Source organism: Nicotiana sylvestris, chromosome 3 (assembly GCF_000393655.2).
Source record: "Nicotiana sylvestris chromosome 3, ASM39365v2, whole genome shotgun sequence".
NCBI classification, from domain to species: Eukaryota; Viridiplantae; Streptophyta; class Magnoliopsida; order Solanales; family Solanaceae; genus Nicotiana; species Nicotiana sylvestris.
The window spans coordinates 152782652-152910698 of record NC_091059.1 but is presented as its reverse complement, the minus strand read 5'-3'; the positions used below and the strand labels follow the sequence as shown (position 1 = coordinate 152910698).

At 38.9% G+C, this 128047-nt stretch overlaps 7 protein-coding genes across 8 annotated transcripts; 3 read left to right on the top strand and 4 right to left on the bottom strand.

Annotated features, from left to right (window-relative positions):
- Positions 1–17094: 17094 nt before the first annotated feature.
- Positions 17095–19286, top strand: LOC138888196 (uncharacterized). Its single transcript, XM_070170013.1, has 4 exons — positions 17095–17436; positions 17706–18258; positions 18541–19007; positions 19155–19286. Exons 1-4 carry the CDS (start codon positions 17095–17097, stop codon positions 19284–19286), a joined length of 1494 nt encoding a protein of 497 aa, XP_070026114.1.
- A 579-nt stretch (positions 19287–19865) lies between these two features.
- On the top strand, positions 19866–29760 carry LOC138888195 (uncharacterized). The gene is made up of 4 exons (XM_070170012.1): positions 19866–20098; positions 20195–20594; positions 20895–21425; positions 29695–29760. Exons 1-4 carry the CDS (start codon positions 19866–19868, stop codon positions 29758–29760), a joined length of 1230 nt encoding a protein of 409 aa, XP_070026113.1.
- LOC104245681 (uncharacterized) lies at positions 29057–45751 on the bottom strand. 2 transcript variants are annotated; one of them, XR_715800.2, is made up of 21 exons: positions 45381–45751; positions 45022–45147; positions 44710–44877; positions 44544–44627; positions 44334–44384; positions 42181–42237; positions 41910–41992; positions 40231–40354; positions 40093–40152; positions 39228–39470; positions 38041–38124; positions 37804–37951; positions 36036–36163; positions 34176–34223; positions 33913–34043; positions 33747–33829; positions 32712–32815; positions 32179–32249; positions 30089–30387; positions 29456–29923; positions 29057–29369 (listed from the first exon to the last, which is right to left on the bottom strand). XR_715800.2 is itself a non-coding variant. In XM_009801331.2 (20 exons), the coding sequence occupies exons 1-20, from the start codon at positions 45648–45650 to the stop codon at positions 29766–29768; spliced, it is 2520 nt and encodes an 839-aa protein (XP_009799633.1). In that variant the 5' UTR covers positions 45651–45751; the 3' UTR covers positions 29057–29765. The 2 variants fall into 2 exon arrangements, 1 of the variants encoding a protein (XP_009799633.1); XM_009801331.2 differs by having other exon boundaries at positions 29057–29923.
- A 19398-nt stretch (positions 45752–65149) lies between these two features.
- LOC138888194 (uncharacterized) lies at positions 65150–70621 on the bottom strand. The gene is made up of 6 exons (XM_070170011.1): positions 69686–70621; positions 68707–68938; positions 68238–68532; positions 68074–68146; positions 67778–67892; positions 65150–65412 (listed from the first exon to the last, which is right to left on the bottom strand). The coding sequence occupies exons 1-6, from the start codon at positions 70619–70621 to the stop codon at positions 65150–65152; spliced, it is 1914 nt and encodes a 637-aa protein (XP_070026112.1).
- A 26860-nt stretch (positions 70622–97481) lies between these two features.
- On the top strand, positions 97482–99442 carry LOC104233715 (UNC93-like protein 1). Its single transcript, XM_009787153.2, has 2 exons — positions 97482–98816; positions 98921–99442. The coding sequence occupies exons 1-2, from the start codon at positions 97642–97644 to the stop codon at positions 99174–99176; spliced, it is 1431 nt and encodes a 476-aa protein (XP_009785455.1). The 5' UTR covers positions 97482–97641; the 3' UTR covers positions 99177–99442.
- Positions 99443–106937: 7495 nt separating this feature from the next.
- LOC138888193 (chitinase-like protein PB1E7.04c) lies at positions 106938–109861 on the bottom strand. The gene is made up of 4 exons (XM_070170010.1): positions 109660–109861; positions 108003–108745; positions 107437–107732; positions 106938–107319 (listed from the first exon to the last, which is right to left on the bottom strand). The coding sequence occupies exons 1-4, from the start codon at positions 109859–109861 to the stop codon at positions 106938–106940; spliced, it is 1623 nt and encodes a 540-aa protein (XP_070026111.1).
- A 2516-nt stretch (positions 109862–112377) lies between these two features.
- LOC104233713 (uncharacterized) lies at positions 112378–113768 on the bottom strand. The gene is made up of 2 exons (XM_009787151.2): positions 113485–113768; positions 112378–112781 (listed from the first exon to the last, which is right to left on the bottom strand). Exons 1-2 carry the CDS (start codon positions 113596–113598, stop codon positions 112539–112541), a joined length of 357 nt encoding a protein of 118 aa, XP_009785453.1. The 5' UTR covers positions 113599–113768; the 3' UTR covers positions 112378–112538.
- Between the last annotated feature and the right edge of the window lie 14279 nt (positions 113769–128047).

Genomic DNA, 128047 nt, shown 5'->3' with positions numbered 1-128047 from the left:
TGTACCATTCCAGTGCAGACCCGCTTAGACTTTGACCAAAATGAGCTATCAACAGCTCGTCTTTTCCCCCGTCCCCTCTCATCTTACTGCAAAAACCTCGCAGATGTGCCATTGGATCACCGTGCCCCTCGTATAGATCAAACTTTGACATCTTGAACCCTGTCGGCAATTGAATGTCGGGGAATATGCACAGATCTTTGTAGGCCACACTGACTTGGTTGCCTAACCCATGGATATTCCTGAAGGACTGCTCCAGGCTTTTAAACTTTCGAAGCACTTCGTCTTGCTCTGGGCTCTTAGCCGGCTTTTCAGTCTCTACCGGGATCTCGAAGTGAGTATTATAAGTATGAGGCTCGGGTACTTTGAAGGTTGGTTCAGGGGGGTAATATTGGTTATCGTGAGCCTGAAACACCAGTTCGCTGGATGATCTTTGCAGCGTGGCTGGTGGGGGTGCCACGAAAATAGGAACATTTGGTGGATGAGGGTTCTGATTGGGTTGTGAAGCTTGGGGATCATAGGCATTCCTTCCCTGATAGTATTGGTGACCGGGGAAGCTTGTCGAAGGGCCGGGGGGAGGGTATTCCGGCGTGTGTCCTGGTGGGAGAGTGGGAGTAACGGGAGGGCCAGGCACTTTTTGTACCCTAGCTAAGGCCAACTGCATTTCTTTCATCTCCTGTCTCATCTTATCTATTTCCTCCTTCAGCATTTGATTATCCGTCCTTTCATCCTCGACACTTTGGTCTAAATTAGTCATGCTTTTCAGTATGGGCCCTTTGGATCTTGTTTGGTAATGGTAATATGCCAGAACGTTCTAACAAACTAACTGGTTCGAAACCTCTGGATTAATCAACAAACTTGTTAGCGTTAGAGTTTAACACATATTGCAATTTCACGTTGGGGAATGCAATGTTCCTAGGCAGTTTAACCATTTCTAACATGTCTTTGCTTCGACTGCATGCGTCATTCCGGCTTACTTTGTTTGTGCCTCGTTTAAGTGTTTCTGAAACTTTCTTTATTTCTCTTTTTATTTCTTTATTTTCCTTTCTTTTATTCACTTTGCTTTTTCTTTTTTCTTTTTAGTGGTGGTCGAATCTTATGTGGATTGCCTATATATCATGTCCCCACATGAATCAGACCGCGCGTAGTTCTGCCACAAGTGCGGAAAATAAAGACACCATTTTTTTGGATTTTTCAACCTTTACTAGCAAGGCAAAACATTTTTGAAAGGAAATTGACAGACTTGATACAGACTACAGACTTTATGCCAAAAAAGGGAAATACAAACTCCGATGGACAACAGACTCTGAAGACAAGGAAAATACAGACTCAAACTATGAATGTTTCAGAGTTTTGAATTTTGGCGCCCGCGGGGCGTCGTTCGGCCTTGCCGCGGGCTTTGGTGCAAGGCCCCTTTGCAGATCTTTCAAATCTTCCATGATCTGGTGGACATAAATCATTATTGAAGCAAAGAAGGTGGTACGGGACATATCCTCACAAGCTAGGCACTTTATGGTGATGTAGTGCCCGATATCGTCGATTCTTCCCTTGATTCTATCCCTTTCCATAAGAAATCACTCTATTTGTTGATTCCGCGTCCCCAGTATTTTAGTGTTGTAAAGGAGTTGATCCTGAAACTCATTCATCTGTTTCTCCATTCGGGCCATTAGATCATAGTAGCGTTTCCTATCTGCTCTGGCATCTCGGGCTTGTCTGAAGATCCGCTCCTTGAGAGTGGATATTGTTTCTCTCAATAAAGCGATGTTCCTTTCATGGCCCCTCTTCATTTATTGCACAGACTATGCTCGCTCTTCTGCCTTCTTTACCCGTTTCACCTGGATTCTAGCTAGACCAGCTTTAGATTTTTCCAGGTCTTCTTGATACTCGAGGACTTTCTTCTTTAGACAGTTTATGATCCTTTCATCAGCCCGACTTCTCTTTGGGTTTCTGGTAGCTATTTTCATTTCCTGGACTTGAGCTTTGAGGACCTCGTTTTCCTGAGCTAGTTTTCTCTTTTCTCCCTCATCTGCAGCGATATGGAAATCTTTCTCAAATTTCAAATCTATAACTTGCTTCTCCAACTTGCCTATTGTAACCCTGTACTCGTGCTCTTTAGCTAACCAATCCCGCTGTTCTTGCGACGCCTTGACGAATTCCTGGAGATGGGGTCTTTTAGCCGGCCTTTCATGCTCAAGTTCTCTCATGTACCAAGCAAGGTATCCTGGCGCCACTTTGCCTTTGGCCTGATCCTGCACGCAAGTATCTGCTTTTAAATATTGGCATTCACTCCAGATGTGACGGACTCTTGCTTCAGGGAACTGTCCGTCAGGGCTAATCTCAATTACTTGAGCACTAAGATCTTCCTCCTGTGGCACTGTTTAGCATCTCCCGAGTTGTCTCAAAACCCGATATGGTGCGTAAGGCTGAATGCTCTTGAGCCCCATCAATAGAAAGTGGGTCCTAGCTGCCGGCATATATATGACCTCATCAACGGGCAACCATCCTAGAGTCCACTGTATTTGGCTTGCGGTGAGGGTCCGAAAGAATGATGTCCACGCCGTAACTCCCTCGGGTAGACTGACCCCCTTGATGCTTGTGTAGAACTCTTCTATGCAAGTTTTCTTTGAGGAACCATAACTCAAGAGCTGGGAACGGTGGCAGAGATACTCAGTCATCCATATTTGTAGCAACAAGTTACACCCCTCAAAAAAGTTCCCTCTAGCTTTGCAGGCTGTGAGAGCTCGGAAGATATCAGATACTATCATAGGCGCAGAGTGCTTTCATCTTGAGTGAGCAAGGTACTGACAACCCCGGCTATTTTCAGATCAATGTTTCCATCTTTCCTTGGAAATACCAAAAGGCCTAAAAAGGTTATCATAAAAGCCACTCGTCTATGCTCGTCCCATTTCTGATGGTTACTTTTACTGCATAACTTGTTACCCGGGTTGTTGAATCCTCCGACATGACCGTAGCTGTCGTATATGAAGTGCAAATTACAAAAACTTGCGGCCAGATCTGGGTTATGGACCGTCCTGGGTATCTTTAACGAATCTAAAAACCGATGCACAGTGATAGCTCTTGGAGCAACCAGGTATTTTTGCCTCAACGGAACTTCAGCATTTCCGATGTACTCGGCTATTTCCTCCAAAGTCGGAGTGAGTTCAAAATCGGAGAAGTGGAAGACATTGTGTGCCGGATCCCAGCAGGTGACAAAAGCTCTTATGATATCCCCCCGAGGCTGGATTTTCAATAAACCCGTAAGACCTTTTAGATATTTCTTGACCTCATCTTGCCCTTCACCACCTAAATTATCCCACCATAGCCGCAACTTGAAAGGGATTTTAGTCATTATTGAAAAAGGTTCATTTGCATCGTGCTCATCCTGCACATTTATTAAGGTGATTAAGCAAAAAATAAAATTTCTTTGATTCAACCAATTGGCTATTTTTTTAAATTTTTCACAGATTAAAAGAAAGATCCGGTTCCGAGCACGGCCTTTCGACACTTCGGGAACGAAGATTTTGAGGCTGGGTGAGTCAACCGGTCAAAAAATACAAAAATGACTACAAGTGGCCGTTTATGCAAAGTCAGCCTTCCGGCGTCCCTTTTGGGAACATTCGGCTATTTTGACAAAAACGGCGTCACCCGACTTATTTACGACAAAAATTAAAATTTTGACATTTTTGTAAAGGGGAGGTTGGACCCGATGAGGTTTGCCTACGTATCCCGCACCCTGTGAGAATCAAACCGGCGTAGTTCGGGTAGATAAAACAAATTTCTTTTGAAAACAAGACTCTTTTCAATGGCAAATAAAAATCATTTCTCATAAACAAAACCCTTTTTTTTCTTTTTTTTTGGTTCATTTTTCCCAAAAATTCGACAGAGTTTCGACGCTATTTGGACATTGATTGTTTTCAAAACAGGCGATTAACTACATCTATCTCTCTTTCCTCAAAGTATTCAAAAGCCGGTCAGCATGCAAGTCCGAAGCAAACAAATGCACAAGTAACAAGTTGGATGCATCAGGATTGTCTTTTGTCGTTTTGGTACACCTGTCCTAGACAGACCCAACCCCTGTGTTGAGCCTCCAAAGTCAAATGCACATGATGCAAACAAACGTTCCTACTAGGGATCCGGCATGAAGCTGAGTTATTCTAGGTTTGTAACCTGGGTATTTGTTCTAGACTGTGTACCCGAGCGGACAACTCGAGTCGAGGAGGGGGCTACGTACCGGGGACCCGCGAGATCGTCTGGCTTTGTAACTTGTCCGGCCTCTTTCTTATTCCAAGGAATGACACTAACAGAATAGGGAGTCTCAACCATAAAGCACATCCCCGGAGGTGAGAAAAGAAGGGTTTTAACACAGTTTATATACAGTTCAGGTAATATTAAAGTGGTAAAAGCAGCATTTAGCACATTAGGCCTAAACATGTAAAAATCAGATAATAAACAAATCCAATTATAACAATTATTCTAAGCTCGAATTTTGAACCCTGAACCAGAGATTCTGGGTTCGATCCCCAGCAGAGTCGCCAGAGCTGTCACACCTCCTTTTTCACCCGCGCCCGCAAAGGCGCAGAGGGAGTTTTCCAATTAAAGGACAATCGAAACGGGATTCATTATTTAATTCAGAGTCACCACTTGGGAGATTTATGGTGTCCCAAGTCACCGGTTGAATCCCGAATTAAGGAAAAGATTGACTCTGCATTACAGTCCGCGAGCCAGAAATCTAAGTAAGGAATTCTGTTAACCCAGGAGAAGGTGTTAGGCATTCCCGAGTTCCGTGGTTTTAACACGGTCGCTCAACGGTCATATTCGGCTTATTTAACTGCTTTTAATACATGTTGAACCTATGTGCAAATTTTAACTGTTTACCGCTTTTATAATTATTATTTTTAACGAGAATTGCAACGTCGTGAAAATACATCTCGAACCACGTCGCATCAATGCACCCATGGTTATTGACACATTTCAACTCTGTTGAGATCTGGATTTGGATCAAATAAATGTGCACCCGAGTTTAAGAAAGTAAATTATTAAAGGCGCGCCTAAAGCGACTAGCGTATCATTATTTTGGGTAAAGCCGTGAAATTTTGCTAAACGGCCCATCCCGAAATCTAAGTAATTTTAGCAACACTTATAGAGGGCCCCGCAACTTGTGTACTTTTGTTTATCGAGGCTCGTCTCATTCATTATTTTTAAAAGGAACTTGCAACATCGTGGAAATGCATCTCGAACCACGTCACAATCAATGTACCCGTAATTAGCGACACATTTCGACTTCGTTGAGATTTGGATTTGGGTCACATAAATGTGCACCCGGGTTTAAGGAGGTAATGTTATTTAAAGTACGCGCCTAAAGAGACTAATGCGGGGTTATTTTGGGAAGTGGCCATGAAATTCGCTAAACGGCCCATCCCGAAGTCTAAGTATTTAAAATAACCATTTATTAAGGGCCCCGCCGTTCGTATGTTTTATTTGGCGAGGCTCGTCTCATATTTTATTTAAAGGATATCCTAAAGCGACTAAGATTTTCTATTTTTTTTTTCTAAAGATAAAGAAAAGGTCTTAATTAGTTAATATTATAAAAGCGGGCTTCGAGTTCAAGTTCGAGTCCAAACAAAGGACGGACCTTTTAATTTGAACCTGCTACCTAACTCAAAGCCCCAAACTTATATTGTGTTAACTATATACTGAAACCTTTAAATCATGCCCAAATTAAATGGGCCAACTAATTCTACTTGTGAACGAACAACGACAGGTGGGCCTTGAGGCAAGCCCAAAATCGAATGGGGCGTGCCAAGCTGCGTAGGAGAGATCGAGGGATCGAGCCCCTGAAGTCAAGCATTTACTTATTCATTTGCATGTCATTAGGTAAGCATCCTGATTTTATAGTGAAAGCAGTACGTCGTTCTTCTTGGAACAACTTGAACAAAATAACCACAACACTCTTTATGGGCCAATTTTAACATGCCATGATGTAGCAAATAAACAGTCCTGTTTTAGTACAAAACACATGACGACCATTATTAAAGGTTTATTGCAATGTGAATCGCTTTCAAATGACTACACGAAACAAATTACCAAAACTGAAATTAATCTAACTATCCTATTATCTAACATAAAACTAAATACAACCACTGCTCGAGATCACAGACTTATATACATTCAAGACATATCGAGTGACAATCTAGCTAATAAAGAAACAATTTCAGTTTATTTATACAGTCATGTCAAATAGAACTAACAGTTGCATTTCCATTTCATCTCAACTTCAACTTCAAATTCGAGCTTACATTAACACAGGTTTTTTAGAATGTGTACCTGGAAATGGAATACAATGGAGAAGAAGAAGGAGTGATCAGCACATCAGATAGCACAACACAACAGCAACAGCAACAGATATCCAGCAGCAACTTAGGAAAACCAGTTAAAAATTCCCCAGCTATACCAAACAGCAACACAAATAGTGGTTTGGTATAAAGTTGGTTTCTGCTACTCAAACCAAACAGTAAAAGAGTAGCAACACAAACAAACCAACATAGCAATAACAGCACCCAAAATAAACCTAACTTGAAACCAACTTCAAACCAAAAGAGTAGCAGAAAGCAGTCCAAGAGTCAACTTTAACTAGACAGCACACTAGTTTCAACTTCAGGAAGGATACCAAATAGCTACAACAAAGCCAGCTTACTCAAAATCAAATCAGGAACAACTCTGGACCCCAATGACACAGTAACAAACTCCATGAATGCCTAACCTTTTTTTCCTTTTAAATTGATTCTCCCAAGCTAAAGAAGAAACAAGAACTGACTTAACATCTATCCTAGATTGATTTTAGGGCCCTTTTCCATTGATTTTCAAATGTGTGACTTCTTGAAAAAGTGGTGTTTTCAAAAGCCAACCCTTTTTAAACTCTCAAACAATGATCTTTTTTCAGATTCAAAAACCCCCCTCCTTTCAGATTGCTCTCTTTTCCTTCCTTCAGGTCTGCCCTCTTTCTGTCCTAAGTCCTTCCACTTATACCCCAAAAAACTGACCTTGCCAGCTCTCAAGAGCACTTAGGCAGAATTTTTTAACTAATTATGCCCATGATCTTCTTTTAGTACCCCACTAGAGTATGTTTTCCCCATTACCCCTTGTCTTTTCCTTATTTAATGTTCAAACAGGCATGGGCAACATATTTTAATCAATCCCTTTTAAGCCTTCATCTACCATTATGTTTTGTTCCCCATTAGCACTTAAACAATTCATTAGTTTATGGTACTTTAGTACTTAGTGGACAGAACACTCAAACTACCCATTTCTTCAAATTTTCAATTCCCAAATTACCCCTCAAACTACTGTGATTTACTGTCCTAGTCCAATACCTTGTACCTTATCATCTATAACCAATTTAATTCAATTCATCTAGCAGTTTGAACTTAGAACTCAGATTAGATGAAATAGCAGACTGATGCTAAGTTGCTAAGATGCACATGTACATGGGAATAACTGACTGCTTTCACAATTCTAAATCAAACTTAGGCAAAATGAATGATCGTTGTAAACGTATTGAATCGACAGACAAACTGAACTCATATGCCAAATGATGAACAATCAAAGAAAAGGAAACAAACATCACATAAAATGAAACAATTCGAACCAACAATAACAGCACATTCATATCTCTAAATTAGCCTTAAACACAAAACGTAGGGACCCTGAGGATATACTGAATGGAAACCTAAGGCTGAAAACAAAACAGACGACACCAAACAACTTGACGAGAACTAATTAACTACAGACATGAACGGATTAATCGACGAAACTGTTTATAATACATGTTAATCAACAGAAGGAAACTGGGCCAGAAAGGTCCGAAAGAGGAGGAAGAACTACTTGACGAAAATGACGAACTACTCAGTCAAAATAAACAAACAACAGAAGGAAAGGGAAAACAAAAGGAAATACCTCGAAACTTCAGACCAAACCACATCCGTTTCAGTTTGAAACTTCGTCTTAAGATTTTGAAGCCAAAACGGACCTTAATCGAGTGTTCTCGACTGAGAACACTTGACTAAAGTCGGTTAAGACCTCAAATCTTTTGGATTGATTCCTAGGTTTTGTTCTCCTAGGGCTCGTTCGGTCGATTTAGGATTCGTCTAGTTTCGGCTTGATTTGAGCAGGACTAACATGGGATTTGGGTCGAGGGTGGGCTAGTGGCCAATGGGTGTAGGTTTGGGTCGGATTAACTTTGGCGCCGCCACCAGGGGATCTTGTGGCGGCACTAGGGTTCTTGTCTCAAAATTAATATTCGAGTGACTGGGACTAGATTCGAAGGAAGGGGAGGGTGGATTTGGAGAGAAGAGGTCTTGGCGGAGCTGTGGTGTGAAGCTTGAGGCGTTTGGGTGAACTAGGGTTAGGGGTTAGTTCTTCGATCTAAGATTCGAAGAACTCGGGAATGATTCCAAGGCGATGGAGTGGGGATTCGTAAAGAGGAGGGTGAGGGGGTTCTATGGTGTAATTTTAGGGCTGTTTAGACCACCGGAACCGCCGTGAGGCGATTTCCGGTGGGTGGAGGACGGTGGCTGAAGGCGGCGGGTGTTTTGGGGCTTGTCTCTAGGTCAGAGACGAAGGCGAAGGGGGGTATGGCTTAGGGGGCGGGGTTCGTTTGGATCCCTTATATACATACGTGGGGATTAGATCCAAGTCGTTCGATCAAGAAAGATCAATGGCTTGGATCAATTCCCTTATAGGGAACGTTGTCGTTTGGTTTCGTTGGGGGACTGGGTCGATCCGGGGACAAATGGGTCGGGTTGTGGGGATTGTGCTAAGGCGTTGGATCAAAACGATTCAACGGTTGGGATTTGTTGATCCTGAAACGCTGTCGTTTCTATTGAGCTGATGGCAGACTGGGTTAGGACGGGTATTGGGGTGTTTGAATTGGGCTGTAAGGATTTGGGCTTGGCCAAATTGGCCCAACTGAATTTTCCTCTTCTTATTCTCTTTTTTCAATTTTTCTTTTCAACAATAAAACTAAAAATCCTAATTAAATTATAAAATCGACAATTCACTAAAAATATTGACTCTTTATAATAACTATCACACAAAATTAAACATCAATAAAGATAAAATCACACAATTCGGACATCAAATGCAAAAAATGCAAAGTACATATTTTTGTGATTTTTCCATTTTGTAAAACAAACTTGATTGTTTAATTAATTCCTAAATTGTAAAATTAAATCCTAAATGCACATGCAACACATATTTTGTATTTTCCTTAAAACATGCACAAATAAATCACAAACAACACAAAACCGTTTTTTTTTATTTGAATTTTTTGGGAGTAGTTCTCATAGGGCCAAAATCACGTGCTCACACGTATCACTTTCTCATCTATCCATTTTCTCCCCCTAATGTTGGGATCACCAACACATTTTTCAACCTTCTTTGGGAACCCATCTTTGTGCATTGTGGTGGCATAATTAAATCATGTAGCACATTCATATTTCTATATAAAAATTATTTGGTTCCTGACCCTGAACCGATTGTGATAGGGAGAAATTTTCATAATTTGGCTAGATGCGTACAAGTGCTGGTGTATATTAAATAATACATCTCATACCAAATTTCATTTTTGGGAGTTTTGTTCTCATAACCAATGATTTAGCTATAATTGGAGACATACAATTTCCGCTAAACTAACTTGGATTTAAACCAGTATTATCAAGATAAATTATCATAATTTATATTCTGGAATTGTGCTCTAATAATTTGAGCAAGCAATCTTGCAAAAACCAAACTGCAAGTTGATAACAAATGCACATGTGACCATAAAATAGATGCATCTATTAAAATCATATAATAGTAAACGGTCCACATGGCAGGTGACTGGGCCCATATATATATCACCTTTTATTCCTTCCAGAAATCAAGGGATTCACCTTTTATTCCTTCCAGAAATCAAGGGATTCAATCCCAACCTTTAACTAGTATATCATGAGAATAAGCACCACAAGATAATTCTTGAAGAATCTTCTATTCTTCAATATATGTCAATGTAATTCTTAATTAATTTTTCGCATCATAATTGAACCGAGATGGTCAACCGGTCATGCCAATTAATATTTGTTTTAGTAAACCTCTAGTTTACTTGTAGCATATGATTCCAGCATCATGTTTATATTTGTGTAGTATAAATAGAAAGAAGATCGGGTAACATTTCATATTTACCCGGTATGATTATAGAAATATGAAGATATTCAATCTTCCTTTCATTTATAGTCTCAATATGCCAATAACTTTGCCTTATATATTTGAAACTCAAAAAGTTTCTTTTGAGACTTTACAATATCAATGTCATGAATAAGTTTATTCATTCGGGTAGTAACAAATTAGTTTTTCCGGAGTTCTTAACAACTTTTGTACTACAAGATCTTTTATCATACCATTCATATGGTAAATGTCTCCTTCACGAATAAAATTATATCATAATAAATTGTCATGGTCAAAATCATCATAAGCAAAATTATTTCTTGCTTTAATTTTGCCTTTAATAACTTTTATAAGGCATGACAAATAATATTTGGCGTATCACATGTACGCGACCAATGACATATTCATGTAACCACACAATAATATTTATTCTCTTTATTTTACTCAAACCTCCCTTAGAGGTGAGTTGTGTGGTATTCATATAATCATGAATTGCATGTCTTTATTCATTGCTTTTATCACATATTGCCACATTCAACTTTAGGAATGGGTTTGCATTCTCAATGCTTATCACAAGTCACATTCTCTTCAAGGAATGGATCATAATCAGCGATGTGCTTTATTATTTTCATACCAATTTGATGGTAAGCATTGTCTTCACATTTTGAAAGACTATTTTGAGAACTCTTATTGTTCTCCTTTTATAATCATAGTGATGATTATTATTATTTTGATATTTGGAACGCCCACGTTCATTGTTCAACCACTTGTCTTCATTGAAACTTATTATGCACTGCTATCACATTCACTTCAAGAATGGAGCAAATCAAGTGGGATAATTTTCACGCCTTTTCATGAAAAATATATCATTTTTCTTTAGTCATCATTATATCATCAATATGGTACATTGGGACTCAAACTCAATGTCTTACCAATATAAAGGCATGTTAGGTCATAATAAATTGGGACTCAAACCCAACTCTTATCATTATGGAGCATCAGGACTTGATCCCGATGTCTTACCCTCAATCAATGGCATAATAGGCTAAACAATATTGAGATTCATTCTCAAGCCTCAATTTCAATCACATGCCAAGAAAGTTATACACAACTATTGCAACTTAGCAAATCAAATTTGCTTTCATAAATAAGTGTACAAATCTCAAATCAGCGTAAAGCTTTATTAATTATTTGTAGCATTTATATGAAATACAATCGTTTGTAGTCAGAATATTTCTTCTAAATTCTATTAGAGTTTAAAAGGATCATAAAATTATTGTCATAATATTTATTGAGTCTCTCTCAAAAATATTATTGTTTTCGGGGTATACCCTACCTATTGGATTTGATTTAACACCATGACTTTCCTTCACTCAATTCAACCAAGCAATTAGTGAATAAATTTATCAAAAGTACACCATATAGGTAACAACACATATATAGTACTAATACATAAATTCAGCATTTATATTACCTGAAAAGTGACATTATAGGTAACAACTTACCAGTTGTAGCTTGTGCATCATTCATATAAAATACTTAAAAATGGTAAGTCAGTAGCAAGCATCAAGTAGGTCATGGATACTCAAAAATACCTCTTCTAGTAGTCATACTAATCATTGTTTGCTTTCAAATGATACGACCATAAATTATGAAGTATACTTTCTCAATAGCTGGTTTGTTTTCCAAATTTCAAAGAAGTAATTAATCAACCTAGATAAAGATGTGAAGTATTTCTTGTTTTCTTCAAGATGATTTATGCTTTTAATCAGTATGACCAATTTTATTTTATATTTTATTCCTTTTTTTGGGTGCTATATGCAAGTGTAAAAATCCAAAAGGAAAAAAATATTCATCCAAGTAAAAGAAAATGTTTAAAGCGGCAAGACAGATTGAAGATAGTTAATACATAAATATGCATAAGACAATTTATATAAAATATCCTTGGTTACCATGACATGCATCATATCAACAATTAACTGCTACTATGATTTTCACGTATAGAACTTCGAAAATTTTATTCCATTCATGTGATATAAAAGATGTAATATTAATATGTGCTTATGCAATACAGGTGTAGTACGAAGTTGTGTGCATATGAGATTTTAAAGGAATGACAAGTATAAGAAAATCATACTTTCTTACATTTCATTACTTACCATATGTAGTTTCTCTTTACATTTAACCATGTGATGAGATATGTATGGCTTCTAATTGTAATCTTTCCGGATGTAGGAAAATTTTTGTAGATATATATATACAATTGGTTAGAGACTCGTGTTGTTAACGTGTTATGAAATATAACTCAAAGTAGCAATATGAAACAAGGAAATAAAAGCAATTTAGTAAAACATGAACAAGAAATGGAGATAGAGAGAAGGAAGAGATTTTTTTCTTTAATTGTGTGTATTTTCCTATCTATTACAAGGCCTTTATATAGGCATGAAAAGTGAAGAAATATGTCATGGAATATGTCATTGAACATAGAAAATATGTCATTGAATATGTCATTAAGCAGTTGACATGAAGATCATGGAGGAAGAGTAGACATCCACCATAACATGATATTTATCATAACAAAAACCTTATTGTTGCATAGTAATTTACATATAAAAAATCAGGCAAAGACATATTTAAGATAAAAGAATTATTTTACATAATTAGTTCCGAAAGAAGGATGAACAATAATTTCATGAGAATTTTAAGAATAATAGATAAGCTTTGTTTTCCTGGGAGCAATGCCATTTGGCAACCATGAAACAAAGTTTTCATAGTTTTGTTTAAATTTGACGAAAAATTCTTGAGAAATTATAATAGCCACAAGGCCTTTGTGGGATAAAAAGACCTAGAAATTAAAGTTAAAAAAAGAAGAAAGCATATGAAAACCAATAGAAAAAATAGAGTCCAGAAACTCAACCAAAGAGATAAAAAGGAAGGAAATAGTTATTGATCCCCTATACTACAACTCTTTGTTATCCTCATCTACCACACATTTTTATTGTACTCACGACTTTACATTCCCTTCTCTATTACAGTTTCAATATACATAGAAACTGTTTTGAGATAAAAAAAGAAAAACCAAAATTAAAAAAATAACTATTTAGTTTTACAGAAGTGTCAAACTTATGAACTTGACTCTCGTGATAGCATAATGACAAGTTCTGCAGTCTGGTTCTTTTTGCAATTTCACTCATTTGAAGAGAGGTAGGTTAAGAATTTGATGGGAGAATGTTGTGCTACAAAAATGGAGTGATCACTTTATCACTTATAGCCAACTATATATTCGTTAGAGCAGTGTCTTCGTATTCCAAACAACTATTTTTTCCTGGTACAACAAACTTACTCTTCAACCAACAAAATATTGTATTTGAAAAACAAAAAAAGAGAGTAAGAAAATATTGCATAACTATAATTAGCATCCTTTATATTAATTTGGCTGATAACAAATGTAGGCATATAAATTTTATTAAAATTAAATTCATAAAATAATTTGGACTATATTTTAAATTCAAGATATATTGTTCCAAATAAATATATGGGCTAATATAATTGAATTACTTATATAAGTCCAATATATATGGATTAAATAAATAAGTCTTAATTCATTGGGCTAGCCCATTTAATTGGGCTAAAGTGATGAGCTCACTTTATTAAGCCCAAGATGTCATCTTCCTAGAGGCCCAGTTTGGTGCAACATGTCAAATGATGTGGCACGCCAAGTCAAGCGAAAGAGCCAATAGGACCATGTCACGTGTCAAAATGACAAGGCATGTTCAGTCACGCTAAAAGGCCATTGAAATCGCGCCACGTGTGCAAGTGACATGTTCTGGCCAATCAAATGCAGTCATGTCATACTTCAATTTGATTGGTCGGAAAGAGTTTGTTCTTATCACAACTCTTCCCTTCCACAACTATAAATAGGGGTCTTCATAACTCAGAAAGAACACCAGAAGTAATAACAAGAAGCAAGAAAGAGCTCGTAGATCAAACGCTGCAAATTCCTCCACAAGTTTCAAGCTTCAAGTTCAATTTCAAGAAATCAAGTTCAAGCGCAAGAACGAAGAACAAATCAAGTTCAAGCTCAAGAATGAAGACCAAATCAAGTTCAAGTCCAAGCAATCAAGCTCAAGAACAAGATCATCGTTCGTGGCAACAAATATAGATTCAAGATCAAGCTCAAAGGCCCTTGAATTTATTTACTATTTAAAAGAAGAATCAGAGGATTCATAGAGATTGTAACACTCAAATATTTGAAATAAAATACTATAATTGTTGCAATATTTTTCGGTCTTGATTTTATTTTCTCGACGCAAATTTATTGTCTACAAATTCTGGCATGCCCAGTGGGACAATCTCTACCTCTCATCTCAACTTTTCAATCACCAAAGTTCTAGAACATTGAAATGGCTTCGAAGAAAATCAACTCTAAATCAACATCCACCAAGGCTGCTAACTCCAGGTTCTATGCTGATGTGGAAAGCATCATCGATGTCACCTTTGGAAGCTTCGGACCAGTTACGATGAGCAAAGCAAGCTCTTTAGGACAACAAGCACCCCAAGTGTCGTCCGCATCAACCCCTGTTTTCGGATCTTCATCCTCAAAAGGAGCAAGATCTTCCAAAAATGCATCTGAAGGAGGAAGCGATGTTTCTGAAAAGATCAAGAAAACTATTGCTCTGCTTGACCTCTCCGACTCCAAGCACTCTGCTGTGAAGGAAGATGATGATGCTTCAAGCGATGGATCCTCCCCACTTACACCACATAGCGTGACCCAGTCAAGGATCAATCTGTGTGAAAATCCATGCTATTCTCCATCATCGACGACAATCATGCAAGCCATGGTGACAAACACTTCATCTATGGAGGAGTAGTTGGCAAACTTGATGGAAGCAATCACTGGCTTGACCAAATGCATGCAAAATCAAGAGGCTAGAATTGACAAGCTAACAGACAGGGTGGGAATCTTGATGGAAGAACAATCTACCCATGCACCCAGCAAGCTCCCTGAAGTTCTAGAGAGTGACTCTCCCCCAAGACAAGCAGCATCCACTAAGGCTATCCCTGTCTCATATGAAGGGATGATTCCAATCGATCAACTGAAGGAGTTCATCGAAGGAACCATTAAGAACAAATATGAAGTTGCTGCCAAATCCTCCCTTACATATGCAAAGTCGTACACTGCAAGGGTCAATATGTTGAAGATGCATGCTGGCTATCAACCTCCGAAGTTTCAATAATCTGATGGTAAATGTAACCCAAAGCAACATATTGCGCACTTCGTTAAGACGTGCAACAATGCTGGGACTTATGGAGATTACCTCATCAAGCAGTTTGTTCGCTCGCTAAAAGGAAATCCTTTTGACTGGTACACTGACCTCGAGGCTGGATTTATCGACAGTTGGGATCAACTAGAGCAAGAGTTCCTCAATCGCTTTTATAGAATAAGACGCACGGTGAGTATGATAGAGCTCACAAATACTCGTCAACGAAAGGGGGAACCGGTTATCGACTTTATCAATCGTTGGAGGAATGCAAGCCTCAACTGCAAAGACAGGCTTAGCGAAGCTTCAGGCATAGAGATGTGCATCCAAGTCATGCATTGGGGATTGCGCTACATTTTGCAAGGTACCAAGCCTAGCACATTTGAAGAACTTGCAACTCGTGCCCATTGCATAGAATTGAGCATGGCTTCCGCTGGAAATGAGAGGCTACCCATCTATGAACCTCGCAAAGTGAATGACAACCAAGAAGTCAGGAAGTGGGACAAGTTCGTACCCAAGTCTGAAAGCAAAGAAGCTATGAATGTCAATACGTCACTTGTGAAGTTCACAACGAAGGAGAGCAAGAAGCAGAGTATGAAATCCACTTCGTTTCAAGATAAGCCAAGTGGGAAGTTGACTCTAAAAGAAATGCAGGAAAAAGAGTACCCATTCCTGGATTCTGATGTGCCAGCCCTTTTCGAAGAACTCCTCGAGTTAAATCTCATTGAGCTTCCGGAGATGAAGCGACCAAATGAAGCTGGGAAAACAAATGACCCGAACTACTGCAAATATCACCGACTTGTAACCACCCTCTGGAGAAGTGCTTTGTTTTCAAGGATAAAGTCATGGACTTGGCTCGCGAAAAGAAGATCGTGCTTGAAGATGAGAAAGCAAGCGCAAACCAAGTCTCTATCACCTTTGGCTCACTCAGTCCGGATGACTTATGTGGTTTTAAAGAAAGTAAAGATGAAGAATTACTGGAGAGCGACAAAGCTGAAGTCAATCAACCTGATGACAATGAAGGTTGGACATTGGTGACTCGTCGTAGGCACCACAAAAGGAGCCCTAAAAAAGAATCAATAGAACAACCAACAAGGAAGATAATGGTAAAAAGACCAATGAAAAAGAATCCAGTTAGGCATTTGAAGAAAGAAAAAGTGGAGATGCACCATCCTCAAAAGCCACGAAACCCAGTGACCTTGGAGGAGTTTTTACCAAGTTGGTTCCGCACGAAGATTTCCCATGAGAGCATTGATGCCTCTTGTTGCCATGCTGACAAAGGAGAAGAAAAGATTGATGACCTACCGTTGGCACCACCTTCAGAAAAGCCCATTGAGTCCACTCCTCAAGAAGTTAATGCTTGTGAGGAAAAAGTCACGTTCACAAATGACGATCTTTTGCTAGGTGACACTCCTCATAACCGCCCATTGTAACTGGTTGGCTATATATGCGATGAAAGGGTAAATCGAATTTTGGTTGATGGAGGATCCTCAGTGAACATTTTGCCAATCCATATTGTGAAAGAACTTGGTATTCCCATGAACGAACTCTCAGAAAGTCGTGTGATGATCCAAGGATTCAACCAAGGGGGCAAAGAGCCATAGGCGCGATCAGGCTGGGAATCACTATTGAAGATATGCGATCAAGTGCATGGCTGCATGTGATCGACACGAAAACTTCATACAATGTTTTGCTTGGGAGGCCTTGGATACATGAGAATAAAGTTGTTCCATATACCTACCATCAATGTTTGAAATACTACGAGGGCGAAGTCGAGAAGACGGTAGTTGCTGATGATGAGCCATTCACCGAGGCTGAGTCACACTTCGCCGATGCAAAGTTCTACTTGAAGAACCGTATTGTGAAGGAGCTGAAAGTTGATGATGGTATGAAAAGCAAGAATGACGAACCCATAACTAAAAGAGCTGAGGTGACTATTGGTAAAGCCAAAGTTGTTACTGAGGAGATACCCGCTAACGTGAATAAATCTCATAAAGGGGGTATTGCGTCTTATGGAAAAAAGTAAGTCTCGCGCTCCAATATGTCCCTAAAAGGAAGAAAGACGAGGGCGAATCATATAATATCCAAACCAAGACGCTAAGGGAGTTAACTCTTCCGGTAAAACGAATTGAGGCAGTAAAGTTGCCCTCAAAGTCGCTTGCAGGGTTTGTAGCCCATAATCGTTTGCAGAATGTGGCACTCCCTACAAAGCGAACAGATGAAGGTTTTGATCTTAACGCTTACAAGCTATTTGCAAAAGCTGGATACAATCCCAATGAGTTGTCAAAGTTAGGGAAGCTCCCATCAAAAGCTGCAACGAGGCAACCCCATGAAGGTCTGGGATACAAGCAACTGTCACCAGTGCGCATCTCAATAAGAAGGGCATGTAGCAATTATATCACTATAGAAGATGAATCTGCCGCTTCTAATAGGCCTTATGTCTTTGATCGACTTGGAAAATCAACTATGAGAACTTCTGTATTTGAGAGATTGGGTCCATTAAAGAAGGGGAATAAATTACAGAGAAATCATCGAAATACAAGAACACCCGCTTCACCCAAAATTCAGGAGATTTCTAAGGATTTCCAAAGTTTGGTTCCTTCCAGAATGAGGCGACAAACAAAACTGATGGTTTCATGTGAAGAAGTACTGAAGGTAAAGCCATATACCGTGGTCTATACTAAGGAACGTAACAAAGATGAAGAAAGTGTAGGTTCTTCGTATCATATCACTGTACAAGGCGAGAATAGTGTTTCGTCTTCGATGGAAGATAATGTGGAATTGGAGGATGTTTCGCCGTGTTATCACATATCCTTCAATGATGGGGACCCTCAAGAAGATAAAGATGCGAAAGATGCTCCACCTGAACTTGAAAAAGGAGTGAAGACGACAGTTGATGCCTTAAAAGAAGTTAACCTTGGCACCGATGAGGAACCAAGACCAACCTACCTAAGTGCTTTACTAGAAGCTGATGAAGAGAGCACTTATATTGAGTTACTCAAAGAATTTAGGGATGTCTTTGCTTGGAGTTACAAAGAGATGCCTAGCTTGGACCCGAAAGTAGCAGTCCATCACCTTGCAGTCAGAAATGGTGCTCGCCCTGTTAAACAAGCTCAAAGGCGTTTTAGGCCAGACTTGGTTCCCCTAATTGAAACTAAAGTTAACAAACTCATTGAAGCTGGATTTATTCGGGAAGTTAAATACCCAACATGGGTTTCAAGTATTGTCCCTGTAAGGAAGAAGAATGGCCAAATTCGAGTATGTGTTGACTTCAGGGACCTCAATAATGCATGTCCCAAAGATGAATTCTCGCTTCCTATTCCAGAGTTGATGATCGATACTACTACTGATTATGAGGCAATGTCTTTCATGGATGGTTCGTCGGGCTCCAACCAAATTCGCATGGAACCAAAAGATGAAGAGCTTACTGCATTTCGCACCCCCAAGGGTATTTATTGCTACAATGTAATGCCTTTTGTCTTGAAGAATGCTGGTGCTACTTACCAAAGGGCTATGCAGAATATTTTTGACGATCTTCTCCACAAAAATGTCGAATGCTATGTTGACGACTTCGTGGTGAAATCAAGAGAGAAGGGTGACCACTTGAAAGACTTGAGGATGGTATTTGAATTGCTCCGGAGGTACCAACTTAGGATGAATCCGTTGAAATGTGCCTTTGGAGTTACTTCTGGAAAGTTCCTTGGTTTAATTGTCCGGCATCGAGGGATCGAAATTGATCAAGCCAAAGTGAATGCCATTTTGAAAATGCCTAAGCCTCGAGATATCCATGAATTGAAGAGTCTACAAGAAAAGCTAGCATACCTTTGAATATTCATATCAAACATGGCTGGGAGGTGCCAACCATTTAGTCACCTCATGAAGAAAGGTGTTCCTTTCAAGTGGGATCAAGCTTGTAGCAATGCCTCCGAAAGTATCAAAACCTACTTGATGAAGCCTCCAGTTTTAGCAGCTCCTATACCAGGAAAGCCATTGATACTATACATTGCGGCGCATGAAATGTCTGTTGGAGCACTATTGGCCCAAGAAAATAGTGAGGGGAAAGAAAACTCTCTTTACTACTTGAGCAGGATGATGACACCTAACGAGTTGAACTATTCGCCAATTGAAAAGTTGTGTTTGGCGCTAGTCTTCTCAATTCAAAAGTTGAAGCACTACTTTCAAGCTCATGTTGTCCGTCTTGTTTCTAAAGCAAATCCCATCAAGTTTGTGATGTCAAAACCTGTTCTTAGTGATCGACTAGCGAGATGGTACCTCCAATTTCAACAATTCGAGATTTTGTACATCCCTCAAAAGGCTGTAAAAGGACAAGCATTGGCAGACTTCTTGGCAGATCATCCGATACCTGATGACTGGGAGCTAACTAATTAACTACCTGATGAGGACGCAATGGTCGTTGAAGTTCAACCCCCATGGAAGATGTACTTTGATGGTGCTGCGCATCGTAGGGGAGCCGGGGCTGGCGTAGTATTTGTCACTCCTCAAGGTGAAGTCTTGCCCTACTCCTTCACCTTAACACAACTATGTTCTAACAATGTTGCTGAATATCAAACATTAATACTTGGGCTTGAAATGGCCGTTGATATGAAGCAATTGCAATTGCAAGTCTTTGGTGACTCCCAGTTAGTGGTGAATCAGCTTTTGGGTAGTTACGAGGTCAAGAAGCCTGAACTACGCCCATATCATGATTACGCAAAAAAGTTGATGGGGTGGCTCAGCGATGTGACTATTCAGTATGTACCAAGGAAAGAAAATAAGAAGGCTGATGCTTTAGCTGCTCTAGCTTCATCATTAACCCTGCCTGACCAAGTGCAAGTTACCGTCTGCCAGAAATGGGTAGTACCGCCGCCAAATGAGGTCGAATGTGAAGAAAACGAACTCAAGTATCTTGTTGCTGTTTCTGAAGTTGAGAAAGAAGAATGGCGACAACCCATCATCGACTACTTATGCTATGGGATACTTCCAGAAAATCTGAGGAGGAGGACTGAAATCCGTTGTCGTGCACTTTGCTTCCTTTACTATAAGGATACTTTATCTAGAAGGTCGTTTGAGGGAGTACTTTTGCGATGCCTAGGAGAAGAAGAAGCTCTCCAAGCTTTGCAAGAGGCACATTCTGGGGTATGTGGGTCACACCAGTCCGGACCAAAGCTCCACTTCCATATAAAAAGGATGGGATATTATTGGCCAACGATGGTAAAAGATTGCTTGGACTACGCTCGAAGATGCAAGGCTTGTCAATTCTATGCGAATTTTATTCATTAACCTCCTAAAGTGTTGCACCCAATTGTTGCATCCTAGCTATTTGACGTTTGGGGATTGGATGTTGTTGGACCACTACCAAAGTCCTCTGGTGGGCATCTATACATCTTGGCTGCAACTGACTACTTCTCAAAATGGGCTGAAGCTGTTGCTCTTAAGGAAGTAAAAAAGGAAAATGTTGCAAGTTTCATCCGAGTAAACATTATTTATCGCTTTGGCATACCTCGTTACATAATAATGGATAATGGAAATTCATTCAATAATAGGTTGATGAACAGGATTTGTGATCTTTTTGGCTTCAAGCAACGTAACTCTTCGATGTACAATGTTGTCGCCAATGGTCCAGCTGAGGCATTCAACAAGACTCTATGCAACTTGTTAAAGAAAGTTGTCTCTAAATCCAAACGAGATTGGAATGACCGTATGGAAGAAGCTCTATGGGCATATAGAACGACTCATCGCACGCCAACACAGGCGACTCCTTATTCACTCGTTTATGGAGTCGAAGCTGTCTTGCCACTGGAGCGTCAAATACCTTCGTTACGACTGGCTATTCAAGAAGGGATCACTGATGAAGAAAATGCTCGACTTCGATTAGTAGAGTTGGAAGCTATTGATGAAAAGAGATTGGAAGCTCAACAGAGTCTTGAATGTTATCAAGCTCGATTGTCTCGCGCCTTCAACAAAAAAGTTCGTCCGAGATCCTTTCAAGTAGGAGATCAAGTCCTTGCCATACGAAGACCCATAATTACTTCCCATAAACCTGTAGGGATGTTCACTTCAAAATGGGATGGGCCATATGTCGTACAAGAAGCTTATTCAAGTGGGGATTACAAGCTGGTTGATGCAGATGGTATGAGAATCGGCCCTATCAACGGCAAGTTTTTGAATAAGTATTATCCATGAAGTTGCAAGTCATGACGCTCCTCGACGTATGAGCCTAAACTGCAAGTCCCAACGCTCCTCGACGTATGAGCCTAAACTGCAAGTCATGATGCTCCTCAACGTACGAGCCTAAACTGCAAGTCATGATGCTCATCGATGTACGAGCCTAAATTGCAAGTCATGATGCTCCTCGACGTACGAGCCTAAACTGCAAGTCATAATGCTCCTCGACGTATGAGCCTAAACTGCAAGTCATAATGCTCTTCGACGTATGAGCCTAAACTGCATGTTGCTATACTCCTGGCTCGCAAGAGTATAAACTGTGTACGGCCAAAAAAAAATCCGCTAGGTTGAAAATCTCGAAAGAGGCGGCCTAGGCAAAAGTTAGGACGTAAAAAAAAGGAGTCTGCTAGGTTGAAAACTTCGAAAGAGATGACCTAGGCAAAAGTTAGGACATAAAAAATCACCTAGTCTGAACTACGGAATGACTTGATCCTCTTCACCGAGGTACGTAGCAGCTTAGAGTTTCATTCTAAGTTCAGTCGCACAAGTTCAAAAGATACATATTGCCCCAATTGTTGTCCGAGTGAAGTATGGAGGAATGCAAAATTAAGCTGAAATGTCATCCTCTTGTGGAAATTTGATCTCATTTGATTTAAAAGGGGCAACGCTCCATGATAAATTGATTTTTTCAAGTCTGTCGGTACTCAAGTTGAAGTCCCCAATTTGAAATCTTCAACTCCGTCGGTCTTCAAGTTGAAGTCTTCAAATTCGCTGATCTTCAAGTTGAAATATTTAGGCCCTCCAAGTCTCAAATTTGAAGTCTCCAAGTCCGTCGGTCTTCAAGTTGAAGTCTTCAAATTCGCCGGTCTTAAAGTTAAAATATTTAACCCCCCAAGTTGAAGTCTTCAAGTTTCATTCTTCAAATTCGCCGATCTTAAAGTTGAATTGTTTAAGCCCTCTGAATCTTCGAGTTAAAGTTTGCAAAGTCCGCCAAATCTTCAAAGTTTTCCAAGTGTTCAAGTCGATGTCGTCTTCAAGTTGAAGCTTTATAACTTTCCAATCTTAAGGTGGACATATAAGTCCCTTTGCACCTTAAGTTGGCCTCTTCGTAGGTTTGTCCTTAAAAGGAACTATAACTTTTCAATCTTAAGGTGGACACATAAATCCCTTTGCACCTTAAGTTGGCCTCTTCGTGGGTTTGTCCTTAAAAGGGACTATAACTTTCCAATCTTAAGGTGGACATATGAGTCCCTTTGCACCTTAAGTTGGCATCGTCGATAGTTTGGGCCACATTGAGAGTAATCTCTCCGGTTGTCGGGCCATTTTGAGAGTAATATCTCCAAGAATTGGGCCACATTGAGAGTAATCTCTCCGGTAGTCGGGCCATTTTGAGAGTAGTCTCTCCAAGAACTGGGCCATTATGAGAGTAATCTCTCCAAGAATTGGGCCACATTGAGAGTATTCTCTCCAGTAGTCGGGCCATTTTGAGAGTAATCTCTCCAAGAATCGGGCCATTTTGAGAGTAATCTCTCCAAGAATCGGGCCACATTGAGAGTAATCTCTCCAAGAATCAGACCATTTTGAGAGTAATCTCTCCAAGAATCAGGCCACATCGAGAGTAATCTCTCCAAGAATCGGGCCATTTTGAGAGTAATCTCTCCAAGAATCGGGCCATTTTGAGAGTAATCTCTCCAAGAATCGGGCCATTTTGAGAGTAATCTCTCCAAGAATCGGGCCATTTTGAGAGTAATCTCTCCAAGAATCGGGCCACATTGAGAGTAATCTCTCCAAGAATCGGGCAAGGATGAATACTCATCCCCTCACACCCCAAGATTATCTTCTTCATGCGTGAATCATCTTGTTAAACAAGAACATATCTTTCTCGCTTGACCTACAAAAAAAGGGGAACAGAAAAAAACAAAAAAAGCACAAGAAAAGAAGAAGAAATTACCTTCGCGCCAATGCTTCCGAGTAGTCAAACGTTGACACAAGGTAGCTTGCAAGCGGAGGATATTGATATTCACGGTTGGAGAGCATGCGTCTATATATACAAGTGCCGAGGATGGCTTGCAAAGGCATAATAACGATGTGGGAATCAGTAATATGATATGTCTCCTCGAAGGATTTGGTTACTGACGGCTGGTTAATCTTTGGTCAGTATCAATTCGGCCACTTTGAGTTGAAGTAGGATTTGGAAATTTGCAAAACACTTCGTGTACAATTAGTAATATGTGGATGACAATTGCTTATACAAATAGAATTGTTCCCATCAAGATGGCCACGTAAAGAATTTCTATGTTGAATAAAAAAAATAGAAAGTCTCTTTGTTGCAAAGAGCAAAAAGAGTTTCATTAATATCCAATGTAACTGATGGTTGGTCATTACATATATTCATACAATCCAAGTAACATGTTAATACTTTTCCTAATTCAAGGAAAGTGAGGATTCTATTTCGGGATAGATTTCAAGTAATATATATATATTATATATATATATTACGTGTACTTCAAGTCTAATCCTTGAATCTCGATCAGTCTACGCTATGATAAGCCTTGAAGTAGGGGGCATTTGTAGGCATATAAATTTTATTAAAATTAAATTCATAAAATAATCTGGACTATATTTTAAATTCAAGATATATTGGTCCAAATAAATATATGGGCTAATATAATTGAATTAATTATATAAGTCCAATATATATGGATTAAATAAATAAGTCTTAATTCATTGGGCTAGTCCATTTAATTGGGCTAGCCCATTGAGCCCACTTTATTAAGCCCAAGATGTCATCTTCCTAGAGGCCCAGTTTGGTGCAACATGTCAAATGATGTGGCGCGCCAAGTCAAGCGGAAGAGCCAATAGGACCATGTCACGTGTCAAAATGACAAGGCATGTCCAGTCACGCTAAAAGGCCAATGAAATCGCGCCACGTGTGCAAGTGACATGTTCTGGCCAATCAAATGCAGTCATGTCATACTTCAATTTGATTGGTCGGAAAGAGTTTGTTCTTATCACAACTCTTCCCTTCCACAACTATAAATAGGGGTCTTCATAACTCAGAAAGGACACCAGAAGTTATAACAAGAAGCAAGAAAGAGCTCGTAGATCAAACGCTGCAAATTCCTCCACAAGTTTCAAGCTTTAAGTTCAATTTCAAGAAATCAAGTTCAAGCTCAAGAACGAAGAACAAATCAAGTTCAAACTCAAGAACGAAGACCAAATCAAGTTCAAGTCCAAGCAATCAAGCTCAAGAACAAGATCATCGTTCGTGGCAACAAATATAGATTCAAAATCAAGCTCAAAGGCCCTTGAATTTATTTACTATTGAAAAGAAGAATAAGAGGATTCATAGAGATTGTAACACTCAAATATTCGAAATAAAATACTATAATTGTTGCAATATTTTTCGGTCTTGATTTTATTTTCTCGACGCAAATTTATTGTCTACAACATACAGAAAAAAATAGTACTACTTAACAGGAAAAAAAAGAAAGTAAAAAGGCAAAAATAAAAAGAGGAAAAAATAAACCTCACTCGCATGTTAGTTGAGAGTGAGAGTCTTGTTCACATTTTATGGAGTATGGCCAGATTCGAAATTTGTGAGGGATACACAAAACAATGGAGGTATGAGATTATTATATAGAGAAGGTGAAGATACGAAATTTAGTCATAAGGGAGTTGAAGAGCTTGTTTTTAAAAAAGAAAAAAGCAAATGGATATGAAGGTTTTTTTGTAACTCTTGAGACATATTGAGATGTAATAAATAAGATAATAATTTTGAATTATAAAAGAAATTGAATGAAAATGATTTAGGGACTCTTTGTGCCATATCCGTCAGCTTGTTTTTGAAAAAGAAAAAGGCAAATAGCTATGAAGTGTTTTTTGTAACTCTTGAGACATAATGAGATGTAATTAATAGGATAACTAATGTTGAATTATAAAAGAAATTGAATGAAAATGATTTAAAGACTCTTTGTGCCATATCCGTTCTAGTAAAATGATGATAATGTTCTTAAAGGTTTATAATATTAATTAAATATTAAAGAGAGTGATAAATGTTGAGTAATTGCAAAGATTAACATACCAAATTAAGTGTATCAATTTTAAAGAGTTAATTGAAAGGAATGAGGATTTTTTTTACCCAAAAAAATGAGAAAAAAGATAAATGACAATCCTAATCTTAGAGAGGTGCCACATCATATTTTCTATTCCCAACTTTATATATAAATATATATATAGATTCTGGATAGTAGTGAGTAAACAGGGGCGTACACAGAATTTTTTGTAAGCGGTGTCGCATTAAAAAAATAAACAAATAAACAAATTACTATAATGCTACACATTAAAATAATACAAATTCGAATCTGATTAAAAAATGAATTCAAGTATATTGGAGTACTACAACCCCACTCGACAAGTTTTCATTTTTTGAAATGTATTTAGAATATCCTTATTAGAAATAATACTAAAAACTACTTTTTCTATATATAACACTAAACAATCACTTAAAAACTTTCATTATTTGACTTTGCAAATTGATTTGGACCAGCTTCATCGTCCCCTAAGAAAATGATAGAAAGAAAATGTACCATGGAACATACTTAGAGGAAAAATATTGTTAATGGAACACAAATTTTTAAGCAGATAATGCATACAAAAGTTTACTCGGTTTAAAATAGAGGCTGCTGAAGTTCGAACCCATGATCTCTCCTATAAAAGAGGAACGCATGACCAAGAGAGCTAGCAAGATATATCTGTTAATCAACGTCATTTCATCTTATTTAACAGGATATTAATAATTTATATATTTTTACTGAATTTTTCCGGCGAAGCGATGTCATCGACACCGCTTACACCAAGGTGCATCTGCCCCTGTGAGTAAAAATGAGAGCATTAGGAAAAGAAAAAGTTAAGACCTCAATTAGTCAATACTAATTTGCTTTATTAACTCGTATTTGAGTTCAAAGAAGAGATTACTCGACAGAAAATCCAAAAATGATCAGTTTACCAATTGATCCATGTAAGTGGATGCGCAAAAACTAGAAGAATACTAAGATGAGACTGGTGTCTACCAAATTTTCCACAGTTAAGGAAAGGAGGAAAAAAGATATCCAACGATTAGGTTCGAGTTTTATGCCGATGCTATAGCTGCCAATAACAAAATTAAGGCTGTTCGAGTACTCTGTATGTAGATACCATAATAAATCACAAAACAAGTGAATAGCTGCCAGAATATACTGATTTGTTCTTTTGCCTGAACTTTCTCTTAGGCTTTCTAGACCTAACTTTGTTTGTCCAAAAAGTACTACTATTAAAAATACTTTTTTAATTTATGTGAACCTATTTTATTTGGTCAGTTCCAAAAAAGAATGACCAATTTCTAAATTTGAAAATAATTTGGCTTAAACTTTTAATTTTACCTTTAATGAGAAGCTTTTATAACCACACAAGTACTATGTGCCCCCTTTTGACTTGTTTAGGACCACAAATTCTAAAAGTCTTTCTTTTTTCTTAAACTCCATGTCCAATCAAACGTGTTCCCGTAAATTAGAGAGGAGGGAGTAGGAGGCCTTAAAAGCGGGGGAGAAGTAGAATTTACGTATGGAGGACAGTGAATAAAGGCAGCTATTTCTGGTCACTCGAACTGCGTAGGGGTGTACAACGAAAATCGACAAACCGCACCAATGGGATAACCCGAGTCAAACCGAGAAAAAAAACCCGACTATGGTTTGGTTTGATTTGGTTTGGTATTGGGAAAAAAAACCCGACCATAATTGGTTTGGTTTTAACTAAAGAAAGTCAAACCGAAACCAAACCAACCCGACATTACATATATAGATATTTTAGATATATTTATTGTGATATAATTTATAAATATATCTTAAAAGATTTCATAATTTTATCTTTTAAGGTATTATTTCAAGGTTGGACTTAGAACTTTTGAATGTTCCAATAAGTTTTATAGCCATTAACATTAGTAAATTAAATAGTGCTACAAAAACTCAAACCAAAATCAAATCAATGCTAATACTAACAAAAGACATTCAATTCAATACTACAAATGAGAATGTATTGAATATCTTTTTTTTGTTTTGCAATAATTTAGATAAAAATGCATAATTTATTTTTATTTTTCTTTAGCGTTTAGTCATGTAATTAATACTTCCTTATTAGTCTACTTATTTTAGCATGATTTAGTACTTTTAGATTATGTTAATTTTTATTATGGCTTTTTAATTAGCAATATTTATATTACATAATTTTATTGTCTTTATTGTTGAATATTTTAGGATAATGTCATGACATATCTCATATTTTGTATTATTTTCTTGGAAAATACTTTATATAGTTGTATCTTACTAGGACTAAAGAAATATTTTGAGCATAATTTATATATTTTGTTGTACGAAGATTTTACCGGAAAACCCCCCGAAAAAACCCGAATAACCCGAAAATCCGAGAAAACCCGAGAAAAATCGAGAGTGAAAAACCTGAGTTTTATTGGTTTGGTTTGGTCTTTAGATTTAATAACCCGACACAATTAGTTTGGTTTGATAATTGTAAAATCCGAACCAACCCGACCTATGTACACCCCTAAAACTGCGTGTAACTTACTTTTCATTTCCCTTGTTTTTGTGTCTCTTTGTTCCAATTCCTATGTTCTCACTTCTCTGCTGCAATTTCCTTGTTTTCGTGTTTTATTTTCTGGACGTCAGTTCTGAACTTGGATGGGTTGCAGCAACTGGTGAGAACAACCAGCAGATTGTTTGATGCAATGCATTTCTATCTTGCTGCCAGCAGGTTTATATACTGTTGGCTTAGGCATCTTCATGTCAAATTGAATTAATCTGTATAATCCTATTATGGGCGGCCGTATTAGCTTGTAGTAGTCGTAGTATATTATATGGAGCAGTTTAGATTCAATCCAATTTGCATTGAACTGCTCGGGTACCTTGTAATGGCATCCTTCAGTAATGTGCTTCAGTTATGTTCTGAACTTTTAAGAATTACACTTAGGGAGAAGAATAAGACAGAATTCTTCAATACTTCTCAATGCCTAATAGGGAATCAAACTTGGTCCATCTCTTCTGTACTCCAGTTAAGAACATCGTCTGCAATCCAAGTTGCAGTTCTTTTATTTATGTGATGTGATGGGAGAACCTTGAATACAAAATGTATGCTCCAAGTCTCATATCATGGAAACGCGATACATGCATGCACCTTCTGCCCTCATTTTTAAATTTGTTTTAGCTGGCACAACGGCACCCAAATAGTGATGCTCGTCATCGGGCATTTAGATTAATGAGTAATTACCTAGTTGAAGTAACGACGGCACTGCATGTGAGGACTTCACACTCTTAGTCTGCAGTCAAAATCGATTATTAAAGTTGGAAATAGGAAATAGCGACTAATTAATTAGGTAGACATTAATATCAATTAAGGAAGTAGAAAGTATAAAATATGTATCTTTTTGTGGACAACGGAGTTAATAAGTACACACATCTGCCAAGGCAACTAAGCAACTCTAGTACAAAAAATTGATAATATAATGTCACACAAAATCTAGCAGTTGACTTTACAAGCTCAAAACCAACAAGTACTGAACGAGGACCAATCAGAAGTTCCCACAACATTCGCATCACCCACAGAGCAACTTCAACAAAGTTCCTCGCATGCGACAATATGCATGTGCTAAAAGTTACTGCTTGCTTACTGGGCATATTCTTTGATGGAACCTTCTCCTCCCTTTAAAACACCAAAACATTGTGAGGATGGCGCAGCTGCAAACTTTTAGTACATTTCCACACGTGCAAAGATCTTAATGGTATTACCTAGTCAAATAGCATGAGATACATCTCGGGTAACTGGATATAAGCTCCGTCAAGGGATGAATGGATGTTGCTTTAGGACACAGGCGACACCTTATGATGAAAAAATATATATACTCGGCTATGCAAATATGTCCCGAGTCTACTATTCATTATTAAAACGTAACAGTAAGAACATATACCCATCAACCATTCTTTGTCCACGTTAAGCAAGTTTAACTGTTCCGTCATAGCAATTGCAGGTGGGGAGAGACTGGGTTTTAAGTGCCAGTCCCAAGGATAGTTCTCACTGCAGGAGGGAGTTCTGAAAAACCTACCTGGTGAATACATCTGTTACTTTAAGCTTAAGCTTCATGTTACCAGCTTGTACTAATAGTTCTTCTCTAGAAGGATCCACTTTTAGGACTAAAGCTTGCTTGTTAAGTGAAGGAACAAAGACTGAATCACCAACACTTGGAAGTTTCCTTCTTTCTGCAGCATAGGCAAAATAGATAATCACCAACAGTAGTGGATATTTGACCCATGTAAATAAAGGAAATATAATATAAGTGTGCAAACCATTGACATGAATACCAAAAAAAGATATAAAGGAGAAAAAAAGATGCAAAAAGCTTTAAAAAAGGAATATTATGTTACCTGATAAAGGTAACCTGGATGTACTGGCAGAGAACACCGCAGGAGTTGCCTCTGAAATTTTACTTTTTTCCACTTTAGCTTCACTCTTTGTAGCTGATGTTTGTCCATTACTTTCCAGTATTTTCTGGGATTGTTGACTTGAAACTGCACGATATTCTCGTGCTCTCTTCTGAATGGAAGATCGTGCAGCTGCTGCTGCCTCAGATATCTCTTGTACCTTTCTGTATCTTTGATTAATGCTGTGTTCTTTCACTGTCTTTCGGGCTATAAGCAACTTGTTATGGAGACCTTTAGTGAGTCTAAACCAAATCGGCAGAGAACAAATACATGTGAGAAAGTTAATATTCAATAATCAGTTTACTACAAGAAAAAAGACCAAAAGGCTGCCTAGGTAAATACAGAATCCCTGAAGAAATGAAATGTCAAATATTCTAAATCATCAAAAACTTCTAAAATTGTAAATGACCAGCAGAGATCCCAATCAAATAAAGCTACTCCCTTTGTTTCAATTTATATGACATTTTCCGTTTTAGTTTCAATTTCTAGCATAAAGAGAGTTTTAAAATCTGAACTTTGATATGCCTCTCCCATCAAACTAAACTTTCAACCATCGTTTAATATTTTTCTTCCACTATCACTGATGCAATGAGTCAAATTAACATCTTAAACACTGGTCTAATCAAATACAGTCGCATATAATAAGACGGTGAGAAAGTGCAATGAAGCAGCAGCTCCCTGTTAAAGAAATTTCTTATTAGAAAATGAGGTTCTCAAATTTCCTCTACATACATGTGAGTTAACTAGAAAGGGAACAAAGAGATTCACTTAGTGCAAGTAAAGGGTCAAGGTATGATCATCATCACACCCTTCCTTTCCCCTTTTTTTGCCTCAGCCAAAAGGAAATCTTAAAAAAGGAAAGGGGAAGGATGAAAAATGGAGGGGTTGATGGAATTTCCTCCCTTCTGGAAGTATTTACCCTCTTTTCGTTGTTTGACATCTCAGATAAAAAGTAGAGGAGATTGTTTTTCAAGTGGACAGAATTAGAGGGGATTCAATAATATTGATAGATGACAAACACCGTCATATTTACTTGCTAATTATATCATGCAAGTACACAACCTCTTTGTTTCTTTCTAATCCTAATGGTATGAAATAAGGATGCAATGGTATTAACTATTACCCATTCATTGAAGCATTGAAGGATATAAATCTATGATTAATGAAACAAAGGCAACCTAACCTTTGTGCTTATTACAAGAGCCACTGGCACACAAACTGGACAAACATTCCATGCTTTCCAACATAGGAAACAACTCATTTACTTTCCTTGGCTTTCTATGTTTCTCTTTCCTTTATTCTTTCTTCCTGATTACATTTCAAGATGATGAAACTAATTGAATGTAAAATGCAACAGAGCATTTCTGGTGATAGCATTGATTAGAACTGCTTTCACAAAATTTTCCAGCCACCATCAGCATATCTAACATAGACCATAAATCAAGCTCAACCTGAAACCTTTTCCATCAAACTTCCACCAAATCTACCACCGGTAAACATTTCACCAACTACTTCCCCCAGTACCGTAACTTGCATGATTTGCACTCTGCTTCTGCAGACCAAGCAAGACTTTTGTCGCTATTTCCCAGCTTTTGCAGGTGGGAGTTACCCTAATTACCATATTTCAATTACCTTCTACTACCCCATATCGTCCCTTTTTCTCTATATTCACACACACGTCTCTCACTCTAGCATCTTAGGTTCAGGTAGATGCCAACTAGTATTAGACTATCCAGTACCAAGGGACAAGGTAACTGATTGCCATAGAGTGCCATGATTTACTTTAATTTGTTTCTCCTTGACTAGGTTGGAACAGATCCTCCGCTAAACACCTACCAATGCAGAGAAGATTGAGATCCATAATGGAACCAAATCAATCTTGAAACAGTTTCAACGACCAAAACTACTGCACAAGGGAGGATAAATCTATTTTGGTGAATTCTGAGGCTATATGGGATTCAGCATTAAAGTGGAGATTGCTTTTTGGATGAAATTTCATGCCAATTCAGCTAAGGTAAGCAAAGGATCCTCACTTCAGAAGATGCTGTGATTCACGAACTTGCTCGTGAAAGTTCTGCTTAAACCTCTCCATGTCAAGTATAACCTGCAGTGCAATGTTAATAAACGTCTAAGAAAAGCACTTGCTAGTCAGTACAAATCGAAGTGCTAAAGAAAAACAGAATTCATGTATGTTCAGATGCACAAATATGATGTCATAAGGACTTACTTTCATTGTGTCTGAACTAAATACTTTTCTTGTGCATAATTCTAAAACTAGACAATATGATGAGAAGGTTCTTTTGATTTCCAGTACCAATTGAAATTAATAATGAAACTAAAATCAGCAGAAGCTAAACAAAGGTCAGCAAATTTCTTGGACAGATGTTTCTACAGAGTGGCAATAAATCTAGGATCTTTGAAAGCCATCTATATATGGAACAAAAATTAAAAGGATGTATGCACATTAGCAATATAAGGCAGACAACTAACATTCCATGCAAATCTTTAATCAATTACAAGTATCAAAATCCAGAATACAAAAGTTAATGGTATTATATGCAAGTACCTCATTGATTTCTGCACTAGCAGCTCCGTAAAGTTCACGAGCCTTGTGCACAATGATATCAGGTATCCTGAGCCTTTCGGCTATATTGATTGCATTTGACCGTCCTGCAGTTGGAGAAGTCTGAAAATAAGAAATTCTACCAAATAACTCAACGACAAGATCACTAAATGATAAGAAGACATCAAAAACTATCTACTGTAGATTGTTAAAAAATTCACGAATGGAGAGAATATCCTCCGAAATTTGTCAATTGATAATATAATATGCAATTACTTGATTTCTCTTGTAATTGTACCCCTGCCCCTTTCACCAGTCACATAAAAGGTAACTGGATATGTAGTGCATCAGCTAACCCAGTCCCGGTTCAAATGTCTATTAATTTGAATTCTGTACATGTGGAAAATGCATAAGAAGAAATTTTAAACACATATGTAAGAGTTCAAAATACTAGAAATAATTAAAAAATAATGGTGAAACAAGAAAGCTCTTGACTCTACAACTTCTAAGTAGGTCCAGTTTTTGGAGACGGGGTGAGTATTTACATATGTGATAGTGCAAAATATATTTGAACCCGAAAAAACGATTTATCAGTGAATATCTGCATATTTATTTGTACAGAATGGTGCAATCCCAAAATTCCATGGTGATTCAATAACATAAGAGTACAAATTGATTGATACAAAGTATACCATGGTTTTACTTGGTAATATTTCTATGATGAGATGAAAACGATTTATCTGAGGAATATCTATTGATGATTGAAAGTTTATAGGTTTTCAATAACTGGCTTAAGTATAAGAGTAGAGAGTATAATAAAAGGAACTGCATTTCAAGAATATTTTGTGACATTGAGATTGTGACACTGCAAAATTTGATCGGAGACCAAAGAGGTATCATCTTTTTCTTTTTAAGCCCAAGTAAGAAGTATTTCTTCTCTTCTTTTCGCCAGAAGAAGTAACATGACATCCTATTATCAGTCATCAGGTAAGAAACTCCAAGCTAATCAAGAAACTACCACATGGATACAAGGACAACCTGGTATTCCCCAAAGAATCCTATAAGTTGGTTTCAACTTCATTTCGTCAAACTCCATACATGCATTTTCAAAGGCATGATTGCTGTCAAGTACATTGTAGCACCAAGATGTTAGAGGAAGTGAGTCTTTTGTCACAAATAAAAGTTCCATCTTAGCATTGAGCACCTGTATTTAAGGGTTTTAAGTTCTCCATGATGTGTTGTAGCTATAGTCAACAAACTCCCAGCTTCTGCAAAAGATTCCAGTAGTGACATCCCAAGTGCAGCTCCTTCTAGAGGATTTGTCCCAGCCCCTACCTGCAAGATACAGTATGGTCTTTATGAAGGAAAATGTCCATTCTTTCCATGCATAATTTCACTTGTTCATAGCAACAATATGGTTGTGCCTCTGGAAGAACAATGAATAACTGCTGAAGTCCCAGTACATACTTCATCTAATAGCACAAGTGACATGTCTGTTGAGTGAGACCGGATTTTCTGCATTTGACAAGAAATTGTATAAAATTTCTGCATTTGGATCTAAAAGGAACACTTTAAATTCATAAACATTAACTGTAGCTGGACAATAATTGCCAATATCATTAGAGACACATTCAAGAGTTCAACTAGTTGATGAGTGCACTAAATTGGATTTGTCTTTGATCAAGAATGGTAACAGTAAATTTAAGCTTATGTTACATTTTGCCTTAAAGGTTCGACCTTAAAATTAGTTTGAATATTGACCTCGTGAAAAAGAAGACCTTAGGAAAAGGAAGTCAACAGAGCATTTGAAAAGGAAGAAAAAGCATTCCTGAACCTTTTTGCAAAATCATCCAGAATCATGGACAATAAATAATCTAATATTGGACAAAGATCTAGCACCTCATAAAACCATTAAAGTGCTAATGAGCCAAATTCTGCTAAATCAATCCATCAAGGTAGCTGATAGCCTGGTAAACAGGCCTCCTGTGCAAGATGCTAAAGAATTCCTAGGAAGCAGAAACAGCCTATTATAACATTAAGCATCTTATAACCATATCTACTGATTCAGTAAGCATACAGAGTAGCAATACAGAATGCTAGGCCATCTGCATGGTTACAACTTGGATAGCACATGCCAGTCAAGCTAAGCATTATCATCTCATCAACAGATAATCTGTTTTTTCTGTCAGCTCCATGCAGGGATGTTCACTATTTCGCCAAAGTTATAATCTAATGTTTTCACCTTCTGTCCCAGTTCATTCAACCTAGTTAGCTTTTGACAGACTAACATGCCCCTAAGTTATCAAACACCTTCCAATATTTTGATCTGATACTGACCAAAAAAAAAAAGGGCAGCCCGGTGCACAAGGCATCCCGCGTTCACGCAGGGTCCAGAGAAAGGTCGCATCCCAAGGGGTATGATGTAGACAGTCTACCCTAATGTAAACATTATTGGCTGCTTCCACAGCTCGAACCCGTGACCTATAGGTTACACGGAGACAACTTTATCATTGCTCCAAGGCTCCCTTTCTGATACTGACAGTTTTATCATTTATAACTTTTCAAAGTGTTCTTTTTCTTAAAAAAAAGAAGAAAAAAAAAGTCCTTGAATCACTATACTGGAAATGATGACAAGTGTAATCAACTTGAACCTCAAAATATAGAATTATGTAAGTGAAATTCAGAAAAGAGGGAGTACAACTATATCAGTTTTAACTTTGGACCCTCCTCTTTGGCTCTTCCTATTCATTTCTTGTAATATCCCTTCTTTCCAATAGGTGGTCTAATACACCTTCCTTGATTAAGCTCATACCATTTCAAATATGAATCTACCTTCCACGGTACTATCTTGACTACACACTGGATAAGCCTCCTTATTTATCCACAATCGGTCGACTGTCTGTAATTAACAATCACCTGAGAGTTCGTACAAACAAAAGGAATCCTTCCTCTCTCCCCCTTTATGACAAGAACTTCCATGCAAAAAAGTTAGCAGGTTTAGGTAATGTAACATGTGTACGTAAGATGATGCTGCTCACTTTCGTCGCATTATTACTATGCGTGTGCTTTACTCCGGAAGAGCTGCAATATAAACCAGATCTATAGTTCCTACACTACAAAAGCAGAGCATCTACCAGGATGGTGGTCGATATTTAAGTTAAACAAGGGCCTTTATACATGTACAATCTAGATAATTTCTTGATTATATATAGCTTCAAATGTTCATCCTCAAGGTAAAGGGTAAGAAGCGACGAATCTACTTGGCCACATCATGTCAGGCTAGTAAAGGAAATGCCAAAAATTCCAGAAGGAACTTCATTAACTTACACTAATTTGTTTCAGATGCCCCGAGAAGGTAGACAGTGATTGGGTTAAGGACTGTTCATCACCAATATCAGCAAATACAAAATCAAACCAAGGGATCTTCACAGGTTCTGATGCTAACACATAAAGACCTGCAAATCTAGTGCGACTTTAAAAGTTATGCACATCAATATAAAAATACATAAATACACATACTTTAGTGCAACACCTAGACTTCGTGTTCTCAGACAGCGCCTCTTGCATAAATGACAAACAGAAATCCTAAGGATGACAACAGAAATCCTAAGGATGACAAAGAAGAAATAATGGTAATAACAAAGTTGAAACAACATAGGAAAAGGTATATAGATAATATTATGAGAAAATAGCCTATTCTCTTCTCACATTCTCTTTGTTCTAAATACAATGATGCTCTAGGTGATTCAACCTGAGAGCAAACTTTCTTACAAAAGAAAAAAAAAAGGAAAAAGTTTCTGAGTATCTTTTCACGAGTCAACAATCAACTAATCCCAACCCAATAGTATTCAAGTTCAGATGCTTTCAAGCTAAAAGACCAATAAATCACCTCCTTCAAGAGTTACTTTTGAGATGAGGCTTAAGCATTAGTGCTTGAGGTTCCCGAAAGTAATCTCCCATAAGTTCTATGACCAGCTATAACAAGCTATTCAAATAGAAATATCTTCTTTCAGATGATTATTATGCATATCAGAAGTTATAATATCAACAACAATTTGTGCACCAGCTCTTCTTCTATCACCGTAATCTAAGTTTGATTACATAATTCTGCTAAGCAATCGCCTTCTTTATTTCCCTTTCTCATTATACCTCTAAAATGTACTGAGAAAGCTTGATGCAGTTAGTGATTTTATTGTTGTCAAAGATGATTTTCATATGGAAATTAGGCAGTGCCAATAAAGTGTGATATGAAGAGTCGCTGCGAAGACAGCAGCAATGAAGTTAGGCGCAATGCATTTTAGGTGCACAATGGTGTGGCCTAACGGTCAATGAAGCTGGAACGAAGATCATGGGAACCAGGGTTTGAATCCCAAAAAGGGCAGAAAAAGTTAGGTGATTTCTTCCCATCTGTCTAAGCCTTTTTATGAGCAGAGTTATCCAGACCGAAAACCTGTATTGGTGAGAGGATGCATATAACTCGTGGAATAGTCGAGGTGCGCTAGTATAAGTAGCATGTGATTTCAGGAGGAACAAGAAACATGGCCAAGAGAAGCTGCCAATAATCATTTGGCAGAACTGCAAACTCAATATTAGGATAATATCAAGGCAGAGAAATGAAGTTGGACAGGATGTCAGGCATGTATACAATTTTTGTACCCCAATTTACGTTGGCTATACTGATGGTCCTGCTAAAGAGTGAGCAAAATGAAATTAATGAATGAAGGATTACTGCAAAACTTAAGATGTTTCAGAGTCGGACAAGGTTGGTCTTGAATGACTGTTTCCCCCACTAAAAGAGATCATATGGGCTGTTAACTAGTCTGAGGGGGTAAAAATTACCGGCATTGAGTAATAAAAAATGAAAGTTATAACTTGGAATACTAGCTGTAACTTACCTTGGGAAAGTAACTAAAACTACCTCTCTTTTCTGTTTTTGACAGGTGATCATTACCTCTTTGTATAGGATACTGGTAATTATGACTTCTGATGTTTCATTATATATTGTCTAGTAAATATATTGAGGTATAAGGAATGTTTGCGTTTTGTGAGTTGTTGACTTGATGAACAAAGTAAAATATATAGTATTTGTGCTGACCAGATTTTGCCATCAAAGCAGCCAAACCCACAGTCTTCAAGCAAATGGTTTTACCCCCAGTATTCGGACCAGTTATAACCAGAACTCGAGTGTTCTGAGCAACATATATGTCAACAGGAACAGGGGGTTCCTCTTTCATCTTAGCAACCTGAAGTTAACAGGTAAAGTACCTCATTCATCTACAATGGAAATTTTGCATTCACCGTCAAATTCAGTGATCATGTTAAAAAACATTACTTTTGCTTCCAAGGACTGCAAATTCATATTGGTTTCTTCTCTCAAAATAATGTTTTCTCCCTGCTGCTTCCTCCTCCTAATTTCCTATACACAAAACACCAAACTGAACTCTTAGTGAACTCAAAGTAATTCAACTAAGCACAAATCAACCCTAAGTTATCACAACGATTAAAATTACTTAAAACTGTTACGAGAATACAGCAAACGGAGCTGACATATGATAGAATATGAGAAGAAAGGCTATTCAAAACATTGAAAAGCATCTAACTGTTATGATGCATTGCCATGGCTCTCTAGATTGACAATTCTAGTAAGGCCTGTATAAATTTATTCGCAGATGTTAACAGCAGCAGTAACTGTTTCATCCAAAATAGAGCTGTATAGAGTCTCTAACAACTTATGTCCCAACAAAACTTTCTCAAAGTTCTCTCTCAAACCTAATAACGATTTGAAAATTGAAAGGAATAAAAAGAAAAAGAGGAATACAAAAAAAATCCCACTGAAATCCACTTTCCACTTCTAAGACCTCCACCAGACTCTCAACCTCAGACTTTATCAACTTCACAAGTTGCGTTATTTAGTCAAGGAAGGTCTACTCCAAGGTGGCCATATAAGATAATAATTAATAGAGATGGAAGTGGAACAGGCTTACCAAAAGCCATATCCCACCCTTAAAGAATCCACAATCACACCCGAATCATACATAGTAGTAATTCAACTGCCATGCATATGAGCTGGCCAGGTAAATGAAACCCACAACATCTTTTGCAAAGGTTTCAAAAGGAAAAAGAGAAAAGACAAAGAGCACCATCTTACTAAAGCTTAACCACTCACACAAGTTGCTAATGCTTAAATCCAAAAGGAGGTCCAGCGGCACAAAAGCAATGATGATAAATTCATGAATTTTGTAATAGCAAATCTTTATATACTTCATGAAACTCGGCTATAATCTCGACACTCTTTTAGCTTCCAACTCAAATAGAAGGAGTTCATGTAGGAAACCTATGGCTATTCTTGTTCTCTAATAAAATAAAGACCACCATAAAGAGAGATTGCCTGATGCACCTGATTATGTTGCAATCTGTCCATATTCCAAAGACAGGCTATAAGAGGGAGCCTTTTGAAATGCTTGGAGAATCAAACACTTTTCCATGTTCCATATGCATGTGATATGGAGAGTGACTTACAGCATTAGCGTTCTTGACATCTTTCATGGCCTTCTGTAGAGCCTGCTGATGTTTTTGAACTAATAAAGGATGATAAGCTTTCGGCAGATACATTGTCCATTTCCTCCGTGTAGGATGCAGTGCCACTGAGGTTCTTGCCACCAATGAAGCATCAGTACCTGAAAAGCTATCCTTATCTTGTTGCAAAAATAAGTCTGGACAAGCGCCTCCAAATGCAAGACTATATCGTGCTCTTGCGTTGATCTGTGGATATGAGAATGACAATGGAACATAAACAGCATCAGTAACAACATAAAATAAACACTCAATATATACGACATCAAATAAATCCGACTAAGTGGGCGAACAATGTTCTACTCGACATAATAGATCAAAGAGCATTAAATTGACAGGCATCAGACGGCAATGTCAAACATCTTCGAATTTGTTAAGGATGCGAGGACCAATAAATATTTCTAGGAACTTTAGATTATTCAAGTGTTACCAGTCATATTATGACATTTTATAAAAAAATGGAGACAGTAACAATTGGCATAGTATATCTGCTTAAAAAATTAGTACTCAATCAGAAAGGTATAACAGGATCATTGTTGGACGCCCCAACTCCAGCCAACCAGATCTCATTCTCACTTAACACAAAAGCTTATGCTGAAGTTGTTAATAGTATAGGATCCAGAGCCTTATAAAACCATTTCAAAATCTATCTCCAACCAATCTGAAGTTCGTTTTGGGTAGCATATATAGTATCAAATAAACATATAGATCCAGTCTTATAAATAAAATACAGATATCAGAAGAAAACATAATTAAAAACGAAATAAGTAGAGGTACAAGAAAGTTTATAATTTAAAGTAATAGAACCTACCACATCAAGCCTAACCATAACGCTGAAAATGCTTTCTATGTTATCAATTTCTTCTTGCATCTGCGTAGAAATAAGAAACCACTGGTTAATATCCATATAAGACAACACAAGGGGGGAGAAGCATAAGTTAAGCAAAACCTTTTGTGTTATCTTCAGGAGCACATCAGCTTCAGCCTTTGCCACAGATGCCTTGGCTTGCTGGAGTGCATCATTCATTGGAACTGCTGAGAGAGGTTCTACAACACTTCCAGTACCTGAAGCACTGAAATTGACTATCACCGCTCAGAGAATATGGATTATACTATACAGGTGAGGCATTTATGACATGAATAATGTCAAACTTATCCATGGATCTAGCAGCAGTTCTTTTTTTTCCCACAAAACATGTAAAATATTAGATGGCCCAAGAAATCACTATCTGAATATGATAAGTACGACTTTTGGGCTTAACTGAGGGTAATAATAGCTTGTTTATTTTAAATGAGTGAATAAATGAATTTACATAGGTGCAATAATGTATAACCAACTTGCTAAGAGAATCAGGGGGAGACGAAAGGGCTGCTGGAAATGGAAAACTCTATTGAACTGCCTCATGAATCTTTTTGTAAAAGGAAATGCTGCACTTTCCAGAGGAGGCTCTTTTGGAGTCTACAGCACCCAAGTATCAACCTTCTTGGAGCAAACAAGAGCATTGCAAGCTATTCTTGCATATTCTTACAGCATACAATTTGAGAAAAAAGAAGTCTCAACACACTAGTTGGTGCTTGACGAGTACCAAGCAGGGGAAGATGCAGTAGTTTGAAATTGCATCAAGACAGTGGAAAATGATGCTTAATTCAAGGGGAATTCACTTGGATATGCCAGGCAATGTGAATAACCCTTTCTGAAGCAGGGCAAGAAACATTAGCAAAAAGAGAGATGAGGCTTGGAAAGTAATCCTGCAACAATTTTGGATGCAATCACAGCATTTTCTTAGTGCTTTTCGTTTTTTTGTTAACATCAAAGAAAACGTGTTACAGTTCATAGAAACTCTTGTATAGAAAGTCAGGACAAACTTTTTTTTTTTTTTTGCAACTTTTGGATGTAGTGACTGCATTTTATAGTAATCCCACAACAATTTGGAGTGGAAGAAATAGACCTTGAAAGATTAGAGCATCTCATCCCCTATTGAAAACATCATGCTATTTTTTATGCACTTTCTGGAGTACCTAAACCAATCGAATTTGAAACTCTTTTTAACAGGATCAAATTTTATATAGCTGATTGAATGCAATTCCAAGAGTTTCCTGATAGCTCGTCTACAGCTTGTAAAAGGGATTTATCCAGCTTTTGTGCAACGAATCTTACAAGCTATCAAACAGTAGTTCGGAGAATTAGAACTGTTTTTGAATTGGTCATTAGATAATGCCATATCAGAGGGTTTTGAGAAGCTTGTGTTTCTCGTCCTTTCTATAAGCACCTGTTTTATTTTTCAATATATCGAGCACAGTATAATGCAACAGTAGAATTACAATGCCATAAAACCGTGGAATTCCTGCAGGAAGGAAATGAAACAAATGGATAATTCAAACTCAATTTCAGCAACAGGAGCTTCTGACAAGTTCCTCATGAAATGTGGAATTTAGTCAAAGCAGTAATTCTTTGCTTATGTCATTTCCTAATATATGATGTCACCAACTTCTGCTTAGCATGTTCTACCAATATCGAGCTTTCGACATAGGGACAGAAAAGACAAGAAAATGTACAAACATTATACATAGTTATTTACATAAGCCCCAATAAGGGAGGATTGAGGAAACTTTAAGATATTAACACACCTGGACAACAATAGCCCTTCAAAGGTCATTCGCTGATTAAATCCTGATCTAATGCACCATCTGCCATCAATTTCACTCACTTCCTGAGTAAACATATCAGGTTCACAAGGTGCTATGACAAATCCAGAAAGGTACACCCTCATCCAACTGTTAAGGTCACACTCTCAGGTAGAGAAACTCTTTTATTTCATCACCACATTCAAAGCTTAAGTTTCTAAATAATATGTGGAAAGCCAGTGGAACTGAATGAATAGGACAAAGGCCGGATTACCATAGAAGACACTTCTTCCACTCCGTTCCTGATTATGCTCTCCATCAACTGGTATAACTGAAGATGCAAGAGAATGCAATAGGTTAGTGTCCAAGCAGAGAATTTAGGGGCAGGAAACATCAAGAACAGACAAATCTCACACCCAGTCAGCAATGTGGGTATTCCCCTAACAGAAGTACAACAAAGAGGCAAATGGTTCCTGACAACAATAACCCAATGGAATCCCACAAGTGGGGTCTGGGGAGGGTAGTGTGTACGCAGACCTTACCCCTACTCTGGAGGAATAGAGAGGTTGTTTCCGATAGATCCTCGACTCAAGAAGATAAGAAGAGACAGTGGCGCAGTAATATCAGAGGAAGCAAGAAAGAAAGAAAGATAACATCAACAGCGTAATAACCAGAAAATAGAGAGAAAAGCAATAACAATAAGCAGTAATAATGGCACAGTACTACAGGCACAATGGAGTAATATGGATACAACAAGAGCCACTAGCATCCTAAGACACTACACTCTTGGACTAGCCTCCTACGACTTACCCTGCAGCCCTAAAGAAGTAATGTGGACACAACTGAAGCCACTAGCAGCCTAAGACAGAACCCATGCTAGCCTCCTACTTCCTAACCTACAACCTTAGTGCTCGCCCTTCACAACTTCCTATCAAGTGTCATGTCCTCGGAAATCTGAAGCCGGACCAGGTCCTGCCAGATCACCTCTCCCAATATTTCTTTGGCCGCCCTCTACCTTTTCTCACACCCGTCAAGCCAGCCGTTCACATCTCCTAACCGTGGCATTCATGCTTCTCCTCCGCACGTGCCCAAACCATCTAAGCCTAGCTTCCTGCATCTTGTCTTCTCTGGGAGGCTACGCTCACCTTCACCCGGATATCTTCATTCCTAATATTATCCAGCCTAGTGTGCCCGCATATCCATCTCAACATCCTCATTTCTGCAACTTTCATCTTCTGGATATGAGAATTCTTGACCGGCTAACACTCAACACCATACATCATGGTCGGTCTAACCACCGCTCTATAAAACTTACCTTTAAGTTTCGGGGGCACCTTCCTGTCGCACAAGACACCAGACACTAGCCTCCATTTCATTCACCCCACCCCTATACGGTGCGTAACATCCTCATCAATCTCCTCATCCTCCTGGATAACCGACCCCAGGTACTTGAAGCTCCCTTTCTTGGGAATGACTTGAGAGTCAAGCCTTACGCACATGTCCACTTCTCCCGAAACGCCGCTAAACTTGCACTCCACGTATTCTGTCTTAGTGCTGCTCAACTTGAAACCTTTAGACTCAAGGGTCTATCTCCAGACCTCCAACCTCTCGTTAACACCGCCTCGCGTCTCATTGATCAGAACAATATCATCGGCGAATAACGTACACCATGGCACCTCCCCTTGGATATGGTGTGTCAGTGCGTCCATTGCCAGGGCAAATAAGCAAATGGTTCCTGACATGTGTAAGAATTGATGCTTTTATTGAAGATAATAATTCCTGCAATCCCTCTATCGCTTTCTAGATGTTCTCGTCCCAAAGGACATCCAAACTTTATTACTATGCCTACTCCATACCCAGAGACAAGAGATCAAACTTGCATCAGCCGCACTGCATGGTAGGGAGTATTAATTTTCTCCATATAGAGATGAATTTGGTAACAATTACAAACCGGGATGGGATTTTAGATATGAAAAGGTATATGCCTTGGTAACAACCTAGAGGCTGTCGTAGAATGGATTTATCACCTCCACTATCCCTATCTTCTGTCTAATGTTAAGGCTGTCAGTTCAGATATGCAACCACAAGATTTACTGACTTTCCTTTGTAACAGTTAAAGAATTAACGACATAACAACGTACAATGTTAGCCCACCATCTTAAGAGTATGCATGCCACATGATAATATAGTAATATACTAGTCTTTGATTTTAACAATTTACTCCAACTAAAGAGATTATGCTTATGGCTGGACACATAAACTGATGACAGATAAACTAAAGTAATATGCACTGGCTCACAAAAACCAAATTTTGAATCAAAAATATTCCTAAAGCAAATATTTTCAAGCAGGAAGAAGTTTCAGAAAAGTAATAACCACCAATTTTGCTGAAGTAGAGTCTATAGAAGAGGGAAGAATGATCTCTACCTTTCTTTCGAGAAGGCGAACTTGATCACGAGATTGTTTCAAGGAAGAGCTCTAAAACCACAAAGTAATTCAAATAAGACTAGTAATAGTCAAATATAACCACAGTAAATAACAGAGTCACTGCACTGCATGATAGAAGATGCAGAACACGCTAAAAAAGATAGTTAAACAGCAGAAATATCAATGCAGTTCATTAAAATGAGGACAGACCGCAGAATCCTTGACGGAACCATCTTCATCAACTAATTGTTGTATGAACCTCACTAGTGATCTGCTTATGGTTAGTTCCATAATCTGCAGTAAATATAGAAAATAATTGGAGACAAACGTGCCATATGTGATTGCAGACAAGTTCATTGTTACCATATTGTATTACCATTTCTGTGAGAGGCATAAAGCGCTGATACCATTCTGCGTCTTGCTTGATTGCAGCTTTGACATTTGACTGCAACATTTCCACAAACTGCAGTAGCGCTACAACGTTCATTGCTTCAGTCCCACTGACAGGAAAACCTCTGCGTGCAACTTGTACGGCAGTTTTGACCTTCAACAACAGTAGAGAAACAGACAACATGATTCTGCAGCATTCGCAATTTAAGCAGGAACTTCAACTACAAGGAGTTTCCCCAGATTAAGTTTTAAATAAAACCAGTACACCACAGGTCAATAAGCTAAATTGAGAACCAACCAGCTCGATATCAATGCCGTTAAAGTCCATCATGGCACCGTACTTATTCATCTCTACAGCAGCATTGGTTTCCTCTAAGAGTCTGAGGCTATCTTCAAATGTTTGATTCAAGTACCCTAGTTGTTCCTGCACCACTATTCCTTTGAGAATAATATTATTACTATGTATTTACATATAAATATATACACAAACACATACATATTCGTACACATATACGATGCACATATGTATATATAGACACACACTCACATACATACATACAATCAAACTACATATACATGTGTGTGTGTGTGCAGGAATGAGCTACAACGAGAAGCAATTAGTCAATTCATCATGCAAGCACTACACGGGAAGTTAACCTTGAGAGCTATTTTGCCTAAGGAAGTGCCGGCGAAGGAAGCGACGGAATCGCATAATTTGTCCCATTCGAGGACTCTGAGACTGTCGACAAGTATGGATGGTCGATTAGAGGCCGGTGCAGAGCTCGAGTCCAGTGGTTTATTCAAGAAGGCATGGACTTTAAATCGAATGGACTGCCTGAAAACACTGTGAATTTTTGGGACGGCAAATGCTACGGTGGCGAATGAGGCTGATGAATTGGGAAGCAGTGAAATTGAAAGGAGCATCATGCATTTGAAAATGGATTGTTCGGAAAGAGATGATTTGCATAGGAAGTGACAGAAGCACCAGTGGCGGGGAGAGATTGCCTGAAACGAGATAGACTTCAGTATGACTGATGGTTACACTCGAAGACCACAACAATTGGGCCTGGAAGATTCAAATTTAAGCCCACAACCCATGTCATTTTACTAAAATTACTCTGGGGACCTTTCCAAAACTGTTTAAATTTTGATCACATTAGAAAAAGGTTTTGAGAAAATAGCCTCCAAACAGAATTTTAAGCATGCTTGTTAGAATTTTAGAAATCGATTCTGGCAATCACCAAAATTTTAAAGCACCAAGAATTCATCCACAACGCTGAAAAATTTGTGGTCGCTCATGATTTTTTCAGCATTATGGCTTAAAATTCTGGTAATCATTAAGATTTTGACACAAATTCTGACGATCATATAACTGGCTGAAATTTTTGGCGAGCATACTTTAAAATCTAACGCAGGATATTTTCCCAACGCTTCTGTTATCGAGGTTAAAAAATCAATAATTGCACAAAAAAGTATTCTATTTTTGTCATTCTCTAGTCATTTAAACTCATCCAATTAAAAAGTTGAATATGTACCTTAGAATTTGTTAGAGGCACTATCTGGCCTGTATTTGAAACATCCGACTGTAAATTATCTCAAGTCGAACGAAATTACAACACATACCAAATTTTTATTTCCAAAAGACTCAATCTTAAGCATTAAGGCATGTACAAGTAGAACAAAGATTACATTAACGCGTTGGAATTTGGACTTACGTTAATTGGTTATAGCCTGAAAAGATAGTGACATGGTCCAAGTGATAGATAAATAAATGGCCTAATATTAAATATTGTGTGTGTGGATAAGTGAGGCCCAATAACTATTGGTCTGTGATGGGTAGACACTCTTTATAAATAGAGGTCAACCCCCATTTCCCTAGCTATTAGAAAATCCTAGCGTATTCTGCCTCTTGAATACGTGGTAATGGAAGACGGTCCATCAGTCAAGTTCTTCGGGCTGTGAGAGCGCGTAGCTAGCGGATCGTGGAAGTTGATCTCAGGCTTAATCGCCGTTTGTTGTCGCTGCTGAGTCCATGGAGTTTAACGGTACGCTTCCTTAAACGCTAACTCTGGATTGATTTTGTAATTGTGTCTTAATCTCTGCTATGGCTACGAGTTAATTATTTTACTCAGAACCACCATAGTTAAAGGGATCAATAGATTAATCTTGAGTTCCAAAATATATACGTTCTGCTATCAGTTTTGAACGCGGTATAACACAAGGATTCACTGTACGATTATTTTTGGATGAACTTCTTGTCGGCTGCTACGGTTATATGTATTGTTCCTACAATATGGGTTTTAACCCATCGTAATGAAAATTAGAGTAACAACTTATAAAAGAAAATAAAAGGTAAAGGGTTTGAATCTTGTTGATGGAGGCAGCGATGGTTTAACAGAATGTATCAAAAACCTCTTGTTATTAAAACCTTGATTGATCCTGGTTACTTGAGTTATTTTACGAAAGGAATATAAAGATCTGTTTGTTGAATTTTTATTGTTGTCCATAAATAAATAAGAAAGGCCAAATGATTTAGCCAATGACCGAGGCCCTCTAGGAAATAAAGATGGTTGTTATATTCCTTTAATTGTAGTGGTGGCTACTTTTACAAATAATATTTCTTGCTTTCCAAGCTGTGACAGTGTTTAAAATTTTCAACCTTTATGGAACATCCTTATGTATGATGAAGGAAATTACTTGGTGAATCTTTCTTATTCTATTACCTTCGGTGCTATTTGACAAACACAAAATAATGTTCTGCTGATTATTAACATATGCTTGAACGTCTAATTGGAATTTAACGTCAGAGGATGGAATTAAACCTAATAACTGGCATAGTTGAATTGTATGGGCTTATTTAATTTCACATGAATATAATATTATCTAAATAAGAATTTATGCTTAATAATAGTTTCTATCAAAGTGGTCTATTTATTTGGACTCAATGAAAATTCTTAATACTTTGTACATGGGAAATAAATCTTACATGGATTGAGAGTTATGATTAATAGATAGATTCCACCAAAGTGGTCTGTTTATTTGAGTCATTAAAATGTTCTCAATGTACCATGTCTAAGTTGTCCGTAATAAGTGTATACTAGTGTTGGAGGTTTTCCTTTTGATACTAGTGATGCTAAATTAATTTATGAGATAAGATATTATATTTCAACCCAAAGGATGAAGTTTAATATCTTGGATTCTCATGTATATATATAAAACAAATAAATAAATAAGGATAATTTCATGTAAGAAGAGATTTTATGTCTCTTACCTAAAGGAAGGACACAATGTATGTCTTGTACTCTTGGATAATAAGGGGGAGGTTTTGTATCTCTTGCCTAAAGGTGAGGATGCAATGAATGCCTTGGACTCCTTGTTTTTTTAAAGGGGAGACAGTTACATTTTCTACTCAAAGGAGGGGTGCAATGGATGTCTTTGACTCTTTTGGTTTATATACGCTTGCCCATAATTTTATCTAATTTTTTTGTTATTCGTTTATACAGTTGTTAACAACATGACTACTCAATTGAATTCCATTGAACTCTGACTAGTAGCAACTACAAGAAGTGGGAACAGGATGTTGAAATAGTGTTAGGTCTGATGGACCTGGACATTGCATTGACTGAACAGAAACCTGTTGAACCTACAACTACTAGCATTGCTGATGAAAAGGCTAAGAATGTGAAATAGATGAAGGCTAACAAACTGAGCCTTAGGATCATGAAGAGATCCATTTTTTATCACATAAAGGGTGCAATTAAGGATAATGAAAATGCAAAAGATTTTTTGAGTGTCATTAGACAGAAATTCCTAGAATCTGATAAAGTTGAGAAAGGTAGCTTGATTAATTCCCTGTCTACCATAAAGTATGACCTTGTAAGTAGTGTTTGTGATCATATTATGAAATTTGTTAACATTGCTACCAAACTAAATAATTTAGGTGTAACCATTACCGATGATTTTCTTGTTCACCAATCCCTAAGGTCCCTTCCTGAGCAATTTAACCAGCTTAAGACAACCTATAATGCACAAAAAGATAAGTGGAATGTTGATGAGCTTATTAGAGGAAGGGAGGATCCAAAAGAAAAAAGTTGAGGGTGTAGTGAACTTTGTTAGTTCGTCTAGATCAGCTGATTATCCCTCTTATAAAAGAAAAGGTGGACCCAAATTCCATAAAAAGAAACATGATCAGTCTCATCGTCCAGGTGGTAATAGTGGTCATACTAATAAGCCTGGTATTAACCAAGGTCAGTCTCATAATCCTCTTAGTCCTCAAACTGCAATTAAGAAAGAAATCAAGTGCTTGGATTGCAAACAAGTAGGTCATAAGAAATCTGGTTGTCCTCTAAAAAAGAAACCAGGTAATCTTTTGGCTTTTGTCTGCTTTGAAACTAGTCTTGTTCATGTTCCTTTAAATTCGTGGTGGTTGGATAGTGGTGCAATTGTTCATGTAACCAATAACTTGTAGGATCTAGTAAGCAGACGGAAGCCAAAATAGGATAAAGCCGGTGTTGTTGTGGGCAATGGACTCAAAGCAAAAGTAGAGTTTATAGGGACATCTATTTTACCTTTTAAAAATAATTCTAGTATTCGTTTAGAAAATACTGTTTTTGTACTGTCTATGAGATGGAGATTAGTTTCGGTTTCACTTTTGGAAAAAGCTGGTTATTCAATTCAATAAAATAATGGTATTATTAAAATTTCCTATGATTCACATGTTGTTGTTGATTCCTTTTTAAGTGATGGTCTATATCGCTCGAATGTTTTGAATGAAATTTTTTCTCCAATGCATGTTGAAAATATTGCCCACAAAACGTCTGTTATAAGTAAAACGACTTACCTATTATGACATAGGCGTGTTGGTCATATTTCTAAAGAAAGAATTGAACGATTAGTAAAGGAAAATATTTTACCTATTCTTGATTCAAAAGATTTTGAAACTTGTGTGGATTGTGTTAAGGGTAAAATGACCAAGGTTAAGAGAAGGGGTTCCATTAGGAGCTCTGAACTATTAGAAATTATTCATACTGATATTAGCGGACAATGTACCTACTTTGACCAATCATAAGTATTTTATTACTTTTATTGATGACTTTTCAAGATACTGTTATATATATCTTTTAAAAGAAAAATTTGAAGCACTTGATAAGTTTAAAATTTACAAAACTGAAGTTGAAAAACAGCTTGGGCAGTCCATTAAGATAGCGAGCTCTGGTCGTGGTGGTGAGTAATATGGAAAATATGATGAGTCTGGCTATGTATGGGGCCTTTTGCTTTATTTTTGCAAGAATGTGGGATAGTAACATAATATACCATGCCAGTTACTCCTGAGCAGAATGGTGTGGCTAAAAGACGGAATCGTACTCTCATGGAAATGGTGAGAAGTATGATGTCAAGGACTAGGCTACCTGAGTATCTTATTATTTGGGGTGAAGCCTTAAAAACAACTAGTTATATCCTGAATAGAGTTTCTACAAAATCTGTCTTGAAAACTCTCTTTGAACTATGGACAACCCGAAAATCTAGCTTGAATCATTTTCACATTTGAGATGTCCAGCTGAAGTTCGTATTTATTCACCCACAGAAAAGAAAACTAATCCTAAAACTACCAGTTGTTTCTTTATAGGCTATCCTGATCACTCTAAAGGTTTTAGGTTTTTCTGTCTTGGGCGTGGCACTAGAATCGTTGAGTCTATTAATGCAAAATTTCTTGAGTATGATGTTTGTGATTGTGATTATTCATGTGGTAAGGAAATTGTATTGAAAGAGAAGTAAGTCATTGTCCATGTACCTGTTATACATGAAAAGGTGGTAAACTAACTTATTCATGAGGGGGAGAATCAAAGGAACAACGACGAAGATCTCGTAGTTCCTGAACAAAATGTACACAATGAGCCATTCCGCAGGTCACAAAGAAAAAGAAGGTCTGCCATCTCTGATGATTTTATCGTGTATTGTAAGCACGTGATTTTTGCCCAATGAAAGAATTACTCCCAAAAAAAAATCAAAATAAAACGATTTTCCTTGGTGTGCAATTTTGAGAATTTTTGTGACATTTTGGATAATTATTTGTATTTGTCTGTGCATGTTTATTTGTTAAATTAATAAAAAAATATAAAAATATGTCGCATTTGCATTTAGGATTTAATTCTACAATTAGGAATAATTAAGTTTGTTTTACAAGAATGAAAATTACAAAAATATGCATCGTTTGCATTTTTAGCATTCAATGTCAGATTGTGCAATTTTGTTTTAATAGGTGTTTAATTATGTATGATATTTGTCGCTAGGAATTAATTAGTATTTTTTATAAGTTAATTTAGTTTATAATTTAATTTAGAATTTTAGTTTTATTAATTAGAAAGTAAAAGAAAATAGAGCAAAAATATAAAGAAAATCAGAATTGGGCCTCTTCTTCAATTTCAGACCACAGGCCCAAAAAATACCCAACCTTCCCCTACGACCCGGTTCATTTCAAACTGGGTCGACCCAGTCCATAACCCAAAGACCCAACACCCCTATCTTCCCATTTTTTTTCCATTTTTTATTTTTTAGAAAACCCTAACTTAAACAAAACCTAAACTATCCGCCCCCCTCCCCTCTTCTTCTTCTCCTTCCAAACCTTCCTCCCATGGCTGCCTTTGCTGCGTTTTCTTCTTCTTCTTCTTCTACTTCTCCAACTCCAGCTCCAAACGACCTCGCCATTCCATGGTTGCCCTCGTTGCTTTCCCCCTCACGCCTCACCTTCAACACACACCACACATACACACACATACACAACACACACACAACAAACGTACGAAGCAAACGACCACCCTCGAAGCTCGGCCATGGACGACGTGAAGCAGCTCCCATGGATTCCCCATCTTCATCTTCTTCGTCTTCACCTTCTTTGTCGTCGTCACGTCGCCGAAAAACCTTCGTCGAAACCCAGCTCAACCAAGCCAGCCCGTCGCTGCTGCTGCGTTCTTGTTTCTTCACTGCTGCTGCCCGATGCTTCTGCTTCTTCCAGCTTCACCACTGCGGGTCGCTGCTGCTTCTCCTCCTTCTGCCATGGCTGCGTCTTCTTCTTCGTTCTCCTCGCGACTGCCACGATCAATTGCTTCTTCTTAGGTCGTCTTTGTCGTCGAGCTATTTTGGTGCAATATTTGTTTCCGGGCAGATTTGTTTTCGTTCGAGTTCATCGTCGTTCCGATCCGGTTAGTTGGTTTAAGTTTTATTTTTGTCCGTAATTTGTTTTATATTTTCGGATCTGAAATTAGATATGTTTGATATTAATTTCATGTTTATCGTTTTTTTATTTTATTTTTTCAGTTTGTCTCATTTTTTTTCTTGTTTTTATTTATTAAAAGAAATTGTTAGTTTAATTTTAATGTTATTAGATTCAAATTGAAATTTAATTAATTAGTTTTTTCATGTTTGTTCATGTGTTTTTATTTATTAAAAGAAATTGTTAGTTTAATTTTAATGTTATTAGATTCAAATTGAAATTTAATTAATTAGTTTTTTCATGTTTGTTCATGTGTTTTTATTTATTAAAAGAAATTGTTAGTTTAATTTTAATGTTATTAGATTCAAATTGAAATTTAATTAATTAATTTTTTCAGTTTGTTCATGTGTTTTTATTTATTAAAAGAAATTGTTAGTTTAATTTTAATGTTGTTAGATTCAAGTTGAAATTCAATTAATTATTTCTTCTTCGGTTTGTTTTTATTCGTTTAAAAGAATTTAGTTGTAATATAGAAATATATCAGTTTAATCGCTTGAATCATCCATGTTTGTTGTTTAATATAGATTTAATTCATGTTCATTTTTCGTTTGAAGTTCGTTTTTAATCTAGTGATTTAATGTGAGTTTATGTTTTGGTTTTTAATTTTTTGATTTAGTTTGAATCATGTATCTTTGTTGTAATTTTATTGGATTTAATTTGAAGATCAATTGATTATTTGAGTTTAGTGATTTGAATCTGTTTATTTATTTTGTTTAAGTTTAATTTGAATTTGAGCTCATGGTTTGAATATATTTGTTTGTTATTGTTGGTGAATCTAAAAATAGGTTTGTTATTTAAAAACATTGTTCAGTCAAAATAATTCAAGTTGTTTCTTTGTTGTTCATCATTTAGTTTGAATTTGTTCATAAAATTTGATTAGGAATTGGTTATAGCTGCTATATTTTGGTTAGTATTGATTAGGTGAATTGGTTATAGCTGACGGGGTAGATTGGTGAAATGCAGTATTTTCAGGGTTAAAATGGTAATTTCAGTAAGGTCGGAGGGGTATTTATGGAATTGAAAATCTGAACAATTGTTTATTTTGAGTACTCTGTCCATTAAGATTAAATAATATTTTAATAATATTAAAATAATTCATAATGGGAGATAAGACATAATGGTGGGGAATAATGCATTTGTTTAATCAATAATGGGGGGACAAGACATAATGGTGGGGAATAATGCACTTGTTTAATCAAAAATGGGGAACAAGACATAGTGGGATTGCGAGGCTCAAGAAAAGTTGATTAAATAAATAATAATTGTATTTTTTATGTAGTAGTGGGTTTGGTAAGAGAAAGTGGTTGTTTTTATTATTTGATTAGTTGATTAAAGAGTTTGGGATGGGAGATAAATATGATAGACTTGAACATATTTTAGGGAGGACAGAGGAGATAGAGAAAAAAAAGGGAGCTGAATATTGAAGAGAGAGAAAAAAATTCCGAAAATATTAACACTTCCAAAAATACAAATAAAAACATTCTGGAAATTAAAAGAGAGAGTAGTATACACCTGATATACAATTTAAATATTCTGATATATGGATTCAGAAATTAAGGGTTGAACATTAATTAGTCTTTCAAATCTGAAAAGATTCCCTTGGCTTCTGTCCGTTGATTGTTGTCGGTGTTTCTGGATTTTTATCTTGATTTTAAAATCTGTCACTGGTTGTTACTGGTTGCTGGTTGTTACTGGTTGTTGGGTGTAGCTGTTGTTGTATGCTACTGAATTTATGCTGATCTCCCTTTTCTTTTGCTTCCAATATCAGGTACACAACTGACACGCTGGTTACTGTAAACTGAAACATGAAGCATGAATACGAAATGAAAAGTTGAAGTTCTGAATTTATTTTGATTATGTTCTGAATTTTATTTGTATATATAAATTATCTAGCTTACTCTAATCAGAATCATGTAGCTGTTTAATATATATAGTGGAACATCTGACGATAGCTTAGCGGATGAACTATCTAGGTATTGCCTAAAAATAAATAAATGGTGTAGTAACTCTGTCTAATTAATTCATTATTGTTGGATGATTATCATGTCTCAAAAGTATGTTAACTGATTTAGACTATTCTTAAATATTCAACACTTAGTTCATTAAACGAATAGACCGTTTCGGTACTTGTAGGAATATTGTTTAGCTAAATACTATTGGTTAATTTCAGCATGTAAATGGTCTAGGATTAAAATTAGATTGCCAAGTTTTTTTTTTAATTTGACAAACTGTGAACATACCTAGTATAATGTAATTAGGTAGTAACATGAGAATAATATGGCCCAGGTCCAGTTTTGTGCCATACACATCGGGCTTGGGCCCCCATTGGCAGCGGACTGCCTTGCTTGCATCATTTTCAGATTTTATGAATCATATTCGAAATCCAACTATAACAACTCAAGTATGTAAATAAATTAAGACCTTTTCTCTTTCATTTTGTAGAGACAAATTTAATAGAAAAAATGTAGGCATTTTAGGATTGTCCTTTTAAAATAAATGAGATGAGCCTCGCCCAATAAAACGCACCAACTGCGGGGCCCTCAATAAATGTTTAATTAAATACTTAGATTTCGAGATGGGCCGTTTAGCAAATTTCACGGCCTTCTCCAAAGTAATAAAGCATTAGATTCTTTAGGCACAATTTTAATAATACTACATCCCTAAACTCGGGTGCGCATTTATGCGACCCAAATCCAAATCCCAAAACATTGAATAAAAATGCGTTCCGGATCGCGGGTGCATTTCATGTGACGCAATCCAAAGACATATTTTTAAACGATGTTCATATTCTTTTAAAATATAATAATAAAAGCGGTAAAGAGTTAAAATTTGCACATAGCTCATAATTGTATAAAATCAGATAAACAAGCCGAATATGACAGTTGAGCGACCGTGCTAGAACCACGAAACTCGGGAATGCCTAAGACCTTCTCCCGGGTTAATAGAATTCCTTATCCGGATTTTTGGTTCGCGGACTGTAATACAGAGTCATTCTTTTCCTCGATACGGGATTAAATTGGTGACTTGGGACACCCTAAATCTCCCAAGTGGCGACTCTGAATAAATAAATAAATCCCGTTTCGATTGTCCTTTAATTGGAAAAACTCCTTCACCCCTTGCGGGGACGGAAAAAGGAGGTGTGACATATATGTGACTGGAAATCTTAGTGATACTAGAGAGTTGACTGATCCTTTATCATATGCTCAAGCTATTTCCTCTCCATATGTTGATAAATGGCGTGAGACAATGAAAGATGAAATGCACTTTATGGAACATAATAGAGTGTGGGAGTTAGTTGAATTGCCTATAGGCTTTAGGTCTATTAGTTGTGAATGAGTGTTTAAAACTAAAAGAGACTCCAAGAAAAATATAGACCGTTATAAAGGAAGGTTGGTTGCTACGAGCAACACTCAGAAAGAAAGTATTGATTACAAAGAAATATTTTCTCCTGTTTCATCCAAGGATGCATTTAGAGTTGTGATGGATCTTGTTGCTCATTTTGATTTAAAGTTGCACCAGATAGATGTTAAAACTGCTTTCCTGAATGAGAGTCTGCTTGAAGAAGTTTATATGGTTCAACCTGAAGGGTTTAAAGAAGCTGGTAAAAAATATCTAGTGTGCAAGCTTAACAAATTCATATATGGGCTTAAACAAGCCTCCAGGCAGTGGTACTTAAAATTTGATGAAATTATTACAAAATTTGAATTTGTGAAAAATAAGCTTGATGAATGTTTTTATCTTAAATAGCTCATGGTAGTTTCATTATTATGGTTCTCTATGTTGATGATATTCTGCTTGCCACAAATAATTTGGGCTTGATGAATGAGACCACATAATTTTTGTCTAGGTCTTTCGATATGAACGATCTTGGTGAAGCCTCTTTTGTTCTTGGGATAGAAATTAAAAGAGATAGGTCACGTGGTTTATTGGGTTTATCACAGCGTTCCTATATTGAGAATATTCTTAAAACTTTCAATATGCAAGACTGTAGACCTGGTGTTGCACCTGTTGTAAAAGGGGATAAACTTAGTAAAGATCAATGTCCGAAAAATGAAGATGAAATGAGAACCATGAAAGATGTGCCATATGCAAGTGTTGTTGGTTGTTTGATGTACATACAGGTTTGTATAAGGCCTGATATTACATTTGGTGTTAACATGCTGGGAAGATTTTCTTCTAATCCTGGGTGAGAACATTGGGTGGCTGCAAAGAAAGTGATAAGATATTTACAACGCACCAAAAACTTCATGCTTGTATACAACAAGGTTGATGATCTGGATCTTCTTGTATATTCAGATTCTGATTTTGCAGATTGTCAAGACACTATGGAATCAACTTTTGGATATATTTTTATGTTGGGTGGAGGTGTTATTTCTTGGAAAAGTGAGAAACAGAGTATTACTGCTACATCTACAATGGAAGCTGAGTTTATTGTTTGTTTTGAGACTGCAACACATGCTGTCTGGATGAAGAATTTTCTTACTAAATTACAAATTGTGGATATTATATCTAAGCCGGTGACTATTGTCTGTGACAATAGAGCAGCCATGCTCATCTCTAAGAATAACAAGAGAACAAGAGGCTCTAAGCATGTTAGCCTTAATTTTTTTAAGGTTAGAGATATGGTAAAAAAAGGTGATATACGTATTGAGATATTAGCACAGAATCTATGTTGGCTGATCCATTGACCAAAGGTCTCAGGCCTGTAGTGTTTAATGAACATGCTAAAGATATGGGTATTTTAGAGTTTTTTGATGTGCTTTAGTCAGTGGAAGTTATTTCATAGCTACTGATTGAGATATTGCTTTTAATAATATGCAAGCTTGAGTTATTTTATATTTGTTATGCTTATTGACTAACATGATAATTTATTTATTTTTATTTTCAATTGGATATTGCATAAACTCATGATATCTTTGAGTTTTGCTGCTTGTTGCCTTGATTATCCTGGGTAAGGCACAAGGGAAACCTCCTAAGGTGATATGATTTTAGTGTCATTTAATTTGGAGGCTTCTAAGGTGATATGGTTATTATATCACTTGGAGGATTATTTCTTTCTAAGAGGTGTGGCTCTATTCACTTTGATTAGAAAGATAATATGCTTAGCACACATGTTTGATCCATGTTGATGGAAAATTTAGCATATGTGATCGTATATAGAATTCATACCTTAAAATGGTATGATGCCTGCTATGATTCATTGTTAGTCTTCTCTATTGAAATTGGATGGATTGTTATATGGGTCATTCTATCTTTGGCTATGTGAGTAGTGTGGCCACTGTAGAGTCTACAATCTTTTTTTCAAAATGATTTTCTTAAAACTCAAGTTTTTAAAATTATTTTCTTGTCCTCAATTAACGTTGGCGTCCAAGTGGAAGAATGTTGGAATTGGAACTTACGTTAATTGGTTAAAACCTGAAAGAATAGTGACGTGACCCAAGTGGTGGATAAATAAATGGCCTAATATTAAATATTGTGTGTGTGGATAAGTGAGACCCAATAACTATTGGCATGTGATGGGTTGACACTCTTTATAAATAGAGGTCAACCCCCATTTCCCTAGCTATTAGAAAACCCTAGCGTATTCTGCCTCTTGAATACGTGGTAACGGAAGACGTCCCATCAGTTAAGTTCTCCGGGCTGTGAGAGCGCGTAGCTAGTGGATCGTGAAAGTTGGTCTCAAACTTAATCGTCATTTGTTTTTGCTGCTGAATCCATAGAGTTTAACGGTACGCTTCCTTAAACGCTAACTCTATATTGATTCTGTAATTGTGTCTTAATCTCTATTATGGTTACGAGTTAATTATTTTACATATCGCACTTCCACATAAAATAAGCAACTTCTAATATATGTATTGACAGCTAGTTTGACCTTTTTTTACCGATTATTTGGATTTGTTTTAATGAATATTAAGATGTTAAAACAAAATGGGGATTTAGAGACGAGTTAGTTCTAGATTATAATGGTCTTTTGTAACTTCTCACCGAATGAAGAGAGGAATAATGGTATCTCGTCAGCTCACATAAGTCATTTAGTAAATACTTACTCGAATCGAGTATTTTCCAATAAACTAATGAATACAAGTATATTTTTTATACACACATTATGTGATGTGTATTTTCACCTTAATTTTTAAGTAACCATGATTACGTGATGTGTATTTTTAGAGGCCGAGTCAAAATTTGAAGTTTACAGGTTCAGAATTCTAGTCGGTTTTAAGTTATTGAGTTCTACATTAATAATTCATACATATTCAATGAGTTTCTTAACATAAACACAATTTTAAATCAAAGTTATTGTGTTCGATCGAACCCACAAATTAAAGGCTAGCTCTGCCCCGTGTATTCTCGCCTTAATTTAACTGTTAAAGTTAAATTCATCGATTTGATATAAACAACCCAATGGGTTCATTATTTACTGCTTCACTCAATCTATGATGTTATATCAAAATTAAAAGAGTGAAGTAAGAGATGGTAGGTCATGTTAAGTTGTTAATCACACTAGTCGCTCTTTTTTCCTTTGAGAAATTTTTATTGTATCATCGAGGCCAAGAGAATGCAGTCTATAGATTCTTAGCGACCGGCCTGCCCTTCCCCAGCCGGCAAGCTTTTCAGTTTCCGCCTAATACGGCCACTAGCAAAATGTTAAAAACCCGCCTTGGATTATCTCTGCCGTAAGGTCACCCCTTGTCAATAAAACGACACGACTCTTCCCTTGTATAGCAAATTAACCAGTGGGGCAAAAGGGTAACAACGTTTAACAATCTAACTGGAAATTAAATGCAAAGTTCTAAATTTAAGTTAAAAATAAGTCTGCTGTCTTTCATCTGCCGTCCCGTCACTTTCCTCAATTTCTCTTTGTGGAATAATATGAACGATTGCTAGCACAAAAAAAAGAAAAAAAAGAACGATTATTGGAGCTCGAAAATTCACCTACGAGTCAAGACAAAATTCATTACTACTAGTGTAAATTGCTGTTGGAATCAAGTTACCGTTATGGATCTCTTGTGATTTTTTAATTTATTGTGCGCCATTTACTTAACATTTCTATAGAATTTTCACACATACTATTTAACACTATAAATTTTAAGATAAAAATTATGGAATAGCAAAGAAATGTGTGAAACGAGGAAAAAGTAAGCACGGGGCTTTCTTATGTTATTTTTATTAATTTTATTTAGTCTATGTTTACCCTTAAAAACAGGTAACAATTGAATTTATAAGTAGTTTTAAGGATATGTGGATTAATTCAATACAAATAATAAATAGCGTTAGATTAAACTGATAAGGACGTAATAAATTGTCAAACCAATTAAGGGGAGTGACTCCGAACTCAGTAACAGGTGAATGAAATGTCTGCCTTCGATCCAGGACTCACACTAATGAAGAACTGATGAACAAAAGTAAAAACTTTAAATAACCGAAAAATAAGAGTATATTGCCTTGATATGCGTGTTACAACGTCTCTATGAATAATAATCCTTCCCTTTTATATAGTGGGGAAGTTTTACCCTAAGTATAATTCTAAAAAAAGTAAAAATATTCTGTTACGTCGTTCAGTGATACAAGCCAAGATTCACGCCGTGATATCCGGTTGGGTACGGATATCACGACCCTTTGTTAGTCATGTGCAGCTGCTTGGTGATGTTCTCTGAAGTCTCAACCCTTAAATTGGACCTCGAGGGTATGGCCCCAATACCCCCGAGGGAAGGCGTCTGCCCGATCCCTGATACGAGGGGCTCTTCATTCTGACTCCGATATGTTACGGTAATCTTCCCACTCTGATTGTCTTACCAGGAAGTCGAGTCATGTGACGACTCGATTTTACCCCAATACAGATAGTCCCCTTGTTTCTCAGAAGGTAGGATAGCTGAAACGATAGGAAACGATAGATGACTCTGGTTCCTTTCTTCGTAAGTTACGATGGGAAATTGAAACATCCCATTAATCGCGTCATTCTGACTTACCTGCCTCCGAATGCGAAGCGTCGATTGCTTCTCTATAAAGGCCTCCTTTCTTTGTCCTCTTTCTACTTTCCGATCAAATCGCAATCTTCGAGCCATCACCCATCATCAAAACATTCTTCAAATCTTCAAGTCTTTATCCCTATTCTTCAAGCTTCATAGCAACCTCCAGATTTTAACCCAAAACTTCTTCAAAACTTCATACCATGTTCTTCATCTTTAAACCCGTTTCTCCAAAACTTTGTGTTTAATTTCCCAAAATTTTAAACACTCCCCCAGATGACAATGGCAAAAACATCAAAAATCGTTCCTCAACAAGTTACGTTTTCGCCTTCTCAACCCCCCTGGTACTGAAACGGTTAACCCTGAGGTGGTTGCCCTCGAAACAGCTCTCCCCATCACGGCTGCTAATGAACCGGCTGTCGAGCCTCCTTTGTTGGCGTTTATCCCTAGGGGCTGCTCAATTGCTGACGATTTCAAGGTCGAGAAACCTTCTCGCAAATAGGATCGGGGCGAAAGTTTCTTGAGATACATATGTTCGGTGACCGAGGATGTTCTTCTCATAGTACGTAAGGACTGTGGTGGGGAAGACAAGGACGTGGTAGTCCCCGGGCTCGAGGACGCCGTTACTACCCATGTGAAGGGGTACTTGAGCGTTTATACTTATCCCTTCACATTGGGCCCGGTGGACCTAATTGTCCTAGAATTTTGCAAGAGGTGTGATGTGTGCCTTGGTAGATCCATCCATCACTATGGAGGATCGTGACCCTCCTTCTTTACTTCATGAACAAGACTGAATCTCGTTGGTTCACGATCTACTACCTATTCCGGTTATACAGTTCCCGGAGTTCCGAAGGGGATTGATCAAGCTTGCACGCTGGGCCAGCAAGGCCCCCTTCTCCAGTATCGACGAAGACCAAAACCATAGCTGGCAGGGATGCTTCGTCTACGTGAAGACCGAGGATTTGATCCCCCCAGAATACATGCCATTTCCCAAGGAACGGAACGCGTCTCGTAAGTGCAACTTCTTCGTCAAAATTTCTTCTTTTATTTCGATCTTTTCATTTATGTTTGTGGCCGTGTAGCTATTGCCCAGGTCCTAAATACGGTTCGCCGGTTAAAGGAGTGGATCGAGGGCATCTGCACTCAGATGTCCTACTTCGAGCGTACATGGCACGGATTGTCGAAGGGCCGATGGGAGGCCCGTTCTCATGGTGAGGTCTCTTTTCGAGTAGCCAATACTATACTTATACCTTTTATTTTGCTAACTCCTTTTCCTTATTTGTCGTGTTAAGTTTGCCTAAGACCACTGAACTTAGGCCTTCGGAAGGGGATGAAGACATGCCCCCATCCGTCGATCCATCTGTTGCTATGACGGAGGAAAAGAAGAAGAGAAAAAGAAAACCCTCGGGCTCCCCGAGCTCCGCGGTGAAAAAATCGATGAAGCGGGTGCTCCGCAAGCCCATGAGGGGCTCCAGCTCCTGTGTGCCTGCCTCCAACTCCTTTTTTCGGCTCAGGGACGAACCGGAAGAGGAATCCGTCTTTGTAGCTCACAAGACGAGCACCTTGATCTTGACCAATTCACACCTCAAATCAAGGATATGAAACGGTCTTGCAATAGTAGTACCCAACAAGAGTCGGGGTCGACTTCCACAGGGAGCTATATATATATGACTTGTCGGGGTCGACTTCCATAGGGAGCTATATATATATATATATATATATGAGTTAGGAGTATATATTGTAGTACGTGAGTTTGAACTACTTCAATTTACACTTCCAGAAATTGGGGTTGTTTCTATATCTATTTTAAACTAAGATTGCAAAGTTAAGAAATGAAACTAAGAAATTATTTTTGTTGTTTTTCAATTTTGTAAAAAGCCTAGGGCTATGAACATCACCTAGGTGTTTGCCTATTAGAATATAAACCTTATTGCTTGTTTTGTTGATCGGGGTGTATTATAGCTATCAACCATTAATTTCACAAATTAAAGCATGAACAAGACCAAATAATAAACACCCAACCATAAATAAGCATTAAATTAAATACCCATAAGGTTTACACACTAGGGTTGGGTCACAACCCTAGTAAAAATCTAGTTACTCATGCTTGAAATAGAAGAAATAGAAGAAGAAATGCTAATTTAACTCACATTGTAAAATCGAATGATAAAATTTATGTTAAAATATCGCAAAATATGAAAAACTACTAAAAAAGCAAATAGAAATGGCTATTGTAGTTGCTGATGTCAAAATTTGACCTAATTTTGTGAAACTCGTCTATTTACATAGGGCTGAAAATTTCGGATAAAAATGCCCTTCGGAAGGTTCTACGGCCACACAATTCTTCATCTTGCAAGAGCTGGGGATCTGCGACCATACAATTCTTGACTGCGACCGCAAGGCATCATTTTTGCGGCCCGCAAATGTATCACTGCGGCTATAACTTGGTCTTCTGTGGTCCGCATCTGTACTTCTACGGCCGCAAGGCATTTTTTCTGTGGCCGCACAATTCTTGTGCGTTCCGCACTCTTGAGGGACTTGGACTTAGGAAAATTACACGCCCTCTGAAGTTGATTTCCAATTCTTCAATTGTGGCCGCACAATTCCCTTCCAGACCGCATTTTGCTAGGAAGCCTGTTGGATTTTTCTTCATTGTTTGCAGCCGCATATGGAATTCTGCGGTCCGCACTTTGCAAGTTCTTGTGCCTTTTATTGCCTTGTGTTTTGATTACTCCTTTTTGAGTCGGATTTTACCTGGGGAGTCCAACTTCCAACATTCCTGCAATTTTGCACATTTCATTAGTTTTGAGAACACAATTAAACACTTTTAGACTAAAACAAATGTTAAAAGGGCACTAATAAGTAGTCAAAATCTCCAGTTATCAACTCCCCCAAAATTAAGTCTTTGCTTGTCCTCAAGCAAATAAAATAGTTCCCACCTCCAAAAGTTAAGGGACATTACAGCTAGCTATGGGTGAATCATTCACACCTCAGTTGGGACCAACAATTACCCACACCATTCATGCATTATTGACAAGGCAACCAGTTAAACATTTAAGCACATATAGCTTTATTGTGACATTCGGGCATCTAGGGTTGACTTTACTCATCATGGACTTTCGGTCTATCTTGTGGGTCATGGTGGATCCCAAACTTCTCCTCCTCTACTCTCCATTTGCCAAGCTTACTTAAGAATTTAACATTCAATTCAAAAAAATTATGAAAGGCTCACTCATCTTTCTCAAGAGAATGTCTCAAGTACAACTTCCGGTACCATAAGCTCGCCACTCATGTAGAGTACCACTAATATAGCTCACTCGGCTCAAAATCAGGTAGGACTTTTTTCGGGATGTAGTGAAGGCTTTTGGATTAGGGATTGGTATAATATGAATAAGTGGTTACACCTTCCTTAAGCACTTCATCTTTCAATTCTTGGCTCACACTTTGCCGATTTCTTGAGGCAGTTTTTTTTCCTCTGGGGACTAGAGAGACTTAATATCACTCTTTCTGGATCATTTCATTCATATTTCTCTATGTTTGGGACCATTGCCTTTCTTTGAATCCCTTCAACTCTTTCATTTATTAACTTTTTGCATTTTTCTTTTTGTTCTTTTCCTTTCTTTCTCATCATTTCTTTTCTATTTTTCCGTCTTGATACTTTTGTTTCAATTTCCTCGTCTCTCCCCTAAACTTACGTTCTTATCCAATTATTTCACATGAGTGTTAAGGAAAGTTCGGGTTCCAAGAGAGGGTTATAATAGAATGGGTCAATTGTAACATGGTTTTCAAATGAGAAAGGCTAAAGGCTTAAAGGGGTTGACTAGGGATGACATCATTGGCAGGCAATGAAAAACTCAAACGGGCCAAGGAAAGCCTACAATCACTTCTCAAGCCAAGCAAAACTTACAATTTTGCTTTAAAACACATTCGGGGTAAGTTCTAGACCTTTTGCATGGGTACTTGGACTAACAAAAAAGCATATCACCCCTCATGCAACTAGATTGTTAAAGAGGATAGAGTCTAGAACCCACAACGAACACATTCAAGATTGAATATCACTATGGTCCATTTAGACAACTCGATGGAATTAAAGTCAACACAAGAGTCACAAAGTCACTAACTAAAGCTATTTTTAAAAAAATTCTTGTCTCTAACTATAAGCACACAGTTAAATGTGTTGATGCCAAATAAAGCATGTTTGACTCTTTGAGTTTGACTTGATCAGGTCTTTTTACTCATTATTACTACTATTATCACCTAAACACAAAATGGACTCATTCCCTTAATAAGGTTGTCATGCCATCAATTATTGGGAAGAGTCATCCGGTTCACGCACAAACTATATTTGGAAAGAACCGCATTAAGAAAACCAAAGGCTTATTATCTACTAAAACATAAAAAGAAGCTACTAAATTAAACACTAACTAATAAAAAAACAAAATAAAGAAGCTATAAATCAAAACTACTGAAAGTATAATGAATATACATAATGAGAGAGGAAAAGAGGGAATATATACAGAATAAGGAGAAAGAAGTAAATACTGTCAGTTATTACAAACCAATTGTCTCAAAATCATCAAAATAGATCAAATAAACTCCACCCCCTCCCCCAAATATAAAAATAGGCATTTTTGCCAATGCTTAACAAAATAAGATTAAAGGAAGGGTAAAGTGAAGAAAACTCCCTATGGCTCCTTGGACATCTCTGTGTCTACAGTAGCGTCACCGCCCTCAGTCTCTTCTAACTGGATCTCATCATCCTCGACTCTAGGAGTGACTGGGTTGGTGAACATCTGACGCACTACCTTGGTAGTGTTGGCAGCCAAGTCTGGCTCCTCAGACTGGCCAACTGGTGCAGATGGAGCTGATGGTGCTGCTGGTGGTGCAAGAGCTGGATCAATCAGCATGTCAAATGGTAGGTCTCAGGCCGGTGCAATCTTGGTCACCTGTCTCCGGAGCTTGTCAACTGACTCTTTGGAGGCTTGGGACTTTCTCATTTTCATAACTTCCTTTCCCAGCTCCTCAATTACTGACCCATGCTCTACCAAAGTGTTCATTATGGTGGTCTGGTTCTCCAAGAGCCTCTTCAATGTCTCTTCTACTGTTGGGGGAATCTGGGGTGCCGAAATGGAAGTCTGTGTTGCAATAGTACTGGATATGTCAGACATCTTTGTAGTGGTTGTCTGCATCTAGTTGTTGAGGCTTGCTAATGTCTGGGCGACTCGCTGTGCTGATAGTGGAGCAGTGGGCATCGGCACCGGCTTCAAAGCCGAGGTGGAACCTGTAATAAGGGCTGTTGGAGGCCCTGAGGCTGGGGGTGGGGGCATAGATGTTGTACTGGCTGAAGGCTCTGCTAAAGTAGATGGCATGTCAACTGTCTCTGCAGCTACCACCGATAGCTCATTAGACTGGCCTATGGTGGTAGTCGATTGACCCTTTTTCTTAGGGTTGTCTGCATCTATCAAGGAATACCATGAGAAGCGCTTCTTCGCCCGCACCTTCGTATCAAAATCTCTTAGCTCACCCGTGCATCCATAAGATACTCAATAATAGTGTTAGGATACGGGTAAGAAGTATCAGCTTGCCTGACGACCACAGATAAATTGGCCGACATCATGGCACCCACATTGATGGGTACCTAGCCATGATGGAGGCATCTAGAACTGCCCGGGGATCAGAAGGTATGTCTCATTCTGGAACAGGTCTAGTCGGATGTACACGAAGGTCTGCCACCCCTTTGCCTCTAAACTCAGGGTGTTTTAGTGAATAGGTCCCTCTACCGTAATCCATGGTGGTGGTGGACTAGGAGTTGCCAGAATCTTAACTAGCCACGGGCGAGCTGCATCCCTCATTTCAAACTTCTCCAAATACTATGTGGGCTCAATATCATCAAACCCCAAGTAGGTGTTCAATATGTACTGGTCAAAACGCACCGTTAGGTTCCTCACTTTAGTTACCTTGTTCCCTTTCTTGATATGTGCCATATTGGCGTAGAACTCCCAGACAATCTATTCCTTCACGTCCATTACGCTCTGGGTGAACCACATCCACCTATTCCGCTCTCGAAACTGCCTCAAGACTGTCGGATTGTACTTTTCAAGATCTTTCAATTAGAACTATTGCTCAATAGTGAGCGATCTTACTGGCCACCATTCATGGAAGCTAGAGAAGGTAGCCAAACTGACGAATCTGTCCTTCCACATCTCTTTCCTTTTCGACCGCTCAAGGCCGGCTACTATAGCATCTCCCCTTTGGCCATCATCTGGGATGTCCTGAACTGAAGTCTCTGGTGCCTAGGGGATAGGTGTAGTGGAGGGATCAGAAGCCTGACCGGCACTCTCCGAACCCTTGGAGGTGCTATGCAATGATAATAGCTCATCCCTGAGCTGATATCTCCCCGGTGGCCTTGATTGGATGGCCGACTGCTCGTGTACTGAGGTTGAGTTTCCCTCAAAGACGTCCCTAGACGGGATATAAGAACTGGTCTCCAAGAGGTCTGCACCTCTCCCTCTGTCGACTGTCGTCTTCTTTCTACTCTTAGGTTGTTGGGAACTAGGCATGGGTCTCTTCCCGCATCCCCAAGAAGGGTCATCTCTTCCTTTGAAGTGTCGTCCCATCCTCTAGATCGAACCATGTTCTATATCAAGCAAAGGCGATTGTTAGTTACAATTCAAGTTCAGACATAGAATGAATGTAGAGAAACACCAGACATTATAGTTAAAAATACATCAGAATCATGCTTGTAGGGTGGGGACTTGCGATCCGCAGAATTATTTGCGGCCGCAGAATAGGGATTGCGGACCGCATAATTTTCCCTTGTAGTCGCAAAAGTGGATTGCGGTCTGCAGATTTTTCTTTGCGACCGCAATTCAGACATCACCAGAATTCCAACTCTTTGATGATAGAGAATTGGCTATTTTGCGACCGCAATTAATTTTTTGCGATCCCAACAATTTACTTTCCGGCCGCACTTAAGAGTCATCAAAGTGACAACTCTCTGATCACAGAGATTAGGTTGTTCTACGGCCGCAATAAGATTTCTACGGTCCCCACATTTTATATTGCGGTCACAAACCATACTTTACTATAGTGCCCTAATATTTAACTTTTGCGGATCGCACAATTTCTTGTGTGACGGCAGATTCCAAATTTTACGAACAGATAGTCAGTTATGTACCTAGGGCTTGAAATTTTCGCACACTTTTGGCACGGAATTAACCTTTAAGCATGATCATCAATTCACCCATTCCCCTTAGAACATTTATCAGTCTACCCACAACATATTCACCCCAAAAGATTGTTCAAATAGATTCATAGATAAATGGTTCAAAATTTTACTAAAAATCAAAAAATTTAAAGAAGTTAATCAAGATGATGATGCATACCAGAGATGAGTGATCAACAATTGTTAGGCTGTGAGCAGCTAATTTAACACAAAATTTCAATTTTTGCACTTTGTGAGCTCAGAGAGGGGAAAAGGGGAACAATGCCCAACATCTCCTATTTACAATGAAGGGTGTCTAACAAGTGAAGGGATGATGAGTGCGGCCGCAAAATTCCTATTACTGTCCGTACTCCATTACCTGGGGGCCTCAGATGCCCTAACGTTTTGCGGTCTGCATAATTAGTTGTGCGGCCGCAAGTTTTGTTGCAGACCACAGAATTCGTGTTGCGAACGCAAATCGGCCATTTCTCTGACAGACCAACTTCAGAGAGTTGAAAATTTCCACCTTCAACTTGTGTGGTCTGCAATGTAATTGTGCGGCCGCAGATTATCTTTTGCTACAACAATCGAAATTCTGCGGTCTGCACATTACAATTGCAGTCCGCAATTCTTTCCACATTTAGCCAATTTTCTGGGCACAATTCCTGTAAAGTACACTCATCCCTGAAAAATACTTCAAATCCAGTTAGCACAAAAATAACACCTAACTACAAAAGAAGAAAAGAAAAGAAAAGAAAAAGAAACATGGGTTGCCTCTTAAGAAGTGCTTGATTTAATATCGCGACACGACATAAATTACCATCATTTGAAATGAGTCACCGCCACAACGTGGACATCACCAACTTTTCCCAAATAATTCTTCACCCGATAACCATTGACTCAGAATACCTCATCATTTTTATTCTTCAAGTCCAATGCACCAAAGGGTGTCACACCCACAACTTTGCACAAGCCACTCCATCTAGACTTTAACTTTCCGGGAAACATCCTCAACCGTGAATTGAACAACAACACAAGATCACCCTCTTTTAACTCTTTGTTCCAAAATATACTTGTCATAAAGATATTTCATCTTCTCTTTGTATAAGGACGAACTTGTGTATGCATGGTACCAAAATTCATCCAACTCATTAAAATGTGCCACCCTCAAGTTAGCTGCGACATCCCAATCAACATTTAACATTTTTAAAGCCCACATGGCTTTGTGCTCAAGTTCCACAAGAAAATGACAAGCTTTTCCATAAACCAACCGGTATGGAGACATTCCGATAGGTGTTTTGTAAGCCGTCCGATAAGCCCATAAAGCATCATCAAGTTTCTTTGACCAATCCATCCGGTTAGCATTCACTGTTTTGGGAAAAAATACTCTTTATCTCCCAGTTGGAGACTTCCACTTCACCGATTACTTGTGGATGATCGAGAGTCGTGACTTTATGAGTGACACCATACTTGGTAAGTAAAGTATCGAAGGCCTTGTTGCAAAAATGTGATCCACATCACTTATGATAGCCCGTGGAGTACCAGACCTTATGAAAATATTCTTCTTCAAGAATGCCATCACACTTCTCGCCTCATTGTTAGGTAGAGCAATGGCCTCAACCCATTTGGAAACATAATCAACCGCGACTAAGATGTAGGTATTTCCACATGAACTCACAAAAGGACCTATTAAGTCAATACCCCACACATCAAAAATATCAATCTCCAAAATGATAGTGAGGGGAATTTCATTTTCTTTGAGATTTCGTCGGCTCTTTGACATTCATTACAATGTTTGACTAGATCACTTGCATCCTTGTATAGAGTGGGCCAATAAAAATTGCAACTTAGCACTTTGGCCGCCGTTCTTGCTACACCATGGTGACCACCATATGGAGAAGAATGACAAGCCCCAAGAATTTCACATTGCTCTTCCTCCGGTACATATCTTCTAATCATCCCATCCGTGCAAATTCAGAAAAGGTACGGTTCATCCCAATAATAGTCTTGACAATCCTGTTTGAGCTTCTTCCTTTGGTTTAAAGAGAACTCATTCGGGATGATACCACTCATAAGAAAATTTGCTAGATCCGCGAGCCATGGCACCTCCTTCATTGAAATATCCAAAAGTTGCTCATCGGGGAATGAGTCATTAATTTCAAGGCCATCATGCGGCCGCCCCTCCTCCTCCAAACGAGACAAGTGGTCCGCCACTTTATTTTCACTCCCTTTCAATCTTGTATGTCAATATCAAACTCTTGAAACAAAAGCACTCATCTCATCAACCGAGCTTTGGAATCTTTCTTACTCATAAGATAACGAAGTGCCGCATGATCCGTGTGGACAATCACTTTAGCACCCATCAATTACGGGCGGAACTTCTCAATAGCAAACACAATGGCAAGAAGCTCTTTCTCTGTAACGGTATAGTTGACTTGGCACAATTCATTGTCTTACTAGCATACTAGACCGAATGAAAAATATTATTGATGTGTTGTCCTAAAATAGCCCAGACTACTACGTCACTAGCATCACACATAAGCTCAAAAGGGATACTCCAATTAGGAGCGGTGATAATAGGAGTGGTTGTCAAGTTGAACTTTAACAATTCAAAGGCTCTCATGCAACCATCATTGACGTTAAACTTAGCATCTTTCTCTAGGAGCCTGCACAATGGGTTCACCACTTTAGAAAAATTCTTGATGAAACACCGGTAAAATCTCGCGTGGCCTGAGAAACTCCACACGCCCTTCACCGAAGTTGGAGGTAGAAGTTTAGAAATCACCTCAATCTTTGCCTTGTCGACTTCAGTGCCATTCTTTAAGATGTTGTGGCTAAGAACAATGCCTTTCTCGACCATGAAATGACATTTCTCCCAATTTATCACCAAATTTGTTTCTTCACATCTTGCCAATAATTTATCCAAATTAGCTAAACAATCATCAAAGGAATCCCCAACCACCGAGAAGTCATCCATGAAAACTTCAAGGTAGTCCTCCACCATGTCCGTGAAGATAGCCATCATACACCTTTGAAAAGTCACCGGTGCATTACATAAATCAAAAGGCATCTGCTTGAAGGCAAAAGTACCATAGAGACATGTAAAAGTTGTTTTCTCTTGATCTTCCAGAGCAATAAGGATTTGGTTGTAGCCCAAATACCCATCAAGAAAATAATACAAAGCACGGTCGGCCAATCTATCAAACATTTGGTCTAAGAAAGGAAATGGGAAATGATCCTTCCTTACAACTTTGTTAAGCTTGCGATAGTCCATACACACTCTCCATCCGGTCACCGTTCTTGTAAGAATCAACTCATCTTTGTCATTGGTGACCACCATCATGCTTCCCTTCTTTGGGACACATTGAACCGGAGAAGTCCATGAACTATCAGAAATGGGATAGATAACCCCGGCATCCAACCACTTGATAATCGCCTTTTTGACAACCTCTTGCATGACTTCATTTAGTCTCCTTTGATGTTCAATAAATGGTTTGGTGCCTTCCTCCAAAGTTTTGATCCTTATATGGGTTCACTTCCTCTTGAGTCTCTTCCACTTTGTCATCAATATCAATCCGTACTTCATCATTTGCTTACAACACATTGTTCGGGGTCTCTTCTTCTTGTTCTGCTTTCTCATCATACACAAGTTTCCTTTGACTCGAGATGGATGCATTCCCACCTCTTCCACTTATTGTAGTGACGGCAATGGCATGCCCCATGTTGTTCCCACCTTTGGGTTCACCATCGTATCACTTGGTAGCACCCCCTTAGGACGATAATTTAGAGCTTGAGAGATTTGCCCCATTTGGACTTCTAAGTTGCGAATTGATGTGGTGTGTGAGGCGAGTTGGGCATCCGAATCGGCATTCTTTTACATCATTTGCTTTAACATATTCTCAATTCTCCCCATTTCATTGTTAAAAGAACTTGGTCATGGGAAGGATAAGGAGGCGGGTTGCTCGGTTGTTGATACATCGGGGGCCTTTGAGAACCCGACCCCCGATTGCCTTGATTATTGTTCCATCCGTATTGATTGTTACCTCCCCAATTCCCTTGATTGTTTCCACTCCTATTTACTTGATTGCTATTGTTATGCTAATTCCCTTGATTGTTCCCACCATTCCAATTACCTTGGTTGTTAGAATTCCAATTGCCTTAGTTGTTTTGAGATCGCTATTTTTGTTGACTTGGTCCTTGGAAATTGTTTCGTTGCCCTTGAAAGTTGTTCACATATTTCACTTCCTCTTCTTGTTCATTGTAAGATTCATCTTGATCAAACCCACCATCTTCTTGCACATATTTCTCCACTCAGTTTTGCACTTGCGGACCCTTGGTCCTTATTTTGTTCACCATCATGTTTACTACCTCCATGGTATTGACTTGCTTAGAACTTTGCACTTGTTGAAGTTGAGCCTTTGCTAATTTATTCATAGTGGTGGTCAATTCGGCAATGGCTTGCCCATAGTCATGCAACTATTTATGGAGGTGAATCATATTTGGATCACCTTGAGGAATATTAGCCCGACTTTGCCATGTTGATGATGTGTCCGCCATTTCATCTAAAATCTCACAAGCTTCCACATACGGTGTTGTCATGAATTTCCACCGGCAAGTTGATTCACCATGCATTGGTTGGTCGTATTAATCCCCCGATAGAAAGTTTGTGGACTCATATTCTCCGTCATGTCATTATTGGGGCACTCTTTGATCATTTTTCTATACCGCTCCCATATCTCATGTAACGGCTCATTAGGCTCTTGCTTGAATGATAGAATCTCGTCTCTAAAATAAATTACTCTGCCAACTCATCCCAAGTACGGATGGAATGGTTTGGCAATCATTCCAACCAATCTAAGGCTTTCCTCCGTAGAGAGAAGGGAAAAAGCCTTAACCTTAAAGCATTATTGGAGGCATTCATTTGTTTACTCCCCCAACAAGTGTCCACAAACTCCTTCAAGTGTTTGTATGCATTTTGACTTGGAGCCCTGGTGAAGAACCCTCATTGCTCTAGCAATGTGAGCATTACATTTGTGATTTGAAAGTTTCCCGCCCTAATACGGTGGTGGGACTATGGCACTTGCATACCTTTCATTCGGCAAACCCGGTGTGGAGCCGCTCTTGGTGGAGATGGGGTGGAACTGGGACGTTGTCTTGAGGCGCACAACCTCTTCTATTTGCTTGAGGATCAAGAGGAACCTCTTCAACTTGGTCATCCTCAACGTCCATATCCCCCAAAGGCATGTTTCCGAGTTGATTATTATTGTTCGTCATTATCGTACCTATAATTGATTTAAACAAATTAGTGACATGGAAGGAAAAGAAGATATTCCACACACAAACTAAAATATATAGTTAACACCGTTTTTAGCTCCCCGGCAGCAGCGCCAAAATTGATCTCATCCAATTCACACCTCAAATCAAAGATATGAAACGATCGATTGCAATAGTAGTACCCAACAAGAGTCGTAGTCGATTTCTACAGGGAGCTATATATGGGAGTTAGGAGTATATATTGTAGTACGTGAGTTTGAAAAACCTTAATTTAGACTTCCAAAAATTGGGGTTGTTTCTATGTCTATTTTAAAATAAGATTGCAAAGTTAAAAAATGAAACTAAGAAATTATTTTTGTTGTTTTTCAAGTTTTGTAAAAAGCTTAGGGCTATGACCGTCACCTAGGTGTTTGCCTATTAGGATATAAACCTTAATGCTTGTTTTGTTGATCGGAGTGTATCATATCTATCAACCCTCAATTACTCACTTAATACCTCTCGGTCAGAGAGTGATTTTACCCAATTTGGCTCTCTCAAGTCCAAATGGGTATTGCACAAAATGGTTGATAAAAGCTTAAGTCGGGTTATTACTATCTCTAGATTGAGTTCTTTAATTGGGATTATCAATCTCTCAATTGACCCAATTTCTTGTTAGCCAAGTTTTCGTAGACTAAGTCTCTCTTTCTCAAGTAGAGACTAAGTCAAATAGGCATGAAGTAATGTTTGCAACCATTAATTCCACAAATTAAAGCATGAACAAGGCTAAATAATAAATACCCAATCATAAACAAGTATTAAACTAAACACCCATAAGGTTTACATACTAAGGTTGAGTCTTAATCCTAGTAAAAATCTAGCTACTCATACTTGAAATTGAAGAAATAGAAGAAGAAATGCTAATTAAACTCATATTGTAAAATCAAAATGATAAAATCTATTTTAAAATATCCCAAATATAAAAAAATACTAAAAGAAACAAAGAGAAACGACTACTGTAGTTGTTGATGTCAAAAGTTGACCTAATTTTACGAAACTCGTCTATATATAAAGGACTCAAAATTTAGGACAAAAATGCCCTTCGGGAGGTTATACGGCTGCACAATTCCATATGCGGTCTGCACAATTCTTCAACTTGCGGGAGCTGGGGATCCGCGGCCGCACAATTCTTGACTGCGGACGCAAGGCATCATTTCTGCGGCCATCAAATTTATCAATGCGGCCGCAACTTGGTCTTCTGCGGCCGCACAATTCTTGTGCGGTCCGCACTCTTGAGGGACTTGGACTTTGGAAAATTGCACACCCTCTGAAGTTGGTTTCCAATTCCTCAATTGCGGCCGCATAACTAGTCTGCGGACCATATTTTGCTAGGAAGCCTGCTGGTTTTTCTTCATTATTTGCGGCCGTAGATGGAATTCTGCGGTCCGCACTTTGCAAGTTCTTGTGCCTTTTGTTGCCTTGTGTTTTAATTACTCCTTTTTGAGGCAGATTCATCTGGGGAGTCCAACTTCCAATATTCCTGCAATTTTGCACATTTCATAAGTTTCGGGAACACAATTAAACGCTTTTAAACTAAAACAAAAGCTAAAAGGGCGCTAATAAGTAGTCAAAATCCCCACTTATCTTACCTATACTGGGGATTGGGAGGCATCCGAGGGGGAGACTCGCGAGATCGACCCCCTCCAACTTAGAAAGCTGACGCGGATCCCCGAGGTGAGACTTCCCAGGATGCCGGTTTTGCACCGAAGGAAGTGCCCATTATGATTGAGATCTCGGGGATGCCTTCTCACATCGAGTCTATGCTCGAAGAAGCCCAAGCAAGGAAAAAGAAATCTAACGAAGGGGCCCATGACATGGACGATCCACTTCTTTCCTTTTTTGACGGTATGGACTCATCTGTCTTGGAAGACTTTTTTGGGATGGGCCACCTGGAAGTTCCGAGAAAAGATCTGTCTCTAGAGGCTGGAGGGCTAAACTCGAGACCAAAGTTACTCAACCTGTTCCCCGCCCCGGGTGTAGACCCTGGCCGTAAGAGGTCGATAATCATCACTGTCTCGAAGGTACCTGAGTTTTTTCTACTCCCATGGGAGTAGCGAGCCACCTTCAATGACTGGTGATCGATGAAGACTAAGAGAAAATAAATGAGGTGGACGTATCGTGCCTGTTCAACGAGGCACAACATGCACTGAATTGGGTAAGGCATCATTACACTCTTTTGATTTTTGACCTAGTCTTTGACATTTCTCATGTCTGCTTTCTTTTACCTTTTTATAGGCCTCAGTACGCCATCATGAAAACATTATTTGGTACCGGACTGAGGTTAACCAGCTCGAGGCTGAGGTCAAGGTGCTTGCCGAGAAAAGAGACATGTATAAGCTTCTCAGTGAGCAACACGAAAGGACCATCAAGAATCTCCAAGCCAAGCTTGATGCGGCTCAGAAGGAGCATGCCGATTTGGTAGAAAAGGTAAAGGTTTTCGAAGTTAGAAATGAAGACTTAGCCATGGCAACTAACGACCAAATCTCGCAGGTTCAACAGAAGATTGACCGAATCGACCAACTCCAAGCTGAAATGAATGAGGTCCAAGCCATGGCCGATGTTTGGAAGGGAAAAATGGACCGGTTGGCTTTGGAAAAGGAGACAGACCAGGCACAGCTGGCATCGATAGAGGTTCAACTCTGAGTGGCAAAAGAGAAGGTTGAAGCATGGGCTCGACAAAACGAGGACCTTCATGCTCAACTGGGCTCGGCCATTGCTGAATGGGATGCCCTTGTCAAGGAGCTTGAAATAGCGAGGTCCAAGTTGGAAGCAACCAGGGCTGATGCTAAAAAGATGGTGTCCCAATATAGGGCTAATGTCGAAGCAGCCGAGGCTTGCCTAAAAACTACCATCGAGTACGTCAAGCTGCTATCTCATAGGGAGACACTCGAGGAGATCTAGGCCCAAAGTTTCGACCTGTCGGTCGAGATCGAGGTGGAAAAAAGACTCGAGGTTGAGGCCAAGAACTTGGCTGAACCCGAGGGTAAAGAAGGCTCTGAGGGCTCTAACAAACCCAAAGATAGAGAAGACTCCGAAGACTCTAATGACAAGGTGGGTTCTGGTGAAGATCAGGCGTAGGAGGCTCAGGAAATTTTGTCTTCGTTTTTGCATTTTGCACATTTTTGTTGAGGTTGTTTTCATTAGCCTTTGTAAAGACATTCTAGAATGTATATATAAGGTTTTTTCCCTTTTGGAAATTTTCACTTCTGTTACCTTTAGCATCCTTTTTACAATTGCGAGGACTTCAAATGGCTTAGCACGGAATAAAACATAGTAATAAGTTTATTTTTCGGAGGTCCGAACAAGAATTATTCTCGATGCAAGTTTTGCTTGAACCTTGTGGGGGCTCGGAGTGACCGGAAGCTTTCCCCAAAATACTTGTTTAAATGTTTTTAGACTATAATTTTGTTGAGGGTAACCTTTGAACGGGTTTGGAATTTTGTGGAAGGCCTTATGTTTTTATTACGGGTTTCGGACGTCTCTAAGCCGTTTTTAGGGTGGATGTATCCTTTTAGGTTTGGGCACTGCCAAAAGGTTTTATGCCTCCGGTTTTTGATAACTCGAGCTGTCTGAACTTATCAAGGATAGCAGTCCCCGAGTGGAGTTATCCCTTTGGGCTCGGATAGGGGTAGTCCTTGGGATCGATAGTTCTCGGGTAGGAATAACCCTTAGGATACTTTTAAGAAGCAAAAAATGTTTGTAAGCAAGGTAGAAACTTTCTTTCATTTTTGTGCGTCACACAAGATTGTATAAAAGCTTGTTTCGTGGCTAGTGTGACCTATGCGGGCAGGGTTCATTTGAACGTTTGGCCCTTACAATAAATCCTAACCACCGAGCCTCGACTGTTCGAGCATAGAGTTTCCTTCCTTGCTAAAAATCATGACCCAAGGGGTGATCGCTCCTAGTATTCGAGGTCGATCTTCGAGTGGACTCGGATACTGTTGATGCGACCATCGACTCCGACTTAAAGCTGGTCTTCAACTCTGATTTAGCATGATTTATTGTTGTCTCGTTAAAAACCTTACAAGAAAACCCATTTGGGACAAAACCAGTTCAAGGGAAAAAGAGTACAACGCGTGCTTTTAAACCTAATCAGCTGCATCTTCCTTTGGCTATTGCTTGCAAGTGTTAGCCTAATTCATATTAAAAGAAAATAAATAAGGTCGTACCTTTGCAGTAGTATCGTTTTAAGTGGGTCATGTTCTAGTTGTTCGGTAGTTGTGTGTTGTTTGCTACTTCGAGCTTATACGAGCCTTTATCGGTAATTCAGATGACTCGATACAGACCTTCCCAATCTGGTCCTAGCTTCCCTTCATTCGGGTTCCGGGTGTTCTATGTTACCCTTTTTAACACCAAGTCGTCGATATTGAAATATTGGAGGTTGGCTCTTCGGTTGTAATATCTTTCTATCTGATGCTTTTGGGCGGCTAGCTAGACTAAAGCGGCCTTGCGTCTTTCATCTAGTAGTTCTAGATCGTGCTCATGGCCTCACCGTTCGATTCCTCGGTTGCATATCGGAACCTGATGCTCTGTTCACCCACTTCAACTGGTATCAATGCTTCAGCTCCATATACCAATAAAAACGGAGTGGCCCCGGTAATGGATTGGAGGTTGTGCGATATGCCCACAAGACTTCGGGCAGGATTTCCTTCCATTTCCCTCTGGCATAGGTCAAACTTTTCTTGAGGTTTTGAAGGATTGTTTTGTTCGCCAACTCCGCCTTCCCGTTCCTACTAGGGTGATAGGGTGTTGACAAGATCTTCTTGATCTTATGGTCCTCAAACAATTTGCTTACCTTGCTGCTGATGAACTGCTTCCTGTTATCATATACTATCTCGGCCGACATACCAAACCGACATATTATGTGGTCCCAAATGAAGTCGAAGAATTCTTTTTCTCGGACCTTCTCGAATGCTTGAGCTTCAACCCATTTAGAGAAACAGTCAGTCATAAATAGTATGAATTGAGCCTTACCGGGTGCCCATGGTAGGGGACCGACGATGTCCATTCCCCATTTCATGAATGGCCAGGGTGACAGGACCGAGTGTAGTAACTCCCCGGGTTGGTGGATCATTGGTACGTGCCTCTGACAGCCGTCACATTTGCACATGAACTCTTTCACATCTTTCTCCATGTCGATCCAGTAATAGCCGGCTCTGATTATTTTACGAACCAACGATTCCGCCCTCGAATGCTTCTCGCAAGTACTTTAGCGAACTTCCCTCAAAACATATTCGGTGTCTCATGGTCCCAAGAATATGGTGAGTGGGACATCGAATGTTCTCCTGAACAGAGTATTATCTTCGGACAGGCTAAACCTGGCCACCTTCGTGCGCAGAGCTCTCGATTCTTTGGGATCCAGGGCACCTTCTCGTTCTTCAGGTAGTCTATATACTTGTTTCTCCAGTCCCAGGTTAAAGTTGTCGAGTTTATCTTAGTATGGCCTTCTCCCACTACCGATTTCATGAGTTGCATGACCGTCCCTGAACTGAATTTATCGTTATCAATCGACGAACCCAAGTTAGCCAGAGCGTCGGCTTTGCTATTTTGATCCCGGGGCATGTGTTGTAGTGTCTATTCCCTTAATCGACATAGCGTTACCTGTAGTTTATCCAAGTATCTTCGCATTTGTTCCTCTTTTACTTCGAATGTCCCATTGACTTAATTTACCACAAGGGGGGAATCACATTTAGCTTTGATCACTTCGACCCCCAGACTTTTAGCCAATTCGAGACCTGCAATCATGGCCTCATACGCAACCTCATTGTTAGTCAATTTCATAGTTCTAATAGATTATCTAACTACGTTACCCGCGGGTGGATTCAACACGATGCCAAGTTCGGACCCTTTTACGTTTGAGGCACCGTCCTTAAAGAAGGTCCAAATCTACGAGGGGGTCCCCCGATTTCAACAACAATTCCCTTTCGACTTCGGGTATTAGGGTCAGCATGAAGTTGGCCACGAAGTCTGCCAAAATTTGAGATTTAATGGCTGCTCGGGGTCGATATTCGATATCGTACCTGCTGATTTCTACGACCCACTTGGACAATCGTTCCGAGAGCCCGAATTTGTGCATTATGTTTCTTAATGGGTAAGTAGTTGTGACACATATGGGATGACATTGAAAATACGGCTTTAACTTCTTGGAAGCGCTTAGCAAAGCGAGCGCCAACTTCTCCAGGTGAGGATACCTTGTTTCGGCCTCGCCTAGAGTCCTGCTAACATAATAGATAAGAAATTGCGTACCTTCCTTTTCCTAGACTAGGACTCCGCTTACCGCTATCTCGGATACCACTAAGTACAGGTATAACTGCTCGTCTGCCTTCGAGGTATGAAGCAAAGATAGACTTGAAAGGTACCGTTTGAGTTCTTCTAGAGCTTGCTAGCACTTCGGGGTCCATGAAAAGTTATTCTTCTCCTTCAACAATGAGAAGAACCGATGGCTTTTATCGGAGGTCCTTGATATGAACCGTCCCAAGGCAGCTATATGCCCGGGTTAACCTCTGAATGACCTTGACATTTTCCACTACGGTGATGTCTTCTATAGCTTTGATTTTATCAAGATTGATCTCGATTCCTTGGTTGGACACCATGAATCCAAGGGATTTCCCAGACCCGACCTCGAATGTGCACTTCTTCGGGTTTAACTTCATGTTGTACTTCTTCAGTATGTTGAAGGTTTCCTGCAAATGTTCCAAATGGTCCTCTGCTCGCAGGGACATAACTAACATGTCATCAATGTAAAACTCTATTGATTTTCCTATTTATTTTTCGAACATCCGGTATACTAGGCATTTGTAAGTGGCACCAATATTCTTTAATCAGAACGACATTATGTTATAACAATAGGTGCCGTATTTAGTGATGAAGGAAGTTTTTTCCCCATCACCCGGGTCCATCCGGATTTGAACGTACCCGGAATATACATCGAGAAAGCTGAGTATCTCGTGGACGACCATCGCATCAATCATGCGATCGATGTTAGGCAGAGGAAAAGAGTCCTTAGGGTATGCCTTGTTCAAGTCCTTGTAGTCTACACACATTCTTAATTTATTTTCCTTTTTAGGGACTACTACTACGTTTGTTAACCAATCTAGATGCTTAACTTCCCGAATGGAACCTATTTTAGCGAGTTTGGATACCTCATCTTTGATGAATGCATGCTTGACTTCAGACTGGGGCCTCCTCTTCTGTTTAACTGGGTGGAACTTTGGGTCCAAGCTTAGCTTGTAAGTAATTATTTCTAGCAGGATCCCCGTCATATCAAGGTGGGACCAAGTGAAACAATCTATGTTAGCCATAAGGAATTCAATGAGTTTCTTCTTGAGCTCGGGAGTTAGTATCGTGCCTAGGTATACCTTCCGGTCAGGCAGACGTTCGATCAATTTGACTTGTTCCAGCTCTTGGACCATTGACTTGGTGGATCGGAATCATCAGGGGCTATGAACGACCTAGGAACTCCGTAATCATCATCCTTGCCTGTCTCCTGCCTCTCTGGTCGGTCAGTGTCGGTGTCAGTGATTGCTATTTGGTTTCTTCCTTGGTAAACAAACTTGAGTTCTTTGATGTCGAGAGTGCGGATATTAGATCACCTCATCACCCGCGAACATTTCTTTTGCGGCCAACTGCTCTCCATAAATTGTCTTGATCTCTCCCGATGTAGGGAATTTCAATGCCTGATGTAGTGTCGAGGGTACTGCCCTCATGTTATGAATCCATGGTCTTTCAAATAGAGCATTGTATCTCATATCTCCTTCGATCACGTAGAACTTTGTTTCCTGAACGGTTTTGGAGGTGTTTACCGGTAATGTTATCTCCCCTTTAGTAGTCTCGCATGCCATGTTAAATCCGTTTAAAACTCGGACTGTGGGCACTATTTGGTCTTGTAGACCCATTTATTCCATGACCCTCGATCTTATAATATTGGCCGAGCTACGTGGATCAATTACACACGTTTAACTTGAGATTTATTTATGAGTACAGATATTACCAGTGCATCATTATGTGGTTGCATGATGTCTTCAACGTCCTCGTCGTTAAAAGATACGGTTCCCTCCGATACATAATCTCGAGTCCGTTTTTTCCTTGTAATAGACACCTTAGTGCACTTTAACATTGGTCCTTGGGAGAGGTCAACTCCGCCAATGATCATGTTAATGACGTGCTGAGGTTTCTATTACTCGATCTGCTTGTTGGAGTCCTTATTCCTAAAGTGGTTTTGGCCCGATCACTCAAAAATTCACGGTGGTGTCCGTTATTAAATAACCGGGCTACTTCTTCTCTCAATTGTCGGCAGTCTTCGGTTTTGTGACAGTAAGTGCCATGATACTTACACATTAGGTTGGGTCCCTTTGGGCAGGATCAGACTGCAATGGTCGAGGCTACTTAGTATTTAGATACGTCCGATGGCTGATACAATACCGACAACATCGACGCTGAAATTGTACTCTGATAACTTTGGTGCCTTCTTAGACCCGGTGGGTCTGTCGAAACCATTTTTTCTCATGAGTCCCTGGTTATTATGGACTCGATCACTTCTTCTTTCACTCCTCACAAGGTTGTGTCCAGACCTATTTCCTCTTCGATCTCTATTGTATGGTTGATACCGATCCTTATTCGACATTGGTTCATGATTGACCGCTCTTTTGGATCTGTCACTGGTTCTGATGGGATAAACGGATCCATAAGGGGCCCCGAGCTGATCGTCTTCGACCCTAATTTTATATTGGTACCTGTTATAGACGTCGGCCCAAGTTACCACCGAATATTCTATCAAATTTTGTTTCAATTGCTGAGAAGCCAATGAGCTTTGGTAGTTAAGTCCTTGGGTGAATGCCTGAACGGCCCAACCGTCCATGACTGGAGGCAGATCCATCTGTTCCATTTGAAACCTCGACACGACTTCCCTGAGCATCTCATTATCTCTTTGCTTCACTTTGAAAATTTCATACTTCCTGGTCTCGACGTTGATGGCCTCGGCGTGCGCTTTTACAAAGGCACCTGCAAGCATAGCAAACGAGTTAGAATTATGGGGTAAATTGTGATACCATATCATAACTCCTTTTGACAAGGTTTCTCCAAACTTTTTATGTAGAAAGGATTCGATTTTGTCATCTTCCAAGTCGTTTCCCTTGATGGCGCACATGTAAGAGGTCACATGCTCATTTGGATCAGTTGTTCTGTTATACTTCGAAATTTCGGGCATGCAAAACTTCTTTGGGATCGACTTCGGAGCTGCGTTCGGAGGGAAATGTTTTTGAACAAATTTCTTAGAATCCAGGCCCTTCAGTATCGGTGGTGCTCCTAGGATTTGATCAATCCTGGAGTTATAGGTTTCTAGTTTTTTGTCGTTGACTTTGATTATCTTTTCTCCAGATTCCACACGAGTTCCTCGAACATATTTATTATCTCGGGGTTAGTTCTGGGTTCAGCTTCACTCGGCCTTTCTGTGGTCAGTTCATTTCTGCGAGCATTTTCCCGGGATAGTTCGGGCTCAACTCTGCTGGGGGTGCGACCTTGGTTCTGCAACTGGGCTATCGCTGCTTGTTGAGCCTGCAACATTTCGAAGATCACTCGCAAGTTGATACCATCACCTTCACCATCATGTGTACTCCGGTCCACCGATCAAGCTCTCCTATGAATGTTGTTCTCAGGGTCGGTAGGCAAGTTTGCATCGATAGCCACATGTGAGTTAGCATCGATCGGGTCCGCAACCGTCCGTTGGGGTCAACATGGGGCACCTCATTACTAGGCACCACATTGTTGTTCTCGCCATGGTGGCCAGACTCAGCATTGACGTTCAAAGGGGCAGATTGGGAGTTTGACATTTTTAATCTGACCTAAAATTAAAAGCTCAAAGAACAAGTGTAAAATAGAGTGCGTTGTGAAATTTTGTATCAAATTGCCACAATTATCCTCAGCCCCACGGTAGGCGCCAAACTGTTTACCCAAAAAAATGGATAATAATTGAATTTATGTGATTTTAAGGATACATGGATTAATTCAATACAAATGATTAATAGTGTTAGATTAAACATATAAGGACGTAATAAATTGCCAAACCAATTAAGGGGAGTGACCCCGAACTCAGTAATAGGTGAATGAAATGCATGCCTTCGATCCCGAGCTCACACTAATGAAGAACTGATGAACAAAATTAAGAACTTTGAATAACAGAGAAAATAAAAGTATATTGCCTTAATATGTGTGTTACAACGTCCCTATGAATAATAATTGTGAGCACGTGATTTTTGCCCTAAGCAAATTATTCCCAGAATTCAAATGAAATGATTTTTTTTTCTTTTTCTTTTTACGATTTTTGTGCAATTTGGCGTCATTTTCTAATAGTTGTTGCATTTTATTTGTGCATGATCAATTCATATAAAATACAAAAATATGCATTTTCATTTAGGATCTAATTTGTTTTATAATAGAATATATGGAAAATAACAAAAATAGTCCACTTTTGCATTTTTAATTGTTTAATTGCGAATTCATCCCGGAATAGTTTTTAAAATAATTTTAGGAATTAATTAGTTTAATTTTGAAATATATTAGGACTTTATTTTAATTTTTACAATTTTATAAAATTAGAAAAAATATACATACAAGAATTAAATAAAAGAAACAAAAGAAAAGAAATGAAAGCAATAAAAAGGGCTGCCCATGATTTGGGCCAATTAATATCCTAGCCCAATCTCAAAATAATCCGCCCAGGCCCAGCTATGCCCAACCCGATCCGGTCCCAAGAGGAGCCAAACGACGCCGTTTCTCAGTGCATCAGATCTCAGCCGTCGAGGTTGTTAGATCAAACGGTCCAGAAGCCCCCACTCTTTAATGTATATATGTCCGAAACGTTACCCCCCCCCCCACCCCAGTCCCTCGTCTTCCTCACCCTACCTCTCCTCTCAAACCCTAATCTAAGCTGCCACCAAACCCCTCGCCGCCGGCAAACGATTTCCATGCCAAAAAGCCCCAAATTAACACCATAGATTCCCCATGAATCCCTCTTTCCATCCCTACCATTGGTTTCCCTCGAATATTGCCGGAGCTCGTCGAATCTCTGGTTGAAGTTTTCCGGCCAAGTTGCAAACTCACCCAAACCGTCCCAAAATCACACCACACCATCCCCAGACTTCCCTCAACCCAAATCCATGACCATCTTCCTTCGAATCTCGGTAAAGCGGCTCGAATCTCAAATCTAAGAGTTCCCGACCAAAACCCTAACCCAAAATCTTTGTGATTTTGGACCGTAATATCCTTAACCAAGTGTTCTCTTGTAAAAACACATGGTTAGGGATGTTATGTGTCAAAAATCTGGAAAGATTCGGACGTCAGCGACTGGCCGGAGTTTTTCGTGCTTCAGTGAATTTTCTTGTTTCATTCTTTTACTTGCATTTTTCTTTTTGCCTTTCTGCATGGGTGAAGTTTTAGTTACAGTTTTTTATTTTTGATTTCGGTAAGTGCCTTGTTAATCTCGTGTTTATTTTGTGTATTAGTATAGTTTAATTTTCTTTCTTTTGAATCTTCGTTCCACTTGTGTTAGTCAGTAAGCTTTTTCATCGCTAGTTCTAATTTGGTTTGAGTCATGCTTTGTTTAGTAATCGATCATAGTTTTAATTTTAGAATTGTCTTAATCGATTAGTTTTGGGTCGATACAATTTTGTCCATTAAATGTTAGCTAGATGTTTAGGTTAATTTCAATTTCTTTTTAGTTCTGAATTTGATGTTCGAATGGTCAATTATGAGCTTATTGGTTAAAAGTTAGTTTAATTTCATTTAATGTTGACTATTAGCTTAAGCTTTGCTTTGATTGATCCTGGGCTCCTGATTTTCTAATTTGTTTGAGTTTGTGTGATTGAACAATTGGGATTGGTTAGTTCAATTAGTTAATTTCTAAGTTCTAATTAATCAGTCCTAGTTAGTTTTGAATTAATTTAGGGGATTGGTTATAGCTGTTGAAATTTAGGTAGAATCAGTAATTTTGAGAAGCTTTCAGGGGTAGTTTAGGCATGGAAAAGGGTAATTCTGATAAGAATAGTAATTTCAAAGTAAAAGAAAGGATAGTATAGGTATTGCATGGGTAGAAGAATACCCTAGGGCCTTCTAGAATAGGATTTTAGTATACGTTTTAGCACAATAGAGGTGCTTACTTGAGTAACAAGTTAGAAATAAGAGGACCAAACTGAAAATAAGGGAGAGACAAAAAAGAAACCTAAAATCTGATTTACCCTCTTTTGTCACCTATAAAAGGGCATCAAATGCCTTGAGGGGGGGGGGGGTTCAGCCAAAAATTCACTTTTTCATAACAAGTTTAGCTTCCAGAAAATTTTCCTTTCTAGTTCCAGATGCAAAATAGAAGTTAGAAATTCAAAAACCAAAAAAAAAGCAAATAGGTTCAGAAAAATCCAAAAAACATGTGTTGTTCAACTATGGAATTGATTCTCTAGTTTTAATAGCTGAGTTATTTTCTGGTGATTTGAGTATTCAGAAAAATTTCTGGTTGTTTCAAGTAATATTGGGGTTTCAGTCAGTCTGTTTCGGTTCCATTTGTTGAGTTCTCGAGTTTAGGGTGTCCTGGCTGTTTTAAAAATTCAGTGTTGAGTCAAAATTTTGGATTCTGAGTTGCTGGGTTGTTGATTCCTCTGTTTGGATTGCTGAATTTGCTCCTGAACTACACTGTTGCATTGCAGCTTCTGATCCATTCTTCTTTTGTTTCCTTTCAAATCTCAGGTACACGTTCTCAGCCTGTGTTGATGTAATTTGAACATGGAATACAATTGAAGTTCATGATTGTCCTGGAATTGCAATACCAAAAGGATTAAGTTTAGATATTTCCACATCTATTTGATATTCACAGTTGTATTAATTGAATTGTATATGAGAGACATCTAACTGGGCTGTATAACTGTATAGTTGATATATGGCATATAGACATGGTGTATTGTAACTGAGTCATCATGATGGTTAATTTTAGCTTTAGAATGAATGCTGTTAGTATAGTATATTATGGATTACAGAAAAATAGAAATGAGGCATCGAAACAGTAGTATTTTTAAACAATGTCTCTGTTGCAATTGTTAATTTTAACATGTGTTTGTTAATGATTAGTTTGTGAATTTTAGTGCCTTAGTGACATAATTTGAATCAGTATGATAAGTTCAGGACTACATTTGGCTTAACTTATCATATTAATAATGCTCAAGGTGACTCAATAGTTGAATAGTTAAATGGTTGCCTGCATTTCGTCATTTGTAGTATAATAGCCTGTTAGTTCACTAGGGGTATGTAATATGGATTTAACTAAGAGACGGGTCCAAATTGGTGGTCTGTCAATCCAAGGGATCGATCCCCGGACCTCCGCGAGCTCAACTGCTATGGGCCACTCCAGGCCCAACGCCTGCATTCACAAGAGTCTTCGTCCCAATTGTGCTGGGCCCTTTGAGGCCCAAGGCTGGTTGTACGTTCCTTCTATTTTGGATATTTGGATCCGGGTTTGAATTCGAAGCCCGAGTTCGGATAATAATCAATTAGGATTTTCTTTTTCTTTTAGAGACAAAAGCAAAAATAGAAAATTGTAGTCACTTTTTAGGTTGGCCTTTTAACAAAATGATGAGACAAGCCTCGCCGAATAAAACTACAAATGCGGGGCCCTCAATAAGTGGTTATTAAAATACTTAGAATTCGGGAGGGCCATTTAGTGAATTTCACGGCCTTCCCCAAAATAATATTACGTTAGACTCTTTAGACGCGATTTAATTAAAATTTACTTCCTTAAATTCGGGTGTGCATTGATGCGACCCAAATCCAAGTCTCGACGAAGTCGAAATGTGCTGACTACCATGGGTGCATTGACTGCGACGTGGTTCGAAGCGCGTTTTCACGACGTCGCAATTTCTTTAAAATAAACGATGATAAAAAGCGGTTTACGAATAAAAGGCACATAAGCTAGCATGTATTAAAGTCAAATAAAATAAAATGCAATAGTTAAGCGACCGTGCTAGAACCACGGAACCCGGGAATGCCTAACACCTTCTCCCAGGTTAACAGAATTCCTTACTCGGATTTCTGGTTCGCAGACTGTAACAGAGTCATAAATTTCCTCGGTTTGGGATTCAACCGGTGACTTGGGACACCGTTAATATCCCTAGTGGCGACTCTGAATAATTAATAATTAAATCCCGTTCCGATTGTCCTTTAATTGGAAAAACTCATTTACGCCCTTTCAGGAGTAATGAAAAGGAGGTATGACAGCTCTGGCGACTCTGCTGGGGATCGAACCCAGAATCTCTGGTTCAGGGTTCAGAATTCGAGCTTAGATAAATTGTTGTATTTAGTTGTATCTGATTTTTCCTACATGTTTTGTGCTGAATGTGCTAAATGTTACCGCTTTGATATTATCTGAACTGTATATAAACTATGCCGACACCCCTCTCTCTTCACCTCCGGGGATGTGCTTACTGGTTGAGACTCCCTATTCTGTTAGTGTCATACCTTTAAATAAGAAAGAGGCCGGACAAGTTACTAAGCCGGATGGCCTTTTGGTTCCCAGAAAGTTGCCCCCTCCTCGACTCGAGTCGTCCGCTCGGGTACACAGTCTAGAACACCGACCCAGATTTTGAATATAGAATAACGTGACTTCATGCCGGATCCCTAGTAGGAATGATTATTTGCATCATGCTGCATTTGACTTAGGGGACTCAACACAGGGGTTGAGTCCATCTAGGGCTAGCAACCTGAAATGAAAGGACCATCCTGATGCATCCTACTTGCTCTGTACATATATTTGTTTCGAACCTGCATGTTGACCGGTCTCTGAATCTCGAAAAAAAAAAGAAAAAAAAGAGAGAAATAACAGAAAAACCAAGTACTGTCGAAACTCTGCCGAAATTTTGAGAAAACGAAAAAAGGAAAATAGGAAAAAAGAGTCTTTTATTTTCGGACAGTTGTCTGTTGAAAAGAAAATGGAAAAGAGTCTTTATTTTAGTTTGGAAAAATAGGTTGTTTTATTGTTTGTTGAAAATGAAAAAAAAAAGTCGTTATTTTGTCTTGTTTTCAAAAAATAGAAAAGGAAAATAGTTTGTCTTGCCATGAAAAATGAAAATCAAAAAGAGTCTTGTTTTAAAATGGTTCGGTTAATTCGCCCGAACTACGCCGGTTTGATTCTCACAGGGTGTGGGATACGTAGGCAACCCTCATCGGGTCCAACCTTTCCTTTGCAAAAATAGCCAAAAAATGTCAAAATTTTTATTTTCGTCGTAAATAAGTTGGGTGATGCCGTTTTGTCAAAAATAGCCAAATGTTCCCAAACGGAACGCCGGAAGGCTGACCTTGCATAAATAGTCACCTTTGGTCATGTTTTCATTTTTTGAACCTCACTGCCTTAAGTTTTCGTCCTCGAGGCGTTGAAAGGCCGTGTTGCAATATCAGGTCTTTTATCTTAATTCGAAAAAAAAGGTAAAGAGTTGTAAATAAGTCAAGTAGGGCCGTCTTGTCATAAATAGCCGAATGTCCCTAAAAGGAACACTGGAAGGCTGACTTTGCAAAACGGCCATCTTGGTCAATTTTTGATTTTTGACCGGTTGACTTTCGCAGCCTTAAAATCTTTGTTCCCGAAGTGCTGAAAGGCCGCGTTTGAGAATCGAGTTCTTCATTTTTAAAATCTGAAAATATATAGGTAATTTTATTTTGAGTCGAAAATATAGATAGTTTTTTTTTCTCTTGAGTCGAATAACAGTTTTTCTTTCGCTTAATCGCCTTAATAAATGTGCAGGATGAGCACGATGCTAAATGAGCCCTTTTCAATAATGACCAAAATCCCTTTTGAGTTGCGATTATGGTGGAATGATTTAGGCAAAGAAGGGCAAGACGAAGTGAAAAAATATTTGAAAGATCTCCCGGATTTATTAGACATCCAGCCTCGGGGGGATATTATCAGGGCATTGGTCGCTTGTTGGGATTCGGCATATAATGTATTTCATTTCTTGGACTTTGAGCTCACCTCGACATTGGAAGAAATAGCGGTACATCGGAAGTGATCAAGCTCCGTTGAGGTTCAAATACTTCATTGCTCCCAGGGCCATTACCGTACACCGGTTTTTGGATTCCTTGAAAATACCCCGAACAGTTCATCATCCAAATTTTGCAAAGGGTTTCTGCAGTTTCCGCTTCATATATGATAGATATGGCCACGTGGGCGGGTTCAATAATCCAGACTTTAAGCTATGCAGTAGAAGTAACCGACAAAAATGGGAGGAACACAGACGGGTGGCTTTTATGATAGCCTTTTTGGGCCTCATAGTATTCCCAAGGAAAGATGGAAATATTGATTTGAAAGTAGCTGGGGTCGTCAGTACCTTGCAAACCATGGAAAAAGGCACTTTAGCACCTATGATCGTGGCTGACATCTTCCGGGCTCTCACTACTTGCAAAGCTGGGGGAAATTTTTTGAGGGATGTAACTTGTTGTTACAAATGTGGATGACTGAGCATTTATGCCACCGCTCTCAGCTCTTGAGTTATGGTTCGTTTGAGAAAACTTGTATAGGAGAATTTTACACAAGAATCAAAGGGGCTAGTCTACCTGAAGGAGTCACGGCTTGGACATCATTATTTCGGACCCTCACTGCCAGCCAGATACAGTGGGTGCTCGGATGGTTGCCTGTCGAAGAAGTCATATATATGCCAGCAGCCAGGCCGCATTTTCTATTGATAGGACTCAAAAGCATCCAGCCCTATGTGCCATATCGGGTCCTGAGGCAACTCAGGAGGTATCAAGTAGTACCGAGAGATGAAGATCTGAGTACCCAAGTGGTCGAAATTAGTCCTGACGGTCGGTTCCCCGAAGAAGAAGTTCGCCAAATCTGGAGTGAGTGTCAACATTTGATGGCGAACACTTGTGTGTCAGATAGGGCTAAAGGGGAAGTTGCCCCGGGGTATCATGATTGGTTCAGAGGTGACGTGGCGTACAGGAGACCGGCTAAAAGACCTCATCTCGAAGATTTCGCCGAGTCGTCCCAAGAGCAGTGGGACTGGTTAGCAAAGGAAGAAGGCTATCGAGTTGAGATTGGTAAGCTGAAGCAGCAAGTTGAGAGTCTGAAATTCGAGAACAGTGTACAGGTTGCCGCGGATCAAGGTGAGAAGAACAGACTGGCTCGAGAAAATGAGGCGCTTAAGGCCCAAATCCGGCAATTGAGGATAACCGTCGATAAACAACCAAGGAGCCGATCAGATGAGCAATTGATAAAAAGGCTGGAAAATGAAGTCAAGGAATGGCAGGATGAATTAGAAAAATTTGAGAATACCATGGTAGAGCTTAAAGCGCAGTGGGCTACAAGAACAGAGGAGCGCGCCAGTACTTGAATCAGTTGAAAAGGGACCATGAGGAAATTGTTGCCAATTTAAAGAGAAAAGTGGTTGCCCTTGAGGGTAAATCGGTTAGGCAGACTAGAGATTTTGGAATTGAAAGTGGACATTGTTACGACTTGTTGGCCCAAATGGAGGTAGAAGTGCAGCAGTTGCAAGATCAACACCTGCAGGACTCTCGAGCTTTAAAGACGTGCAGCGATCAGATAAGACGCTTGCTTATAGAAAAGAAGCAAACAAAAGACAGGATTAGAGCCATTGCTCATGCCATTTTCAGGAGATGTCGGGTTTGTGAAGACATGACCTATACTACTTTTGTCTCAGCAGTAATGATCTATGTGAAGCGAACCATGAATGAATTAGAGCAGATTGAAAGGGATTTGGATCCTAGGCCCGCGGCGAGGCCGAACGACGCCCCGCGGACACCTACGTTTGAAGCACTAGAGTATGCATAGTCCGTGTCTGTAGTTTTCTACCTTTTGAGTCTGTCTTTTGTCTGTCCGTTGTCTTTTCAGGTCAAGTATGTTTGCAGTCTTAGAGTCTGTGTTTGCTTTTAATTTGCGTCTGTTAGTTTCATTCCGAAAAGTGTTTAGTTTGTAATAGTTTGTTTTAGTAATGAAAATTGAAAATTTCAAAAAAATTCTTATTTCCACCCTTTACTTTTGCATTTATTTTCACGAACTACGCTTGGTCTGATTCGTGCGGGGTCACGATACGTAGGCAATCTCCATAGGATTCGACCGTAATCGTAAGAAAAGAAAAAAAAACAAAGAGAAAGAGAAAGCAAGAAATGAGTGGGAACACAAAAAAGAAAGAAATAGAAGAAAGAAAAGGACACAAGAAAGGGATAGAGTGAGAAAATTGAAAGAAAGGTAAAAAGAAACAAAGAACGAAATGTCGGGATGACGCATGCAATCGAGCAAACGCATAATAGAAATGATTAACTGTATAAGTGCATTCATGCCAACGTGCGGTTGTCAAATCTGTTAAGACTTAATCGCTAACAAAGTGGTTGTCTAAATGTGTGAGTTCAGGCAGATGGTTAGTTGATTGGCAGTTCTGGCAACTCACCCGGTCAAAAGATAAAGTAAACATGATAGGACAGGACTCGGATATCAGTCTTGTGGACCCTTCAAATGAAGTTGAGGTAACAGATGTGAGTGCTATGAAAGAAGAGATAAAGAAATTAAAAGCGCAAATGGCCGAAATGCATCGGGCATGGTCTCAGGGACATCCGACACCATTGTACCCCGCTAATCCATCCTATATCCCACCTTTGGCTCAGGCTTAGGAGCCCACTACTCCCCATGCATCTTCAACCTTTCCCTATCACACCCAGGGCTATGGTACCACTTCATACGCCCCTCCAGCTCCACCACCCAAACAGAACCCTCCCCCACCTATGGGTCCAGTCTTCGTGGTACCTCCCCCAGCCACGTTACATAGATCGTCCAGTCAGCCACTATTCCAAGCTCAAGACACCCAAATTTACCCTCCTGAACCCACTTTTAAAACGCTTGAGCCATATACCTATACTCCCCATTTTGAAATCCCGGGAGAAGCTGAGAAACCGGTTAAGAATGCAGAACATGAGGAAGTGATTCGTAAAGTCAAAAGCCTGGAGCAATCCTTCAGGAACATGCATGGTTTAGGCAACCAAGTCAGCGTTGCATACAAAGATTTGTGCCTTTTCCCTGATGTTCAGTTGCCTGCGGGGTTTAAAATGCCGAAGTTTGACTTGTATGAGGGGCACGGTGACCCAGTAGCCCATCTGTGTGGCTTTTGTAGCAAGATGAGAGGTGTTGGGGGGAAAGACGAATTGTTGATAGTATATTTCGATCAAAGCTTGAGCGGGTCCGCGCTGGAATGGTACACGAGACAGGACCCCGGCCGATGGTATACATGGGATGATTTGGCACAAGCATTCATTGGCCATTTTCAGTATAACCTTGAGATAGTCCCCGATCGTCTGTCATTGTTGAAGCTGGAAAAGAAGCCCGGGGAAAGTTTTAGAGAGTTTGGTTTCCACTGGAAGGAACAAGCAGCAAGGGTTGATCCTCCGATGAGGGAGAGTGAGATGGTAGATTACTTCTTACAAACATTGAAGCCTACCTATTTTGGTCATCTAGTGACATCTGTCGGAAAGTCGTTTAATGAAGTGGTAGAGATGGGAGCCATGATTGAAGAGGATTGAAGTCTAACAAAATCTTGAGCTACTCGGCATTGAAAGCAACCACCCAGGCCATCCAAAGCGGTACTGGTGGTGTGCTCGGAAAGAAGAAGAAGGAAGAAGTTGCTACAGTTGAAACTAGTACTTGGTCCAGGCCTAATAACCCTCCACCCTAGTACAACCAACCCAGACCCCACCATTTAAATTATCTATATACCCCGTATGGCCCACTACAACATTACTACCCACCACCAGAACCACACTTTTCTGTTCACCACGCCCAGGCGTATACTCAATCCCGGACGCACCCGCAATGGCGTGCACCGGTTCTCCAAAACACATATCCACCTCCACAAAACACCTATCCACCTCCCAGGGCTAGTAGACCAGGAACTGTCTTTCGCCCAAACCAAGCTTTTAGAAATGAGAAGGCCCCGAAACAAAAAACATTTACTCCGTTGGGAGAATCTTACACCTCTCTTTTCCACAGATTGAAACAGTTGGGAATGTTGACCCCAATTGAGCCCAAAGTACCAAATCCCCCTCCCAAAAACCTGGACCATTCTGTTAGCTGTGAGTAATGCTCAGGGATGCCGGAGCATGATACTGAGAAGTGTTGGAAATTGAAGATTCGGACGTCAGCGACTGGCCGGAGTTTTTCGTGCTTCAGTGAGTTTTCTTGTTTCATTCTTTTACTTGCATTTTTCTTTTTGCCTTTCTGCATGGGTGAAGTTTTAGTTACAGTTTTTTATTTTTGATTTCGGTAAGTGCCTTGTTAATCTCGTGTTTATTTTGTGTATTAGTATAGTTTAATTTTCTTTCTTTTGGCTCTTCGTTCCACTTGTGTTAGTCAGTAAGCTTTTTCATCGCTAGTTCTAATTTGGTTTGAGTCACGCTTTGTTTAGTAATCGATCATAGTTTTAATTTTAGAATCGTCTTAATCGATTAGTTTTGGGTCGATACAATTTTGTCCATTAAATGTTAGCTAGATGTTTAGGTTAATTTCAATTTCTTTTTAGTTCTGAATTTGATGTTCGAATGGTCAATTATGAGCTTATTGGTTAAAAGTTAGTTTAATTTTATTTAATATTGACTATTAGCTTAAGCTTTGCTTTGATTGACCCTGGGCTCCTGATTTTCTAATTTGTTTGAGTTTGTGTGATTGAACAATTGGGATTGGTTAGTTCAATTAGTTAATTTCTGAGTTCTAATTAATCAGTCCTAGTTAGTTTTGAATTAATTTAGGGGATTGGTTATAACTGTTGAAATTTAGGTAGAATCAGTAATTTTGAGAAGCTTTCAGGGGTAGTTTAGGCATGGAAAGGGTAATTCTGATAAGAATAGTAATTTCAAAGTAAAAGAAAGGCTAGTATAGGTATTGCATGGGTAGAAGAATACCCTAGGGCCTTCTAGAATAGGATTTTAGTGTACATTTCAGCACAGTAGAGGTGCTTACTTGAGTAACAAGTTAGAAATAAGAGGACCAAACTGAAAATAAGGGAGGGACTAAAAAGAAACCTAAAATCTGATTTACCCTCTTTTGTCACCTATAAAAGGGCATCAAATGCCTTGATGAGGGGGGGGGGGGTTCAGCCAAAAATTCACTTTTTCATAACAAGTTTAGCTTCCAGAAAATTTTCCTTTCTAGTTCCAGATGCAAAATAGAAGTTAGAAATTCAAAAACCAAAAAAAAAGCAAATAGGTTCAGAAAAATCCAAAAAACATGTGTTGTTCAACTATGGAATTGATTCTCTATTTTTAATAGCTTAGTTATTTTCTGGTGATTTGAGTATTCAGAGAAATTTCTGGTTGTTTCAAGTAATATTGGGGTTTCAGTCAGTCTGTTTCGGTTCCATTTGTTGAGTTCTCGAGTTTGGGGTGTCCTGGCTGTTTTAAAAATTCAGTGCTGAGTCAAAATTTTGGATTCTGAGTTGCTGGGTTGTTGATTCCTCTGTTTGGATTGCTGAATTTGCTCCTGAACTACACTGTTGCATTGCAGCTTCTGATCCATTCTTCTTTTGTTTCCTTTCAAATTTCAGGTACACGTTCTCAGCCTGTGTTGATGTAATTTGAACATGGAATACAATTGAAGTTCATGATTGTCCTGGAATTGCAATACAAAAAGGATTAAGTTTAGATATTTCCACATCTGTTTGATATTCATAGTTGTATTAATTGAATTGTATATGCGAGACATCTAACTGGGCTGTATAACTATATAGTTGATATATGGCATATAGATATGGTGTATTGTAACTGAGTCATCATGATGGTTAATTTTAGTTTTAGAATGAATGTTGTTAGTATAGTATATTATGGATTACAGAAAAATAGAAATGAGGCATCGAAACAGTAGTATTTTTAAACAATGTCTCTGTTGCAATTGTTAATTTTAACAGGTGTTTGTTAATGATTAGTTTGTGAGTTTTAGTGCCTTAGTGACATAATTTGAATCAGTATGATAAGTTCAGGACTACATTTGGCTTAACTTATCATTTTAATAATGCTCAAGGTGACTCAATAGTTGAATAGTTAAATGGTTGCCTGTATTTCGTCATTTGTAGTATAATAGCCTGTTAGTTCACTGGGGGTATGTAATATGGATTTAATTAAGAGATGGGTCCAAATTGGTGGTCTGTCAATCCAGGGGATCGATCCCCGGACCTCCGCGAGCTCAACTGCTATGGGCCACTCCAGGCCCAACGCCTGCATTCACAAGAGTCTTCGTCCCAATTGTGCTGGGCCCTTTGAGGCCCAAGGCTGGTTGTACGTTCCTTCTATTTTGGATATTTGGATCCGGGTTTGAATTCGAAGCCCGAGTTCGGATAATAATCAATTAGGATTTTCTTTTTCTTTTAGAGGCAAAACCAAAAATAGAAAATTGTAGTCACTTTTTAGGTTGGCCTTTTAACAAAATGATGAGACAAGCCTCGCCGAATAAAACTACAAATGCGGGGCCCTCAATAAGTGGTTATTAAAATACTTAGAATTCGGGAGGGCCATTTAGTGAATTTCACGGCCTTCCCCAAAATAATATTACGTTAGACTCTTTAGACGCGATTTAATTAAAATTTACTTCCTTAAATTCGGGTGTGCATTGATGCGACCCAAATCCAAGTCTCGACGAAGTCGAAATGTGCTGACTACCATGGGTGCATTGACTGCGACGTGGTTCGAAGCGCGTTTTCACGACGTCGCAATTTCTTTAAAATAAACGATGATAAAAAGCGGTTTACGAATAAAAGGCACATAAGCTAGCATGTATTAAAGTCAAATAAAATCAAATGCAATAGTTAAGCGACCGTGCTAGAACCACGGAACCCGGGAATGCCTAACACCTTCTCCCAGGTTAACAGAATTCCTTACTCGGATTTCTGGTTCGCAGACTGTAACAGAGTCATAAATTTCCTCGGTTTGGGATTCAACCGGTGACTTGGGATACCGTTAATATTCCAAGTGGTGACTCTGAATAATTAATAATTAAATCCCGTTCCGATTGTCCTTTAATTGGAAAAACTCCTTTACGCCCTTCCAGAGTAATGAAAAGGAGGTGTGACAATAATCCTTCCCCTTCATATAGTGGAGAAGCTTTACCCTAAGTACAATTCTCAAAAAGGTAAAAATCTTCTGTTACGTCGTTCACTGATACGAGCCGAAATTCGCGCCGTGATATCCGGTTGGGTACGGATATCACGACCCTTTGTTAGTCGTGTGCATCTGCTTGGTGATGTTCTCCGAAGTCTCAATCCTTAAATCGGACCTCGAGTGTATGGCCCCGATACCCTCAGAGGGCAGGCGTCTGGCCAATCCCTGATATGAGGGGTTCTTCATTCTGACTCCGAAATGTTACGGTCATCTTCCCACACTGCTTGGCTCACCGAGAAGTCGAGTCATGTGACGGGCTCGGTTTTACCCGTATACAATCTATATTTGAGTTAATGAATAGCACTTGCAAGGATTAGATAACGATTTAAACAACTTTATCAAGATGCTAATAGTAATGGATAACCGTCAAAAGTTTCCAAGCATTAACATTAGCAAAGTCACCGAAACTTCACGAAAGCTGGCACAAATAGAAAAAAGAAAAACAGTGAACTTAATTCACATTTCACAGTACCCAAAAAAGGGTAATAATTAATAGGTCTTAACTGCAGAAAATTTAAATATCAAAGCATTAATTAACAATATACTAAGCACATTTACCAAAATGTCACAATTATAAAAGAAGAAGGAAAGAAAAAGTGATTCCTAATATTCACAGGAGGGAAATATAAGTTGATGCTAACTCTCAAGTCTCAGAGTTTTTCGATCCTAACTCTCAGATCCTAATTGAGAATCACTGAAAGGAGTTCGAGAAGAATGTGAAGACTAATTATCGATAAAGAGCAGGGACAGATTCAATGTAAAGGTTTTGGATTCATTTAAATTTAGTACTTTCAACGCGAAATAAAATTTATGTGTTAAAATTCACTAAAATTTAAATAAATAATATATATGAACTCATAAGTTTATGAGTTTAGTGTTCAAAACATATAAAAATTAAACCCATAAAATTTAAGTCATGAATTAGAGAGGAGTAATTCACTTTGTAAACTCCCTAATATTTTACCGTGTAAGTACAAAATTCGGATCTTATACTCTTCCCCTGTGTAATAATTTAAAAAATATATTTGATTAAAGGAGCTGAAAATTGTAATTATGAGGAACTTTTAAAATTCCTTTTAATCTTAACTAGGTAGCGAACATAAAAATGTGTTCGTTCTCTCTCACTCGTTTTGTAACCTTATTATCCACATAGCACTCAATATTCTGCTTCAAGGAATTTCATTATCACTTGTCCCCACTTTCTTTTTCTTTGTTTTCTGGTTGACAATGAATAGCGTGAGGAATCAAATAACTTACAATATTTACATAAACTCTTTCTTCAAAGTTGTTTTCATAAAAAATAAAATAAAAAATAGTTGGTACCTAATCCACGAGCAGAATGCACATAGGCAGGCCTGCCTTAAATAACCTTAAAAAAATACAAACCTTTGACCATTTACAAATCATTGCTATCTAATCTTCTTTTTGCCAGAAAACCCTTTTGAATTGTTGCCTGTTAACAAGATAAATATCGGCAGAATCTGCACTTTACCTACAACTCCGGAGGATAACTACGAACGAAAGTGACATATCGTAACGTTATATTCAGCGACAAACTAGGTACTCATCGACAAAAGCTAAAAAGTGTATTAGTAATGAATATTCAATCGTAAAACATCGGAATCAAACGAGGCGTAATCATTGGAGATCATTTGTAATAAAACGTTAAATTACTCGTAATTACCTATGTAGCCAATGAGGCACCGATTTTACCAATTTTATCCAATTGTCAGCGATGCAGTCGTCCCGAGGCCCAGTTGTGAATTTAATTTTTAAAAACACCTGCAAACGACACTCTATAAAAAGAGAATCTTAAACTTATTGTCAACAAAACAACCAGTCTTTAATTCATATTCATCCAATCCTTGCTTTCAAAGTTCCCAATTTAATTCCACCACTGTTCTATTATACCTATAAATTCCCAGATTCGATACTCCCATTTTTCCTTATATTTGATCCGTGTAATCCGAGTTCCGAGACAGTAGCGTTATGGGTTCTTACGGAGATGAAGAAACTGGAAAAGGGTTACCTAATTCACCTCCAAATTATTCAATTTTCAGGTATAATTCACCACTGGTTCAGGTTGGTTTAATTGGATTGGTGTGTTTTTGTTGTCCAGGGATGTTTAATGCCCTCTCTGGAATGGGTGGTGGTGGTCAAGTAGACCACACAGCGGCTAACAACGCTAACACTGCTCTGTACACAACTTTCGCCATTTTTGGAATTTTGGGTGGTGGCATTTACAACATATTAGGTCCTCAAAAAACACTATTTGTTGGGTGTTCGACTTATATATTGTACGCGGGATCATTTCTCTACTACAATCACCATAAACATCAGGCTTTCGTCGTAGTTGCTGGCGGGCTTCTTGGTATTGGCGCGGGCCTTTTGTGGGCTGCTCAGGGAGCTATTATGACGTCGTATCCGCCACATGATAGGAAAGGTACTTATATCTCTATGTTTTGGAGTATTTTTAACATGGGTGGTGTTATTGGCGGACTTATTCCTTTTGTATCGAATTATAATAGGACTACCGCGGCCTCTGTTAATGATGGTACTTATATTGGATTCATGATTTTCATGGCAATTGGAACCTTTCTTTCTTTAGCAATTTTGCATCCTAGTAAGGTTATTAGGAACGATGGTTCGAAGTGTACTAATATTAAGTACTCCAGTGTGTCTGTTGAATTGTTGCAAATACTCAAACTGTTTGGGAATTGGAAAATGTTGTTGATGGTTCCAGCTTCGGTTGCCAGTAACTTTTTCTATACTTATCAGTTCAATAATGTTAACGGGGTATTGTTCAATTTGAGGACTAGGGGTTTGAACAATGTGTTTTATTGGGGTGCACAGATGATCGGTTCAGTGTTCATCGGGTCTATAATGGACTATAGTTTTAAGAGCAGGAGAGCTAGAGGATTGGTTGGTATTATTATTGTTGGCCTGCTTTCAACAGCAATTTGGGGTGGAGGACTCGCGAAACAACTTAAATATTCCCGTGAAGATGTACCTGATCACATAGTATTACTGGATTTCAAGGATGGTTCTAAATTTGCAGGTCCATTCGTCTTGTATTTTAGTTATGGATTACTTGATGCCATGTTTCAGAGCATGGTTTATTGGGTCATAGGAGCATTGGCAGATGATTCTGAGATTCTCAGCAGGTAAATTTTCATGTACTTATACTACAAATTCATTAGTCAATGCTTAAAAGTTACAAGGAACACAATGTATTGGTTAAAATTGGATTCGTTATCTGCATTCACAGGTATACTGGCTTCTATAAAGGAATACAAAGTGCAGGAGGAGCCGTTGCTTGGCAAGTTGATTCACGTAACGTGACATTCCTAAACCAGCTTATCGCGAATTGGGCGCTAACCACTATTAGTTTTCCATTACTGATAGCTCTTATACTATTAGCAGTGAAGGATGATAACAAAGAGGAAGAGAGAGCAACTAAGGAGGTTGCTATTTCTTCAAACCGCGATATCAGTACTACAGTGGACAAGCCCAATAAGGAATAGTTCCTACCAGCTATCTTTAGGTTTGTTCGCCTGATTTATTGATGGGACAAAACTGTAAAGTGTGGACAATCAACCACAGTATAATTTAGTTCAGTCGCTGAGTAAAATGTCTTAGCTAATGTGTGTTTAATTCTCTTCAGCTTCCAGTAATCATTTTTTTTCTAATATTCTTACAGCTACAGCAATTTTGATTTTATGCTCTTGCTTATTTTTGTACTTGCTCTTTTATTTAGCACAAGGAAATGATAAATGTTGGTTGCTTTCCACCTTTCAACAGTTTGCTCAATTTCCTTTTCCTGGAATCTAATACCTTGGGCGGTTATCTTAAGAAATTAATTTTCAAATTGTATTGGGAAAAAACTGAGTCTGAATATTGAAGATGACGTGTCATGACACGTGGACTGGTCAAAACGCAATAAATGGCCAAGAGGCACGGGCGACAACAGATATGGGGAAAAGAAAGCAACATAGGTGTGGACCGTTACTAAAATAGGTACGAGTCTCGTACCTATTCGAGTCATTTAAAGATCAAAGATCAGAAGAAGTTGAAGATACGAATCTGATGACGTAAAAGAGTCTAAATACAACATTAAATATCAAATACGTCAGAGAATCTGAATTAAATAGAAATGATTGTGTAACGTTTCTTTTAAATGTCATTTATTGCTCATAATTGTCTCGTTCAGACAAAGGCATTACATCTTCTCCTAGAATCAACTATAAAAGGAGAAGGACTCAACATCTGTAAAAACAAGAAATATTATTGGGATTACATTGAAATACAAAATTACTTATTATTCTCAAAAGTCTTTTATTATTTTCGTCTCTAGATTATTAGTAACCCGAATTTCTCTATATTTCTAAAGCTTTGACCAAATACTCAGATTTTTGGTTAAACACATTGGTTCCGTTACCGGGAATCTGATAATCTTCTCTTTTAAGCTATATTCCAGCCGTTGTTATCATCATGTCAAACAACAATAATAGTGAAAACACCTTGGGAAACCATGAAAATCAAATCCATCAAAATCAAGGAGATTTACAGAACATCGACGTGGTTCCCTCCCCTCACAATTCACCACGTCAATCTCGTGAAGGCACTCCCGCTCCTAAATCTCGTGCTGATCAACAAGAGCAATCTGAACATTTTGAAGGGGTGGATGAAGCTTTACAAAAAGTAGTTGATGTACGGGTTAACAAAGCCTTTCAGGCTTTAGTTAGTCGATTACCTGTTGCACCACCCACATCTACACCTAATAATAATACATTGGAGAATCCTCGTTCTGGCCTTATTAATTCTGGAAATGGAGGAACCCCCAGTGAACCACAGGAATATGAACCAGGTAATTCAAATAATTCTCATTTGCAAAATTTAGTATTAACTTTGCAGAAACAGCTTAAGGAACAAAATGAGCGCATTGAGCAAATCCCTGGAGTTCCCCCTATAATTAAAGGAGTGGATGTGGATAAATACTCACAACAACCTTGGAAACCAAGTGCTGCTCCCCTTCCAATCCCTAAAAAGTTCAAAATGCCAGACATCTCGAAATATGATGGCACAACAGACCCACGTGATCACGTAACTGCATTTACAACAGGCGTGAAAGGCAATGACTTGACCAAACAAGAAATTGAATCAGTACTGGTCAAGAAATTTGGAGAAACACTCACTAAGGGTGCATTAACCTGGTATTCTCTTTTACCCAAAAATTCTATTAATTCTTTTGCTGAGCTTGCAGATTCTTTTATTAAAGCACACTCGAGAGCTCAAAAAGTTGAGAAAAGAATGGAGGATATTTTCAAAATCAAGCAAGGGTATTCCGAGTTGCTCAAGGATTTTGTTGATAGATTCCAACGTGAAAGAATGACTTTACCTCGTGTACCTGATAACTGGGCTGCAATAGCTTTTGCAAGCAACTTAAATGACAAAAGCTCAGAAACCACGAGAAGACTTAAAGAAAGCCTTCGAGAGTTTCCTGCAACCACGTGGAATGACGTTTATAACAGGTATAGTACGAAGTTGCGAATTGAGTAAGATACCGTACCTCAGTTTCGTCATGAAGAGGGGAGCAATTCCACGAGATCAGAAACCGAAAAAAGATCAGGTAAAAACAGGTACGATCCATATATGGGACCTACAGGGAAAGACTCACGATCAAAGTAGGATAGTCAATGATATGATCAAAAATCGAGGAACAGGGAATCTGGTTCTTCATCAAGGTTCAGAAATGACCGAAACAGACAAGAGTCACGTGATAATGACAGTAGTTTAAAGGCAAGGTTCGGCGGATATAACTTTAATGTCACTACCTCCGAGCTTGTAGCTGTTTTGAGGAGCATGGGAGATAAGGTACGATGGCCAAAAGAGATGCAGTCAAATCCAAATAGACGCAATCCAGACCATTGGTGCGAATTCCACAATGATCACGGGCACAAAACTTCAGAATGTAGATTCTTACAAAGTGAAGTGGATCATCTATTGAAACAAGGGTATCTCACTGAGTTATTTAGTGAGAAAGGTAAGCAAGCCTATATGAAAAATAGGTAGGAGCCACCAAAACCCCCTTCACCCAAGAGAACCGTGAATGTTATAAGTGGGGGTGAAGATATTCACGGTGTAACTTATACGGCTTCCAACAAGGTTTCTAAAGTAACGATAACACACAGGAAGCGGGTACGACAGGTTTTAGAAAATGAAAGTATTTCTTTCAATGATGCAGATACCGAAGGAATAATGACCCCACATAACGACGCACTGGTAATATCTTTACTTGTATATGATACTAATGTAAACGAGTTTTGATTGATCCAGGAAGTTCTGTGAATATTGTACTATTAAGGGTATTACGTGAAATGCAAGCTGAAGACAAAATGATACCTAAGGCGCATACCCTATCCGGGTTCGACAATTCAAGTGTGGTAACAAAAGGAGAGGTAATTCTAACAACTTTTGCTGCAGCTGTTGTTAAAGAAACTAAATTTCAGGTAGTAGATATGGAAATGACTTATAATATGATCGTAGGGAGACCTTGGATTCATGATATAGATGTTGTCCCATCAACTCTACATCAAGTTATTAAATTCCCCTCACCGTGGGGAATTTGCCAAATTCGTGGGGATTAACAGACAGCCAGAAGTATCAACGTTGTAACAGATACGAGCACCGTAAATAAAGAAAAATAGCAATTACAGGAAACAGTTGAAGGTATCAAGGATCAAACCTCAATCGAACAAGAAAAGAAAGATTTAGACTCGAGACCTGATACAATTCAGGAACCTGAAGAGAATGAAGATATCAAAACAACAATTGAAGAGCTCGAGGCTGTGATATTATTTGAGCAATGACCTGAACGGAAGGTTTATGTTGGAGCCAATTTAAGCTCAGACATGCGAGGTATGTTGATTGAATTTTTAAAAGCTAACGTGGACTGTTTTGCTTGGTCCCATGCTGATATGACAGGGATACCACCGGATGTGGTGACTCACAAACTAAATGAAGACCCATCCTTCACACCAGTAAAGCAAAAGAAAAAGAAAGCAATGAGCTTTCAAAAATCAGGTGATTCAAGATGAGGTTCAAAAGCTATTAAAAATTGGGTCAATACGCGAGGTAAAGTATCCTAATTGGTTAGCAAACACAGTTGTTGTACCTAAGAAAAACGGTAACTGGCAGGTTTGTGTGGATTATCCAGATCTTAACAAAGCCTGCCCAAAAGATTCTTTCCCTCTACCGCATATAGATCAGTTAATTGATGCAACTGCAGGACATGAAATTTTGAGTTTTTAGATGCATATTCGGGGTACAACCAAATTAAAATGGACCCCAGTGATGAAGAAAAAACTTCTTTCATCATAGACAGGGGGACTTACTGTTATAAAGTAATGCCCTTTGGTCTCAAAAATGTTGGAGTAACCTATCAAAGGTTGGTCACCAAAATGTTCCAAGAACATTTAGGAAAAACCATGGAGGTATATATAGACGATATGCTCGTCAAAACCCAACATTCTCGTGATCATATTTCTCATTTATCTGTTACATTTGAAATTTTACGAAAATTTAATATGAAACTCAATCCAGAGAAATGTGCATTTGGGGTTGCCTCAAGCAAATTTTTGGGGTTTCTTATTTCTAACCGTGGTATTGAGGTAAATCCTTCTCAGATCAAATCAATAGAGGAGATCCCTGATATCCTTACAAGTAAAAAAGAAGTCCAAAGGCTAACGGGAAGAATTGCGGCCTTGGGGAGATTTATTCCCAAATCTTCAGAAAAATGCTTTAAATTTTTCTCCGCACTCAAAAAGCAAGATCATTTTGAATGGAACGAAGATTGCCAACAAGCCCTTAGAAATTTAAAAGCTTACTTGTCAAATCCACCACTATTGGCAAAACCAAAAGAAGGAGAAAAGCTACTCATCTATTTGGCCGTGTCAGAAGTTGCGGTAAGTGCTGTTTTAGTCTGTGAGGACCAAGGTAAACAATATCCTATCTATTATGTTAGCAAGTCTTTATTAGATGCTGAAACACGATATCCACAACTAGAAAAGTTAGCATTAACTTTGATCATAGCATCTAAAAAATTAAGACCTTGTTTTCAATGTCATCCCATTGTTGTAGTTACTGCTTTTCTATTACGAAATATTTTGCATAAACATGAATTGTCAGGGAGGTTAGCAAAATGGACTATAGAATTAAGTGAATACAAAATCATTTATCAACCTAGGACTGCAATAAAATCTCAAGTGTTAGCCGATTTCGTAGCTGATTTTAGCCAAGGGATGCATTTAGAAGCAGAAAAAGAATTACAAGTTTTTAATGGTGCAAACCCGGGGACTTGGATTTTATTCACTGATGGTTCGTCTAATATAAAAGGAGCAGGCCTAGGGGTAGTTCTCATACCACCTACGGGTGAGACTATTAGATAGGCTATAAAATGTCATTCTATAACTAACAATGAAGTAGAGTATGAGGCTGTAATTGCAGGTCTAGAATTGGCACGAGAACTCGGCATAACACAGATTATAATCAAGAGTGATTCTCAACTCGTGGTCAATCAAATGCTGGGGACTTATACAGCCAGGGAGACACGAATGCAAGAATATCTCGAAAAGGTACGAGAACTAATAAAGCAATTCCAAACTTGGAAAGTAATGCAGATCCCAAGAGATGAGAATGTGGAGGCAGATGCTTTAGCTAATCTCGCATCTGCAGCAGATGTAGCAAACAACGCAAATGCTACAGTCGTACATTTATTTCATTACGTTCTCGAACCTGATAAGAACGAGGTAAATTTTAATCATTTAACATGGGATTGGAGAAACGAAATTATTGCTTTTCTACAGCGCGGAACCGTGCCTGCTGACAAAAGAAAAGCTTATGCACTTCACCAAAAAGCTGCTCGTTACTGTTTACATCAAGGGAATCTTATCGAAAGATGTTCGGTGGGCCATTAGCAAGGTGTCTCGAACCTTCCCAAATAGAATATGTGAAGAGAGAAGTACATGAAGGACATTGTGGAAATCACGCAGGAGGAAGGTCGCTGGTAAAAACGCTGATTCGAGCAGGGTATTATTGGCCTAAAATGGAAGAAGAAGCAAACAGTTTCGTGTCCAAGTGTGATAAATGGCAAAGATACGGCAATAATATGCATAGACCAGCTGAGCTACTGCACCCTGTTATAGCCCCATGGCCCTTTATGAAATGGGGAATGAATATTGTAGGACCATTGCCACAAGCAAAAGGTTAGGTGAAATTTCTACTTGTACTTACAGATTATTTTACTAAATGGGTAAAAGCAGGAGCATTTAAACAGGTACGAGAGAAGGAAGTTAAAGACTTTATTTGGAGAAATATAATATGCCGTTTTGGATCACCAAAGGAAATCATGTGTGACAATTGTCCGCAATTCATAGGAACTCAAATCACTGAATTTTTTCAAAGTTGTCAAATTAAAAGGATAACATCTACGCCATACCATCCAGTGGGTAATGGACAAGCGGAATCCACAAACAAGGTCATTATCAACAATTTGAAGAAAAGGTTACAGGATTCAAAAGGTAATTGGCCTGAGGTATTACCTAGAGTATTATGGGCTTATCGTACAACGACAAAAACAAGCACGGGAGAAACACCCTTTTCAATTGTTTATGTTGTGGAGGCTTTAATTCCAGTTGAAATAGGAGAACCGAGCACACGGTACGTTCAAGCAACGAAGGAATCAAATGATGAAGAGATGCGGGTGAATCTTGATTTGCTCGAAGGAAGAAGAGAAGTTGCACTAATAAGGATGGTAGCACAAAAGTAAGTAATTGAACGGTATTATAACAGGAAAGCACGCCTCAGATTCTTTAAAATTGGGGACTTCGTACTTAAAAAGGTGTTCCAATCTACAAAAACTGCTAATTCAGGAAAGCTAAGTCCAACATGGGAAGGACCCTACAGAGTTCGTGACATTGCGAGAAAAGGAGCATACGAGTTGGAGACAATGGATGGCAAGGTTCTACCCTTTCATTGGAATGTTGTCCACCTAAAGCGATATTATTTTTGAGAAAGTACCTACGATCAGGTATCGCTGTATTAGAATTTTTCTTTGAATTTTTACTAACGATTTTAGATGCAAGGCAAAAACCCTAACTCGTGCCAAATGATGAGTCACGACCTGCACGGCAAAATGGAATATTCTAAAATTCACAGCCCAGGGTTACAAATTAATCTGATGGAAATATACACGGGTTAGACAGTTTTCATCTCTAATCGCACCTCCGAGTCCCGTATATTTTTCTGTTTCAGGAAAAGGACCAAAATTGAGAGAAACAAACAAGTGCTCGAGGCTTCATACTTCACCGCTCAAACACTTGGGGGACTACATATACACATATACGTGCAAAAAAAACAAATACAAAAATTGAACGAAAGTCGAACAAGATTGAGCAAGATTTAAGTGAAAAATCAAGCTACAAAGTGACAAGTGTTGAGCAAAAGTTATGGAGTTTTCAGCATTCATCATAGTGTTCTTTCCCATTAGAACAAAGGGAGATTTATATCATCATAGTGTTCTTTCCCATTAGAACAAAGGGAGATTTATATCATCATAGTATTTTTTCCCATGAGAACAACAGAGTCACCTCTCAAACTCATGAGAACAACGGAGTCACCTCTCAAACCCTTCTTAATACATGAAGATAGGGTCATGACTATGCACTGAAACGAGTTATGAGGAAAAACCTTGTTTATTTTATATTTATTTTGTAAAAATTTGTTACAAGAAAAATAGTTACGAGAAAGTTATAGATGTATTTTAATACATGTAATATTCAAAAGCTTGTCCAAGTCCATGAATAAAAACTTGTCAAAGTTGTTTCAAACAAAACATGTGTATTCTTATTTCTTTCATCGTATTGTAACACCATTATGAAGTTGAGACGTCTTTTTCATTAAGTGTCGATATATATAAAAGGGCCCATATTTTATAAACCTCATGTTAATAAGTCATGAGAAGAATCATAAAGCATTTTCAAAGGATAAAAATGCTAAACTATTCTATAAGTCCTAAATAGATAAGGAAAAGGCAAGAATAGAACACATTGAAGTACTAACAAACTTCTTGATATAATTAAAAAGACTAAGTAGAAACTTAGTCAACAAAAAGTTTATACAAGTGCCCCATTATGATAACTGGGGACTTTCACCAAAATATCCCTTAAAAAATAACTAAGGGATAAAACCATCATCCAACAAAGAAAGTAAAAACAAAGTCTGGAAATTTAACTGGTCACTGAAGGGGTTGACACATCAGAAGTTGCACTATTAATTTCACTTTCAGAAACAGCCACAGGCACAGTGGCAACTTCTGAAGAAGCAGCAACAAGAGCGGTTTCAGTTGGGCTTGAAGTGTTAGGTTCAATGAGGGGAGCAAGAGTCACGAAAGTTTCAGCTTTCATAGACTGAGTCATAGAAATTTCACCCTCGGGAGCTGGAATTGCAACACCTTCAACTTCAACTGCCACAACAACGACTTTGTCATTTACAGGGTCCTTAGCCACGGGAGCTTCAGTTGCCGGAGATGGAAAGTCAAATGATTGTTGGGTTCTTTCAATGGTCTCTAAAACTTTGGCCAACTCTGAGTCTAAGTCAAAGTTTTCTTGACTGGCCTCCAATAAAGCATCACGACGAGAGTTTAAGAAAGCCCAACTCACCTCTAAATCAAACTTCTCCTCAAGAAGTCCATACTCCCTTTCCCACATAGCAAGATCATTCTTTAACACTTGATGTTCAGCTAAATGAGAATCAAGGGAAGCTTCAAGGGAGGCATGAGAACTTTTTAAGGCATGTACTTTGTCAGATGAGATCTTTAAATCAGCTTGAACTTGAGTCAAGTTCTGCACTAATTCTCCTACATATTTTTCTTTCTTATCCAAGAGTGCCTTAAGTTCTCTGATTTCTTCACTTGACTTTGATAATTGTTCTGAAAAGCAACATTCAAGGCGCTCCTTGTCTTTTTCAAATTGACTTGATGAAGCTTTGGCAACTGCTAGCTTAGAAGTCAGACTTCGCTTTTGCTGCTCCAGGTGATTTCTACTCTCTTGCAATTCTTATATGGTTCCCTGAGCATTCTCAAACTGCTCTTTCCAATTATCTGCTTCTAGCTGGGCTCTCTTGGATATTTCCTCAGCCTCGTGGATAGACTTTTCAGACTCACGAGTTTTCTAATCCAGAAGGTAAATTCTTCCCATCAATTCTGTACCAATGAGGTTAGCCTACAGAGACAACTCATAGAAGTAAGAATTTAGAAACAAAAAAAGCTTGTTAGTAAGTAGAAAAAAAAATACCTTCAAAGTAGAATGAACTATGTCATTCACCAGAGTTAAGCAACTGTGACTGCTCATCTTCTTCTTCTCAATATCTCCAATCAAAGGCCTAAGCCAGGCATCTGCTCCACCAGACTTCCTTAAAAGACTGTTATTAGCAGGAACTTCAAGTGTAACGCTCCTCATAGCCAAGCTTCTGCTACTGGAACCCTCCCCTGCATGTTGAACAGAGGGAGGGGGAGCTATAGAAGGAGGAGCGGTAGAAGAAGTGAAAATAACAGGAGTCGAAGGACTCGAAGCAGGTAAGGAAGAAGAGACAAGCAAGGGAGCAGAAATAGATAATGGAGCAGGAACAGATAGAATGGGAAAGGAAGCACTTGAAACCAACGGAGGAACAAAGGAAGAAAAAGGAACTTCATCTAAAACTGGACCTAGTTCTCCACTTTCAAAACCACTAACAAAGAGGCGTTGAATAGACTCATTGGTGTCCCTCGTAGTGGTTTCATCATCAGAAGGAATGCGAACAGGTTCGGTAAGAGAGGCACGGACAGCGGTAACTTCAGCTTCATCCTCGGAAACGATGTGTCTCCTAACTCTTGGTCTAGCTATTAAAGAGGTGTCTTCATCTTCATCATTCTCAGAATCCTCTTCTACAACTTTCCTCTTTGATAGTGTAGCTTGAGTTCTCTCCAAAGAGAGTGAAGTACCAGAAGAGGCTCGAAGGGCAATAGCTACTTCAGCTATCATTCCTCGAATAGCAAATCCTGACAAAAAGAAGGATGAAAAAAAAGTTAGAAACAAGAAGGGACTTAACATACAAAAAAAAAAAGCATAAAGGGATGCATACCATGAGTTTTTACTTTCCAACCATGTAAATTGGAAATGGATTTCCAAGTTCTTGCCTCCATAGGCACGACTTTCAAGATTGAATCTACCCAACCACGGAAATTAGGAACGGGTTCCACATCTCCCATAGTTGCTATAGAAAAGCAAAAAGAGACGAAATTAGAAAAGAAATTGAAATTCTTAAAGATAGGTACGGTAAGTAAAAAAAACTTACATGCAAAGTTCCACTTCTCAGGGAAGGGGATATTTGTTTCACCCACCAAATCAAATGTGCGAACAACGACATAACGAGTGTACCGCCCACGATCCTTGTCATCTTCAGGGCTTACCAAGACCCTTTTACTTCTTGCAGTTAAAGTAAAAACCCCATGGCGGAATAATTTGGGGTGGTAAAGATGAATAAGGTGGAGGAAGGTAAAGCTAACATTGGCTTTTACAGACAAATATCTCAAACAAGCCACTGCTCTCCATACCGGGGGGCTAATTTATCCCAAGCAAATTTTGAAAAAGCGACAGAAATCAAGTATAACCGGGTCAATAGCAGAATTAAATCCTAAAGTGAAGGGATAAGTATAAACAAAAGAAAATCCAATCCTAAAGAAAGATATTCTTTGGTTTGGATTAGGGATCACCATACGAAGATCACTTCTCCAGTTGCAATCTTTTCGAACAATAGAAATCAAAGGTTCAGTGATTAGAGAAGGAAAAATGTCAGCTTTCTCTAAATTAACAACTTGATCACGAAGAGATTTCCTATCATTCTCAAAGGACAAGTCATTGGGTACTATTTCCTCAACTCAAGGCTCTTGAAGAGGCTCAGAAAGTTCTTTACCTTTAGAAGAGGATTTCTTAGTGATAAAACCTCTAGAAATAGTGCTAAAACTAGAAGAAGGAGTAATGGAACCAGAGGAACCACCACGAACGGATCCTAGGCTACGAAGCCTGCCACCTCTACCCCTTCTATGTCTTACAGGGGCGTTGGGGAAGCTATCAAGAATTGGGATTCTCTTAGGGTTAGGATTCGGAGATGCCATTGCAGAGAAATGATGAACTAAAGGAGAAAGGAACAAAAGTAAAGAGTAAAGTATTTGTTAAGGGTTTATGAAGAAGAAGACAAAGGAAAAAAAGGTTAAATATGTGTATAACAGCGACCGTCAAACAAAGAAGCGTAATGATGGAAAGCCTATAATAAAGGCAATTATCACTTCGTAAATAGAGAGGATGAAGAAGCCTTGGAAAAAGGCTGTAGAATTACATACATATCAGAAGGTGACACGTGTGCAGAACATTAAATAGAAAAGACAATTGAAGCGTCAGTACTGACATAGCATTAATTACGGCGAAAATTCCTTTTTCGTGAAGATCCACTTCCCAAATATTTAATTGATAAATAAATAAAAAGTGGGGGGGACTATCTGTATTGGGAAAAAACTGAGTCTAAATATTGAAGATGACGTGTCATGACACGTGGACTGGTCAAAACGCAATAAATAGCCAAGAGGCACGGGCGACAACAGATATGGGGAAAAGAAAGCAACATAGGTGTGGACCGTTACTAAAATAGGTACGAGTCTCGTACCTATTCGAGTCATTTAAAGATCAAAGATCGGAAGAAGTTGAAGATACGAATCTGATGACGTAAAAGAGTCTAAATACAACATTAAATATCAAATACGTAAGAGAATCTGAATTAAACAGAAATGATTGTGTAACGTTTCTTTTAAATGTCATTTATTGCTCATAATTGTCTCGTTAAGACAAAGACATTACATCTTCTCCTAGAATCAACTATAAAAGGAGAAGGACTCAACATCTGTAAAAACAAGAAATATTATTGAGATTACACTGAAATACAAAATTACTTATTATTCTCAAAAGTCTTTTATTATTTTCGTCTCTAAATTATCAGTAACCCGAATTTCTCTATATTTCTAAAGCTTTGACCAAAGACTAAGATTTTTGGTTAAACACAAATACTATATCTAACTTTCAGTTTACGTTGCTGGCTTATACCATTTTTATATGAATTCCTTGGATATTGATGATAAATACAATGCGACTGTTACATGGATTGTTGTGAATCAGTTCAAATATAAAATGGTTTATAATTCATGAACAAACGGCAAGTAAACTGCTGATCTGATCCTAGCACACTGGTACAATAATTTGATTAATTGGCTTTAGGAGTGAGATATCATTTTTCTCATGCATTCCCATGGGGTTTTGAAAAATCTAAAACACCGGATAAATAGACAGATCATAATTTTTCAAACGAACTGTACTCTTTCGTGTATGGGTCCAAATTTGACCGACCACGAGCTATGACGAGTACGACAAACGACCGGGTACCTTCAAATCGGCGTTCCGAGGTAGACGATCCTAGGGCGACGACAAACGACCGGGTACCTTCAAATCGGCATCCCGAGGTAGACGATCCTAGGGCGAAAGAAGAGACTGTACGACTCTTGTAGTAGTGTAAGCCCATTAGAGGACATTAAAAATATTCCGCCGAATATTCCTTGTATTTTGTTTCTTACAATTCGGAAGGGTTACAAAAAACCTTGTAAGAGAGAGGAATACTCTGGAAACTTACTAATCTTGAATGAAAAGAAACTCTGCAACTCTCTTCTCTTTACCTATTGTTATTCTAGAAATTATTATCTTCAGCTACGATTTACCCCTTTATCTTTGATTGATTTGTTCAAAAAGGTTTTAACATCTTTTGAGTCAAACACTTCGTATCCTTTTCTGGTTCGAGAATTCCCACTTCTTCCACTCTGCCCGAAAGTAACTAGGACCAATTTAGTCCCATTTTGATGTTCTAATTTTACGCTGTCTAATTTTTACTATTCTCAAAGGATAAGATTATTCTCTTTATCAACGACACCAAGCATAACCAGCTTCCAAACTGTGACGGGCGGTGTATACAAGGCCCAGAAGCGAACTTATGCAGCAATCTGATTTCAGTGTCCATATTGCTGGGTTGTATAGTTTGCTGAGGACTGTACATTTTGGCAACGTGTGATACTCGCCTTGGGATTTCTTTTCTAATTGAATACAGGGCAAAATGTCGTAGCTAGCCTATTAGGTGCGAAATTTTGCCGAATCGAATGACTTTTTCTTAAATATTGAATTTATGTTATGAAATTCATTAAATATGTATAAATATTTAATTGCGAACCCAGTAACTAAGACGAATTATTGGTTCTGTGACAATTTCAGAACCTATGAACTTCAAATCCTGGCTCATTATGAACGTCCTGTCCATTGAGCTGTAGCTGAATCTCAAGAAGATCTTGTTTAGGGTCTGAAAATCAGCATTATGTTTACTGACTTTCTCTAATTATGTAGATGGAAATACGGTGAATTTTCTTGAACATACAGTGACGGAAAAAGTTTTAACTTGGATATGAAAAACAGGACAATGCGTTGTTAAATTATTGTTTTCTCAGAAAGCTTAATGTATGACCGGGTCACTAAATATAACTCGTCAAATTTATGAATCCATAGCAGTAAATTAGATAGACAAATAAGAAGTACAGGACAAACATTTAGGAATCTCTTCTTTATTTATTTTTTCTTTTGTTTTACTACATGAGCCACAACAAATAAAAAAAAACTAGCAAAACATTCCAATATGATATGACAAAATTAGATGCAAAAGAAAATTAACAAGGGATGTAACGATTGTGTTTTGGATTTTTTAATTGTTTATTGGACAACAGCTTTTGGGGTCTCTTCTACCTCCTTCTTCTCCTCTGCTGGCTGTTCTTTGGGCTCCTCTTTCACAGCCTCAACTTTGACTTCCTCAGCTGGTTTGGCTGTCTCCTCCTCCTTTGCCTTCACCTCCTCGGCGATATTTTTAACTTCCTCAATCTTGGGAGCCTCTGATGCTGGTTCAGAGACGTCTACCAAAGGCTCCTCCTCCTTAGTCTCCTCCCCATCTTTCTTCTCCTGAGATTATTTATAGCAAAAAAGAAAATTAAAATAATGTTATTGCAGTTCGCCTCAACCCTAAATTTAAATTAGTTGGGCTAAATACATGAATTTGGACGTTATCTTGAATAATGGTTCCAAAAAAAAAGTGATAAAGATACATATTGTTTCTTGGCACTTTCTATATTAATTGCCACATTTTGGTTGTCAAAAGTCGGTGTTTCTCCGCTCTAGGGCTTAGTCAAGGGCAAAGGGTGAGGGACTTGTGACTTAGGTCACAGGTTTGAGACCAAGCTTGTGACTTGTGACCAAGCTTAATATCTAAGTAGAGAAGGTAGACGGGCGGACTCATTATCCCCGAGTTTTGAAGGGTGTGGTTAGTCCTAAGGGTCGGCCCCAAACGAATATATCGGTCAATAAAAAAAAGGTGAATCTCCAAGCAATATATTTTAGGCTGGTCAATATCAGTGCTGAAATGGATTTGACAAGACATTGGTCCGTATGTTAAAATTAGCTTTAAATTTCGCTTGAAAACCATCAAGTTTCTAGTTTCAAAATAAGCTGTATCCCTTTTTGGAGTCCAATGGGTAAATTAATTTCTATATTCATTTCGCTCTATTTGTGTCACTTTCATTTTACAATTAAGAGCAAAAAAATGCAACTAAACACATTCAATTTTGTTTTGGGTGAGACAATGATTAAGTGATGATTATATACATACCTGAGGAGCAGGAGTTTCCTGCTCGGATTTCTTGGGGGTGACTGCATGTTCCTCGGCAGGGGCAGGGGCCAAGTCTTTGGCCAAATCCTTAGGTCTGCTCGCACAGGCTCCCATGACTAATGTCTGAGCTTTGCGAGCTAGGAGGCGATTGAGAAAATATTAGGAATCAAAGAGAAGGCTGTTTAATTACTTATGTTTGAAGCTTGAAATTGAGAATGAAGTAAGCAGGTTTTTATAGAAAGGTTGAAGGGATGGCCTAATTTGTTGCTGTATCGTAGAAACATGCGCACCTGTTTTTGTGGACAATATGTAAACAATTGACCTAAAACTATTATTGCGGAGAATCAGAAAGTGGGAGGCCTCGACGTTGTATTTCGTTACAAACATGCGTTGAATATTTATTGTCATGGCGGAGAACCTGAGATATGGCAACTGGCACACATCCCCTAATTCCTAGTCATAACAACTTTCTTGTTCCACTTCATATTATATGACAAATACGATATTGTCCATAGCTTTTTTCGACAAAAAAACTAATAGCCACTTTAATTTGTGTTTATGCATGGACGGTAGCAGTCTGTTTATTGGATATTACTCTATGTTCTAAATATTAATAGTAGCTAAGACTAGACAGTTCTCATTTCTCAGTTTCTATTGGATGTCACAAGCTGATGCAGTCACTCGATACAATCAGTCAATCACGCTATTAACATACAATAAATGTAATATTTGGGAAATGTAATTCTCACTTCTTACTATTAGTCTTCCTGCAAAAGACGGTCAAATAAGACTAAATTCGTGGCACTTACAGGTTACAAGTCGTCAAAGGTTAAAGATTTCAAACCATATTACAAACTTAAAGTATATTCTAAGAGCCTGTAGCGTAAAAGATGAAAAAAAACAAAATAGAACATTTCCGACTATCAAATTGCATAGTTAGAAGAGTTTCCTTAGGAATTTGATGAAATATCGCAACGCCTTGTAGGTATTAGGAGTACTATTAAGCAAATTGAACCTCTTGCGTCTTGCAAATTAACTGATTAAGATTTTATTTGATTGAGTTCATTTATTCCCTTTCTTTAATTAAATATTCATATTAATGGTAATCTAAAGATTGAGTAGACTGTCCAAAAGAATTATATATCTCAACTAACAACCAACTCAGAAAATTCTTTCTTCTCCCCTGTTGGGAGTGTGTGAACAAAAGTCCCAAATGGAAAGTACAAAAAAAAAAAAAAACTACTTATAACGAGTTGGATACTCTTAATAATATTACACCATGTTAAAAGTATCTATGGACCGTTTTAGCCTAACACTCCCCAATAAGGTCTCTTGAACAAGAGAAGTAAAAAACAAGCTAAACATAGGCTATAAGCAGGGAAGGAGGGAGAATAGGAGCTACGGGTTCGGTCGAACCCAGTGGCTTTGGTGCAAATCATGTATTTTCTTAAGAAATTCATTGAATATATATAAATTATTAATTTAGAACCCAGTAACTTAAAGAATTTAAAATTCCGAACACATAAATTTCAAATATTGGCTCCACCTCTGGCTATAAGTGTTTATGGAACTCCCTGTCTGTTTATGATTTATTTAAATAAATTCCACAATGACCGTAATGGAGTTGTTTCGAGTAAAAATAGCGTGTGGTAGCCACTATTGAGGGTGATATTTATTTTTTATCCAACAATTCTAATGTTGAGCAAAAATAGCCACTACTTTATTAAAATTAATATGAAAAGATACTTTTACCCTTTCTTCTATTGCTTTTCTTATCAAACCCTCGCTTCTCTCTGAAACTCGGAACTCCGATTGAGATGGCTTCATCATCGACAACAAAATTCGAAAGCTTTTCTCAAAGTTGAAATTCTCAGTTCTCAGTTTTGTCTGGGCGATTGGGCGGAACTGAAGTTTGAGAAGAAGTAGAATAGTCAAAGAGATTCAAATCTCCATGCTCCTCGGAGCCCCTATGCTCTTATTTCATTTGCCATATAAATACATATTTAGCGGAGGCCGGAGAGTGTCATTTGTTGACAAGTGTGAACTTTTGGATTGGTTGTTACTCTTTAAAATTGTACTCTTATTTTCTTTAGATTTGTAGTTCTTTCAATTTTAGTAGAAATGGAGTTTTTTGTTGGAAAAATAATTTGAAATACTTAACTTATAGTTACAAGCACAGAAATTAAGGATAGGTAGTCATTAACTTAGAGTTACAAACATAGAAATTAAGGACAGACAATCCTTAACTTAGAGTTACAAGCACAGAAATTAGGGATAGGTATTCCTAAACTTACAGTTACAAGTTCAAAAGTTAAGGACACTTGGTCCTGAATTTCGAGTTCCAAGTTCAAGAGTTAAGGACACTTGGTCGTGAACTTAGAATTACAAGTTCAAGAGTTAAGGACACTTGGTACTGAACTTAGAGTTATAAGCTCAAAAGTTAAGGACAATAGGTCATGAAGTCCTGAACTTCGACTAACAAGCTCAAAAGTTAAGGACAATAGGTCCTGAACTTAGGCTAAGAAGCCTAAACGTTAAGGACAATAGGTCCTGAACTTACAGTTACATGCAAGTTCAAAAGTTAAGGATGTTCTGAAGTCCTTTTAGACTAACAAGCTCAAAAGTTAAGGACAATAGGTCCTGAACTTAGGCTAAGAAACCTAAAAGTTAAGGACAATAGGTCCTGAACTTAGGCTAACAAGCTCAAAAGTTAAGGACACTTGGTCCTGAACTTACAGTTACAAGTTCAAAAGTTAAGGACATGTAGTCCTGAAGTCCTGAACTTAGAGTTCCAAGTTCAAAAGTTAAGGACATGTAGCCCTGAAGTTAAGTTCAAAAGTTAAGGACATGAGCAGAAGGGTATTTTCGTCCGGGCAGTTAAAGTTTATTAAAGCAGTGGTTAAAGACTAAAGACATTTTAAACATTGGCTTAAAAGTAAATACATATATTATTAGTGGCTAACCGTGCACTTTTCCCTTATTTCGATAAGATCGGTCCACTTTGTAATAATCCACCTTGACTTTCCATTTAATAAATTCCTTTTTATCAGCAAAAAAGAAAAAATGTTTAGAGGTAGAGAAGAAGTTTGAAACGTATTGACCATTTGCAATATATTTTAACAAAAAATAGTAGTAGTATCATCATCCCTTTATTTCCCCTACTCCAAGTCTCGATTAACAGAGGCGGATCCATGATTTAAACTTTATTTCACCTTTTAAGATTTTTAGCATTAAACCAATTATATTTCTACAGTTATGAGTTCATATCTACCATTTATTACAATTTCACTGAAGTTTTACACTGTATGCGTAAAACCGGGGGGCCGATTTCCCCGTCATTAGGTCGCCTCACGGACATGCTTCTCGAGGTTCGAAGCCGAGATCGAGACCCACCCTCGGGAGCCATCGAGTTTCGGCCCCGGGAGGCAGTGCGTACTAACGGCTATAATAGGGGAGAGGGGAGTTCCCACGACACGCAGCTGATATTGACAGAGCCTAATGCTATCTAGTTGTCCCATCCCTTTACCTTTATGATTAATGCATTTTGTACTATGTTGGAATTTTTCCTCCTATATAAGGGGGTCCTTGGCACTTTGTAAACTCTGTTGTTCCGCCCGCTTCACGAGAAATATAGAAGAATCCTCTCTTTCCTCTCCAATTTGTTATCTCGATATTATTGCTCTTATCTGTTGGCTTCGTACGTTTTCTTCATTTATTGTTTGATATTGGCCATAAAGAGCCTCCCTTGATTATATCCCAACTGTTAGCCCTTTCCCGGTTATCCCCGATAGCTCGAGCCCGAGCCCAGGCATCGACCTCGAGGCCCCTCATCGGCCAATCCGAAGCCCGAATAGCTAACGCCTCGGTGCGGTTATAACTTTACTTTAGCTCGCGTTTCATCTTTTATGTTCACATATCTAACATCAACTGCTTTAACAACTAGCATAAAAATAGATCACGTATTTTTAGAGTCTCATCAACAAATTTAATTGTTATTACCATTTTCATGGTAAACAGTTTGGTGCCCACCGTGGGGCTAAAAATAATAGTGATTATTTTCTTGTTGGTTTTATTACACAACTCAAGTTCCCTTTCACACTTTTTCCTATCCAAGATCTTCGATTTCAGGACAAAACGCCTATCTCGGTGAACAAGCTAAGAACAACAACCTCGAAAGCCACAAAGAAAAGGACATGACCACTCCAGATGTCGGTACACCATCATAAAACTCAACCCGGACGGAGGGGGAGACTCTCCGACACAACGTCTATATGATTATTGGAGGAACCGACGTCCCCCAAGGACCCATGTTTAAACGGACGAGAACATCCACCACAGAAGAGGGACCGACCCGAAACCGCGTGCCCGAAGACACCCTCGTTTTCAGCGAGGAGGACCTCGAGGCCATGATAGAACCACACAACGACACGCTGGTAATCTTATTTCTTTTAAACAATGTCAGGATAAAATGCGTGCTTGTTGATCCAGGCAACTCGACCAACATAATCAGATCAGAGGTAATAGGACAATTGGGACTGCTCGATCAAGTTTCCCCCATCCCTCGAGTCCTCCACAGCTTCAACATGACCGGTGAAGTAACGAAAGGATAGATCACCCTCCCGATCGGCACGTTCGGCGCTATTCAGAACACCGAATTCCAAGTCATCGACGGCGACATGAGATACAATGCATTGCTCGGCAGGCCTTGGATACACAACATGAGGGCAGTACCGTCAACCTTACACCAGGTGATAAAATTTCCCACGAAGGATGGCATAACGACCATACATAGAGAATAGCGGACGGAGAAAGAGATGTTCGCAGTTCACCATAAGGCGTCGATCCCCACGCATCCGATCTCCGATGAGGTTAGGAATACACAGATCCCCAAGGATGATGAAGAATATTTCTTCGCTCCTTGGACCTTCGTCGCCCCCTAAGAATCGGTGCAACTAAATTGATAGTCGAAGAGTTGGAGCAGACCATTTTAATTGAACCCCTCCCGGATCATAAGGTATACCTGGGAACGGGGTTAACCCCCGAACTCAGGAAATGGTTCATTCAATTTCTTAGTAACAATATCGACTGTTTCGCTTGGTCCCACTTAGATATGACAGGAATTCCTCCAGAAACAACCTCCCATAGGCTAAGGGTCAATCCTAAATTTAAACCCGTAAAGTAGAAGAGAAGACCGCAGTCTGAGGTAAAACATGCCTTTATCAAAGAGGAAATAACAAAACTTCTTAAAATAGGATCCATCAGAGAGGTAAAGTACCCCGAATGGCTAGCCAACGTAGTAGTAGTGCCTAAAAGGGAAACAAGCTAAGAATGTGCATAGGTTATAAAGACTTGAATAAGGCATGACCCAAAGATTCCTTCCCATTGCCTAATATCTATCGTCTGATCGATGCTACGGCCAGCCATGAGACCCTTACCTTTCTCGACGCCTACTCAGGGTATAATCAAATCTAGATGAACCTCGAGGACAGGGGAAAAACCTCGTTCATCACAAAGTATGGTACCTACTGCTACAACGTAATGCCCTTCGGGCTAAAAAATGCAGGAGCAACGTACCATTGCCTAGTTAATAAAATGTTCGAGCATCAAGTAGGTAAATCAATGGAGGTATATATTGATAATATTCTAGTTAAGTCCCTGCGCAGAGGACCATTTGACTCATTTGCAGGAAAATTTCGACATCTTCAGAAGTTACAACATGAAGCTCAACCCCGAGAAGTGCGCCTTCGGAGTGGGTTCGGGCAAATTCCTGGGCTTCATGGTATCAAACAAGGGGATCGAGATTACTTCCGACAAAATAAAGACCATCTAAGAAATCACGGTGGTGAACAATGTAAAGGTCGTACAACGGCTAATAAGGCAGATAGCGTCCCTGGGCAGATTCATATCAAGGTCATCAGACAAGAGCCTTCATTTCTTCTCCTTACTCAAAAGAAAGAACAACTTCGAATGGACTCCAGAATGCCAACACGCCTTAGAGGAACTAAAGCGATACCTGACTAGTCCACCTTTATTGCACACACTAAAGGAGGATGAAACATTATACCTGTACCTGGCCGTGTCTGAAGTAGCAGTAAGCGACGTGTTGGTACAAGAGGATAAAGGTGCGCAATTTCCTATTTATTATGTAAGTCGGACTTTGGGGGACGCTGAAACCTGGTATCCTTATCTAGAAAAATTGGCCCTTGCGCTAATAAGTGCCTCGCGAAAGCTGAAGCCTTATTTTCAATGTCACCGTATCTGTGTTCTGTCAACGTACCCCCTCCGGAGCATACTGCATAAACCCAAGCTATCGGGCCGATTGGCCAAATGGGCCATCGAACTCGGAGGGTACGATATCGAGTATCAACCTCAAACGGCCATCAAGTCCCAAATTCTGACAGACTTCATGGCCAATTTCTCGCCCTCCCTCGTAACCGAGGTAGAGGGGGAGCTTTTATTAAAATGAGGCACGTCTTCCGAGGTATGGACCCTATTTACAGACGGTGCCACAAACATAAGAGGGTTTGTGCTCGGTGTAGTCCTAAAGCCACCCATTGGCGGCGTAATCAGACAATCCCTAAAAATCACAAAATTGACTAACAATGAAACCGAGTACGAGGCTATGATTGCAGGTTTAAAACTGGCCAAAAGCTTGGGAGCTGAGATCGTCGAGACAAAATACGATTCGCTCCTCATAGTAAGCTAGGTGAATGGGATCTATGAAGCTCGAGAAGACATGATGTAGAGGTACTTGGACAAAATCCAAATCGCACTGTGTCGCTTCAAAGAATGGACCTTAGTCCATGTACCTCGAGAGCAGAATAACAAGGCCGATGCCCTCGTGAATCTGGGATATTCTGTTGAACAAGAAGACCTGCTCCCTGGCCAGTTGTCCAATTGTTTAAATTAGTGGTCGAGGAAGGTCACGCAGAGATTAATTCCACCAGTATAGCATGGGATTGGAGAAATAAGTATATGATTATTTAAAAGATGGGAAGTTGCCCGCATATCTAAAAGAATTGATGGCCCTACGAACCAAAGCAGCCCAGTTCTCGCTCGATGAAAATGAGACTCTGTACAGGAGAACTTTCGATGGCCCCCTGTCGGTATGCCTAGGGCCAGGTGACACAAATTATGTACTCTGAGAAATTCACGAGGGTACTTGTGGAAATAATTCCGGTGCCGACTCCTTAGTCCGAAAGGTGATCATAGTAGGCTACTATTGGGACAACATGGAAAAAGATACCAAAGCATTCGTCCGAAAGTGCGACAAATGCCAGAAATTCGCTTCCATGATTCACCAACCCGGCGAGCAACTACATTCCGCTTTATCACCATGGCTATTCATGAAATGGGGAATGGACATCGTCGACCCTTTGCCGACGGCACCAGATAAAGCTAGATTCATTGTATTTATGACTGACTACTTTACCTAGATTCAATGTATTTATGACTGACTACTTTTCAAAATGCTTGGAAGCGCAGGCCTTCGAAAAAATAAGAGAAAAGGAGGTCATCAATTTCATATGGGATCACATCATATGCCGATTTGGAATCCCATCCGAAATAACATGCGATAACGGGAGGTAGTTCATCGGGAGCAAAGTAATGCAGTTCCTTGAAGACCACAAAATCAAGAAAATCCTGTCGACGCCTTACCATCCATGTGCAAAGAGCCAGGCCAAATCCACAAGTAAAGCCATCATTCAGAACTTAAAAAAGAAACTGGAGAGCGCCAAGGGAAAATGGAGAGAAACGCTACCCGAGGTGCTATAGGCATATCGAACAACTTCAAAATCAAGCACCGATGAAACACCTTTCTCTCTAGTATACGGCGCCGAGGCTTTGATACCAATGGAAGTCGAGGAACCGAGCGCCAAATTCCAGCACACTAATGAGGGCTCGAACAATGAGGCCATGACAACGGCCCTCGAACTACTGGATGAAAAAAGAGAAGCCTCGCTGATCCAGATGTCCGCTCAGAAGCAGAGAATTGAAAGATATTATAACAAGAGAACAATCTTCAGTATTTCAGGATCGCGGACTTAGTCCTAAAGAAGGTCACTCTCAACACCCGAAACCCTAATGAAGGGAAGCTAGGCCAAAACTGGGAAGGACTGTATCGTGTCCTCGGAGTAGTCGGCAAGGGATCTTATAAGCTCGGCACCATGGAGAGAGAACAACTTCCAAGCAACTGTAATATATCGATGCTAAAACGGTATTACTGCTAGGGCATCCGATCAAAACATCTCATAAATACCCTCGAGCAAGCATTGCACTCTTTTCCTTCAACCGTATTTTGTCCCAAAAAGGGTTTTAACGGCAAGGTTTTTAACGAGACAAAACCCACATGCTATCTAAGGGGAATACAACAAGCGTTCGAGGCTTCCTTTGCAATCAACCCCGAACACTGGAGGGAACCCCTCAAAAGGCCACCCACTCGGAAGAACCGGGGAGGGCCAAATAGGAGTCAAATAGGAAAATGATGTACCAGGCCAAATAGTTGAATGAATTGTGCCCGTATAAGCCGAACCCACGGCAACAAAACAACATGTACTTGTGCCAAGCAATCAGAGAATGTCTTTTTCCAAAGCACCTCATACTCCAAAGAAAACTCAACGTTTTCTCAACAAAGATTCCTCCGCCGAAAGCGCCCCGAATACTTGGAAACTGGCGTTAATAACTTGGTACCTGTATGACCTCAGGGTTGGGTTCTCCGAAACTGTAGGCCCTCGATGAGGCAATTCCGACTCACGAGTAACGGCTCCCGAGCCAAAGCAAACTTGATGACTCGGATACTGTCACCCATCGCCATTCGTTAAAAACCCTGAGGCCGTAAAACCCCAAACGGGCAGACTCGATCTCAAAAAACTCGTACCGAGTATCAATAATTACAACTGTAAGACCTTAACAAGCATGATTAACCTGTAATACCTCAACGACATGAAAAAATTGTAAGACCTCAGCAGGCATGAAAAAAATGTAAGACTTCAACAGGCACAAAAAAACTGTAAGACCTCAACAGGTATGAATAACCTGTAAGACCTCAACAGGCATGAAAAACTGTAAGACCTCAACAGGCATGAATAACCTGTAAGACCTCAATGGCATGAAAAAACTGTAAGACCTCAACAGACATGAAAAAACTGTAAGACCTCAACAAGCATGAATAACTTGTAAGACCTCAACGGCATGAAAAACCTGTAAGATCTCAACAGGCATGAAAAACCGGTAAGGCCTCGACGGCATGAAAATTTTGTAAGACCTTACTATAGGCATAAAACTCGATCCCGAAGTTTAGGCTATATATCGAATTTGTAAGACCCCTAAAAAGGTATGCACTTGATATAGACACCCAAACTACTATACTCGGGACCAAAAATGGCTCCAGCCAAACACAAATAACTATGGTCATACGGTATACCAACCGAATTAACGCGACTCGGGGACGCCCAACCAGCGCTACAAAATTATAGGCCATTACTTCGAATCTACTTTGAAAAGAACCGATTAAACAGGCTACCCTCGACAGAAAAAGAGCTTCGACCATGTCAACTCCAAATCACAAGGCTTCGAGCTACTCATCCTACGAGCTAAACCTTCCGAGGTGCTCGAACATCGCCGTAAATGACTTGAAATCGCGGTTCTTCCCGAACCGACGACGGGTCAGGCATAATCATTTCAAAAGTCCTTAACGAGAGGAAAACAAAGCCTACATATACCTAAGGGCAAAGCGTAAGAGCCATTGTCTCCAGCCTAATGAGCCTCAGGGCCACACACTAAAAGGTGGCAATGACCAAAAACGTAAGAGCCAATATCGCCAGCTAAAAACTTGAGGGTCAAAATGAGCTCGAGTCGTAATCCGATTCAGAGACTAGACCCAAAATAGTTAACTATATATGCCTAAGGGCAAAGCGTAAGAGCCATTGTCGCCAACTTACATTAAAAGGTTGCTTCAGCCCATGGCGTAATAGCCATTGTCGCCAGCTCACACAACTGCAAAACTTGAGGGTCGATTGAGCTCGAGTCGAAACTCGACTCAGAGACTGAACCCGAAATAGTTAAAATACAAATGCCTCAGGGCAAGACGTAAGAGGCATTGTCTCCAGCTTAATGAGCCTCAGGGTCGTGCATATAAGGGATGCTTCGATCAGAGGCATAAAGACCATTATCGCCAGCCCATGCAGACGCAAAAGCTCGAGGGTCAAATGAGATTGAGTCGAAGCTCGACTCGGAGACTAAACCCAAAACAATTGGGCAAAAGCATAAGAGCCCTAATGCCGGTTCATATTAGAGGTTGCATTGACCCGGCGCATAAGAGCCCCCAAGCCTACCTAATGAGCCCCAGAGCTGTATCACGAATCTAAGGATTCTTGCCAACTTTAAAACGGGATCACCCGGCTGAATTCCGGACAAAAAGGGGAATGGAAGAAGCAAGGCCACAGGGTTTACTTTATACATATACCAGTATGAAAGTACTATAGACAAACAGGAAAATCGACAGGATCCTAATCCATTGACGAGCCTACATTCTCAAAGGCTCCCCCGAAGGTTACACCCCGATAGCTACGAGACCCCCAACGACCCCTTCTCAACAGCATCTCCCCTTCCCGGGGTTCCACCCTCATTTTTAGCATCGCCCAAGCTGTCACCCGGCACACCTCCAATAGCCTGCTTTCGAGAATCTAGCCAAGCATGATCCAGAGTTAGAGGTAAATTCGGGCTAGCCTCCTCAGACGCCTTCTTAACGTGAGCACTTATGACAATAGCTTCCTCCACATACGAGGATACAAACATCTCGGCTTCGGTTTTGATCCTAGATAGTGCAGCGACCAGCTCAGACTGGAGACCTCTGTACTTGTCATTGTCCTCCTTCGTATCTTGGAGCTGACGCTCGACTGAGGTTACATTCCCCTGGAGGGTGTCCCTCTCGGAAGTTATTTCCCTTATATACCGACTGAGCTCCGAAATTTCAGCATCTCTAGCCCGGAGCTCCTCCCTCAGCAGGGCATTTTCCTTCTCAAACTGCACAGATCAGGTCTAAGGTATTAAAAGCACTAGAATCTAACAAAGATTTAGATAATAGTAAATGGGGGATGAATAACCTGCTTGGTAAGATAGGTTTTCTCACGCTCGCGACGGTTCACCTCATCCTGGTATTGGGTTAAAGCTTGCCTGTATAGCACTTTGGCCTGAAGCTACGAAAAAGGACAAGTTAGAAAAACAAAAGATCGGAGCAGCCTAGAGCGGCGGACAAGGTTAGAAAAAATTACCCACTCGAAAATTTTTCCCATTTCGCCAAAAATGAATGAAGTGTCAAACTCGGGAATTCCCTCAAGAACGATTGACGGTCTCTCGAGCGCATCTCCGCTTTTGACTAGTGCTCCTGCATTGAAGGGCTCTTCGCGCGGAGTACCTTGCACTCTATGAGGCGGTAGGACCACTCCCTAAGGAGAATCAATAATGATCACAGAGTTGGCAGGATCAAGCAAAGTTTCCATCCCTTGTTCACCCTGGACCCCAAGGTTGGGCCCCTCCGAACTGCCCACTAAGGGCACCTCAACTCGGGGAGAATTCTGGCCGCCAGCCAACTTGGGGGTACTATTCGATACTCCATCCGTTGACTCCCCACCACAAAGATGGGCCACAACGGTATCAGGATCCGGCTAGGAAGCCTCCATCCCATGGTATGAAGATCGGCCGAGCCTATACACTTCTCGGGGGACGTTGGGAAGATCCTTTCCCCCTCGCCTTCAACCCGAGGGTTTTCCGCCGGGATCAAGTCAGAAGTCCTCACTCGGACGAATTAGCTTGCCCATCCCTCATTTTTGAACTCCTCGATGTAGGCAAAAAGGGACCTCGGGTCTCGACAACGGAGTTTGATTAGGCCCCCGCGAAGAAGACGGGGACTATACATCCTAATCAGATGGTTAAGGGTGAAGGGCATCTATTCTATCATGTTTGTGTAATGCCTGGTCATATAAACAACGTACAAGAATGAAGGATGAACTTGACCAAGGGTTACCTGATAACGTTGACAGAAGTCGAGAATCACAAGCGGGGGCGAGGATGGCCCCACCGATCCCAAGGTGAATGGATAGGTGTACACACTCAGAAAGCCGGTTTTATGAGCCGTAATATATTCTTCTCGAGTAGGAATCTCCACAAGAATGGTATCCCCCCAGCAGAAGTCAGCCCTTACTCTCGTGACGTTTGTTACCGAGCTGATATACCGAGTCACGGGCTCACGACACTTTGGCTTCGAGGAAGGTCTCTAGACCTTGAAATTGTTGATACCCAATTTTTTCCTATATATTTTTAATATACAAAAATATCTTCAAAATAGCATATATATGCATATATAAGCATGCCCAAGGATTTTATTATTTTTTCATAATTTTAAAGGTTCTTAAATTAATTTATTTTCCCTCTTTTATCCATAAAACCTCCAATAATTATTTTCAAAATTATTATTTTTGATAATTCTTCTATTGGATTTTTTATTTATTCCAAAATATGGCTAAATTAATTTTTACATATTTTTACAATTTCATTTAGTATTGTTAAAGCTAATTGCACATAATTACAATATTAGCCCTTTTAAGGTTTAACTATGTTTTATACACATAAAATTAGATCCTGTATTTTTAAATTATTATTTATGTGTTATAAATCATTTTGGCCTTTAAATTAATTTTCAGAAACCATTTACTATTTTTTAAAAATTAAAAAAGTGAAAAATGGCTATTTAAATTTTAGCCAAATTGGCTTTCAAGTCTACCCAAATCAAAACCCAATTCCCCGACCCAATTTCTAATTAAACCCAACCCTAACCTTTTTAAACTCTACCCAAACCCGGATCCCCACCTACCCTATTTAATTTGGGCCGTTGATCATTCAGATCAACGACCACCATTCCACCTGCCTAAAATAAACCCAAACGATCCCCTTAACCTAAATCATTTCTACCAACCCGCCGCCCTTGAATCCCCTTCTTCTCCAATCCTCTCTGCAACCCCACTCAAACCCTAGTCGCCGCCACCCAAACTAACCCTAATCTCCTTCGATTCTCACCCAATCCATGGACTCCCATGGTTGTTTGAGACGTGTACCGGTCTCTTATGTCTCCTGGTTGCCTGTTTTTATGATTTCATGGAAAGATCTCAAAGAGATCTAGTCTAGTCTTTGCTCAATTTCATTCTATGGTCTTTTTCAGGTCATCCATGGCCGTTCGAGTCAGATCCATGGCTTTTCCAGCTAGATCGGTAACTTTTCGAAATCTTACTCATTTTTTTGGGTTCTCCGAAACCCTAACTTTAAAGGCTTTCCAACTTTCTTTTAGATCTATCTTAGATCTTTGTATGTTATGAACCTCTTAAGTGTTTTCCTTAAAGGTTTTCCAGTTTTTCAAAGCGACTCTTCGTCTTTAACGATTAGGGTTTTCTTAACCTCTCTTAAAAGATCTATTCTCCAATTTTCAGTGTTGCTTTATGATTTTACTATGTTTAAACGATTTGTTTATATTTTCTTCTACCTAGTTCATCGTGTTAAAACCCTAAGTATCTTTGGTTTTACCCGGGATTCTGAAACTGTCTTTTTGTATCTATACCTGTTTCAATTGAGTTCTTCATGGTTAAATCCTTTCCTTTGTTTGTCTTGACTGATTTTGAGTTCTTACCGTTTTTGTTAAAACTCTAATTTCCTAAAACTTTTCTCACTTGTTTTTTTAAAGACTTCCTTTACTTATTTCCTTGTATTGGTCTAATCTCTTTTACCTGTTGTCATGTGTTAGACTAGTTTCTTCACTTTGGTTCTATGTATGAGCCATGACTGCTTGGCCTTGTTGATTACCATGCTTTGTATAGTCCTTAGCCTATTCATGTCACTTCTGTATATTTATGTTCATCTAGTTTGCTCCTTTATGTCAATATGTTTGACCATGCATGTCTGATACGCCTGTTCATTCCTTTCTATTTATATGTTGAAGTGCAGAATCATGACCCCTTCCTGATTGATCTTGATTTCCTTAAGTTACAGTTTAATTGCAAGGTTTTCTTATAAACCACTAGTTTTAGTCGTTTTGTTTAAATTGATTGATTCCCTTCCTTTGCTGTGATGTTTTACTCTGCTGAATCCTTTCCCAAAATTAAGTACATTTTGTACTTAGACTCAATTATTTACTCTATACCTTTACTACACCCTTATATGGTAAGAATCAATCTTTCTCAAAACTGATTTCTTTCCTTAATTATCTCTGTTGGTATCCGTTAAGCAGTAATTCCTTGATCAAAGGGAAGTACTTGTATTAATGGGATTTTTATTGTGATTATTTCCATATTTGTGTTAAACACTTACTTGTTACCTTATTTTCTACTCGTTTTCAAAGCTATAAATACCTTACCCTCTCTTCTCTAAACACATGAATAACTGACTTCAAAAGCACACACTTACACATTCAAACTCTCTTTCTTTCTCTACTATTTGTGCTACTGCCTTGTTTAGCCGGCTGAAAGCCAAGGCTAGACTGTGGAACTCTCATTGCTTTACTTTTTCTACACTTTGC

What these genes read in the sequence shown, in the direction of transcription:
- LOC104245681 (XM_009801331.2), bottom strand. Translation starts at nt 45,650, where the DNA reads ATGATGCTCCTTTCAATTTCACTGCTTCCCAATTCATCAGCCTCATTC. An exon ending in ACGGCATTGATATCGAGCTG is followed by an intron (nt 44,878 to 45,021) that starts GTTGGTTCTCAA and finishes CTGTTGTTGAAG; the next exon opens with GTCAAAACTGCCGTACAAGT. An exon ending in TTATGGTTAGGCTTGATGTG is followed by an intron (nt 39,471 to 40,092) that starts GTAGGTTCTATT and finishes TCATATCCACAG; the next exon opens with ATCAACGCAAGAGCACGATA.
- LOC138888195 (XM_070170012.1), top strand. Translation starts at nt 19,866, where the DNA reads ATGGTCGTTGAAGTTCAACCCCCATGGAAGATGTACTTTGATGGTGCT. An exon ending in CAAGTCTTTGGTGACTCCCA is followed by an intron (nt 20,099 to 20,194) that starts GTTAGTGGTGAA and finishes GGGGTGGCTCAG; the next exon opens with CGATGTGACTATTCAGTATG. An exon ending in CTCGCGCCTTCAACAAAAAA is followed by an intron (nt 21,426 to 29,694) that starts GTTCGTCCGAGA and finishes TAGCAATTGCAG; the next exon opens with GTGGGGAGAGACTGGGTTTT.
- LOC138888194 (XM_070170011.1), bottom strand. Translation starts at nt 70,621, where the DNA reads ATGCAAGAGGTTGTCAAAAAGGCGATTATCAAGTGGTTGGATGCCGGG. An exon ending in TGAAGAATAAAAATGATGAG is followed by an intron (nt 67,893 to 68,073) that starts GTATTCTGAGTC and finishes CTTCTTTTGTAG; the next exon opens with TTAGGTGTTATTTTTGTGCT. An exon ending in AAGAATTGCGGACTGCAATT is followed by an intron (nt 65,413 to 67,777) that starts GTAATGTGCAGA and finishes TGATAGATGCAG; the next exon opens with ACAACCCTAAGAAAAAGGGT.
- LOC138888193 (XM_070170010.1), bottom strand. Translation starts at nt 109,861, where the DNA reads ATGGCATCTCCGAATCCTAACCCTAAGAGAATCCCAATTCTTGATAGC. An exon ending in TAAGAAATCCTCTTCTAAAG is followed by an intron (nt 108,746 to 109,659) that starts GTAAAGAACTTT and finishes TCTTTTTGTCAG; the next exon opens with GATTTGCTATTCGAGGAATG. An exon ending in CATTTAGCTGAACATCAAGT is followed by an intron (nt 107,320 to 107,436) that starts GTTAAAGAATGA and finishes ATTGGAGGCCAG; the next exon opens with TCAAGAAAACTTTGACTTAG.
- LOC104233715 (XM_009787153.2), top strand. Translation starts at nt 97,642, where the DNA reads ATGGGTTCTTACGGAGATGAAGAAACTGGAAAAGGGTTACCTAATTCA. An exon ending in GATTCTGAGATTCTCAGCAG is followed by an intron (nt 98,817 to 98,920) that starts GTAAATTTTCAT and finishes CTGCATTCACAG; the next exon opens with GTATACTGGCTTCTATAAAG.
- LOC138888196 (XM_070170013.1), top strand. Translation starts at nt 17,095, where the DNA reads ATGCGATCAAGTGCATGGCTGCATGTGATCGACACGAAAACTTCATAC. An exon ending in CTGAGGAGATACCCGCTAAC is followed by an intron (nt 17,437 to 17,705) that starts GTGAATAAATCT and finishes AACGCTTACAAG; the next exon opens with CTATTTGCAAAAGCTGGATA. An exon ending in ATTGGAGGATGTTTCGCCGT is followed by an intron (nt 18,259 to 18,540) that starts GTTATCACATAT and finishes ATCACCTTGCAG; the next exon opens with TCAGAAATGGTGCTCGCCCT.
- LOC104233713 (XM_009787151.2), bottom strand. Translation starts at nt 113,598, where the DNA reads ATGGGAGCCTGTGCGAGCAGACCTAAGGATTTGGCCAAAGACTTGGCC. An exon ending in AGGAAACTCCTGCTCCTCAG is followed by an intron (nt 112,782 to 113,484) that starts GTATGTATATAA and finishes AAATAATCTCAG; the next exon opens with GAGAAGAAAGATGGGGAGGA.